At 40.6% G+C, this 144,179-nt stretch overlaps 7 protein-coding genes, 1 long non-coding RNA gene and 1 pseudogene across 9 annotated transcripts in view; 1 reads left to right on the top strand and 8 right to left on the bottom strand.

The window, feature by feature from the left end:
• LOC103711258 (uncharacterized) overlaps positions 1–11,201 on the bottom strand; it is a 16,246-nt gene extending 5,045 nt beyond the window's left edge. The window contains exons 1-3 of the mRNA XM_008797341.6: positions 9,542–11,201; positions 9,240–9,402; positions 5,408–5,571 (exon numbers count right to left, since the gene is read on the bottom strand). Coding sequence (XP_008795563.3) covers positions 5,408–5,571; positions 9,240–9,402; positions 9,542–10,899 — 1,685 coding nt within the window. The 5' untranslated portion in view covers positions 10,900–11,201. The remainder of the gene's footprint in view (positions 1–5,407; positions 5,572–9,239; positions 9,403–9,541) is intronic.
• Positions 11,202–15,633: 4,432 nt separating this feature from the next.
• LOC103711260 (uncharacterized) lies at positions 15,634–23,110 on the bottom strand. The gene is made up of 5 exons (XM_008797342.5): positions 22,929–23,110; positions 22,758–22,831; positions 18,473–18,608; positions 17,634–17,939; positions 15,634–16,173 (listed from the first exon to the last, which is right to left on the bottom strand). The coding sequence occupies exons 1-5, from the start codon at positions 23,046–23,048 to the stop codon at positions 15,901–15,903; spliced, it is 909 nt and encodes a 302-aa protein (XP_008795564.4). The 5' UTR covers positions 23,049–23,110; the 3' UTR covers positions 15,634–15,900.
• A 5,376-nt stretch (positions 23,111–28,486) lies between these two features.
• LOC120111775 (uncharacterized) lies at positions 28,487–29,551 on the bottom strand. Its single transcript, XM_039129674.2, has one exon. It carries the CDS (start codon positions 29,187–29,189, stop codon positions 28,554–28,556), a length of 636 nt encoding a protein of 211 aa, XP_038985602.2. The 5' UTR covers positions 29,190–29,551; the 3' UTR covers positions 28,487–28,553.
• A 2,119-nt stretch (positions 29,552–31,670) lies between these two features.
• Positions 31,671–32,141, bottom strand: LOC148703464 (uncharacterized). The gene is made up of 2 exons (XR_015987107.1): positions 32,019–32,141; positions 31,671–31,832 (listed from the first exon to the last, which is right to left on the bottom strand). It is a non-coding gene; the product is annotated as an uncharacterized LOC148703464 (long non-coding RNA).
• Positions 32,142–32,875: 734 nt separating this feature from the next.
• On the bottom strand, positions 32,876–36,736 carry LOC103711286 (eukaryotic translation initiation factor 3 subunit I-like; annotated as a pseudogene). The gene is made up of 7 exons (XR_015987106.2): positions 36,437–36,736; positions 35,757–35,972; positions 35,121–35,248; positions 34,857–34,976; positions 34,661–34,750; positions 33,245–33,331; positions 32,876–33,150 (listed from the first exon to the last, which is right to left on the bottom strand). The product of XR_015987106.2 is annotated as a eukaryotic translation initiation factor 3 subunit I-like (transcript).
• A 10,815-nt stretch (positions 36,737–47,551) lies between these two features.
• Positions 47,552–49,246, bottom strand: LOC103711263 (uncharacterized). Its single transcript, XM_008797346.4, has one exon. The coding sequence runs from the start codon at positions 48,990–48,992 to the stop codon at positions 47,811–47,813; it is 1,182 nt and encodes a 393-aa protein (XP_008795568.3). The 5' UTR covers positions 48,993–49,246; the 3' UTR covers positions 47,552–47,810.
• A 3,308-nt stretch (positions 49,247–52,554) lies between these two features.
• EMB2765 (P-loop containing nucleoside triphosphate hydrolases superfamily protein) lies at positions 52,555–69,307 on the bottom strand. The gene is made up of 14 exons (XM_008797347.6): positions 68,649–69,307; positions 68,461–68,553; positions 68,109–68,171; positions 63,051–63,137; positions 62,807–62,959; positions 62,565–62,719; positions 61,527–61,761; positions 61,320–61,430; positions 58,764–59,822; positions 58,398–58,664; positions 57,438–57,623; positions 53,939–55,090; positions 53,459–53,809; positions 52,555–53,307 (listed from the first exon to the last, which is right to left on the bottom strand). The coding sequence occupies exons 1-14, from the start codon at positions 69,069–69,071 to the stop codon at positions 53,131–53,133; spliced, it is 4,512 nt and encodes a 1,503-aa protein (XP_008795569.3). The 5' UTR covers positions 69,072–69,307; the 3' UTR covers positions 52,555–53,130.
• Positions 69,308–72,328: 3,021 nt separating this feature from the next.
• Positions 72,329–73,128, top strand: LOC103711288 (NDR1/HIN1-like protein 13). The gene has a single exon (XM_008797372.4). The coding sequence runs from the start codon at positions 72,329–72,331 to the stop codon at positions 73,106–73,108; it is 780 nt and encodes a 259-aa protein (XP_008795594.3). The 3' UTR covers positions 73,109–73,128.
• A 48,195-nt stretch (positions 73,129–121,323) lies between these two features.
• LOC103711265 (putative trehalose-phosphate phosphatase 6) lies at positions 121,324–124,162 on the bottom strand. The gene is made up of 11 exons (XM_008797348.5): positions 123,677–124,162; positions 123,438–123,578; positions 123,209–123,280; positions 123,018–123,116; positions 122,850–122,903; positions 122,477–122,578; positions 122,297–122,374; positions 122,106–122,175; positions 121,894–121,964; positions 121,711–121,803; positions 121,324–121,616 (listed from the first exon to the last, which is right to left on the bottom strand). Exons 1-11 carry the CDS (start codon positions 123,974–123,976, stop codon positions 121,515–121,517), a joined length of 1,182 nt encoding a protein of 393 aa, XP_008795570.2. The 5' UTR covers positions 123,977–124,162; the 3' UTR covers positions 121,324–121,514.
• Positions 124,163–144,179: the final 20,017 nt, after the last annotated feature.

The raw sequence follows: 144,179 nt of genomic DNA, 5'->3' as shown, positions 1-144,179 counted from the left end.
TGGTTTAGTGATCCGGAGATCATCTTGAGCCGTGTTCATTTAATGACTGAGTGCATCGGAGGCCTGAGGGGGTCTCAGGCATTAATGATAGGTCGTGCCGAATACCTGCGGAGATCTCGTGCCTTGATGACTTAGGGATGGTGGCGGATTGTAGTGGAGTCATGTATCTAGTTGTCAGATCCTTTGGAGGGTTAGGCGGAGATTGGATATTTGGCTAAGGCATGGGCTCGGCATGGGCTCGGCGGGGTTGCCTTTCTGGTCTCGGCCTTCTGGTCTCGGCTCTCTGGTCTCGGCCTTCTGGTCTCGGCCTTCTGGTCTCGGCCGATGAGCTCGAGAGCCGAAGAGCCCGATCACTTGGATGAGCTTGAGAGCCGAAGAGCCCGATCACTTGGATGAGCTCGAGAGCGGAAGAGCCCCATCACTTGGATGAGCTCGAGAGCCGAAGAGCCCGATCACTTGGATGAGCTCGAGAGCCGAAGAGCCCGATCACTTGGATGAGCTCGAGAGCGGAAGAGCCCAATCACTTGGATGAGCTCGAGCTTGCTGACGGATTTGGGTGCTATAATTGCATTTGTGGGGTGGTCCATTTTTCCACCAACACTACCCCCCGACTTCCGAGTTCGAGCTGCTTTTTGGCTCGGACGAAGGAAGTAGTCCAGTCGTCGATCGTCCTGTAATATAGCCAAATATGTATAGAGATGTACGTGCCAAGTAGGGTGTACCTCTCATGCGGTTGGAGTTAAAGCGCTCCAGGTTGACTCAGCGGCCTTCTTTGGCCTTGTCTGTTGGCGATCAAGCCGAAATCGAGGCGAGCTCGATGTTTGATGGAGATCGGGCCGAGCTCGATGGTCGATGGAGAACGAGCCGAGCTCGTTGGTCGATGGAGAACGAGCCGAGCTCGCTGGTACTTTGAGCGTTCTTACACCGAGGCGACTGAAGACGCTTTTTCTGCTCGGAGTCCGTTCTGGTACCGTGAGCGTTCTTACGCCGAGGCGACTGAAGACGACCCTCTGCTCGGAGTCCGTTCTGGTACCGTGAGCGTTCTTACGCCGGGGCGACTGAAGACGCTCCTCTGCTCGGAGTCCGTTCTGGTACCGTGAGCGTTCTTACGCCGAGGCGACTGAAGACGCTCCTCTGCTCGGAGTCCGTTCTTTGAGGACGTCGGCAGAGATAGAAAAATCCAGTTTGTTGCGAATCACGGACTTTTCGCTGATCACGGACAGGAGAACGAGCCGAGCTCGTTGGCCGATGGAGAACGAGCCGAGCTCGTTGGCCGATGGAGAACGCATCCCGAAGTATCGGGGCATCCCGACCGTGGTCGGGGTAGGAGAACGAGCCGAGCTCGTTGGCCGATGGAGAACGAGCCGAGCTCGTTGGCCGATGGAGAACGAGCCGAGCTCGTTGGTCGATGGAGACCGCATCCCGACCGTGGTCGGGGTAGGAGAACGAGCCGAGCTCGTTGGCCGATGGAGAACGAGCCGAGCTCGTTGGCCGATGGAGAACGAGCCGAGCTCGTTGGCCGATGGAGAACGAGCCGAGCTCGTTGGCCGATGGAGAACGAGCCGAGCTCGTTAACCTGAAAATAGATAAAATATTGAATTTATTTGAAGCCAAAGTGGCGTCCTGTACCTTTTGGAGATATTTTGATGGCTCTCGAGCTTCGAAGTCCCTCAGGACTTGATTCAGCACTGGCCTTCTTTGGCTCGATTTTCTAGGAGGTGTTTTGCGCTCGGGTTTCTGAGCTTCGGCGGGGGCTTCAGTGATGGCGACGCTCTGAAAGGGGAGCAATGTCGCGGGCGCCGTCCCAAGGAGGGAGTACATGCTGGTTTCTTGCTTGCTGCCGGAAGACAGAAGACTTGGAAGGATAATGGGATTTAATGGGGCTGTACCCTTTGTCACAGAGGCTTACAATCCCATTTTAAAGCTCCATAACTCTCCTTCTCCAGACCTCAGCTTTTATTTCTCTTTTGCCCCCAACTCGTTGACGTGAAATTTGGACCACTACTTCTCACTGGTTGCCCCCACATACGTCGTTGCAGCGGGAGCCATGCCTGATTCGAGATGGCTCGGGAGTCGGGAGAAGGTTTTGATTCGAGATGGCTCGGGAGTTGGGAGAAAGTTTCTTCCTCTGCTTAACATGATTCCGTGGAGGCGGCACAGGAGGGGCCTCCACTTGTTGCAGGCTTTGGGCTGCAATGGCTAGCGCTTGGACTTGCTGCATTAGCGCATCGAAGTGCTCGAGTTGGACTTGTGGAACTTGATCTACCGGAGATCTTGGTGGTGAATTCTGGACTGAGCGTTTGGGACTTGGAGCATGATACTCGAAGGGGAAGCCCGTTGTAGGGGGCTCCGATTGAACTGGAGCCGGAGGAAGCGGTGCCGTCGGGACGCCCCTGGGTTGCAAGCCTTGAACAGCGGTAGCCAAGGCTTGCACCTGTTGCACCAGGGTATCAAACTGCTCCGGCCGAATTCTTAGTTTCATGGCAGCAACTCGGGCCCTTCCTCTAGCGCCAACTGTTGCTGGAAATTGGACCCGGGGGCCGCCGCGAAACCAGGGGGGAGGAGCTCCGCTGCCGGAACGGCGGACGGCGGCGCGCCGGCTGGCTGCGTCCTCCTGTGGAGTGGGCGAGTCCTGCAAAAAAGCCGGTGGCCGGGCTTTCCGGCGCCGGCCCTCCGATGCTTAAGTCAGAGGGGGCTAATATGTGTGGGGAGAGTAAAAAAGGAGGAATGTTTGTTCTGTGTGTGTGTTGATCTTGTTGTCCGTTCTGTCCCCCTTCCCTTCTTCCCCCAGGTTCCCTTTTATAGAAAGATATTATGTTACCTGGGAGGTGACAGGGGAATTTGTCCTCTTTTGTGATAATTGGGCACGATCTTGCTCATTAATGGCGTAGTGGAGAATAAGGCCGGATCATACCGGAGTCAGGGAGTTGTCACGGTTGATCGGACCCGTTGGGGTGGTTGAACCGCCGGCCGTGGTGGGCCTGGGGTTCGTAGATGGCAGGCGCATTGATTGCTGAGTGAACCGGCGGTCAGGAAGAGCCATACGCTTTGATGGTTTAGTGATCCGGAGATCATCTTGAGCCGTGTTCATTTAATGACTGAGTGCATCGGAGGCCTGAGGGGGTCTCAGGCATTAATGATAGGTCGTGCCGAATACCTGCGGAGATCTCGTGCCTTGATGACTTAGGGATGGTGGCGGATTGTAGTGGAGTCATGTATCTAGTTGTCAGATCCTTTGGAGGGTTAGGCGGAGATTGGATATTTGGCTAAGGCATGGGCTCGGCGGGGTTGCCTTTCTGGTCTCGGCCTTCTGGTCTCGGCTCTCTGGTCTCGGCCTTCTGGTCTCGGCCGATGAGCTCGAGAGCCGAAGAGCCCGATCACTTGGATGAGCTCGAGAGCGGAAGAGCCCGATCACTTGGATGAGCTCGAGAGCCGAAGAGCCCGATCACTTGGATGAGCTCGAGAGCGGAAGAGCCCGATCACTTGGATGAGCTCGAGAGCGGAAGAGCCCAATCACTTGGATGAGCTCGAGCTTGCTGACGGATTTGGGTGCTATAATTGCATTTGTGGGGTAGTCCATTTTTCCACCAACAGTTTCTATTTCTCATCAGTTCTTTCATCCAAGCTCCAAATAGTTTCTATTAAATAATCCTTTTTGAGGCCAAGAAATAGACTTTTGAGAGCAATGTTCTGCCTGCAGATACACTAATGCTCTTCATCTCAAGGCACCATCTGACTGCAAAACCCTCTATTTAAGGTTTCTATTTCTCCTTGATTCCTTCATCCAAGCTCCAAATAATTTCCACTAAAGAATACTTTCTGAAGTCAAGAAATAGATTTTTGAGAGCATTTTCTTGAATGGTTAATGTAAAAATCCTAGAAAGTAAAATTTTCGCTGATGCAATGGAATTCCTCAACAAAATTGATCACTTAATGTTTTGATTTCTTATTGATGATAGGAAAAAGAGACAAACCAATATGACTCAACTAATCCATTTATACGTCATCTCCAATTTAGTGAACTTTTTATGCATGAGCTGAATATGATATCTGCAGCTTTAAGTTGTGTGCATAAGGTCAGCATCTCCAAGAGAGAGAGAGAGAGCCTTAGCATGATTTCAAAGACCATGTACTAATGTTGGGTATCATACATACACTATATCTTTAAAAAGCCAACTCATAGTTCCAAGCAAAGTGGATGGACAACTGTAATCGAAGAGGCTGCTGACAATCAGAAGGAAGAGGCAATGAAAAACACAATACACATTTTGATGATATTATATTATGAAAAATGAAGAAATATAACAGATGGGAAGCTTCAGATGAACCAGTATGCATTTATAAGTAGTTAAGCACAACTATTCAATAAGTGTACCCATTAGACCATATGCTAGTTTGATCAATAAATGATTATTACAAAACAAGAAAATTGTATTGATAGCAAAATGTGAAATATTGGGTGTTCTTTATGGCAACACTATTTGAGGCTTACAAAATTAGAGGTCTTAGAAAGCATATATGTAGGTAAAACAATGAGAAAAGAGCAAGATCAGCTAATGGTCCTATAAATTTTAGAGCTAAAATTGTCATTATTTATTTGAATAAAACTCTAGTTAAAAATGCCTATATTGGGTAAATATTAGAAACAAATCATGTCAAGTTGCTTCACTCTCTCCCATGATTATCTGCAACAGATGTTCTCTCTTTCCAAACTCTATTGCATTGGGCTCAATCAAATTATAGACAAAGGTGAAGTCATTGGTTCTTAGATGTGCATCTTCCTGTCCATGTATAAAGTGTATATATATATATATTGTATACCGTATGCCTATGTGTAGATAGTAGATAGTATAGACACGAACACTGATTGCAGTGGCCTGTACCTACTCCAAAATCAGGATTTGAACCTCTACCAAAGAGATGATCCCACGAACCTCTACGCTATGCTGGTAGATGCCTTATAAGCATGATTGCGCACTTGAGGACAGCTCGATTGGGTGAACAGGTTCCACATAATGGATGACAAACATGTCGCACGGCAGCATGCCATGAAGATCTCATGAAGATAATATTCTTAATGAAGATTGGTGGGCACTTGCATGTGGCATTTGCATAATTGTATCTAAACATGCCTATGAAGTTGAGTATAAACCCATAATTTTTTGAGAAATGATTATAAGTCCATATTGTGTATGTGTGTGCAAACAGTTGACTTTTCAAGAGATGCTCAAGTGGCATAGCCCAAAAATTGATGTTGAAGATCAATATTTTTTCCCCTTTTCGAAGTCACACAAGACTCTAAAGAAAAGGAAATCAATTCTATCTGAAAGGACTGATCATTAGACAATCAGATTTAAAGTATTTAGGCAAAGAACAATAACTGCATTTATATCGATTAGAATATTACCCAAAACGATCTTGAGCTAGTTTGAGTCCATTAGCAGAGATTTCTGCAACCAATTCCCTCCGATCTTCTCCAGTAGAATGAGAGATGCATCGTTGCAAGATACAGCATCCATGTTGATGGGTTGCAATATCAACACAATGCTTCGTAGCAGCATCAAAAATAAACTGTCATATAGAATGAGTTAAATCAGATGAGCATTATGCTACCTAGTTGCAAGTTGCGACTTAATCACAAGTATCTCTGTCTATGCTCGCAGGTTTTGCTTTCCAAGTTTATTTTAACTTGATGAAAGAATCTTCAAAAACTTCTCAAGAGCTTCAAATTATCCCATGAATTATAATAGATATTCTAGTTATCCTATCCATCAAGATATTTATTATATTCTTTGATCTTCCAACATTTTATAGGTGACTTCGCAGACATTTGACGATCATGCTGAGAGCTTACCATTTTACATTTGTTCCAGACACAAAATGATATTTAAGAAAAGGCAGGCACATGTTTTTATTTTTGAACATTAGTTGCATCAATACAGAGTACATATAATTTAGCTTTAAAGGGAATAAGAATAAGGACAAGGAAACATTTTAAAAATGTGGGCAGGACATTCTGCAAATTAATTGTATTTGGTACCTTTTTCTAATATAACAAAGAACAGTAAGATTGGAGGTGTTTGAGAAAGGACCAAAGCATGCTAATCAAACTGGAAATGCATCTCTAAATTTTTTTATTATTGTCAAATACCTTTCAGTTTAATGAGATTGAATAAGGTAGTTATAGGACAGGCTTTGTTGTATGATTTGGATTGTTTTGGCACTGGATAGGACCATTGAGCATATGAAATGCATAATAAAATAAGGACATAAAGATGGATGAGGTAAACTAGAAAAATAAAACCAAAAATGACTGCATGATGAGAAAACTAGAAGCAATATCAAGAGAGAAAAAAAAGTGACAGAAAACCATGTTTGATGGTCTGGACTCTGGATTAAGGTGATGGAGGTGAAGATGCTTCAGTAAAAATGGGATCCTGAACAAACAAGTAGAAGTTTACGAAAGTGGGTGAGACTAGACTTGGATGGAAGTAGTGTCAGACAAAGCTAACATTTTGTAGGTGGTGGAAATAGTGTCAGACATATCTAAAATTTTGTAGGATATGCCTTTGGACAGAAACTCACGTAAAACTTAAATTATGAGTAGTAGATGGCACATGGCACTGAAGTGCTGCTACTAGTTCAAGGCTGTGACAGGGAAATAACATTTTCAAGCAAAACAGTGGTCATATAAAATCAGTCATAGCAGATGTACCCATTTTGGAAATAGGCTCTTATACTTTGCACCTAAGTCTGTAAGGTTTACTTCTAGAATCCAACCTCATAAATGTAGTCTTCAATCAACAAGGTGCATTGAATCAATGTGGTATGAAGTGACAATGTAATTGGGACCACTTCAACCCTAAGAGCGAATATATTTCCATTTTGCATATGGCAGTCACAAGAATTTGCCATACAATCATTCTAGAAAAGAAAATTTAGTACAATATGGAATCTTTAGTTTCACAATGATCCTTTTAGTTTCAGAATGATCCTTACTTAGTCAACAAGAAAAATTATATGAGTGAAAGGTTGAAACATTTTGGACTACCAAAAAAGACAAAATAAAACTTCAATAAAGTCAACCAAATTTGCAAGATTTTACAACGAAAGGCATCTCGAGTTAAAATGATTTATGGCACTTTAGTAATTGAGAGGCAGCAAAAGATGTTACAGATGCAAAAAAGTTTAGGCTTCAATTACACTTAATGCTCGACCAATAAGCCTTACAGTTGTTTTTCAAGAGCCTTATAAATCATGTTGCGATTCTCATCTTATCAAGGTCAGATTTTCTGTCACACATTCATATTGAACAAAATATTTGTTCTGACATGTGCTTACAAGTTCATTGGTACAGGTAAAATTTCAGTTGGACATGCAGGGTCATGTGAGCCTTGACGGAAAAGCAGGCTGTAGTGAATCTATTCTCCTAGTTAAGAATCAATGCATAGATACATCTCTTCCAAAGATGTGTAAAACTTCCATGGAGCATTCATTGCCCAATCTCAGCATATTCCAAAGTGGATCATCAAGTTCTGTTGGATGTATGACAATAAATTTTCATGCGATGCTTCGATAGTCTCGACAAATTGGTATACTACTTATTCTCTGTCTGTTTTCACTTTGTTGTGTGAACTCTATATAGGTGCCTATTTTCAAGTTGTGTTGGATGTGAGACAACCAATTATCATGTGATGCTTCTACATATAACTTCACCTGATCTATGCCAGTAACTGACAAACAAAGGTCTAAGGACTCCTGGAGCTTCTTCATTGGAGGAGTCAGTGTCATTTCTGAAAAGTGGTTTCAATAATGTTGTATTTTATTAGTTCTGTCCATGTTATTTCAAAACATTACCGCTTGCACTTTTTGAAAGTATTGGACTTCTAACAGTTATGAGCTAGCTATACTTTCCTCAAAATATTACTTCTACAATGGCATCCGAAATGCTTCTGACACATTTCATATAAAATCCAATCCTCAGAGAACATTAAAAGTTTTTTCCTTGCGAGAGACTTGGACTACTATAGTGCAATAGCTGAAAAATGCACAAGGGGGCATACTAGTTGTGCACTTGTATGAATGAGAATACTCTTGATGGAAATGAAGCTTCATGTTAGGTTTTCATACAAGCTTCATCCCTTATGGTCGAAATTATCTTACCACATTATACAGTAGATGCAAAGTTGCAGCTCACCGGATGAAAAGGCATGCTTATTTGGTTGCCCATGTTTTTATATATAAAATAATGGATCAACACTTACCTTTCTCTAAATATGTAAGATTGATTGGTATAACAGGATCCTATATTTCTGTTGCAAGCATGTCCATTATGCCCATTACAAGAATAATTAGAATATCAGGTATTTGAGCAAAATCATAAATGGAATTCAGGGATCTGGTGCTAAAGGCATAATAAGACTAGTTACAGTTGATTCTTGCCATGACATTGTGCAAAACTACTATTACACATATATGTTGTTTAAATTTGATTATTCAAGTGGGTCTTTAATATACTATAAATTTAGCATATACATCAAACACTACAAGCAACATTCAAAGTACAATTGCAAAGAAGTGTATTTTCAAACGTCAACCAAATAAACACAAGCAGCACATCAAAAATTTGTTAAAGTTTCGTATATCTGGTTTTGAGCAATAGAAAATCCCATGAATCACATTTTAATATATCTCCTCTCAAGTGTTAAAAGAAACTTCATACTTTTGAATCAATCACAATAAGGATCTCAAGAGCTGGCAGCTATAAAAAAATGTTTAAAGAAGATACAGCATAGTAGGCTTATTAATTGAGTGGTACTAAAAGAACATTGAACCAAAATTCAACCAGCGAAAAGTAGATGAGACCATATTATTATTGTGATGAATGGAGAAGCAACATGTTTTCAATGCTCTACTCAAAAGTGAATCTGTTTAAATTTTATAAAAGAAATACCTGTATGTGGAGAGTATAATAGCTGATGGATGAATATTGATTTGATACACAGAAAAACTTGAAGAGAAATCAGAAGACATTTCAATTCAACCTTTTGAAGCAGTTAAAAACAACTATGCATAAATCCATTGTAAAACAGCTAGCAAGAGAATAAAAAGCATTTATAGGAATCTTCTCCTGCAGATGAGATTCAACACTACTATTTGAGCATGAGAAGTATAAAATCTATAGCAATTCAGCCATGAAAGTTCTATATGGCTAATAGGTGAAACCTATAAACCTATACCTTATTATCCTTGGCTGTAAAAGTTTGAAGGCACCGTTGTACCACATGATTGCCATTTGGATCCTTGATGAGATCCAAAATCCCTGGTTGTAGTGCTGAAATAACCAAAGCAATTTGCTCCCTGGTTTTTAGAGTCTCTATCAGCTTCTGTACAGCCCTCGTCCTGAAACAATATAACATTATTAAAGGCCAATCTAACAAATAACTACAATAAGACCTCAAAATCATATGTTTTAAATATTAACATAGATTTTAAAGAGAAGCAAATCAGTGTTAATATCAAATGAGCAAATCACTACTACCCATGTATGTTTAGAGAGATTCTGACAAGCTCCTCTGCATCTTCGATCAGCTTGAGGATGATTGTCATCCTTTGTTCCTCGCTGCATACATCCAGAAGCTTCTGCATGAGATAATTTCCAAAGGGATCCACCATGAGCTCGACGATATGATGGATGATCCCGTTAAATATGAAATCGACAAAATGCCTTCCCTCATCAATTTTACGCTGCAAGAACTGACACCCATGGTGGTTCTTCGCAATGCGGCACATGTACCCTTCAATGCCCATGCCCATCAAATAATCATATGTTAGTGGCAAATTAGGAGAGCAACCAGGATTAGGGCTGTGAACATCAATCACACTATTCACATTTGCAATCACACTATTCACATTTGCGACTGGGATGCCTCTCAAATACATCCGATCAATCCCACAATTCACATTTACGACTGGGATGCCTCTCAAATGCATCCAGTTATCATGCCGTCGGTTCCCAACAAAACGCTGCCCCTCAATACTTCTCAGGTTTCTTGAGAGCAAGAGCGACTGAGGCACCCAACTATATGGCAAGCCATAATCTTGCTTAGAAAGATTCGCATGAACGGGGCTCAGGGAATTCAGGGCATTGAGATCCTGGCCGAGATCGACCCTTTTTTGTGGTAACTGCAAGAAAGACGAGGGAAAGCCTGAACCGTGGGCTCCCATGTAATCCAAGTTCGCACCAAAAGCACCGTCAGCACCAATTGCTTCCCCTCTGCATAGGAAATTCTCCCTCGCAGTACAAAGATCATTGGAATAGGATGCTGGATCAGAGCAATGCTGCTGCAATCCAGACCCATATAACCTCTCATCCGCATCAAACAGCGGAGAGTTTGGGACAACAGAGCGCCGAGGCGCCCCATAAACATCACCTAAAGCACTTCCAAACACTGAATTGTTGCTATAATTACTCCGGAAAAGAGAAGGGCTCATCGCACCGTTCGAAAGCGCCGGCGCCGGTGGGAGCCCACGCTGTGCTTCCCGATCATCACCGATGCTCAGGCGGCCTAGCCCGGCGAACAAGCCGAGCTCTTCCATCATGCAGTCCTCACCGGCGGAGGAGCGCCGGGCTCCATCGTCGCCGGCGGGGGATGATGTGCCCAAGAGCGAGCTCGACGACGAGCTATCCGACACCAGGGGCGGCGGGAACATACATGCATGACCGGCGCCATGTCCATGGCCATTAAGAAGCCAATGGGATTGTGATGGAACATCATCATTGGCAGCGTAACCATGCATGTCATGAGCCGGATGCATCTGCTGTATCTGATAGCCATGGTAATGGCCGGCGCGAGCATCCCCATGGTGATGGGGGATCTCATCGAGTACCATCTCCATCTCCCTTTCTTCTTGGATTTCAACCTTTATCGCCGGCCTCTTCTCCTCTCCTTTCCTAAAAATCCATAGAGAACCCCAAAGGAAACGGCAAAAGAGAGAGAGAGAAAAAAAAAAAAAAAACAGAGGATTTTGGAGAACAAAGAAGAGAAGCTAGATCAGAGGAAAGAGGAGAGAATGATTAGGATAAGAGAATTGGGATTGGAGCGAGGGGGTTCGCATCAGGGCTTTTAGGGAGTTCGCTGCAAGTCCGGGAAGAGAAGGTGGAAACAGAGGTTTAGACTTCTAGAGATTCATATATGCATACAAGGAAAGAGAGTAGACTCTATATATTATTTGCTAGGAAAGGTAGTCTTTAGGCTGAACCAGTCTTAAAAAAAAGTCGATATTAAATGCAATTGGACTGGTTAAATCCTTCATCATATTAAAAATATTAATATATTTTGAATTACTAAAATACCCATCATATTTTTTTTAGAGAAAAAAAAATGTTATCATCAAACCATACTTCCCGTGCCTTAGCAAAAAAAAAAAAAAACCATACTTCCTCTTGTGTAGCTAATTAATTGTCTGCCATAGAAATCATTATCTTAGCCAGTTTTTGCAAATCTAAATATATACAAATTAGGTTCATGATAATTAACTGAAAAAAAAATGATCAGTATGCATGGTACAAATAACATTGTTTATAATTCATGATCAAGTATGCATGCTAAATGCAAAATTATGTCGACATTTCACTAGGTTGTCTTTTGCATAAACCTTATATATTGTATTTGAGACATGGTGGATGCCCTAAGTTTCAAAATGCTAAGATTTTGCCGACGTAATTAGACACTATGAAAGCTTAACAAGTCCGTGTCGAAGAATATAGAAAATAGTGCCCCTCCTATCATTCCAAATGAGCTCATATCTTGGATGCATGTCACTTGAGGTTAGAGGTAGCAGGTGCCAAGTCCTAGTTTTTCTTTTTTTGTTAAAGTAAATATTTTATATAGTATATATACGAATTTATCTAACAAAATCAAAAAATAAAAGATCATGAAGTGCCTGTACCAAATCCTAGTTTAAAAGTGTCCATGCTAAGCTACTTTAAGAGTCCTCGAGGCCGGTCAAAACTAGCACCTGCATGTGGACGGACCTTGGAACCTCCATGACTTTCTGCAATCTTTATAGAAATCAAGGATCCAAAAAAGAGCATAAATGATGGTTCTCTCGCAAGTTCCATGGAAAAGCAAGATGCATTAGGGACAGCCATGGACCTCTCTAGAGTACTTGTTCCATTGACCAGGTATGCCAGAAAACTGGCTCCAGTCTAATTAAGTCAGAGTTCACATTGTTCTAGATTATGATTAGGTCACTAGACTGACTCTATTGGAAAATTTGTATCTCCTTGCATTGGTCCTACTTTCTTGACTGGCTCCAGTCTAATTAAGTCAGAGTTCACAATGTCCTAGACTAAGATTAGGTCACTGGACTGACTTTATTGAAAAATTTGTATCTCCTTGCATTGGCTTTTTTGACCTACCCATTGACGTCGTTGAAGTGACTCCTGAAATTTTGATTTGATAGGGAAAGGTTTATAGACAATAGGCCACACAAAAGCATGGGGGGATTGTATCTAAAGGCATTTTTATCAAATAGAAAAGAAGTGTTGATGCTGAGGTTTGAGAAAATATCAGGACTTTATTTATTTGTTTATTAATTTATTTATTGGGATCGACAAAGCAAGAAAACTGATTTATCTCTATTTTCAAAAAATAATTAATAGAATCATTGTTAAAGATTTAAATTTTGAACAACTCCATCCAAAATCACTATTCATATCACCTCATATGGAAAATGTAATTTAGGATCCAAGCCAATTTTACAACAATTAAGTATATTTTACAAAGCCAAGGTCAATCATTAAAAATTAGATAAAAAGTGATAAATCAAATGTTCCATCAACAAGGACCAAAATATAAACCGACAAACAATCTAAGAAGTGGAATTCAATTTTCCCAGTATATTAAACATGGAAACATGATAAAGGCCGTCTTTAGCTCTTAAAGTAATGGATAACAATGACAGAGTACAGCTCGAATTGTTTGATCCTCTGGCGTTGATGAAAAAATATATTAAAAATAATATAGGAATGGACTTTAAAAAGATATTATCTTAATCAGATGGCTGGCAAATAAGAAAAAATACTCTTTATTCAATTTTTTATTTATATTTTAAACCATATGTGAATTAAATATTTAATAGTCCGATTAGGGCTGCACTCACACCTGTGTGAGCTGTCCTTATATCAAAAAAAAAAAAGTCCGAATAAGTCAGGACCGTATCATTAGCAAAATATTTAATCATTTAAAGTATTATTAAATCACCTAATAAATAGATGATAACTCTCTCTTAAATATTCGAACGTTAGATATTATGAAAATTGTGGACCATAATAAATAGAATGAATCATGGATTCAAATGTTTCTCCATGCAATTCTTTTCTTTTTCTTGCCAGAAAGGAAGCTATAGCCTCCACACACACAGCATCAACCTGCACCACCATGACGATACACAAAATTAAGTGAACTGAGGAGAACCAACGACTGCGATTGAAGAACCAAAAGTGATTGGCATGATGATCATGACTTGATAGGTCCTACTGATCTGCTGTTCCATATATGATATGAGCCCATCTAATAATCATGCCAATGATGGATGGCTGTGATTGAAGAACCAGCCCTTTCAGTCCACCTACAACCTAGAAGTTGGTGCAGAAACACTTTGTCTCTGTTGCTAAGTGGACCTAAACACCAAATAGCCATGATAATAACATAACAGCGATGGGATGACAGCCATCGGATTGCACCGTCCAACCAACGGTGATGGCAGAATGGTACACTGATCATCGTTAACTGGGGACAATCAGACGGTCGTGTTATAGTTGTCCATGGAGATTTTCTTGTGGGACCTGCACGTATCACGCGCGTCTCAGGTGCCACCGGCAACGGCGCAGCTTGGGAGAAGCGAATGATTTTTAGACACGTGGATAACTGAAAATAACTAACCGGAAAGAGACGGTGAACATATTTAGCCTGCAAGGGTTCGTGTATTTAGTTTCAAACTTGTACAGATTTAGAATGAGAGCAATACCAAAAAAAAGTAGCAGCCAGCGGCGGAAGATATCTAAGTGAAATTGGCTACGTTTGGTTGAAAAAATTTGGGCTCAAAAGTTCGAAAGAAAAATGAATAATTTAATTTTCAGCTATTTGATCCAGAAAAATTTTATTTTAGGATAGAATTAGAATAGTCCAATGATCTATAATCTAATTCCAACTCTTCCTCCAGCATTCAATTTTTATTTCATCAAATTATTTTAAAAATTAATTTTTAAAAAATACTTCTCTATTTAACTAATTTTAAAAATATTTTTTGTTTAATTAATTTTTTAATTCAAATTATAGTTATAAAAATATGTTGAAAGAATATAATTATTTTAATTTTTATTATAATTTATCTAAATTTTGATTTCGGTTGTAAATCAAACATACCCATAGTAGAGTAGTTGCGTGGTTGTTTGCCTTAAGTCTAGTTTAGAAGCAAAATAGTACTTTGTATGAGGATTTTGTTATCCGTTAGCGTGCTACTGCTATGTGATCACTAGATGATAGAAATGATCTAATATAAAAAAACAAACCTTATCTGACCTCATCCCATCTTATCATACAAGTACAAATACCATCGAATATAACCATGACTTGTCCACAGTTCTCTTATCCCATTGATAACTTAGGTTGATGTAACCATCCCTAGAAACATACATGCATCGCATTGAATGGCACGATCCTGTCTCACACCAGTCACCACAGTTCTCTTATCCCATTGATAACTCAGGTTGGTGTAACCATCCATAGCAACATACATGCATCTCCTTGAATGGCACAATCCTGTCTCACACCAATCACCTCTGGCCACGTCAGATAGGGAGGGGTGCAATTAATAGAATTGTACTGCATAGCATTTCTCCAAAAGTAAATATCTCGGTTTCAATGACACTACGGAACCGTCAAGGATCAACAACAACAAAAAAAAAAAATGCCCATAGAGATTCCATAGGAGCTAGAAGCCTTCCAATAAATATAACAATCCACAGTCCCATTCAAAAGAAAATTAGTCAAAAAATATTATTTAATTTTTTTTAATTTTATATAAATATTTAAAAATTTATTTAATAAATAATTAATATAAAAGTAAACACATGAATCTTGATATATTCCTTATTCAAGTATATCATAAACAATATCATAAACACCCCGATAAAAAGATATTATTTAAATTTTTGATCTAGCACCTACAATCTATTCAATAAATAATCAATATAAAATTAAATATATGCTGGTTGACCACAAAAATTATAATAACCACCTGAATTTATTTTACTGCAGAGTCAAAGGAGGCTTTAGACTATAAATGATCCTACTCGGAACATCTATAATCTTCACAGAGCTTCCATAAATAACACCGTCCCAGTACATTAACATTAACTAGGTGCGACATATAATAGGTTCAATAATGCAGCAAAATTGCGAAAAAATCAAAAAAAATACAGCTAAGAACATCTTCAAATTTGAAATGTTTTGTCCTCTTGTAATTCTCAGAAACCACCCAATTTCCATTCCAGCAGTGGTAGCCGGTATATCCCCCTTGCATTCATAATGTATAGGTGGAGTGAACAAAAAAAAACAATTTAACTGGAATAAACTTAAAAACAACATTCTCATTGTAAAATGACAGCAGAAATCACTCCTTACATTGGTTGGTACATTAGATATGTCACAACCACTCTGCGGTTCGCATGTTAAATTAGATTATCACTGCCACATCTCATGAAATCAGGGTAAGATCAAACATGATTGCCATCAAGCACATGCAGAAACCACTACTTACATCAGTCCATACAAGCATCTTCTCCACTAAAATCAGAAAGCCAACACAAAGAAATTCTACGCGTTAGATAAGTCAAACCAGCGCGATGCTGCTTTCACCACCAGGAGGCTTGCGGACACCACCAAAGTAATCTCGAGAAGTGGTCTTTCCATCTGAAAAGATATCATTGCCACTCATCTCCTTCAGCTTTGCCACGCTCAGTGGTTTATCCCCTGATCCTGGTGGTGCGTCTTCCTTGAAGATGTCATTGCCTGTCAGTTCTGCCACCTTCTGAGTGGGAATCTTCTTAGCTGTTTTGACCACAGGCTCCTTGCCAAACAAGAATCCGCTGGGATGCCCCGCGGACTAACAGGATGAATAAAACCACCAAGCATGTTAGATATTTAAAAGGAAAACACATAATATGTGCAAACTCATATGAATGTATATAGAATGCTAAGGAAGAAAAGGTATGAACACAGTCATGTACCGATCAAGAGTGAAATGAGCACATTAATCTAAAAGGTTGCATTTCATAGATGAAATTTATATGGGAGATCCTAGCAAAAACATCCTATCTCATAAGCTAGTGAAGATACATTACTTTCGCATACAATAGCATGTAGAAAGCAATATCAGAACTAACAATGCATTTAGAAATACACATGATTGTTGGAGAATGAAGTATAGATTTTTGGCATAAAGATGGGAAAAATTCAAAAATCCGAAGTGCAGCAAATAAATAAATACATTACATAATGCATGTAAAGCTCGGTAGGTACCCAGTGTATAGAGAGGAATGAACACCATTGCCAATTTTAAAGATGAGACTTGAAGTGTAAATAGGATATTATCTAGGAGGTATGAGATGTCTACAAACAAATGATAATATGTTTTAGAGAACTCGTCTATGCATCAAGTCATCTAAGAATCAAGACATTGTATCTTGATATTAAAACATAAGATATTTTATTTCTAAACATTTTAAGACCTTGTAGATCACAAACAGATGTCTGGATTTCATTTAACAAATCCCCATCTTTGAATTTAGCTATGGCTGTAAAAATCCTCTTCCAGCCCGCATGTATATGTGTGTTAGCACGCAACCACACAAGTTAGATCAGCCATGCGCACTGATAGGTTGAGAATTGGTGCATATATGCTACAGACTCCATTGAAAAGCTTACCCCAGGTATTTGAGTAAACTTTCGAATTTGCAAACTAATAATTCAAAGCCTCAATATATTCATTAAGTTAAATAAAAAACAATTCCATCAGTTTTTTTTAGAGAACAAAAGTTACTGGTTATGATCTACTATGAAACCGACTTCAGATTATTCAACAAGGAAAATTGAAAGCAACCTACTGAAGAGAAGAAGGATTGTTTTAAATTTACATAAAAAAACATTGGAATGCTCATAATCAGAGAATGGAAAACATTTCAAATAACATGTTAAACATAACAAATACATCCCAATCCCAAATCATTTATCCGGGGCTTCTCGCATCCTTTGAGGGATTTCCTATGTGCCAAACAATGTTCAGGAAACAGAATTGTTTCTGAAACATATTCATGGGAAGTAGCTGAGATAATTGCGAATATCCTGGCAAGTATATTCCAATTCAAGATATTACCCAAAACCTATCCAAATTTTTGTTGTAGAAGATATTAGTAACTAGGTTTGGGCTCTAAAGAGTAACAATAATGTATAGCGCAATGATGAACCTAGCTATGAAAGTCACATAACAATAACCATCAAATTTTGTGAAAAGCAGACACATATTTACAAAAAGGAAGTGCAAAGCTCATGCAATATCTCACTCACATTCGAGACTCTTACAGAGGGGGGTGAGTTTGGCAGTGTGGGCTCTCCAATGTCTTTGTTCATCTCAAAGTTCCATGCTTCGAGAGACTTGGGTGGAATTTCTGGTGGAGGAGCAAAGATGTCATGCCCACTAAGTTCCTTGCACTTTGCATCAGATAATTGTTTCTTCATATTAGCTTCTGATTCACTCTGCAAAGTTCCACTTAGTTCTCGCTGCTTTGCCACCTCTGCTATTGAGGTTGGCTTCTTGGGGGCAACACTCTCATCAGCACTGAATGAGATCTGGCTAATTGCACTAACCGTTTGCTGATACATGAACAAATTCTCCTTCAGTCCCACAGTAAATTAGAACTCCCTATTTATAACCAATTAAAACAAAACCAGGATCCCAGTTGAAGCAAATACATCATTTAGGTAAGCAATGATGTGTTAATGTTTTAATCTTAAAACAGATCTGCTTTTAACTTGGCAAAAGGATTCATCCAAAGTAAACAAGTGATGCAGAGTGCAGCAAATGATGATTATATAAGCACAGTTCAACTTCCATTCCTCTGTGTGTAGATACAAATCTATATTGGAGGTTATAAAGTCAAATGTATCAGCAAAATTTTGCAAAGACCCGACAATACTTAGAATTACAATTATGCTATTTTTATGAAGAAAATTAGTAGTATTTTCAGATATAGAATGCAAATTCATGGACCAGTGTGATCCAACTTTCAAATGGATATACTGTGGAGTTGGATTTTCAAGCACTGGTACAAAATGCATGTTGTATAATGTAAGAGATTCTTGAATCAATATGTTTTTTCAAATCCTTGTTAATCTGGAAGATGTACCTGATAAGTTCGTAAACTGGTTCGGTTATTAGGAATTGAGAAATCACTGCCAGAATCTGCTTCACCATCTTCACTGTCAGCAGCAAATATGCCACTTCCAGTCATTTCTTTTAGCTTTGGACCTGAACAAGGTTTCCTGAAATGGCAGTCCAGAATGTTACAAAATTCTAAGGCAATATGTATGTATGCATACATATGTACATAGAAGTATACATACAATACTGATGTATGTGCATGTATATATGCATGCATGTGTATGGATGTATGTATGTGCATACGACAAGCAAACCATGTATCAATAAATAGAAGTTCGCCACCACATGATTTACTCATTAAATTTTTATAGTATTTAAGCCAACTTTTCTCTTATCAGCACTACTTGTTGAAGCTACAAGAACCAATACAGTAATAGTTTTAGAATATAATTTCTAATCAAAACAGCCACAATGTAACAGATGCAGCACTCTTAAACAAATGTGTAATTATGCATATGCAAATGAAGTTCAATCTTATAACATAATACAACTGCAAGCATTCAATATTGGCTTAGAGAGAACAGGTAGGGTCCTAATGCATTCTCTACAAAAAGGGCAATGCAAGTTTATCCCCAGCAGGATGCATGCCTGCCTTTTAAAGAAGCATCCATCGGTGCATTAGTCCAAGGACACACCACAACATAATTTCACCTGCTCAGTGATAATAATTCAACAGACATATATAACGAAGAAGGGAACAAGGATGAGGAAACAAACAAAGATCTCAGGTGGGAGCCACTAGAAGTGAAATTGAAACTTCATGGAACATTTCCTTGCCTAGAAATTTATGAGAGAATTGTTGTGATTGATATCGGGATTCAAGATGACCTCCAATAACCAGAGAGGCTTGCAGGGTATCCTTAGTCAACTTACCAACAACTCTACTAGGATATCCCAGAAAGTACCTGGCATGGCAAAAGGTGTGTTTTTAATGCAATTTAAAAGAAGGGTTGCTTTTCAGGGCCAAAACACCTATCTTGACATCATGGGTCACCAAAAAACCAGGTTTTTGCCCAGCTAGGTACTATGAAGCATTTTACCCTTCATTTACTGATGCCTGATAGATGAAGATAGTAAAGGTGTTAGGACTACAAAAATCATATGAAAATCTAGAAAATTCAGTAAATATTCTATAGGATCGAAGAATTAAATGGAACCACTTTATAGGAATATATATGATTTTTACAAGCATACCAACTATGATGGAAACAGAACTTAGGAGATATTACAATAGTGGGCTACAATAGAATTTGATTGACCTATATCCAATCTACAATTCGCCCAACAATGGCCTCTGCTAAAGCGATCCCAATTTGTTTTAAATAGGCTTGAATTTAAACATCTAAATCATATCAAATATGGATTGGAAATGAATCAAGGAGACCCAAAATCAAAGTCTGTCATACTGTCCCATACTGACCATACCATACCATACTAATAAGGTACTAGTACGACATTGAAGTTCAGTTTGGTATATGAGCCACAATTTGTACTAGTCTGAATTAAGTGGAATAGCACCGTTTTGACCCATACCATCTGGTTTTGCGTAGCACCATGGCAAGGAATGAGAAAAAGGCATTTGGAGCCTATCTTGGCATAGGGTGGGTACCATACCGAGCCAACCATACTGTATTGAACTGGTAATATACCGGTAGAGGTCTGGACATCGGTTTTATAAATCTTGTCTAACATAAAACCAAACTGAAGCAAAACTGGTGCAGCAAGTTTTCAATACCCAACCCACCTTCCCCTAATTAAAAAACCAAAAAATCTGTTTGCTGGAAGTTATAACTATTATGCAGTAAAATCATTTATTATTTTGTTAATGACAGCTTATGTGTGGCTGTTAAAATTAATATCTATAAAATTGGTTGTTGATGACGCATACATATTGTTGTAATTATTGTTTTCTTGCATGACATGTTTCTAATACAATAAAGTACCAAAACCTGCTTGTTATTGCATATGGTCTGTGTTTAAGTTCATCATCAACCCCATTCAGCCAAATATACTTATGGATCAGCAAAACAGATCTAAAACCCAAGGAGATCAGGATATAAGTAGATAAAGCTTGGAAATTTTTTCTTTTTCTTTTTTGTTACCTGATCCAAATATGAATCTGGTTTGGAACATGCCAATAGGACGATCCAACCAGACCCACTTGCAGCCCTATGGACATGAGAGATATAAAACAAAGTGGCAAGTGATAACAATCCACAGTTAATAAAAGATCAATATCCCACCATTTGGCTTAGGCTTTGACAAATTAGAAGTTTTCTTATTGACTTTAAAAAATTGCATGCAACTGTACCCTGAAAACCAACATCCAAGGGAGCCTATAAGTTCGTTCCTAGACTAGATCTAACCCATAAATTCATTAAGCTATTCAAGTTAATGTTTAGTTGGGAATGCTAGGCCTAGCAGCACTAGGTCTAAACCTGACCCGAAAGTTCAAATCTAAGGTAAGGTTAGACAAAATCTCGAAATGGGATGTAAACAAGGTTAACCTATCAACCTGAAGACTTAAGATTGTTGGATGGAAGATGAACGTGCAGAATAGTTGGGTGACCAAATAGTTGAGAAATTATTATGGAACTTTTATCAATTTTTCCCCATTTTATTTGAGTACGCCGCAAAAAACAATTTTTTGAATTCTTACACTGATAATTTATGAATTTTTCATATTTCACTAACTAATTTAAAGCCTTTTAAAAATTATTCAATTTTTCCTAATCATGGAGACGTTTCCAATATTCATCAGACCAATAATCTCTTATCCTTCATTTTTCTCTTGAACATTGCCAAATTATGGACTTTCGATCAGATCAAATTAATCAGGAATGGAGTGTAACTATGTCAGAAAATACTAGTGGCAGCATTAGAAGCATAATCCAAATTGACATATTGATATAGTTTTGGCGGTTAATTAGTAGGTCGAACATCCAATGAAGTGGATTGGCATCATTGTCATCCATCTCCCGTTTTATATAGATGGGATTCAATTCTGACATTTTGAGATAAGAGAGGAACGCAGGAATAATGATGAGCTCTAAGAGTTACAGGTACACTCTTAAGTTGAGGGTAGATATTGCGTATACCAAGGTGATTACATTGTAAAATGAAATAGTTTTTTTTTTTTCAATAGTGACATGTGAACTATGTAGGTAAAAAAGAAGGCAGAGTTGGTCAGGATGACACTGCAAAGAGCAAGGAAGAGTTGTTTTGTCGCTTTTCAGGTAGGGATTCATAAATGTGAGCTCATGGAGAAGGGCACTCTGTGGCCATAGCACTCCATGAAGCTAGTCCCTGTGGCACGACTTTCTTCCTTGCTCTGCACAGTATCTTCTATTCCATCGGAACAATGGTCGCTCATGGCCACCATCGGTTTTAAAATCTCAATGAGAAATCTTGGACTACAAATTCTCCTCAACCTGACTAAAACATGATTATTTTGGTCATCTATAAATCATCCTAGACACCTTAATTTACTTGTTTGGGTCCTCAACCATCTTCACAATCCAGCCTGATCCAATTTACAAATGTTTTGGTTCAAATTGTTTCTAACCCTGTTCTTAAGATCATGCTCAGCAATAAGTAAAACTCATCTTTACTTGGTCTGTCAAAAATCTTATATTTTTGAGTTCATATACATATGTATAAAGTACCTCATAAACTACCATGTCTCTTTCAAGTTATTCGTCAAAATCATTTATGTATAATCAGTTATAATATATTTTCTAACGACTCATGTACATTCTGTAATGCATTTCAACTGAACTCTTACCATAAGGCAGATCTCAGAATCAGTTTGACACGTTCAAATCATGAATATATTCATTTTGTTACTCAGAACTTTGGCCTATGACATGCCCTCGATGGTCACCATAACTATTATACTAGAAGGAAATCACAAATTCAAGGCGTGGTCAGACATATTAAATCAAAACAAAAGAAAATCTTGTTCCTTTTTTCCTCTCTTTCTCTCTCATAAAAAGAGCAACTCTTCGGATACCCAAAAAAGACATTTTTGATTCATCCGAAGAACATCTTTATTTTACAAAATAATTTTTCACAAAATCCTAGCTATAAAAAACTACTGTCCTCGAATCATGAGGACATTAACAACAGAGCACTTCACAGAAGAGAACATTTTAGAAGGCAGAAACAAAAAAGCATTTCGATCCCAAAATCAAGAACCAAAAAGCACTTGAAAACCCCAGAATCGAAGTCCAAAATCGACCAGATCTCACCTCTTGAGCACGCTGTCCGCCTCCTCCTCCGTCATCTGCCCCCCGAACAGCACCTTGCTGATCCCTCCCGAAGGCTGCAAGGGTCCGCCGGGAAAAAAACACCGTCAGCCGCCGGTAAGAGTCCATAACTCAAGGAAAGGCCACCGCATTCCCCGCCAGAGGCGGTCGTACCTGGTGCGGCCGGCGCGATTTCGAGTCCGCCGCCGGTGGATCCTCCGGTGGCGCCTCCGGCCACGTCAGCAGATCCGCCGTCGAGGTGTGCGGCTTCCTCACCGGCACGCTCCTCTCCATCGCTTCCTCTCAACCCCCCTCTCTCTCTCCTCCGATGCTCTCTCAGTCACATGAAGAGGAGTAGAATATACGAAAGTTGGGCCTTCTCTTTTCTAAGCGCTCTCTCTCTCTCTCTTTCTCTCTCTCTCTTTCTCTCAGAGGTCGACCGCTGAGTTGGTGGACCAGCCCATCCGCGAAGCAACACGCACGAAAGCGTTTGGTGGACCAGCCCATCCGTGTTGCTCCGCGGTTGAAGTGGTCCACCAGCTGAGCGGTGGACCTGATCCAACCAATAATACTCGAGTAGCTAGCTCGATCTCCGGGATGACGTGGCGCGCTCTGCAGCCTCTTTATTCTCTCTCTAGATCCCGTCACCGGTTCACGGCAGATTCGCTCACTTGCTTCGCTTTAATTTATTGCTTGCGTGCAAGCGGATGGGCTTGGCGGTTCAGCTTACGGGGAAGCTGATGGTATCTCCGGTTCGGATGGCTATGTTTTGGGAAAGAGCAAAGCTACAAGCCACTTCTGGCACCAAATATTTCTCCTCTTTTTTGGAATATCATATCTGGTAATAGGTTCCAGATAAGGAAAACCAATCGAGGATTAAAGGAAAATCATGACCATCCAGAATAGAATTGGAACTCGGATGTCCTGTTTAGATAATAAGAGATATTACTATTCTCGAACTAAATTTGGTAGTTGTTCTGTTATAATTTGAATTTCAATACATTTGAAATAAGGAAGGCGGCACCGGTAATTAATGCATACAGTATATGTATATATGTATGTGCGCGCGCTTTTATTTAAAAATTTTTATGCGGATATATGGTATATATCATCAAGATCATCGCTTCAATTTAAACCATCTTTCTTAAACTTTTTGAAATTTGAATATACATTTCTTTCCTCAAAATTTTGAGCAACAAATCTGTATCTGTGTTTTTAGTTAAGCATAGGGTGAATCTATTATCTATTGCTCCTCTTAAAACATGTTTTGCACTACATGTTATAAAGATCTAGTAGGCATAATTTTTATGAGGGTATGATATTGCAGATATAGATAAACTATGAATTATATTGACATGTATAAAACTTTATAGGAAGGTATGTTTGCGATGCTCTTGGCGCCTCGAGCGTTTCATTTATACATAAATGACGTCACGCTTAAGCATGAAAATGGGCAAAGAGGAGAATATATTTGACATTGTTGTAAAATTATTTCATGTATATTTTTCAAAAAAAAGCAATTTTCATAATTGAAAAGGAGTCCCCTAATTTGGAGCCATAAGCCTTGCATGTTTGGTGTAAGCTAGTGATGAATTTTTGTCAGAGAAATTAGCTTAAGATTTCCAATAAGTTGTATTTTAATAGTTTCCATAGCTTATGTTAGAGAGGCAAAGACATGTATCATGTAATTGAAGAATCTTTTTTATGTGCACTTGTTATCCAATATCCACTCTGCTTACCAAGGTTAGAATTCTAATTTGGGTTAATTTGAGTTATACTTGTCATGGTTATTAACTTTATTCTTTCTCTCTGGGTTGGAGGAGCACCTATGACTCTAAGAATAATAAACATGCAACAATTTGAATTATGTCAATGACACAAGCTGAGGACGTAGCACAGGCTTCAAATTCATCCAGCAAAAGATTAAAGCAAGCTATACAAGAAAAATAAATCTAAACCTAGAATTTTGAAAGCAATTATCAATTTAAAAATTAAAAACTAAGTTTCTAGATACTAATTAGAAAGAAATTAGAAGAAGGGTTAACTAGTAGTTTTTTTTGCATGAGTGTCAAGAAGACCTCATTATCCCAAGATGACCTCGTTATCGCCAGGGACTCCTCCAATTGACACCTTCAAGATACTTGGCAACTAAAGACTCCCCAACTAATTGCTTTGCTAGTTATCACAATCCACAAAAATCATGCAAAATCCACCATGCAAAAAAGAGAATATACCAAGCACATCAAGTAAATACGAAGCTTTATTAATTTTTTAATAATCAAAATTGAGTACATTGAGATATTTGGAGGGTTGGATTCCTAAGATCCATAAAATCTTTAGCAAAAATAGTTTTCTAGGTCCTATAGGACTTGTAAACCAAGTAACAAATATTTCTATAGAGATTAAAAAAGTGACCAAAAATGTAATCATCCTCAATTTAGTAAAACCATGGAATGGTATTTTCATAATTAAGTTGAACTTTATCGGTAATACATCAGCATTATAGATCTTCAATAAAATGGCTAAAAATTTCTAGTTTCGATTAAGGTAGTTCAAAATGATCTAGAAAGCTACATTGATGTTGGACTTTTTGGAAATGGTTTCTCTCATGCCCCAAATCTGGGATATAATACGACCATGCTACCGAGAGATACAACCCATGATAACACGAAGTCAAGCATTACATTTAACTTCCAAATCCATCACAAATAAAATATAATAAATAAAAATCTAATTTTCATCATCCATTAGATAACAAAGTAAACATCAATTTAAAGAATCTAAATCCAAATATAAATACCAAATCCCATAATCTTCAATATTTAAAAATTACTAAGCTACAAACTTATAATCGACTAAGAAACTAAAATTCAGCTATAAATTGCCAAGCTTGCTAGGACAAACTCCTAAGCCTGAACCATGCTTCATCCTTACTGACCCTATTTGTTTGAAGATGGAAAAATAAAATAGAGATAATTAAGCAACACAGCTCAGTAAGTAAATCTTTCATTACCTTACGAGATCAATCATAAGGTTTTGCATAAATTGATGCATCATATAGAGAAAATAACAATTATTGCAAGATAGAATATCTTATAGTATCATATGTAAAGTAAGCCATAAAGTCAATCATGCATGTATAAGTCATCAATATGTCTTAAACATAATTTCAGGTGTATAACATAAATAAAATTATAAATTATTTATCATTTAACCATATCATTGATTAAATTACTACTCTCAGACTAAATGCTAAGGTCATTATACCCTTGACAGAGCCATAATCGATAAATACCAACTAATACTATCTGTTGGTAGGGTCGTATGCCAACTATTATTACCCACTGACAAGGTCGTATGTCAGCTATTATTATCCGTTGGTAGGGTTATATGCCAACTACTGTTACCTACTGATAATATCATATGAAACTAGTGAACTAGCTCTGGATGTTGATCTACCCTACTTTTAGAGATCATATATAGTTATATGAGAGCATTTTGCCACAGTTATCTTAAATAATATTCTCTTGAATCATACATGAATAAATTGCTAAAAAGCTATAAAGAGTTCACAGTTCATTATTAACCCTTAAACAATAGAATAATCAAGAAACTATTGTTTTCATAACAAAAATATAAATATCATAAATATGGAGTTGATAGTTTATAAACAAGTCATTAATATTAAAATATTTATGGAATCATTATTTCGCAATAAATCATGAGTTTCATAATATTATATGCTTGGTCTTTAATTTTTTTAAAAAATATGATATTTTCACATGCAAATCTTATGCATAAAAAACATAATAATCAGAAAAATAATAAAGCATACAAGATCTACTTATCTCTTTTATCTTAGACTTACAAACTTTACTAGATGAATTTGCTAAACCTATTTAAAAATATTAAAAGCAAAATTAATTCCTATTCAGTAACTTTACTAGTTTTAAAGTAACAAGAAGAGGGAGAAAGGAGATATTCTAGAGAGAGAAAGTTGAGAGAGAAGTGGATAGTCGGGGGTCGTGCCAGGGGACTTGGACAGTTGCCTAAGGTGGTGGACGGTCGGCAAGAAAATCCAAGAAAAAGGCTCAAAAAATAGGAGAATCAGAGCCTTTTCCTGATTTTCGACCATTGGTCGCTCACGGGCGGCCATGGCTCCACTAGGGAAGAAAGTAGGGAGGCCAGGCGACTCAACCAAGGCCTCGACATCAAGGAACGGTGGCGTCGGTGACCGAAAAAGAGGAAAAACTTTAGCCCAAAATAAGGAAAAAAACAAGGTCTAAGTTTCGATCAATTTTCGGCTGATTGCTAGAGCCGACTGTCATGATTTTGGGTTATGGAGAGAAGAGGAAGGTCGGGGTTGTTACGTAGGTGGTGTCTCAAGCTCTAATTTTTGGGGAACATGAAGGTGAGCTGCCATGAATTCAAAGAGAGAAAAGAGGGCTCGATGATTGTTGGTGGAGGGCTATGGAGGTGGGCCTCTCTCTCTCTTATGGAGGAGCCCTAGGGTCCCTCAGGAACTTCTCATCTCGGTCGAAATTGCCGAAAGGAGAAGAGGAAGACTCCTCGGCTGGTACATGCTCGTTCGCCCCCCTTTGGGCCGAACTTGGGCCGGTCAAATGGGCTGGGCCCAGGTGGGCCTTAATAGTTTTGTCTCAAAATGCAATTTATAGTAATAGTAGTGATGCTCTATTTTGAACTGATATTTGGTGGAATGTAATTTGACCTATTATTAACTTATTTGCAAAACTTAAATTCATTGGATACTTATGAGTCAAGGGTCACCTTGTATTTTTTATTTTATTAAGTGTTTGGAGATCTTTCTGGGGTTTTTGGCAGTGAAGGTATAGGCTTGGCCCTTGACCTTGTTTCAGGACGATTTTGTCCTGCATCCACGACTCTCTCGTCAATTTCGATGAAGTTTGGTCGTGTTACCTATTGTAAAATGGTGCAGGATTGAATGACCATGGACCCCAGCTTTTCTAGCCTAGCTTGGCGAATTCGGCTCCCGATAAATTAAAGCCTCGTTATCTCTGAAGTATTCTCAGCATGATTCTCCCAAGTAGGCTGAGCTAAGGGTGAAACATTTTTGAGATGTTGAGTCCTTCCCCTTCTCCCTTGAGCAATCTCACCATGGATCCACCACTGAACAAGTCTTTGTCATGTATTGTAGGATCTGGTAATGCTTTTGCTGCCTTCATGTCTCACAAGACCAGTTGTTCATTTAGCACCATGCTTGTACTATGTTACTCCACGCTCAGCAGTTATTATATATATTGAATGCCACTGATGTGCATGCACTGGTTGTTAGCAAGCAGGGTCTTGAATAACCTAACAAATGCCTCGGATTTGGATGGGTGTATTTCTTGGCGTGCATGCATGACAAGGTCTCTCACAAGAAATTAACACTGTTGGGCAGCAAATCAAATGGACAGACCATCTATCTGTCTCCCTAAAATTTGCGATAGCATGGCGTAATTGGGGATGCCAATGAGAACCCATAGTTATTGTAAGTATAGATCTATACTTATGCAGTCATCAAGATGTTAGTTTAGGGTGTTAAATTTTCCACATACTTCCTGTAATTAAGTGCTTAATTCGGAACAAACATCATCAGACCACACACACACACACACACACACACACAGAGAGAGAGAGAGAGAGAGAGAGAGAGAGAGAGAGGGAGAGAGGGAGAGGGAGGGAGGGAGGTATATCAACACCAGGCCATATGGAGAAACAAAAATTATACAATTAGATTGAAACAAATGCACAGTAATATAAGTTTAGCATGGAGAACTACTCGCATGCATCATCTGCCACTGCAAACACACCCACCTCGTCCTCGCCCACGCTCCTCCACTCACAGTCTCCACAGCTACATCCCTCCTTCCACTCTACCCTCCGGCCAACTCTCCCATTCTCCGCCGCTTTTGACACTCCAACCTCCACCCTGACCACCAACACAGGCGGCTCAACGGCAACGGGCAAACATTTCGTCGGACCAAGACTAACCTGTCTCTCTACGGACATGTCAGTTGACCCCCATACATCTCTCCATGCAATCTCAGCTCTTCCGAAAAGCTCAGACCTTGCTAGTCTCCCAAGAACCGGCATCTCTTTCCTCCGGCGTAGCTCGAACACGATGCTGTGTTGCTCTCGTAGCTCTTGCATCCGGCTCGAGGGCCCCTGACACTCCACCGATGCGATGCAGTCCCATGTTAGATCATCCCTCGATGGGATTTCATGAGTGTCGATCTGAATCCTCCTTCCACTCCCAGCAGAGATATAGCATCTCATAAAGAGATTCTTCGTGAGACCAACGTTGCCGAGATTGGTCAGTCTGATGTAGCTTAGTTTACATTGGAGGTGGAGGGAATCATGGGATTCAGCCATGGTGATCATCAAGAAGTGATAGAGAGTGGGGAAGCACATGCACGATGGGTGGGTTGAAGAAGGAGGATTGCTTGCTTCTATAATGCAAATGGCAAGTGTCTGAAACTTTGGGGTGCATGCTTTAAGAAACCACCATCCAGCTCTCCTTTGATTTTGATTTTGCTTTTGAGTTGCTGGGATCTCAAGCGGCTTGCAAAAGGACCCTTGGCAACGTCAAAGGACAAACGCCCCTTCCGGACGGGTGGGCCACGGAAAATTGGCTTCAATTAACCATTCGTCTCAAGTAGCAGGGGAATAGCTTTTGGCTAGTTTATTCATGCAACTATGGCTTTAGCATACTTAATTTGTCTATAAAAGATGATTGGCAGTTTGGCTCGTACCATGGTCTAACGACATTATAAGCACAGGTATGTTAGTGCATGCATGTGATAAGGTATACGATGCAATTTGAGTATCTGACGTATAACTGATGATCTGAGTGACAATGTTGAGTAGCACCAACATCGATCTGTTTTCGATAATGCATTCACTGATTCAACGGCCTACTGCGACGCCATATTTTTCTATAATATGTGATGGTAATAATGGCCCATTGGAAGTTTAACAACAATATTATTAGGATGTGTATGTGAGTGCACGCATGTGATATTGCATATGAAGCAACTCAAGCACCGGAAAAAGGTATATAGCTGATGATATGAATGTGATAGTTCAATACCATCGCTCCTTGATAATACTTCCTAAATCAACCAAAACTTTCTTTCCTAAAATAGATATTACTAGTATATTTTTTTTAAAAAAAAGATAAAAATTCTAAAGAGATAGTTCTCGGCTTCTACATCAACTCTTCCTTGTGTTGCTTTGTCTGATTCTTCTTGGATAGAAAGCTACGCCTGATCAAAATCTTACCCCCCAAAAAAAATTAACTTTCGATTTGACCGGTTCATTTCACGCCCAAATGATGAAATTTGGGATCGATCACTAAGGGCACCACCCCTTAAAGGGTGTCACATCGTAGATCTCAAAAATTGCTTAATTCAAAAGAAAAAAAATCATCTCAAACGGACGTCGTATGATCAAGTTATGACCTTGAAAGTTAGGCCTATGAGTCGGCTTCCTAATGTAGTGGATCCTACTTCTGTTCCTGTCCAGCTCTGTTCGTAGTGGCCAAAGTGGTGTACATCAATATGAGGATCCTCCTAGATCATTGTTATGCTGCATTGTCATATAAAAAGCAATTCATAGCAAAGTATGATGACATTATTAGCTCATGTATATTGGTGCATGCATGTGACATGTCCTTTGAAGCAATTCTAGTACCAGAGAACATTAGTGATACTATATCATCATATACCATTAAAGATCCATGTCCTTTCTCCTTTTAATTTTAAAAGATCATGCAACAAGTTACTTATTATTATATTTTATTAGATCTATATACAAGTATTTGGATATTTGAAAGTGAAAACTTAGCCACCTGGTAAAGTCCTTGTTGGTTGTACCGAAGACTTGGATTTGAATCTTCTCTTCATCAAGGTTCCCTAGGCAACGGGAAAGAGCTATGGAATATTTCCTGCCTAAGATAACCGAAACAAAAGGAGAAGAAATTTTTCATGTCAAGTCCTAGCTGGAGTCGGCCTGAATCAATCTGTGAGTAGTTTGTGCCTGAACCTGAACCAGACCCCAAACAATCCAAGCTTAGAGGCAGCTGGATACTAGCAAGGATTTACACCAGCGAGGTTTGTTTCATATCAGACACCCATCAATGAAATATATCTGAAATCCCTCTTTCCAGAACCACTCCATCTTTTATTTTTGTGCGAGATAATCTAAGATCTCAGATCATCTGCTATTGATCACCTATCGAGGTAGAAACCACGTCGTTGTGTGAAAACCTTGGATAATGGACAGACATGGCACTTGCATGCAATAACTCTAGAAGAATAGCATCGCGGATCTTACGTGGACTCAACTTTCTTCCTCTCCATATGCCATTCTTATAAGATCAAAAGGTAGAATGATCAGTAGAGTTGAATGGTTTATAGCTAAGGTTGGGACACCACATATTTAACTCTCCAAGGCATAAGATAATTGGACCGACTTGTGTGTTAGAATTAAATAATTGCAGTTGCCTAAAGGACCTCAACTTTCCAGTTATCATTAAGATTACATATTGGATAAACTTTAAAACTTTAAACCGGACCAAGTGAAAAATTTACAAGGCACATCATAAAGGACCACAACTTATAGACTAAGGCTCTTGTTTTAAACACCAAATGTCCTGGCCAGAAGTGATCTTCAGGTCTTTCTTACTAGTACAAGCCGTGTATGGAACTTCCACCGCTGGTTCAGCAGCATCACCGATTCACTCTGTGAAGTACTGCTAGGCCAGGTTTTTTATCAGAATGATGCTCCTACTCAAACATAGGCGGAGAAAAATGGATGATAAATGATGATTTTTCTAAACACTGCAAGAAAAGTGGAAAACCAAATATAACCTAAAAGTGCACCACCAACATAAGCCTAAAAGACCATCCGTCTGCCAATTGAGGCTAGTGTGCAAGGCTACAATCAAATATCCAAACTGACTTCTCAGGAATGCAGCTTCACATTTTTCAGCATTCTGAAGAGGGTCAGGTTTTAGTCACAGAAATGATGCAAGATCTGCACCATGCTCACATTCTGAAACAGTGCAGAACTCATCAGTGGTGAAAGCAGAAGGCATTGTTGAAAAATTTCCAAAGGCTCGAATGAAACAAAAATTTAAAAGCTGCATGCAACCAGACATTTTTGACAAGCAACACACAAACAACAAGCTTTATTTGTTACATAGACAAGATTGCCTTCTCCCTGAAAGAAAGCGCAGACCTGAGAAACAGCTGGCGAAGAAAGATGATAGGCAATATATTTGAACGAAACAGGGGACCATTGGCGAAGCCCGCCTCAGCATCTCCCCGGCCTCCGCCTCCTCCACGCAGAGGCTCTCCGGCATCCGCCGGCCGGCCTCTCTCTTCCTTCCTCCCTCCCTTTTTCTCGTTCTCCCTCTCCCCCACCTCTACTGCATTAGTACTGGGTCGGGTCGGCACGGCACGGCACGGCACGGCGTGGGGCCGTACTAACCCGTGCCACTGGGCAACCGGTACGGGGCCCGGTATCGGCATAGCAGACATTGGTCTCAATCATATGGTATCAACTTTGCAGTTCCTCATTCATGAGGCTTTTTAAAAAATGTTGAATTTAGAACCATTTTAAAGTAACATCACTCTGTCAGTGAAATATCCTTTCAACTCCACAACTTCACTTCTTTAATAACTCCAAAATCCTCGACTACAATGGCACAATTTGTATATAGATATAGTGCCAAATATAATTGGCTTACTCACACTATCCACAAAATTGCCATACCAGAACTGGAAATAATAATTAACACGTTAAATTATTCAGTAACAAGTAAAGAAATTGCATGAGTATCTGAATGTGCCACCTAATCTCCAGGGCACCAGGTGAAAATCAGTAAAAGATAACAAAAAGTAACATGTTGGAAAAAAATGGGACAGTTTTTGTATTCCCTACTTTTCATATTAGACTAAAATCCCAAACTTGTGCAAGTGTACACACACATTGGAACATGCAGGCATGCATGCAGACACACAAATAACATTTTAGAGATGACAAAAAGAAGAATTAAGCAAGTATAAAAGTAAAAACCATCCAAAAGCAGTACAGAAGCAATAGGGCACATACATAATGCAATTAAGCGTACAATAACAAATTTAAAAGCATCATAAATATGAAAAGATGTGCATATACAAACAGTTGTATAATAAGCACAGAAACTTGTTTTGTTTTGTTAGTAACTTCAAAAACTACGGCTACAAAGACATAAACTAAAGGAAGGGCAAGGAAGGGCAGAAAGAGAACTTTCTGCCATCAGGATTGAATGCTAGAGCATTTATTGGTCCAAAATGCCTTTCACACCCCCAATCTCTTCTTGAAGAATCTGTATTGCAAGTAGGAAAATGCAGCATAAGCATATGATTTCTAATTTAAAATTCTAAACTTCATGTTATTGACATAAAATGAAGAAAGATCACCTTATGAAAAAATTTAGCCTCAAACTTTCCAGCACGGCGATCAGTGGTTGTGACATGTGATGCATCCTGATCACCTCCAATCATTACCTAAAGAAAAACAAAAAACAAAATTCAACTCAGAAATTAACTGAAGCTCTAGACTAACATAAAAGCAAAAATCCAGTATCTAGCAACAGGAACATGCACATATAAAAAAATACTTCCCATGATGCATATTATTCCTCAATATTGAAAGGTAACCTCTAAAAGACTTTCTAGTTTCTCTATTTCTATATCTGCCACAAAATCACGAGTTTTAAACTTGCACTCACACTCTTGAACCAATTCAAGGACCAAGCCTCCATGTTACCAGCTCAACAGGGTCCAAACCTTTTTTTTTTATTGAAAAAACTTAAAATCTTTAGAAAGGAAACCATATACCCTGTAACTAGGAAACACAAATAGTTCAATATGCATGCCATCTCTGTATCTGAAATTGTATCAGATTTGATACTTGTTTGATATGGTTAGGATATGCATCAAATAGTTTTAATATCTAAAATTCAAAAAGGGATTTCCATATACTTCTCAGATACACTTAGGAGTTAGGTCACTTGCTTCCCGGGACGAAGGGAATCGATTTCTTTTATTTTATTTTATTTTAAATGAATTTTAACTTTTAATGATGGATGGTTAGCTTAAAGTATGATGTTTATGTTAATGGGAAGTATGAACTGCATTTCATGAATGCGAATGACAACTAAATGATGGAATTTGTGGATGTTGAAGTTATTGTACAAAGCATGAACTATGATATTGGGATCATCCATTGTGCTTTACGAATGCTTATATATATACATATACATATATATTGGGATCATCCATTTCATAAACTATGATATCTGCAAAAGATCTATAATTAACTATTCTTGTATCTCAGCTGTTATCATATCCTATTCTTTCAAGACATAATATTTCAGTATATCTGTGTATATGCATCTCATATTTGTGTGTATGCTTTATAGCTGAGTGATCATTGGGTTATATGCAGTTTACGCAATAATCTTCCACTAACAAAGGGTACATCAAGTCACCATTCAGTAAGAACCCTCTGACGGTAGTCCAAAAGGAGTGTGGATAACTAGAAAAACAACTATATGATACTAGATTTTTGTCTTTGCCAATACCATGAGCCCTCTAAGTGCACCCTCGACATATAAGCGTTCAAGTTATCCCATTTTCAGATTCTAATATCATCAAAAATTCCTAAAGAAGCCCTGATGTTAAAACATATTTTGACATTTATTTACATAAAAATTTTGTGCATGTATTTTGCCTAGAAGTTTTTAACAATAATAAAAATGACAATATATTACAAAGGTATAGCACAAAGCTCACAAGCAGATGCAGACATAGATGAGTAAGTTAGATAAATACATGGTCAAGAAGCGGAGATATTGTACAAGCATTGACAGGGCATTCTGTCACGTACGTCTTGATAAGAGTCAATGTCCTTGTATCCCAGAGCTAAGTCAAGATTACATATGAACAACTAAGAGCACAATCACAAGCCAACCAGACATAATATAAAGGTAAATCTTATAATAGCTATATAATCAAGACAGATTATCACCTTAGCAGTTTTATCCAAGGAAGCTGTGATGAAATGAGAATCATCTGCAGATTTTGATGGTCGAGTTATTGTTTTCTGATGACCAGTTTCTTTATCTGACTCCTTCAGCAGGTGTCCAGTCTGCACATTCAAAATATAAATTCCAACACTGAACAAACATGTAATTGAGAGTCACAAAAAAGGATTGCAATGTATTGCCCTATGAATATACCAATACGTACTTTTTTGGAGAAAAATTATAAATATGAGGATGCTTGTTCCCACCTCACAATCCCATATAAGGATTACCATATCTTCACCAGCACTTATTATAGTTTTGTTTAAAGGCCCCCAAACAGCCCTATTGGTTCTTCCTTGAGGTTCCTTAATTGTAAGCACTGATTCACTAGTCTCTGCAAGAAATATTTTGAGTAAACAAAAATTACCGTGAAGTTAAATTAGGGTGATCATATTACATGAAATATACATGTAATATATACAGCTGCTTCATCAATAAACTATACTGCAAGTTTATAATCTTATATAGTGCTACGATTTCATATCATACAATAGCCACACCTAACTGCAGATTCAAATTAATTCGTAGCAACGTGTGCAATGTGGGTAAAAGTACAGACCAATAGTTTTACCTGTTAGCTAAATTCAACATCATTTATTGAACCTAAATGGAAGGCCACCGACTAGTTATTATTCATGAAAACTAATAAAAAAGACACTTCAGTGTAAGCCGCTTAATCACATTCCAACCATTTGTTGATGGAGATCAATTAATAGAACATTTAACAACCATAACATTTAAATGCAAAAATAGTTCGTTTCTAAAACAAGAAACATACAGGTTCAATAAGGGAATTGTGTGTCACTTATATTAGGATGAAGATACCATATAACAATCCATACGTTCAGTAGGATCTCTGGAAATTCGTTTCACTTGAATGGTGGATGGAAGCCAAATAAATGGGTTGGTAGTGATCACAGCAAGCTTATCACCCACAGAAAAATCCACAGCTCTAGCTGGAGAATCCAAGTTAAAAGAATAGAGTTGAGCTCCTGTCTGAACATTACCGCAGCTTTACAATCTGGTATGCACTGCCTGTGATCAGAGTCTAGAATCACCTGGATCATTATTAAAATAAAAAAATAGTTAATGGCATATTGAAAAAAATGACATGATCATATAGAGAATTTTACCTATCACATTAAATAAAAATACTGAACATTACATCAAAAGCAGAACAATAAGAAAAATAATTTAAATATATACTGGAGAAAAATTAAAAAATCTTTTAAAACATCAAAAATCTTTTGAAAAAAGGCTCCTAGTTTTTCAGCATGAATATGAAATTACCTGCAACCAAACAGAACAATATTATCGAAACCAAAGAAAGAAGATAAGTAAAAACCCAAAAGAATAGCCAGAAAAATAAGAAAACCGCGAAAAAATTCATAGAATCCAACGGGCCTGCAAAAACCTTAACTTTCTAGCAGATACGCCGATGCAAACCAAACAAGGCGATAGAAAAGACCCAAAGAGATCCCAGGAGAGAGGGAAGCGAATAGTGGGGCGTAAAAATAGTTACGGGAGACGTCGCAGCACCAGACGGCGCCGTTGTGACCGCGGTCGGTGCCGAGGCGATCGCCTTCATCGGCGAACCAGACGGTGGGGTTGTGGTCCTTGGCGCACGAGAAGAGCAGGTCCCACTCCCGGTTGTACTTCAAGAATGTCAAGGGCCGCATCTCTCTCCTCTCACTACTATTATTTCCTCCTACTCTCCCTCCCTCGCTTCGCTCAATCTGAAATCAAACAACCTGCTTCCAAGTCCCGAGAAAAATGGGAAACCCTAAGTTCTCCTGATTCGTATAACTATGACGATCTCCCCTTCAATTTCTCCCGCTGGATCTTAGACTACCGAATTAGGGGATTTTTGGAAGGGGCGATGGCTCCAACAGCCAACCGACCTCAATGGAGGTGACGACATCTCACGTTTGTTTGTACCTCGGATCATCTTACATGGTAATGATCTAATTCACCGTCCAATCCAATAATCTCAAGTTCATCCTTGATAGCGGATATCCAAGACCGTCCTAAAGCAGTAGTTTTAGTTGATGTATTCATGCTGTTTCAGAGCTAAAATCAAAAGATATATATATACTTAAACTTTAGAAAAGATAGGCTAAGATCAAAAAATACAAATTTAAAAGATGAGATACTTCAGCTCGGAGAGATCAAAATGTATACCCAAAAGAATAACACAGACAAAGAGGGATTAGATTTACATATATCAATTACTTAATATTATTTTGTGACAAAAGGGAGGAGAGAAGCTCCACCTGCCTCATTCCAATTAGCTGATAAATATATTTTGATTCTTTGGCCTTATATAAGTATCCAAAATTTACTTAGCACACAATCTATATAGAACTAAACACATACCCATACTGGTCCTCATATATTTTTTTCATTTAAGTCCTAATATTTTCATTAGACTAAGGGTCCCGACCGCTTTGAGGAAATAAGGATGGTTGTTGAAGATGTAGATGAAGTCAACTTGAGAACTTTAACGGAATCTAGGAAGATTTTTTTTTTTTCATAACTGAGGAGGAGGAGAAAGGAATAGTTTTCAAATCCAACTACAAATACAATGATCAGCCTATGATTAATCCTAAAAGGGTCTAAGTTGCAGTATCCCACAATCCATATAGACAAAAGATAGGGCTTATTCTGATATCATTTATAATAATCCAAAATTTTATTCAAAAAAGCTAGCTGGAATATATTATTTGGGTTTCTTGATCTTATTTAAGTACCTAAATCTACTCCACGCATGATGATATAGGGTTAAACATACACCCGCTTGGTTCCTCACCTTACATACAATTCAAAATTTGCATATATTCTATCCAAATCAGACTCGTTTGCATGCTTATGTTTCCTTAAAGGGTGGGGTTGTTTTCTATCTGTCCTTTTGTTTATCTAATCATTTTGAAATATTTTTTTGGATAGTCCAATAAAAGAATAAAATGGAAAAATACATGGAGTCTCTTCAAGATACAGATGATTTTGAAATTTTAGTTCGCTTATGTAAAATCAAGCATATCAAAGAGCTGGTTTGCTTGTATATTATTATAGGTCAAGCATATTCAAGATTTTACTTAATCTCTAAGGTTGCAAATAAATTGGATTGACCTGTGACCAAACCTGATCCATCTAGATCTGAACTGACCCAACCCATTCTTGAAGACCCATGGAGCCGGATCGTGTTTAAATATGAGAATCATTCCACATTTGTGGTTGGGTCTAGATTTCATAAACCTTGACCTAATCTATATCAATGTGATCCGTCCACTAGATGGGTCTATTTTGGATCTTTTTATTGGTTACCGACCTGAGTCAATCCAAAGAAAGTATTCCAAGTCGTCTCCTCTTTTTTTTTTTATGTTACAATAAAGTGCTCAAATTAATCTCGCTACATTAAGAAAAGCCAGCTACTGAGGTTATTAACATCTTGAGACAGATTGTGGTTCTAGATAAATATTTATTCATGGAGTTTTGACAATGCTAGTAAATAATTGTGGTAGTCAAAATTCAGTTTCATTCATAAATAAGAACAATATTCTATTCATATAATTTTGTTAATAAACAAATTTAGATCTGGACCTGATACGAAGCCAACCTAGATCTAAATATTTTGTGTTGGGTCCGATTCAAGACCTAATCCAATCCAAATGACTTGTTGGGTCTAAAACATTTTCCATCAACCTAATCCAACTAGATCCGATCATCTATTGGATTGGGCCCAGGTCAAATATCAAGTCTCATACATGAAAACTAGGTGGGGTCAAGCATGCCCTAATTCGACCAAACCTATTTACAACCTTACTTATCCCCACTCATAACTTTTACCAGCATATGTTTCTTTAGTTTTTTACCCTTTCTCCATGTGGAACCAAATGTTGAGGAGGGAGCTTGGTTTTAAAAGTTTACAATGTGATCCTCCAAGAATGAGTCGCTCATAAACCTTTGATTTATGATAGCAGGAAAAATATCCCAAAAGTTTCTGCACAACTACTGGACATGAGCATGAAATATCACATAGATATCTCTCTATCCAATTCGCAATTTGCCCAACTTTATTTGTTGTCAAGCAATGAGAATGTAATAACTCAAGACTTCACCAAAAAAAAAAAGCTAGCCAACAAGGGTTTCCAAATTTGTTTATTATATAAAATGCCGATTAATTAGTCATGGATCATTGACCAAGTCTATTCTGATACCATTTCTAATGACTTAATTCTCATCCAAAAACTGGCCCAGTGGTATTATTTAGATTTTTTAGGTTTGTATTAATATCTAAAATATCTTCAGCATATAATCAATATGAAACTAAATATGTGCCACATACGAGCTCTTATAAATAGACTGAGGTTGTATCTTTTACGTGAAAGAACGATTCACCTTCCCTCGTGCAAAACCATCATTGGATCACGCAATAGTCGCTTGGAAATCTGTGCAGCAGATGAACGAGAAAATTCAGAATGCCTTGAGAACTATGCAAAGAGCTGTCCAACAGTCGACGTCGCGAAAAAAAGATCAACTATTTTTTAAGTTATTTAAAATATATGGCATCTAATTTTACAGCAATGATTCGCCTTATTTTAAGACGAACAGGGGGAGAATGCGGATTTCAAAAAGTGTTTGTGTTTCATGAAAGGTGCATGCAAGTTTTTTTTTTTTTTTTGGCTAATGCAGGTGGATCATACCTGACGGGATCGGATACACCCAATAAGGTCAAAAAATAGGATACCTCGGAGTGCCAAAGGCAACTCCCCATCACCAATCCACAAGGTGCCTCCGGAGTGACAAGCTACGTACGCAGCTACCCAATCCGCGGCACCATTTCCTTCACGGTAAATATGTTTGGCCTGAAAAACCCATCCATCCCCCGCCATAGCCCAAATATCACGGAGCAAGGGATGGTCACTACCGCCACTCCTTGGACCCCTCTGGATCCAACTAATGACGGTGGCCGAGTCACCCTCCAGGATGACGGACCTAGCCTGTAAGACACACCGTGCATGGCGAAGGCCCGCCTAGGCTGCACTCAGCTCTGCACTCGGAACCGAAGTGTCAAATAACTGACTGCCACCGACAGCCACAATCCTGGCAGACGGGTCCCGAATAACAAAGCCTGCGCCTCCTCGTATGCCACCATCCAAAACAGACCCATCAAAGTTGACCTTGAGGAAACTCGGGGGTGGGGGCTCCCAGGTGAAAAACACCGTACGAGAAACTGCCGAAGCAAAGTGGGAACCCCAGATGTCCCAAACTATCAAGGTCCCTCCAACAGGGATGGTGTAACCCAGCTCAGCCGCTTGAACGCGGGCACACTCGACCACAAATCGCGGCGACATACGACGTTCGTCGAAGGTGCGAGCATTCCTAGCCAGCCAGATCTGGTAGGCAGTGCAGCTCGCTCGAACAGCCCCCTGACGAAACAGCGGGGACTCCGAGCCCTGACGCATGGCCTGTAAGAACAGGTCCCTACCCCGCCATACGACCTATGGGACCCCTGCCAGACGCCAAGTGCCCCTAGCCCATGTGCACCGAAGCAGAGCATGGTCCACCGTCTCGGCCACACCACAAACCCCGCACACCAATGGGATCCTCACACCTCGACCTCCAAGTACAGCCCTAGTAGGAAGACGGTCCCATACCACCTTCCAGAGAAACAACGCTACCCTCGGGTGGAGCCCCAATCGCCAGATCCAGGCACAATCCGGGCCAGGCTCGTACTCCCGCCTAAGGATGCGGGAGAGATCGCCCATCCTGACCCTGGATCTGGTTGAGGAACTCCACACACGTACGTCTGGTCCGCCACTTCGTGGTAAGGGGAGTGAGCGGATCCGCTCCGCCAAATGCTGCCCGAAGAATCCGTGGTAAGGTGCATGCAAGTTCGACGGACATAAAAAACTGTAAAAAAGAAAGAAAAAATAAAAGCTCGTTTACGACGGTGGACGTTCTGTGATAATTGAAGAGGTTATTAGCCTGGACTAATATACCCCGGCACAATGATGAACAGTAGCTGGCACAGACGCTCCAGTTACTGGAGTACGTTGAAGAAGAAGGAGAGTGAAAAGAATGGAGAAGATAATGAGATTACATTTCATTCCACAGAATACATGAGAGAGCGTGAGACGGAGGTTTTATAACTCTCCTGGGAACATTCTGGATGGAAGTTTGTTTGAAGTTTGTTAGGGAGAAACGGAACCCATGTGCCTGGAGCTCCGTGATGAGTCTGGAAGGAATTCTGAGGGAGTTAATATCCCCCTGCAAGATGATGGTGAGGGAATCAGCATCAGCTTGTTGCAGAGAGTACGGTGGCGGCGAGTTGAGAGGGCCTTGGTGAAAATATCGGCTGGCTGATCATCGGAGGCGACGTGAGCTGTGCATAGTTCACCGGAGTGGATTTTCTCCCTTACAAAGTGATAGTCTACTTCAATATGTTTAGTTCTAGCATGAAATACAGGATTGGATGCCAAGGCTAACGCTGATATGTTGTCACAGTGTAAGGGAGTTGATGCACCGGGTGGTATTTGAAGTTCGAATAGCAAGCGACGAAGCCAGATGATTTTCGATGCAGTGACTGCTAGAGCTCTGTATTCGGCTTCGGTGGAGGACCTGGCGACTGTGGGTTGCTTCTTCGCGTACCATGAGATTAAGTTGGACCTAGATAGATGCAGTATCCTGTGGTCGATCTCCGATCATTGAAATCCCCTGCCCAGTCTGAGTCGGAGAAAGCTGAAAGCTGAAGAGAGCCAGGTTTGAAGAAGAGACCGAGAGCAGCAGTGCCTTTGATGTAGCAAAGTACTCGCTTGAGAAGTTGAAAATGTATCTCGAGTGGCTTATGCATGAATTGACACAAATAGTTAACGGCAAAAGAAAGGTCCGGTCTGGTAGTAGTCAGATATTGTAGAGATCCAGTGAGACATCTGTAGTGTGTAGGGTCGGAATATGGGGCCGAACTGTTAGGGGAGACAGGTAGTTTCAAAGGAAGAGATGATGCCATTGGTTTGCAATCCTGCATGCCGGCCTTGTGTAGAAGTTTCAGGGCATAGGATTGTTGGTTGAGTGTAACGCCATGAGTAGAGAATGTAGCTTGAATACCCAGGAAATGAGATAATTGGCCCAGGTCTTTCATCTGGAATTGACCTTGTAGTTGAAGAAATAAGTTTGTTAAGGCCTGGGGACAGTCTCCTGTGAGCAAGATGTCGTCCACATAGATGAGAATATACATTGAAGCATTGTCTTGGTGGGAGAAGAACAGAGACGGGTCGGCAACACTGGATTTGAAACCATGTTGTAGAAGGAAGTTCGAAAATGTAGCGAACCATTGCCGGGGACTCTGTTTGAGACCGTAGATGGCCTTCCGAAGCAGGCAGACATGGTCTGGGTGCTGAGGATCACTGAAACCTTGTGGTTGCTCCATGTAGACCAGTTCTTCTAGTTTCCCATGAAGAAACGCATTGGATACATCTAGTTGTCGGACCTGCCAGTGCTTGGTAACTGCAAGAGCAAGGAGGAGCCGGATGGTTTGGAATTTGGCGACGGGGCTGAATGTCTCAGTGTAGTCTATGCCGAATTGTTGTTTGAAACCCTGGGCGACTAATCTGGCTTTATACCGAGCTAAGGACCCGTCTGAATTCCTCTTGATTCTGTATGTCCATCGGCATCCGAGAACCTGTTGGGAGGGAGGCCGAGGTACCAGATCCCAGGTGTGCTGGCTGAGTAAGGCGTCGAACTCTGTAGACATGGCTTTTCTCCACTGCATATCTATGACTGCCTTTGTGTAACAGGTTGGTTCAGATGGTTCTGGTGAGGTGCTGAAGAGTGAGAATATTTGTTTGGGCTTAAGGGAACCAGTTTGCTGTCTGGTGATCATGTGGTGGCGAACGGGTGGTGGAGGTGTGGTAGTTGTGGAGGAGGAGGAGACTCGATCCTCTGGTTGTGGTGAGATGGTAGAAATGGAATTTGAAGTTGCTGGCTGTGGGAAGTGTGGAGACGAGGCAATGATGTGTGAATTGTTAGGTAATAGGGAGGGTGGTACAAGACAAGGAAAAGGCAGAAGAGGAGGTTGTGCTGAGGTTGTGGAACGAGCGGAAGAGTGAGGAAATTTAGATTCATCAAAGCGGACATGCCTGGAGATGATGACTTTTCCCGTAGCTGGGTTATAGCACCTGTAGGCCTTGTGGTTTGGAGAATAGCCAATGAAGATGCAAGGTGTGGAACGAGGGGATAGCTTGCTATGGGTTTGAGGGAGGAGCCAGGGATAGCATTGACAACCAAATGTTCGGAGGAAATTGTAGTCTGGAGGGTGGTTGTAAAGTGCTTCGAATGGAGATTGAAAATTGAGTGTCGATGTAGGCAATCTGTTAATGAGATACGTAGCTGTGAGCAGGGCATCAATCCAGAACGTTGTGGGAAGAGAGGAATGAATGAGAATACTACGGGTAGTTTCTAGTAAATGTCGGTGTTTTCGCTCGGCTATCCCATTTTGTTCTGGGGTATATGGTGCAGAGAGTTGATGGACGATGCCAAGAGATGAGAAGAGAGAGTGGAATCGGTTATTAGCAAATTCACCCCCTCCGTCAGAGCGAAAACATTTAATGGAATGACTGAATTGTCGTTCAACAAGAGATTTGAAATGTAAAAATTTATCAAATACATCCGATTTGCGAGCAAGGGGATAGACCCACGAGTAACGTGTGAAGTCATCCACGAACAACACATAGAAACGAATGGTGTTATCGGAGCTGGGAGGAGAGGGACCCCAGACGTCGGAGTGGATTAGTTCTAGTGGTGATTTTGTAGTCCGTGAGTGTGAGTTGAATGGAAGACGACTGCTCTTGGCCATGCAGCAGGGCTCACAGAGGGAAGAATAGTTAGTTGACCGAGGAAGACGGAGAGTGCTGGAGAGATGTTGCAGTGTAGTGTTTGCCGGATGACCCAAACGACGATGCCAGATTGAAGATGGGAGGGATGTAGACGCTATATAGGCTGTAGGAGATGACTGGGTGAAAGTGAAAGGAATTTTGTAGAGGCCGTCAGAGCATCGTCCCTGGAATAGAGTTTTGTTGGAATGCTTGTCCTTGATGACACAACCAGAGGAATCAAAGATGAGGATGCAGTTATGATCCAAAGCTAGTTTGTGGACAGAAAGAAGGTTATGTGATATGTGTGGAGTATGTAGAAGCGTAGGTAGGTAAAATTTGTGTAATGGAGTATGAAGGATACCTGAACCTGTATGAGTAATATCAGTGGAAGAACCATCTCCCAGTAGAACCTTGTCTGAGCCGGAGTAGGAACTGGGCTGATGAACCAAGGATGAATCTGGTGTCATATGTTGTGAAGCTCCGCTGTCAATGATCCAATCACCAGATGAAGATCCAGTAGAGGAATGAGCGAGGTGAGCTTGTGGTCGAGTGAAATGGCGAGGATTGCCTTGATAACTGGGATCCATACGAAACCAGCAGCGAGCTGCTGAATGCCCAGGCTTATGACAGATCTGGCATTCGATGAGAGATGTGGAATCCCTGCTGGGAGAGGATGGAGACCAGCCACCTGGTCTTGAGCGACCACGTCCCCGAAAGGAGGAGAAGTAACGTCCACAGCCCCGTCCTCTGGTTGCCATTAAAGCAAAGGAATTATCAAGAACAGAGTGTTGCTTTTCTTTAGACAGCATGATAATTTCCTCGCTACAGAGTAGAGCATATAGTTCATCAAGGGTGATGGAGGAAGAACGAGTTCGAATGGCAGTGGCGAAGGAGTCATAGCAGGTTGGTAAGCCATTTAGAATGTAGAGAATGACGTCTTCTGCTTCAGGGTTGGATCCCGCAGCTGCCAAAGCATCAACCTTTGATCGAACTTCATTAAGGTACTGTTGCATTGATAAATTGTTCTTCCGAATATTGTGCAGTTCATTCTTTAGCTGGATAATGTGTGTCCGAGTGGCTGAATTCAGACGATTTTCAAGAGTCCTCCAGATCTGGTGACAGTGTTCTAAGTTGACTACAAAAGGAAGAAGAGAAGGGGAGATTGTAGAGTACAGCGCAGTGGACAGAAATTGGTCTGTAAACAGCCAATTGTCGAATTCCTCGGAATCATTGGAAGACACTGAGGGTGCTGTATTATCTAGAAAGGTAAGAAACCCACTCGCCTTGAAGACACGAGTGATTTGTGAGCGCCAGGTAAGATAGTTCTCAGCTGTGAGTTGAGTTGGAACCAAGGATTGAATCCTTGTGATGAGGAATTTTAGATTTGGGGAGATAGCAGAGTTGGAGAAACTTCTGCGAGCATCAGTGGAATTGTTTGTTGATCCGGGAGATGCCATAGCTTCGTCGTCGAGAGGAGGTAAGACCACTTCAAGAATAATTGAGTCGGATGACATGAACTATGAGAAAAAAGAAAGGTTGTCGGGAGCTCACCAAAACACAGGGAGGATTCCTGCTCTGATACCATGAAGAGGTTATTAGCCTGGACTAATATACCCCGGCACAATGATGAACAGTAGCTGGCACAGACGCTCCAGTTACTGGAGTACGTTGAAGAAGAAGGAGAGTGAAAAGAATGGAGAAGATAATGAGATTACATTTCATTCCACAGAATACATGAGAGAGCGTGAGACGGAGGTTTTATAACTCTCCTGGGAACATTCTGGATGGAAGTTTGTTTGAAGTTTGTTAGGGAGAAACGGAACCCATGTGCCTGGAGCTCCGTGATGAGTCTGGAAGGAATTCTGAGGGAGTTAACAATAATTACCGTGCCATCGCATTGAGTATGTATCATTCCTACGAATCGTACATGGTCAAAGGTAATTCTAGGACGTACGTGTGGGCACTCAATGTATAGCTAGGATCCGTGAATGGTCCCGTCTGCAACTGTCGGCATGATTGCACCAATATGGTTAGCTATGGACGAAGGCATCATATTGAGAAGAAGAGGCCATCATTAGGAGAGAGATATGCAGGTCCTTTATAAAACTTTGGTGTTTCTTGTATCCCATCGTCTCTAGCTGATGTATTTCTTTCTTCTGATAACGGGGGATGGGAGAACCCACCCAATAATTTATTAGGAAGTAGAACCATTAAAGAGATAAACCAGGCATGAATGAATGCCTTTCTTTAGTTCATGGCACTGAGAAGCAATTAATTTATACGTTTTTGAATATTGTCATATGGTGAACGTTTGCCATGGGAGCTGGTCGGATCATTGTCAGCTTTCCGAGGCAGAAAAGATTGATGTCTTTGAGGACCACGTCTGTCTTACTGTGGAGGGAGGGAGACAGAAGAGTTTTGGATGAGATCGAGAACCCCAGTCCACACTCTCCTTTTAAGATCCACAAGGTGGTCTCCTCCTTCACATGAACGCCATCATCACGATTGAACAAATTATTCATTCTGGCATGGACCACCATGAATTCAACGAGTCACAAGCAACACCCCTAAATGGCCCCTCCAGTCCCTCTCCGTAGCTATTCATCTCTACTTCTTTGGAAGCAACCAATTAAATTATGAAGAGGCAAGAGCAGTATAATTTAGGATTCTCTCTTTCTCCGATCCAAGTGCTAATCCAAGGTCCCCATGTCTGGGCATGAAGGCATCTCTCTTGCCAAGATCGATCAATTAAAACCTTCCAAAAGTTGGGGAAGTGATGATCAAATGATTTATTTGTTGCTTTAGAGTGGGGAACAAGATTATTGAGATCAATCAACAATCCGAGCAAGAAGGAAGGAGATCTAGTTCGTAACCTTGTATATGTGCAAAACGATTTATGGAAATGAAAAAAACATCAAACACCTATCGTACTCAGTGGGGATATCTACAGATTCATCATTAGTTTATAGGGCCTTTATATAACCTAAACTAGAGTTCCTCGCATGCATATACCACAAATGCAAGTGTTAGTTTTTGGAACCAATCAAATGTAAATAACTCATGAAACTATAAATGTAGAAGCAAATTAAGCTAGACTTGTATCCAACAATTTGGATAGCATGCATGCCATGAATGGATCAGGAGATTTAGGGTCGGCAGCCTCCAAAAGAAATGCTTCCTTAGTAGGCCTTCCATGGCTTTAAAGCGAGAGCTCCTTGGGAGATCCTGCTATTATAATATATTATCCCGGTGGCTAACCGGCCAACCCATCTTTCTCCACCAACCACTCCTAACCACACAAGTCAAAAGCACAAATAGGAACCTTGATACTATCAGTCTAAGCATGTGTCAGGAAGGCTAACAAGGCCACAGGCTGAACCGCTTCTTATGTAGCTAGTTATTCCGAAGGTACTTTATGGACTGGAGAAGAAGAGTTGCTTAGGACACTCCGAAACTTACTGTTTTTTAATTTTATTGGATATATCCGTACTCGTAATATATGAAATGTCCGTTTTAACAACAAAAAAAAAAAATACTGATACTTCCTCGAAACATAAATACTGCTAGAATATAAAACACTAACAAACCCCAACATCCCCAAGTATCTAGCACTGCACCACACTGTTGTTTGGATACCGTATACAAGGTAAGTTCCCAGTGTGTCTACTAGTGGAATTCTAGCCAATGAGTTAGGAGGGGCAGATCTTGGGAGAATCCAAGGAAGATGTGGATAAGCTTAGCTTGATAAAGACATGAGAAGCCCAGAAAAAAAAAAAGCTATAAAAGCCTGTCCTTTTAAATATACAGTGATCAAGAGAAATGCACAAGAGAAATCAGGTGCGCATACTCATAGAAAGAGTGCGTAATGCGTATAGCTACTAGTCTATATAGTGTAACAGAAGCAAAGATCGACGACGTACTTTTCCTTCTCTACAAATTACACCCCTGTCCCTTCCATCCCTTGCACTCTCTAACCTGAAGAAAGAATCCATGAATCTACTCTACCTTCACCTCTCGCCGATATCATGCTCTCGGATCCCTTCTCTGCGTGGTATTGCTAACCTGCTGCAAGTTGTCGTAGTTTCCGATGGCCGACCTGAACTGGGATCGATCCCTGCCCTCTGACGCTGAGCCATCAGCCCAGCCCGAGAATCCGTCAGCCCTCCTGCTCAGTTTCAGGCCTTCCACGGCGCTGAGGCTCCCCAGACCCTCAGCGGCAAGGTCCGAAGGGCCTAGCGGTGGGCTCGCTTCAAAGGCGGGCATAGTGGATGAATTGTGGCAGGGAGGGGCTCGAGGTTGGAGAGAGGATTGGAAGGTGAAGTCTGGGCTTTTCATATGCAGTAGATTTGGGTGCTGAAGAACAGTAGAAGGCAACTGGTAGCTATTAGACGAAGTAGTACTCCTTGAGCTTGTGTTAGAACGAGTAGATGCTGGCCTAGTGTTTGCGTTAGCAACACTGTTTCTACTAAAATAAGCAGCAGCATGAGCCATAGAGGAGGAGGAGGAAGAGATGGGAGCAAAGAGGGGAGCTCGGAGGTTTTGAGCAAGGGGCCCGAACGGGTAAGCTGGGACAGTAGCGGTGGCTGCAGGGAAGAGGTCGAGCCGAGGGCGGGAGAATGGGGAGGAAATGAAGGGAGCTGCAGGGAAGCCGGTGAACTCTTGCACCATCGCACGGAAGTTGGATGTGTCGGTCTCGAGGACGGTGGTGGGTGCGCGCCGGGATGCCCGTGGCCGCTTCTTGGAGCCTCGAGTGGTGGCGGTGGGTTGAGCAGGCTGTGTTGGTAGTTGCACCGAGGGGTTGAGGCTACTGCTGCCTGAAGGTAGACTGCGACCGAGAGCAGCGACCGCCATAGTTTTCGATGATGATGATGATGATGGGGTGGTGGTGGTGGTTAAGCCATCAAGGATGGTGCAATCGTGTTCTAATAGTGATGATGGAGGAAGAGATCTAGCCCATGTCATGTCAAGATTGAAGGGGTTGGGGTCGGGCGGCGTGGAAGGGAAGATGTTGACGTGAGGCGGTAGAGAGATGAAGGAGGAAGGAGAAGGGTGGTGGTGCAGGTGGTGGGAAGAGGAAGGTGGTGGTGGTGGTGGTGGTGGTTGGGGTGGAAGGTTCAAGGAGGAGGAGATGGCTTCGGCCCGGGAGTCGTAGTAATCGTCGCCGCTGCTTGAGGACTGGATGCTCCCACTGTTGGTGGAATCCATGGACGATGAGGGAAAGAAAAGGAAGAGAAAAAGCTGTGGAGAAAAGAAGATAGCTATATATTTGGTGGTAAGAGGGATCAAGAGGTTGTTTTGAGGAAACCCATGAAGGGGAGTGAAGATGCTAAGAGAGAGTTATAAGTATCCAATCTAACAGGGGAGTATAAATCAGAAAATCCGGGGGGGAGGGAGCTTAGGAGAGCAGCCCACGGGTAGGAGAAAAGCTAAACGATTTGGGGGGGGCGGATTAAGCTCTCGGTTTCCAATTCAGAGATCGCAAAGGAGGTGAGCTAAAGGTGATGGTGAATGGTGGCAAGTCACAAACAGAAGATGAATGAGTGGTATGGGGATGATGGAAGATCTCATTTTATCGCGTCAAAAGTAAACGGTGAAAAAATTCTACCAATCTAAAGACAACAATATGTTATCTCAAACCAACATAGTAAAACTGAGATAAATAATTATCTTTATCTTTGATTTTACTATTATTTATTAGAGAACTCATTGACGTAACTAGGAGACTTAATTAGAATTCATGTCGCTGTAACTAGGAGACGTAACTAGTGCATGTTTTAAAAACTTGTTTGCCTGGGAGCACCATATTCTTGTTGATCATTGATGACCTTATATTTGACATCTAAATTTGCATTTTTGTAAGAACAAGGAGATATCTATAAAATTAGCATAAGCTTTCACACTGAATTTGTCCTTTGTTTATGTGCTTCGTAGTTGCTCCTTTAAAAAATCACTTTTAAAAAAAATTATCATTCTTTAATTGAAAAAGGGATGAAGACCTATCACACACATCCTTTTTCTCCTACCACCTCATGTTTGTTTAGGTCCTATCTCAATCACACTCTTTGAAATGCTTGGTACGAAAGAAAACAACCTACACTAATAATCAGGACCTCTGCCCTTCAGATTTTGCTCTTTGAAAAACATGTCTCATAGCATTAGACATTGCTGTCTTCCCTATTACTAATTGTAAATTTTTCAGAGGGATTATTAAGTGGTTCTTCACTTTCATGACTTCAAATTGCAGCCAGTCCGATAGGCTCTAGGCTCTAGGCTCTATGTCTTCCAAATCTTATCTATTTTTGAATTGCCATTGTCCAGAAATTTCAACTCCTCGCCTATGGCTTTGATATCTGTGTAAGCCTCTTGTTTGGTTAAACCACATCGAAAAGACATACTCTGATCCATACTGACCTCCGAGCCTTTTTTTGACCTTGTCACAAACCTCTTCTCTTAAGCTATCAGATAATTTTGTTCATGCTCATTGTTTAGCCTTCTATTTGGCTTCTCATCTCCCTTTAAAACTTATATAAAGATAACCACTGCTTTTCCTCAATCGCCTCTTTTCTCATCTTCCCTTGCCTTGGAAGTTCCAAATTAGTTGAACCGTGCTCAAAGATTGTTGCAACTATTAACAACATGATCTGTGTTAAATTAATCATGCTCATGCCCAAAGCAAGATACCTTACAATCATTAAAGACTAAGCCCGTGAAATTACATCAATCAGCAATCAGATGGCGGTTATCGCACAAAAGAATGCAACGTGCATGCGATATTTTATGCGCGCACGCCGCACACTTGGACCGGAAGAATTGTTACTCAACCTGGCCTAGGAACTCTCTTCTGAAGAGAGGAACAAGAAAAAATAGAATGATTTCATTCTATATTTATGGTAGACCTGATCCACATAATAATTTATAAGAACTAGTTTCAAACGTTTGGTTCATGTACCTATCCATTTAACGGGTGAGTCAGGATTCACTGGTTAAGAGAGAGACCTTCTTGCTGTAATCTAACCCTAGCCCATCACGAAATGACTACCAGTACAGAAGAAGGGAGTAAGCAAACCAGATATTGACACGTTGGTCTTCAATAAGAGCACCACTCGGGCCCACCTAAAGTTCATGTACGTGAAAGGCTGCAACCAGTTCACAGCTTCGTTTGGTAGACGAATCCCATGACTTCATTGTGGGCCCCCGACACGTGAGAAACAGTATCTATGGAGTTTCCCCGTCCGGAGTCCACTCAATTTGAAGCCTAACGGAGGTTTAAAGTGATATTCCTCCAGTATTGCTATTGGCCACATATTTGATTGTCATGACAGGTAATAATGAACAAGAACAATAAATAATAATATATTGTAAGGTAAGGTAAAGTTTTGCAGAATAACATATTGTTTTTTTTCTGATTTTGTTTGGAGATTAACATTTAAAATCATTATTTGCTAAAGGGATAACAGCTAATAACGACTTTTATTTAGATATTTACTCCATAATGTATTTGGGGTTTTGAAATCGGTCACAAAGCCAGCTATTTTAACCGCAAGGCTAACCAATGAAACAGGTTAGTCAAAAGGTACTACTAAAAGTCTGATGCTTAAATCTTGGATCACACACGCGGATAAGGGGGAAAGGGTGGCAAAATACAGTTCAAGTCAATTAGATATCTAATTATAATACTATATTATATTATATAGCATAATAACATAATAAGATTATAATAATATTTAATGATATTATATCACAATAATTATATAATATAATATTATATAATAAAATTATATTATGTCACATTACTGGAGGTCCGAATTGGTCATTTTTTGTGATAATGGAGAGGACAGGGAAGATATTCAAACCCAGTTATATCAGGTTTAAATTTGTATAAAAGGATCCTAACCTGGAATAAATGTAATTATGAGAGTTTGATTAGATACTTGGGTTAAAGTTATCCAAGTTTGGGAGTTATTTCCAGGATAAGTAGGAATAAATCTCATTTATCCCCTTCCAAGCATAACCAAACATCCATGGAACCAATTACTTTTTTTCTTTTCCTTTTTTTTTCATTTTAGAGTAGGATGAGCAAAATTTATTTTTATCAACGCTAACAGTAAAATGACCTGGAATTGCTAAAGTTATTGTTTGCTAAGTAATAAGGGAACATATGAGTTGAGAATAAGGAGATCGAGTGAATTAGATTTATTTTTTATGTATATTTTTTAATTACTTATTTTTTTCATATTAGACTCTACTAATATTTCAAGTATGTTCGATTTAGTGTAGCGGGTGACTAGGGATAAAGCCACCGTTTATTTCATCAACAGCACATAATCATGGATCCAGAAATAGGTTCAAGTACAACCGTAAAAATAGAGGAAAATGGAGAACCCCAACGCTCCACACTGCTAATATCAATTAACTTCTTTCAATTAAGACTAGGGTGAAATCATTTCCATTAGAAGACCGAATTAATTATGAGCAAAGTATCTTCAAATTTGCTTATCGATTTATATCGGTAAAAGTGAAAACCAAGCCTTTCTCTGATCTTGGAACATCTTAAAGGTTATTCCTAAGAATTTCGACCATCTGAAATCAAGCTTCTTGGAAGTTCTTATGGTATGCAACTGTTTTATTACATAATATAACTGGAATACAGTACTAAAAACTCTGTATTACCTGAAAGTGCAACATGCAACAGATATTATGCACCTAGCAGGGAATCACGCTGCACCGTCGATGAAATACCTTTACCAGATAAGAAATACAAAAAATATCTTAGAAACAATCTATTTCAGCTTGATAATGAAAAGGAATAAAGCATGCGACTAGGACTACAAGATGAACCTCCTTTCTTCTGGTATGAAGAGTAGCTTGCATCTTATGTTACAAGATCTTAGAAATTTTGAATGTCAAATACAGAGACCGTCTTAGTTATGAATTGCAAAAGCAATCCAAGGCAGATACAAGTACAGCAGGTTCTTTGTTATAGAACTCCTCATTCAAGCTTCGGCTCCGGGTACAAAAGGATACTAGTCACATCAAGTTGTTGGCCATCCTGCTTTCTCTTGTACTACTCAAGAGGCCTTCAGGTAATACAAGAAATTTGTACATTGGTTGGTATATGCCATACAGCCATGACTCCCTTAATATAACGACATTCCAGGCAACTCCCTGTAAAGGGCAGGACACAGTATAAATTGTGTAAATCTACTGATTGGGTTGATCTTTCACTCGTGTCTTTCAAGCAACAGGGTTGCCTGGGATACTGCATAACCTGACAAGGATGTATGTCCACTGGCAAAATCCCTCATAGAGGTTTGATCAACCATATAGGACTGATTTCATCCATTCATTCTTCCATCTTATTCTCATCTGCTGCACCATTTTCAAGTGATCCATTCTCATTTTCACCATGTCCAATGGGCATATCAGTATCCTCAACATGGCTCTCAGAGGGCGAAGCTGGAGGTCCATTTGCATGGGGGACTGATTCTTGGTATGCAGCATAATGACTCAACATTTGTGCCTGTCACAAAAATATTTAAACAGAAAAAAGGAGGCAAAGAGACCATGAGTTGGATTTCAGTTTTGAATAATGAGTCATAATATCAAGTTATCAACCATGCACCGAGTTGCCGGATGACAGGATTTCTGTTGAGAAGTTTGTGAGACAATACCTGGTAGAGCTGATGGATCTTGAAATTAACCAAGCTCTCCATCTCCTGGATGCCACCTACAAAATGGATCCTCCCAGTGTCTCCAACTAGCCGCTCTGTGTATGGTGTGCTCTCATCAAAATTCAAGGCAAGCTGATCAGGCCTTTGAAGCAAAAGTTGAAAAGTTGGCTGCAATTCATAGCACTGTTCGAACAAAGAACGACGACAGAATATATACAGCCCCAATCGTGCTCGAGACATTGCAACAACCAATCTCCTAACATCACGTAGGTGGCCCACAAATCGTGTGCGGACAAGAGATAATAAAATGAATTCATTCTGCTGACCTTGAAATTTATCAACTGTTGTAACCTGTTGCACAAGGCATCATATCCAAATGTGTTTTGACAATTAAGATGAAAATTAGAAACAAAATCAAGCAGGCGACAGGATAAAGGGCAAAATCAGGAAAAATAATATTAAACATCAAATGAAACTTGCCTTGCTAGGTGGACCAATTCCACATGCTGTGCATCGTCTTTGGACTACATCACGGATCAGAAGTTTTTGGCCATTGTAAGTGGTCAAAATAGAAATCTTACTAGCTGGGTATCCAAGCAAGCGCATATACATATAAACACTGACAATATACTCCGCTTCCCCTTCATTCTGATAGAACCAGGGAGAAGGAGTAGTTTCACCTTTCCCTAGGTAATCAGGAACATCTATCAACTGGTATTCGTAAGAGAATCCAGCATTAGCTTTATGAAAGATAGCCTCATCACGAACATAAGGAAGGTCACCAAGATCTCTGTATCTCCAGTTGTAAAGTTTCGCTATACTTGGTCGAGCTCGACCCTGAGCGTTAAGCTCAATATAAGGGACGCCTAGACGAACGAATCTGGTGAAAAGACTTTGATCCATATGGCTATACTTTTGGAAGGCCATATTTTTAACAACTGGAGGCAACTGATGATGATCACCAATCAATATACAGCGTTTAAGGCGAGCATAACCATCTTCCTGCCTTTGAAGCAACATTGGAATAAATGTTTCGATCTCTAATATCTGGGCACTTTCTTCCATCAGCAAGTTGTCATACTTGAAGCCCAACTGAAGAAAATCCTTTCTCTTCAAAGCCGCATGGGTACAAGTCATGGCCACAATCTTAGCCTGTTTAGTCATCAGATAATTTGCTCTATCAGCAGTTGACTTTAGCAACTCAAAAGCTCTGCATTCTTCCATCTCTTGGAACATTGTTGACAGATGACGGAAACACCCCTTTGCTGCTCGCATGTCTTTCTCAAAGGATTCACCAGTAAACACAGGCTGGGGAGCATTGGAGAAGAACTCCAGAAATGGGAAACGATCTTTAACAAATGATGGTTTGCCTTGATTCTGGGCACAAGCAGCTAGAAACTGCTCCCAGCGTGAGTACACATGCAGCAACCAAAAATATCCAGCAGTTTCACAAGTATAGCCTACATCTTCTGGCAGCTGAAGGGATCTTGCAAGTCTCTCTACCTCACTAAGCAGTTCTAGTCGCCGTACAAGCATAGCATTTACACGACCTTGACGACTAAAGTCAAGATCTGTTGCTAGTTCTTGCTCACCTTGACCCAGCCGAAGGAGGTATCTAGCAGGTACATCCCTCTGACAATGCCAATAAAATATGAGTGGATAATACCTTGGATAAACACAAAAAACAGCTAAAAAATGCAAGGATGTGACACCACTGAATTTCTGATGACTACTATTTTGTGGCTGTTTGAAAAACTGCCTATTTTAAATCCAGTTATCCTTGGGTCTAATCATCATATGCAACAAATGCCTACTTAAAATCCAGTTCTACTTGGCTCTAATAATCATATGCAGCAGAGGCCAAAAGAGAAATATATGCAGGCATGACTTCATTATATACAAATATTAAAAATATTACTATGAAAGCAAAATCATGATAACAAGTAGCCAAGAAAAGGAGACATCAACATTAAATACTGGAAGAATCACTATTGCTAGCACACTTAGATATGGTAATATTTGAATTGGCAAATAAGTAAAACAAAAGACGGTAATACAAATCATACAAAGAATATCGTATGCTATATACGAGAGAGAAACTAAGCCAGCCAGAAAATATATATAATTGAAATTGAAGGACGCTAACAAAAGATTAGATGCAAGGAAATGATAATGCTGAGAATGACAAGACAGAAGCAAGGTGAAAGTAGAAAAAATTATCTGATTATAAGTATCCTTTTAAAGAATAATGAGAACAAGGGCTTTAAGGAGCATTCTAGTGGCCACGTAGTAGAGGACAAAATAATGGAGACCATGTGATATCTTGAAACCAATAATGAAATAGGAGAAATCACGATATTTTAAGGAAAGAATACACTGATAGAGATCTTACGTACTACCTGATCTGCTAACATGCATTTCTTGTTTTCTATATTGTGTGGCAGTCACAAGCCCCTGGGTTCAGAATCTTCAGATTGACATTCAGTCTTTTGAAGATGATTATTATGTTTTATATTACGCTCTAACATAATAATTCTAAATCAAATGATTCATATTAAGGTTTTTTTTTATAAAAAAAGAAATCTACCATTGTATGATTAACAGAAGTCTGTGTCTTCGAATTTTTAAACTCATTTGCACTTCACAAAACATAGGCAGGTTAAGTAGCAGTACCATGTAAAAAAAAATTCCATGCTTCTGTTTGTATGGTAACCCAAAGTATTTGGTTCATTCAAAGTATTTGCTAGTTCTTTTACTTTAATTTCTTAGACTGATTTGTACACTTTTTCATTGCATCACAGCCTAAATTCCAGGTGTGTCCAAAAGTTTGGATTAATGTGTGAATTACATAATTTAGGTGCTCAAGTAGCATATACCTATGAGGAGGATACATTTGTCTGGTTACTTGTCTGACAGGTAAAAAAGGATTTACCAAATTTGATCCAAATAAACAAGGAACAAATTTAGTCATTGAACTCAAACATGTATAATTGCTAATACACAAATAGCACCATGACATCATATAACATAGAAATGGCTTCCTACTATTGTAATAAAATATTGCAAAGATTTCTGAATAGTTAACCAAAAAAAAATCAGAAACCTTGAGGCAGAAAAAGAAATAGAAATAGAAAAAAAAAATCAAACATGTGATTTTAGAACGGGCAGAGAATATGAAACCTTAGCTGATTATAAAGAATTGGACGAAGGTTCAAAAACAACTTTAGATTACCCGGACTACATATGTATTATAGTGAAAAATTTTCCTTGCACGATTCAGATAGAGTGTTTGTTTATTGCCTAACATACATATGTATCACCAAAAATCAAGATACGCCGTCTCGGTACCGGACCCCACCGGTACCAATCTATTACTTTATCAGTACACCCAATACAGAGCTGGTTGAGCGTACCAACACTTGATAACAGAGTCGGCGAAACCGTCCTGAACTGGGCAGTTTCGGCCGTTCCGAACCGTACTAGTGGCTCATCGGTATGGTTCTAACAATGAAAATGAGACCCGTTGCTGGAACTGGAGAAAAAGGAAAGAGAGAAAGCGGGAGAGGGAGGGAGAGGGAGAGGTCAGACTGCCGGCCCCCCGCGGCATCCACCGGCCTCCCTCTCTCTCTCTTTTCCTCTCTCCCACGGTACCGTGCCCTCTCCTCTGCCAGTACAGACCCGGCACGGCCCGTACCAATTCGTGCCACCGGTGCCTGGTATCGGTTCCTCCGATCTTGCTTGATACGCTGACTATATCACGTACCAGTTTGATACCAATACGATATAGTTGGTACGCACTGGTACCGATCAGCACGACATTCCTTGCTAGAGATAATGTCTCGTTACAACAATGCCTTCATTGTCCATCAACTATATGCATGTTGTAACAATGAGAACCCGAGATTTCATTATCCTACATTTTCAAATTCAACTACTGTTACACACAAAAATAATCTCGAAAGAGCCATGATGCTGATACCTGCATTATTTTCTCGAAAAGATCATTCAAAGCCTGATTCGAATGGGTGATAATTAATGTTCTTTGTGAAGGGCAATTATGATAAAGAACATTCAAAATTTGGACAGCTGTATCTGTCTTTCCTGTACCAGGCGGACCAACAACCATTGTCAAGCCAGGCTGGATACCCGAAATAATTGCTCCAATCTGCAAAATAAATTGATGCAATCAGTATGAAGTGTTAAGTTGAAAGGCCAGGATGGTTCCCCATGATGCAACCAGTATTTATCACTATATATAACTAAAAAAACGAGAAAAAAATTCTATAGGAAAATATTCAGATCAATTGGTCATGCAGAGCAAACAGAGTAAACAAACCACAATAGTGCAAGCCAGGTCTAGCTCAAGATCCTCTACTGTTATTGAGTTGAGCTTGAACAAGCTCATTTACTTTTAAACCAAACTCGAGTTGCTCATGAACAACTTGTTTAAGAGATGAAGTGAGAGCCAAGGACGCTCATGGCTTTCATATATATACATTGAGCTAATTTCACTGTTACATGTCAAGACAAACACAAGCTAATCACAAACAGCTCACTTGTTAAACAACCTATGTAGAGCTATTATATGATCCAATATGATGATCCAGTTATCTTGTAATACTGTAATTATAAAAAAGATCTGATACAAATAAGGAAAAATACTGCCGATCCACACTTGTTTCAGTGGAAAGATATGTAGGAAGTGATTTTACATTAAAGATGAATGATAAGCAACAAATATACCGGCATACTATAATCTTTAACCACAGAATTTTAATAGATAAAGATGGTGATAGCACCTTGTTGCTATACCGGGCAATGATCAGAAAACAATTCATACTAAATGATACTCTTAACCATATACTCCGAATAAACTATTCCTGCAAACCTAATCTAGTTATCCTAACCAATGAAAATGGAGAGAACAATTACGAAGTACCTGAGTGGGTGTAAATCGAACTGAATTTTGCTTTGGTTGATCTTGGGGATAAGGCCCAGGATCAGCAGGAACATATGCCTCAACAAAAATCTTTTCCTTCTCAGAACCTTGACCCACCATATTCTCATCATTCAAGCTAGTCATATTACTGGACTTCTTATTGCCAGGAAGAGCATGATTTTTGCCCTTCATTGTTTTGGGAAGCTTAACCCGGAAGGGAGGACGCGAATTCAAGTCCTCTGTACCATCTGGATTAACAAAGCAAACCTAGACGTTGAAATATAAGGTTAGAAACATGCAATGCAACACAAACACAGACATTATAAGCAATTTGAGTATAGAAACTTACAATATAATAAGACTAACCTGCAAATCTGGGAAGCTGTCTCGCAAATGGTTTGCATCAAGAAATGTGTCTTTGAAATCCACCACTTCCAGGAGGTCAGGCATGTTTGTCCACTGTGCAGCAGAGGGGTTTCCATAACCCAAAAATATATTATGCAGCCAATCAGGAACTATACATGATTCATTCATAAGGTCTCGTATGGATTCTAAAATTGCTTTGAAATTATTCTCTTTAGGTTTTCTTCTCATTAAAATGTTAAATGTCCCATATGCATCCTCTTTGCCTTTTTCAGCTATATCAGTAACATCCATGTGATACTGTGCTGTATCTAGAGCAACGGTAACTGTACGAAGTTCACCTTTAGGTGGTTTCCACTCATCTCTTTTGATTCTCCCAGTGAAATCATTCATAAGTACTCCTTCCTCATCTCGGATCTCAATTACTTCACAGCCACGTACACATTGAAGACCAAGCCTTTGCGGTACGGTGGACTTGGCAGCTTCCTCTGCACTAAGGGGTTCAAAAGATGGACGAATTGATAGTAAAAACAAGACATCATGTTCTTTAAGGGAATTCCATTCTGATCTTATATGTGCTCTATAACTAGAAATGCTAAAAGTAACTTCAGCCGTCACAGATGAAGGCTTGACTTCTCCGATGTTTGGCTGTTTGACTTCAGTAATCTTAAACTCCTTGATTGGCACAGCCATTCTTGACCACCCACGGAAAGCAGTTTCTCCCTCATTATTAATGTAAGCGAGAAGATGAGGAACAGCTTCCTGGATATCTTCGCGTATTTCATATGTCGATTCAAGGCGGAATAGATTGAAATTTCTCAATAGATAATCATGAAGTGTCAGAAATTGGAGGTTAAGTTTTGGGAGAGCAAGGCACCCTTCTCCAGAGTAATTGATACTAGGGACAAGGCTCTCATCCCACATTATCTGCTCGTTAGGATAAAGAGGAAGAGCATTTATGGCATCCTTCTGGGACTGTCTTTTCTCGAAGTAAGAAACTACAACTTCAATGAGGAAGACAACCCTTTTAGCACATGGATCTTCGTCTGAAACCAATTTGAGCTATAAAAGAAAAATATAGTAGCAGTAAGAAAAGGAATGGCATAGTTACACAAGGGCATGGCTGTAAACACAGACAAATGGGTGCACATGCACATGCACAAATGTTTATATCAAATGCTGGCTATAGCATCTAGCATGTGCCGCTAGCAAGATGAAGGATATCAATACATTGCAGTTATGCACATGTAGTCAGAGAATGTGAGTACAAGGCAATAAATCAAAAAAGACAAGGGATCTTATGGTTTGTTTCAAGAGCGTAACTTTTCCATTAATTTTCCCTCAATCCAAACTAACAAATGAACAAAGATCTCTACCAGTAAAAAACACAGTAGGTCATCTAATTTCTAAATCCAAGCTGTTAATCATAACCTATGACATTTAAGATTTTTTGTCCATCTACAAGTGAGCGTAGTGCAATCGGTTATATGAATACCATTAGAATGCCCATAATGTGACTTCTGGTGGTTATACAAGCTAAGTAAAAGAGACTAAATTGGCCATATATTAACCCCCATACACTCAAGGCAAAAGAGGTTTACTTCTATCTTGTAGACATTAGACACATCCAAAAAATAACCTTCTTGCTCATTATGCATGTAAATTTGCTATAAATGCAGACATTCTTAAATTGGTTTGTCACTAGCCATTCACAAGTGAGGAGAATATACACAAATGCGCATGCAGATAAATAGACAGATAGAGACACAACCATACATAGGAAGGAGGGAAAGCGGGTGGGGGCAGTGGTTGCACAATGAATGTAGAGAGCTTGAATGAAGCAGATGGGCATTTGTACAACATTAAGTTGTATCATGAAAGGAGGACTTGATCATCAAACAAAGTCTGGAAGGAAAATTTGGGGCGTAACTTTATTAGACATATTGTGTGATTATGCAAATTCTTCATGCAAGTTTCCATTCATGTATTCCCGCTTTGTGTAGCTCTACAGAATTGTTGGCTTTGTTATTGCTTGTTACTTGAGTAAGTTGAAATGATGTAAAACAGCAATACGGATGCACACATTTTCTAATGGATATCTTCTGTGCATATTTATAGATGTACTTTTACATGGATGAAATGGAATGCTTGAATGCTTTTTCACAAGCAGTTCTTTGGGTTCAAAAGGGTAAATTTTCTTTAAACATATAACTCAGTTAAAATCATCTTCGTTCCTTAACAAAAAAAAATGGCCATTAATCCTTCTTTAAGCCTTAGTCTCTCTTATCACACATGGCCATTCAACAGTAACTATCATTCATGTAAAATATCTTCGGATGGACCAAGAACATGCTAACAACATGCTATATGAAAAGAAGCAAGAAAAATTTAAATGGTTCAGCAACTTCACATAGAAATCTACAAGCACATAATGAATGGATGTCCACATGTTTATCTAGTCAATCCACTTCAGAATTAGATAAAATATATTATAAAAGGTGTAGACGCAACAAGAAAAAATCAGAAAGCAGTCACACTGAGCAATGCATATATACCAACCTTATTACAAACCAAATCTTGTAGTTCTTCGGCAGACAATATAGATAATTTCTTTGAAAGATCCGCACGCTTATGAATTGCACCAATGTTACACAGTGCAAAATCTCGCAACTTGAACAACCAAAAAATGTAATTTATGTTAAATACAAATTACGGAAATAACATAAACTTAATATCAAAAGACTGTGCTTACACTTGTACACATACCTTAGGTACTTGCTTAAATGCTAAAAGTTGAAAAGCTTGAAGACGGGAATAATGAGCCAGCAAAACATCATCATCACTCAGTTGCATCCCAACATGATCATCAATCTCAAAACCTTCATAAAACTGTAGCAAGTCTACCAGCTGTGCAAAAAGCCGCCCCTTTTCATGAGTGTAAAGTGCACTCAAATGACATTTAGCAACAACAGCAACATCAGCAACAACAGGCTTCAAAAATCTGCAAAACATAATAAACAAATTAGTATATAAATAAATAAAAGCATGGCAGGGAAGAAACTACAGCCATAACTATCTGTCAGAAGACAAAATAAGGGAGTAATATATAATAAGTAGATCTTCCCTGTGGGCATCATAAGGGGAAGGTCGAAAAAAAAAAAAAAAAAGAGTTACACAATGCCATCATAGGTAAGATACACATCCAAGAAACAGAAAAATACTTGGCCAACATATAATAACAATACTAACATGTTGATCTGGAAAAACTAGAGATTGATTTTGTTCTTAAATTTATCAGTTCCAAATTTATTTTTAAGCAACTCATGATCAAGAAAACCAAAAATTTCCCTTGGTCAGTCACATGACTTTCATGAGCATGCACTATAATCCTGCAATGATTATTTACTTATAAGACCATTTACATCAACCAAGAATTGGGAAACAAAAATTCACCTTTCCCAAACTTAAAATTTTTGAGATGTGAGAATTCTTGCATAGGCACATTCTTCTGGAATGACCTAAATTTTTCAAAAAAAGAATTTCTTAATCATATCTAACTTTAGTCAAATGAACAAATAGAACCATCTTTATCATCAATTGATATTTAGTTATATACATAAGTGTGGTACAAGAGACACAACCAAAGAGGAACAGATGAAGCAAACCATCTCAGGAAGCATCATGTATTCATGAACTGATTGTTCATCCAAACAAACAAAAAAATGATAATGGCAAAAAACCAAATATCATACTAAAATGAAACTGGTTTCAGAAACAAAGAATAACGAACGAAGAATCGAATACCTCCTCGTAGGCAGTTGGCTCAGCAAGTCAATCAGGAATTCCATAAACCTCTCACAGTATAGGACACAAGAATCATCAATTTGCACATTATATGAATCGTTAAAATGGGTTTCTTCATCATCATGCTTTTGTTGTATGACCTTGGAATCAAGTATCTGACACACGTTCCGGCAAAACTTCAGAAAGAGTTCATCTATATAAGAAAAAGTTAGGCAATTACTTAAGAAAATAGTCACAGTTACCTCTAAAAATTCTTCAATTAGATTTCTTAGGAATGTCACTTCAACCATCTTTGAAGGATCAAATGCCTGCCGTCCTTTTTTGGCTTCTTTTGCTTCTTTCTTTATCATTTTTTTCCACTTCTTGATTAAATGAGGATTCAGGCACAACTCCATCTGCAAAAAGGTGTAAATAAGGAACTAACTTACTTCTCAAGAGCTAAAGCAAATTGATGCAGAATTACTGCAGATAATCATCTAGACTTACCTGAAGTCTACCAAAGGAAAGACTATGCCATATCTGTAAACTTACTAACTTCAGTACGGTTTCACTAACAACCTCATCCTCCAAACTCTGCAACAAAGCATACAGTACATAAGCAAAAATAAGAAGCTATAGAACAAATACCAAATTAGAACAGCTGGATAATTGTACACATATTAGAAGGCGAAGTTTTCAGCTGCACTGTTCTTTTTTAATCGGCAATAGATATTTTTTATAGAAAAATAATAATTATAACAAAGTTTAAGAGAGAACTGGAATTAAGAATCGACAAAACTTAATTGTTATATCATTACAGAACCAGTACTATAGAGGTTACTCGTTCTCGAAACTCTTAGTGAGTGGAAGATAACAAGATCTGATTCGGTAGATCATTCACACAAAATCTTTCCTTTCCATCAAAGGCAAAGGATTAAGGTAAAGTAATACTAACCCAATTGATCTATCAGGCCCACATCACTAGATGGTATTTATAGAACTGGCAAGATAGCATATAATTTAATATTGAGAGTGAAAAAAATAAATACATACTTACTATGAGGCTACCATTGTTAAATAAGTGGCTTCAATTCCACAACCTTTGTAACAAAAATTCATCGGCCCAGCAATGAAAATCATGGAGTTTCAAAACTTCATGAAGCAAACAGGATAATTAGGAGAATCCATCCAATACTTTGTAACTTGGTCGGATCAAGCCAAATATTGGAGATCAACAATCAATTAAAAATTTCTAACTACCCGTTTGTGCATTCTCTGCATAAACTTTGACAGTTGTGGTCCACAGTCAAGTTTCTGCATGAAGAGATATCTGAAGTTCCAGCACTCGTTTTCCTAACCCAAGTAGAAAAGTCCATGAAGCCCTCAATAACTAAAAGTGGACACCCAACAGCAAGTTGACCTGCACTTGAAGGTCTAGAAGAATATCTAGAGGTCTAACAAATAATAAGGATTCATCAACTTGGAGAGAATTAATTGCTGGAGTGAACACACCCAATGCTTCAGATCTTGAAGGATCAAGCAAACAAATACTTAACATTGATGACATTGATGCCAGTGATCCATTATCATCAGTTAAGATTTAAAATTACTATCTACATATATTCTTTATAAACTTTTACAACCATCTTTATTTTCTATCAGATTGACAATTCTAGTTGTCTTTGTACTGTAACCACCTTATTATATGACTTCTTAAACATAGTTTTCCAGGAACTTGTGTGGGTGTAGTGTACCCTTCAGTGGTACCTTATGGGATTGAAAAGCTGCACAGAGTGACAAGCTACTCTGTGTAGTCTTTACAGTGACAAAATCCCTTTTTCTTTTTAACCATCTCTCTCCATCACTGAGCCAGCACGTCACCCCCCACCCAAAAAAAAAAAAAATAAAAACAAAGGTGCCTTCTCATCATACATCCAATCTCTCTGATATACGTCCCTCTCAAAGGGAACACAAAATAAATATGATTTACATATTTCTGATATATGAACTAAAGAACCGGAACTGACAAAAAACTGAAATTAGGCCAATAAGATGTGTTCTTTTGAGGTGGTTTTTTGCTTGTATACTAAGTTATGTACTTCTCTGTCGAAGAGGGACAATTAAATATATAATCCCAATACAATCGTAAACGCCAGAAAATAGGCTCTATTATTTAAAAGAAAAGATAGATAGTAACATAACTCTATAGTGTCAACTTGTTTTTTTTTGACAACTGAAGTTCAAGAATTAAATAGTAATGTGTTCATATGAAAAAAAATACCAATATACTTAATTTAACTTGCATGAAATAGACTTCAGCCTAAATTTGTAAAAACTAGATGTATAGAAAATCAATATTACACAACATACTTAATAATATTGTATTACAATTTTTATTGGCTTCTCTTAATTTTTATTTTTCATCATAACTGCAAAACTTTAAAAACTGTCGGACTTGCCAAACCCGAAACTTCACAGACTCGACCAAAACCAAAACTAAATTTTCAAATCTTGATCAAAGGTGAAGCAATTCCATGCATCTTTACCCAGAACACTTCAATAATGGAGATGGTTAGTTGCATTGTTGTAGGCATTTAAAATCATGAATGGCTAGAAAAATTGTTTTCTATAATATTATGCATCACTTCAAAATTTTAGCTTTTTCTTATCTCCTTAAACATGTGCCCCTCTATGCAAGATTTGTCGTCTTGATACCGGATCCTGTACCAATGCCACACTAACACAGTATCGTTACGGTACAATATGAAATTTTTTTTGGCATACCAATACCACACTAGCACAGTATCGTTACGGTACGGTATGAACCCCATACCCGAAACTTCAAAATTTTAGCCTTTTCCTTATCTCCCTAGGCTTTACTTTCTTGCCAACCAATTATATGCAATCACATGAATTCGATAGTGTAATGTTGGGTTTTATGGCCAAGAAACATCATTTCATTTGGAGACACAAGAATAGGTGGATGCCTATTTTATAAAAAGCTCCTCCTTTAAGTGAACGTTGTTTGAATACGCTACTGTGAGTTCCTCATGCAATAAATTTATGAGTGCTATCCAATAGAGAGCTGACTGTCATGCATGCGTGGATCATGATCTCTCTAGCTCCTCATAAGTGCTATTGCTGGTTCATTACCTTTTGAAATGGTTTCAAAATGATAGTTAATTATGTATAAGTATCATGTAGTTTTGATAAATCTGACAACAGAATGAGCATGCACATTATTGTGTATGGTTTCAAAATGACAGTCAATCTGTGAAAAAATGGTAAGCAAAAGTATCTCATTTCTCCTATTGAGGATGATACAAGGTTAGCAGAACAGAACCATGAAGTTGTCCAATTATAACTTTGTTGTGGAACAATTTAAAACCCAAAGCTCAGCTACAATGTCTCCTTAAGGCATCATAGAAGAAACAGATATCACGGGAAAGTGTGGCCTCAAGTATGACCGTCTGCAGCTCTAGAGTACTTTCCAAACAAAAAGGGAGAAGAGAAACGACTCTCTTATAGTAATATTGCACTCAAAGGCTCCTACAAGGAATTGAGTGCTTATCAACCCCTCACCAATGTTGTAGAAGTTCAAAAGCATATAGAAACTTCATGGTTGCAAATGTAATTGCTTTAGTCAATCATTCTATGAAGCATAGGTTCCTATTCAAAATAACATGGGATCACCTTCTTGCTTTGATGGATAACACTTTCATAATTACACCAGATTAGGAAGACTAAAGCGATGAGACAATGCTGTGAAAGAGGAGACAACGTATAATAATTGTACATTCTAACTTTCCATATGATGCAACCACAAGCTCATTCTTGCAATGGTGTGGAAAATGTCACCCTTGATGTTCTAATATGCATTGATCAATATTTATCTTGTATTTACAATCTTGCAGCACTTGAGATGCAGATGCAACATACTAATAGGGCATCAACCACCAACAGTAGTCAAGAATGTTAGGATGTGGAACTGATGCCCTAGAACACATGGTTATTAGCACTATATGTTGTGATGAACTAAAATAAAAAGCTTAGCAAAAGCTACATCATGATAGCAATTCTATTATGTACAACTTATGATTACATATGCCACAATGGAAAAAATCATTTTAAAAAGGAATTTATCATTTTTATTGAGGGAAAGTGAATGTAAACAAGAAATAGCATTCCATTTATCAAGACGGATCGCCGGGCTGCTAACTTCTCCACAAAGACCATTGAGAGGCACAAAATGATAAACTAAAGCATTGTTGCAATAATATCTCTAAAGCATCATGTGAAAGAGAGCAGTAGGGGGCAGAGAGGTGCATCTTGGTTATGTTTTCCCTCAAATTGATGACCTTATCTTTTAGTAAGAACGAGTTTCTGCAATCCATGTTCTTTCCCATATGCTCTCTCTCTCTCTCTCTTTCTCCCCTTCCATTTCCTTTACTACACTACCTTTTCCTTTACTACTATCCCTATCTCTTTGTTTCAATATTTTTGTCCATTTAAGGGTCTGCAGGCCAGTTGCACATGGACCTTAAATATCTGCCCACTTAAGGGGCAATGAGTTTTATTCCCGATTTCGCAGTTTAACACTCCATGGTGTTGAATCTCATAAGGTAGCAAATAGTGGCAAGAGTTGCAGCATTAAACAATGCAAAATCCAATAATGAACTTCAATAACCTACACTTCGGAATTGATCAATGATTTAAAAGATTAGAGGTGAAAGATCGGCGACGACAGGGCTGCCAAACAACCAGTTGCTAAGTGGATGCCTAGACAAGCATATAGAGATCAAGCTGGTGCAAAAATAATAAACTAAAAATAAACAATAATTATAAGGAGAAAAAAGAAAATATACTTGCAATATAATAAATAAAATAGAACATATCAAATAAAACGTAGCAAGTAAATGGGAATTATAAACTTGCCAATATAACTTCAATTCCAAGCTCAAACATGATAAAACAATGTTAAGGCGGGCACCTAGACAACCCCAGCCCAGCCTGTTTAGGCAGCCAATGCTACCAGCTTTTAAAGCATCTGAATTAATCAGCCTCTTAGATTTAATAGGATTTAAGTATTATGTTCCATGCTTGTGCTGCTCAAGGACTGCCATGGCAGGGTATCATGATAAGCCCTGCTAGATACGAGTCAAAAACCAGTTTCCATAAAACACTGTTAGCATGAGTTGTATCCGTTAACATGAGCCAACACAAGCGATACAACAGTACAAGCCACTCTACCATGCCTGTATCCAAACAGTGTGGTATGGATTGACATGTCACAGTACATTAACCCTTGCTAATTGCACTGGTGTCAGTAAGCTTATTGTATACGCATAGGTTTTGGAAGCAAAGATAAAATGCACATGGGAATTTTGTGTAAGCTGTACATATATGAAAATTTTTGAAAGATTAATCATAAATATTACACGAGAACAGATGAAAGTTTGGCTGAATTAATGAAATGTTCAAGAAACAAGACAGCCATAAGATTAGTGCCAGCTGCAATCCTACCTTTATTTAATCAATGAAAGAAGTATTCCAGCATCTGCGTACCTGAAAGGCATTGATCATGAAAAGCAAGTAATTTGTCTTCTCTGCAATACTTAAGGCTCTTCCCTGTGAATATGTATAACCAAGAACCTCTCAGCAAATAAAGAAATCTAAGACTGTAAAAGCAATACACTTGACACTATTAAATAAAGAAAGAATAGAGTGCGCAATCACTAAAATTGGAACTTAAGTGAACTAAAAGAAGTTGTTTCTGCAACTAATTGTCCGATCACCATACTGGAGAAGATATGGGCATAAAAGCATATACAGGCCATAATATCTTGAAATATATGAATGATTTGTTCAAGTACATAACTTTAAGTAACAAAATAAATAAAGAAACAACCAATCCAACCTGTTCCTTAAGCAAAAGAACCCTCCACAGGAACGCCTTGAACAAATCCTTCCTATCATGAAAACAAATCCATGCTGCCACATTCTCCCGGAACTTCAAAAGAGAAACATAAATAAATAAAGTAATAAAAAAATAATATCTTCCCATTATTTTCTTCTTGTAAAACTCGAGAAAGTTCAACGCCTTACCTTCTCATTAACCATGAGGATCATCGACATGATATGCTCGAATGTAGCAGCCTCGGGATCGAAATTAGGCCACAGATAGTTCTCCAAGTATTGACTGACCTCCAGAATCATGACCCTCTGGAGGGGAACCGTCTTCCGGTCCCCGGAGACCAAAAGCTCCGTCTCATAGATCTCTCTCACCAACTCCGAATCAAACTTGTGGGCCGCGGCGTCCGCCCCACCGGTCTTCAGCCAGTTGGCCGCGGCGATCTTGGTGAGCCGGTCCCGCTGGATCTCGAGCAGGGTGATGGCACTCGAGAGATTCCCCTCCGGCGGTTTCTCCGGCAGCGTCTTCGCCGCCGGCCCCTGGACGGGCTCGACGGGGTACTCGGCGACCCGGTGTCGGCGGAAGTCGTAGGTGCCGGTGCCGTAGACCTTCGGCATGGCCGCCGGCTAAGGAAGGGAACAATTCGAGGGGCTGAGAGGGTTTTGGAGGTACGAATTGGAGCAAGAGAAGTGGTCGATTAGGGTTTTAAGAGGGTCTCGCGGCGACTGGGGGAAGCCGCCGATAAACCCTAGCGGGACGAAGGCGAGAGTCGAGAGCGCCAGCTGGGAAACCGACCTAGAACTATGGGAGGAGGCGCGGTAACGATTCAATCATTATGGATCCGAATTCGCGAAAGATAGTCCGTTTGCTGAAAAGATATTTATAGTATTGATGTAATATAAGGGCCTATTTGTAAAAGCGCTCATCTTTTAAGTTTAGCCTAGTTCGAGCTGGTTCAAGCTGATTCTAAATGCCCCTTTTTCACTAGCTTGGGCTCATTACTTCGGCTGGCAGCTTTCCCAACTTGGCACCATTGAAGTCAACTTTGGTAGTTCGATTGAGAAAAATTCTGCCAGTGCTGGTTTTATTCTTAGAAATGCCGGGGATGGGCTTATTCATGCAGAGGCCTGGTCCTTGAGCTATGTGTCTGTGCCTCATCGATGGGACTTTATGCGGCAGTGGATGTTTATCTTGCTGCTCAGAGTTCATTAGTGTAAGGCAATTGGGATTCTCATGAGGGGAAGCATAAATGAAGAGCGTAGTTTCCTATTCGATTTACTAATTTCTATCGTTTAAAATGAAAGAAGTTAAAAAAGCGAATTTAGTTCGCGACCAGAATTGAAATCAGAATTAGAATGAATTAAAATGGAAATCGAAATGGCCATATTCTCCGACGCGCTTGGTTCATGAAGAGAATCGGAATTGAAATCGAAATGGATTTTGAATACTAAAGAAAAGGAGAGATTGAATATTGGAAAATTGAGGTATTTCTATCCCCTCCAAGCAAATGGCCAAAATGGAGTCATTCATTCTCATTCCTATTTTAAAGTCTAACTCCCCCAACCAAACATGCCTAATTAAATTATATTTATTAAATATTGCGACAAGACAGTGGTGCTCCATAAAAAGACAATATATAATGAGAAGACTAGTCGAGAGTCTCTTGCTTTACATGGTAGTATGGATATTGCAGTCTCAAGAAAGACACTTTGATGTGGTCTAACCTAGGCATGCTAGAATTACAACATCTTTTGCAAGGTGTAGTACATTACGTTCATTGAGCCAAGACTAGTGGTTTCCTAGATGTCTCAATAAGTTTCGCCCCATACTGATTGAATTCCACTGGCTTAAGATTGAGAAATTATTACGCAGATTAGGTCCACCGTAGACCTAGATAGATCTAGTGCATATTGCAATTACATATATTAAAAAAAAAAAAGGATTAAATTCATTCTAATTCTACGGTGAATTAGGACCATCTAATAGTTTCTCGTTTGGCTGGCCCAGCAACCCATTGATCCCAAGAGCTGCTTTAGCTTTTCCTCTAGGCCGATGTAACCCCGCGGGACACAAGGCCTTATTCAAATGGCCGGCCTCATTGGCAACGACACAAGGCAGCATAAGGAGAGCAGCAGCGCTGTCAATGCTGTCTTCTTCCTGAGCAAACTCTTGTGATTTCCGGTCAGAAATCTTGATCAAAATATTTGTATTAGTAGAGATAGCAAGTAGGTGGGAAGTGAAAAGCGTGTAGGTATGAATAAGAGAGAATTGTACGTCTAATTCCCTTTGGCAGGGAATGCTAAATTTCGAAGGTTCCTGTTGTCATTAGCATATATGGGAGGGGGGGAATGTTCACTGATTATTGGCCAAAAATAAGGAAAGAAAATTTTTGGGAGCTCATGAAGCAAGCACCAGATCGATCTCGCTTCATTTGAAATATTTTCTGCATTTTCTTAATTGCATCTACTAGTTAGCAAGTCTTTTACAACCCAAATTAGAATATCTTTTTTAATTTTTGCCTGATTTAGATCATAATATCTGATCCCAAATTCATTAAGTCCAAATTGGGCCGAGAGTTTAATAGCATACAACACAATCCACTGAATAGAGTCCACTGCCCGGATCTTTAGCCAATTAGAAAGGGTATATAGGTGTTCATGGCAAATGTAATATCATATATAATAGTCGAATGCCTAATATGTCCATTGGTGTGATACATAGTTGTATCAACTCACTAATGCAAGTACACATCTTCTCTTTTGGGTTGAGTTTGCGATGGATCAATTGCATATCAATTAGGCCCAATTGTGAACTTGTTAATGTACTCTAACATAATCCTGCTCGAAGGCGACTTGCTATGTACAATGATTCGATGGATCTAGAAAAGTAGTAGTGATATAAGTGTTGCCGCCCTTGCTCTGAAACATTTGGAGCATGGCAAGAGGTGATCCAACCTTTCAAGCTAAGCACGTCTATAAAAGGCTAATATAGTTGCGGGCTTGGTGACTTCTTTTGTGGCTAATCACGCCAAGAGTTCTCTGAATTGATGAGGAAGAACTGCCTAGAGCGCTTTGTAACTTGTTATATTTTGACTTTTTTAGTTATATTTATACTAAGTTGGTATAAGCTGTCTGATACAGAAAAAAAAACGAGCTAATTTGCTCAATCCTTCAAACCGTTACCCAAGCAAGGCCAACAGGCATTTTCCCAAGTCATTTTGAACTCAAATAGCTGCAGATCGGGTTCAGGCCGATCTGATCCAAGTTGCACCACCAAAAGAGACTCTATGTGAAAAGACAAAAAAATAAAGCATGCTGGATCCTCCTATCATCCTCTATGGATACCTTATGCATGAATCAAAAACTTTATATATAACATGACATCCTAGATAACTTAATCAACAAAGGAAAATCAGGAAATTGTTTGGCCAAACGAGAAAATGGCGAACAAACAATTTCAAGCTTTTTAAGAATCTTTCAGTAGCTCAAAGAAAATTATCATTATGCTAAAGGTTCGGAATAAGAGAAAGAAGAGAGACACTGAAGTGGGAGGACTTGGAGGTGAGACCAAAAAAACCATATGATATATAAAAGTTGAGAGCCGGTCCAAAACGGTTGGTTCGGTCCAGGATAGTTTGCAGTGGGTTCAGACACCCACCCTCCACAAACATCCGCTTCAAGATAACATGGTTGACCGAGTCAAGGACGTCTTTCTTTCCTATAATAGGCTGGCCTCGCGGGGGCCTCGCGGGATCCATGCGGTCTTACGTGTCCGGGTGTTTCTCCCCCTCTGAGCTCCAACCCCCTCCCCTTTTCTCTCTTCCCCTCGCCATTACCCCTTTTGCCTCCCTCGTCTGTTCCATCCCCGTCCCGCCATGGCGGAGCGGGCCGCCCCCCCACCACCTCCACCACCTCCGCTCGAGGCCAAGCCCGCCGCCGCCCCCGCCAACCCCAGTCCCACGCCCCGTCTCACCGAAACCTACGTCGTCCAAGTCCCTAAGGAGCAAATCTACCGCATTCCACCCCCAGAGAATGCCAAGCTCGTCGAGCAGTACCGCAACAACCACAACAACCGCCACCAGCGGCGGCCCATCATCCCGTGCCTGAAGTGGACCATCGGCGTCGCCGTTGTCGCCGGCATCCTAGCTGCCACCATTGCCATCATCTACTTCTTGGTCGTGCGACCTGCCGACCCCTCCTTCTCCGTCACCCGGCTCGTGCTCAAGAATATTCCAAATCCTCGAGGTGGCTCCCCACCGAAGCCCGAGTACCACTTCACCATGAGCGTCGACAACCCGAGCTTGCGCATGGGGTACTCCTATGGGGCTGGCGGGAAGGCCATCCTCGCCCACCATGGTGTAGAAATTGCGGTCGGAAAGACACAGGCATTCCATCAGGGATACCAGAACACGACCACCTATCAATTAGTCCTCCAGGGATCGCACATTTTGCTACCAAAACAGATCCAAAGCAGTCTAAAAGGGTCGAAGGACGTCATCCCCCTATCCTTGATGATTGAATTCTCAGTGAGGAAGACGATAGGCGTGTTGGAGATGGGGAACAAGAGCATGGATGTAACATGCGACATTAAGGTCAGTGGATTGACCAAGGAGGCCCGGATCGTATCCCAGGGGTGCAAGTCTAAATTCACATAACAAAGGTGGTGGTCGAAATCTTCAACAATGGAAAAAGAACGTCTCTAAATTAGTCTCTTCTTTTTGTTCTTTTAATTGTTGCTTGCTTTTTCTTCTTCTTCTTCTTCTTCTTCTTCCTCCTCCTCAATCTTTTAGGAGTGTACCAGTTCAACGAATTATTTATATGAGTTTGGTAAAACTGTATATGAGATAGAGATAACTGATCATTAAGTGGGTAGCTCTCGGTTAATGATCTATACTATCAAAATAATATACTGCTGGGACTCATTTGGCTTGCGAGAAAAGAAGGAAGAAAGTGTGGTCAATAAAAAAATGATGAAATGTCTTGTGTTTGATTCATTTTTTTTAAAAATAAAAATAGGAAAGAAGCATTTCTATGGAAATTGGCTAGAAATTGAGATATATTTTTTTTCAATAGTATTTTTAAGCTTTTAGCTAGAATATGGCAAGATATTTTCTTTTATTAAAGCATAATAGATATTTTACATATTTTTTAAGAAAAGTAAATGCTCAACCAAATATATAAAAATTACTTTTCAAGGTATCATATACTCAGGCCTTGGCTTTCTAGAAAAAATATTCTAGTAAAAAAAAATTCTTCAGAGTCTATAATGATTCTGAGAAAGAAGTAGCTTTCTTCTATTTCTCTATGTTAATATGGCTTCCTAATAGGAAGCATATATATATATAGAGCACCTTAAACTGATTACAGTTCCATGCTTTATATTGTCGTAGACTTCTAAGCATATGTTAATCATTCCAACCTGGGTGCTTCGCTAATTTTATTGCAGTGTTGTAGAGCTAGTATTATACTTTTGTGGTTGTTCTATAACTGCTTGTTTCTCTAGTTTTCCTGTTCTTATTTTTGTTGGAATATTTCAAATGCTTTTATGCATTGTCACAAGGAGCCAAAGAACATTAATTTTTGTTTCGGTATAGTTGTGTCTTTACATTTTGAATTAAACAAGTGGTGTTTACCTTGTTTAAATTCGAATATATAACTACCAAACTATTTTGGTTAGTTAACTAAATTTCAACAGTTTTAACTGTTCATTTTTTGAATGGTCACAACCATTGGATTATAACCATTCATTGGTTAATAAATTAGGCTATAGAGACAAAAAAAAGTGTGGTTACAAAAACCTTTTGTTCAGAAATACATTCAGTCTTGCAATCTGCATGTATTAAACCAAGACAGTGTTGTATCCCCATAATGAAATTGCCAAGTGTTTTTTTTCCAATTGTAAACTAGTGGAAGACAATATTCATTTGTGAGATAGATTCACAATCGCCTCACTATCTTATGACCAGTAGATTCTCACCTTCTTTTCTAACAATTCACAAATGAATATTGTGTTTCCATGGCACAATCATCAAACATGAGTACTGTCATTTTTTTCCTCAATGTTATGCCGCAAGATTTGTCAAAGCTTGATCGATTTGATGGCAACAACTACAAATAGTGGAAGGAGAAAGTGGAATTTCTACTTACAACTTTGAAAGTTTGATATGTTCTGGTCACTCTATGTCCCGTTGTTCCCGTAGAGAATACAGCTAAAGATCAAACTGTTGCAAAGGCCAAGTGGGAGGATGACAACTACACATGTCGTGGGAACATCCTCAATACCCTCACCGATTCTCTATTCGATATGCATGCATTGATGAAGCAAGCAAAGAAAATTTGGGATGCGCTGGAGAACAAATACAAGACTAAGGATTTAGGAAACAAAAGCTATCTTGTGAGTAATTATTTTGATTTTAATATGACTAATAATAAGCCTATTTTGAATCGGGCGCATGATTTGCAACTTATTGTGCATCAAATAATTGTTGAGGGCATTCCCATTGATGAGAAATTTCAAGTTGGTGCTGTTATTGCCAAATTACTGCCATCATGGAATTACTACCGAAAGACCCTTAAGAGAAAGGGTGATTTTTCTAATCTTGAAAGCCTTCAAAGGCAACTTAGGCTTCGAGACAAGCAAAAAGAAAATACTGAAATGACAAATGATGTCCATATTGTTAAAACAGACAATAAAAAAGGAAAGTAGCCTTGGACTAGAGATTCCTTAACTAAAGAAAATATCAACAAGAAGAGCAAGGGGACATGTTATTTCTGCAAGAAGAAAAGGGCACTATATCAAAGAGCGTAGGCTCAAAAAGAAGAAAGATCTAGCCAGCAATATTGAAGAAAGTCTTGTTGTTGTCGTAATCAAAATAAATTTGGTGTCTCATGATGCTGGTTGGTAGGTAGATACTAGAGCAACTCGTCACATTTGTAGTGATAAAAATTTGTTCAAGAAATATGAAAAAGTTGGTGACGAGATAGAGCTCTACATGGAGAATTCTTCTACTACTAAAGTTGATGGAAAAAGCACCGTGTAGTTGAAGTTCACATCTGGCAAATCAATGACCTTTCTTGAAGTGTTTCATGCACCAGAAATTAGGAAGAATTTGGTTTCTGGTGGATTTTTGTCTAAGCATGGTTTCAAGCTAGTTTTTGAATCTAACAAGTTTATCTTGTCAAAGAGTAGAATATTTGTAGGCAAAGGTTATGCTGAAAATGGGATGTTCAAACTGAATTTTATGAAAGAAAGTGTTTATGTTTACATTGTTGATTCCTTTTCATTATGGCATGCCAGACTAGGACATGTTAATTATGCTTCTGTCCAAATAATGGTTAATTTAGGATTGCTTCCATCAAATTTAAAAGATGATAAAGATAAATATGAAACTTGTGTGAAAACAAAGTTAACAAGAAAGTCATTTTCTAATTCGAATAAATTTATTACTCAATTGTTGGAGTTAGTACATTCTGATATTTGTGATTTGAATAATAAATTGACAAGAGGAGGTAAAAGATTCTTTTTCACATTTATAGATGATTTATCAAGGTATTGTTATGTTTATATGCTTAAATACAAAGATGAGGCATTAGATAAATTTAAAGTGTATAAAGAAAATTAAAACTCTTAGAAATGATAGAGGTGGAGAATACTTTAGCAATAAGTTTCATATTTTCTGTGAAGAAAATGACATTATACATCAAAGAACAACACCTTATACACCACAGCAAAATGGTGAGGTTGAACGAAAGAATAGGACACTTATAGATATGGTTAATGCAATATTAGATTATTCTGGCTTGCCTCTTAATTTCTGGGGTGAAGAAAGATATTCTGCTACACATATATTAAATAGGGTTCCCTCGAAAAGGAACCAAATATCACCTTATGAATTATGGTTTAAATGAAAACCTAATCTAAATTATTTTAAATTGTGGGGGTGTGTAGCATATGTTAGACTACCTGAAATTAAAAGGTCTAAATTAGGATCTAGAACTACTAAATGTGTGTTCGTAGGATATGCAATTAATAGTAAAGCATATCAGTTTCTAGACTTAGAGTCTAATACTATTATTGAATCAAGGGATGCCGAATTTTTTGAAAATGTCTCTTTTAAGGATTCTAAGATTTCTAAATCTAATCCTTTTAAACAACAAGTTGCTGTAGAAGAAGAAAGTCCTGCTAGAGAGGAGAATATAGAGGTTCGAAGGTCAAAAAGAATTAGAAAAGAGAATAGTTTTGGTCCTAATTTTATAACGTATTTTGTAGAAGGTAGTACTAAACATATTTTGTATGAGTTTGGACTTTGTTGCAATATGAAAGATTAGCCTTCCACATTGGAAGAAGTTATGAAATCAAGAGATGCCACATTTTAGAACGAAGCAATTGATGATGAAATGTCATCAATAATGTCAAATAATATGTGGGTTTAGTTGATTTACCGCATAGTTATAAACCGATTGGATGTAAATGGATCTTTAAGAGAAAAATGAAACATGATGGATCCATTGACAAATATAATGCTAGATAAGTAGCCAAAAGGTTTAGACAATCCAAAGAAATTGATTATTTTGATACTTATACACTACTGGCAAGGATTTCATCTATTAAGTTCTTGATATCCTTAGCTCCCATATATAACCTAAAGATTTATCAAATGGATATGAAAACAGCATTCTTGAATGGATTTTTAGATGAAGAGGTATATATGGAACAACGAGAAGGTTTCATAGTACCTAGACATAAAAATAAAGTTTGCAAATTAATTAGGTCATTGTATGGTTTGAAACAAGCACCTAAATAATGGCATGAAAGATTTGATAATGTAGTTCTTTCTAATGGTTTTAAATTAAATAAAGCTGATGAATGTATTTACTCGAAAGTTGTTGGTGATGAATTGATCATTATTCGCTTGTATGTTGATGATATGCTTACTTTTAGCAATAGTGATTCATCATTAATTCTACTAAGGATTTTCTATCATCAAATTTTGATATGAAGAACATGGGTGTTGCCAACACCATACTTCGAATCAAAATATATAAAGATGACAATGGATATGCTATATCTCAAAGTCACTATATTGATAAGATTTTGAGCAAATATAGTCATATGTTTGATAAAGTTTCAAAAGTTCCATATAATCCTAGTTTGAAACTGGGAGTAAATGATGGTCAACGTGTATCTCAACTTGAGTACTCACAAGTCATTGGAAGTCTGATGTATATAATACATTGCATGCGTCCAAACATAGCATTTGCTATGGGCAAATTGAGTAGATACAGGAGCTATCTACAATCTCCAAACATAGATCATAGCATTTGCTATGATCTGAGCTGTCCAAGTTCAGATCATTAGAAAGCAATCTCCAATGTGTTGGATTATCTAAAAGGAACTAAATCCTATGCTCTACACTATGGAGGAAGTCCATTTGTAGTGGAAGGGTATAGTGATGCAAACTAAAATTGTGTGAATGATGGTTCAAAATCCATAAGTGGATGGGTTTTCACCCTAGGTGGCGCTGCCATATGTTAGGCATCAAAGAAAATGATTTGCGTAACTCACTCAATAATGGAGTCTGAGTTAGTAGCCTTTGGAGCTGCTGGAAAAAAGGTTGAATGGTTGGGAAATCTTTTGATAGTCCTGCATTTGTGGCAAAGTTCATTACCTCCAATTTTCATACATTGTGATAGTCAAGCCACATTGTCAAGAGTGTATAGAAAGTCATACAATGAAAAGTTAAGACACATAAGCCTTAGACATAATACTGTAAGACGTGTTGGAAGAAGACATAATCACAGTTGATTATGTAAAGTTGTGCACGAACTTAGCGAATCCTTTAACAAAAGGCCTAAATAAGGATCTGATTCATGAAACTTCGGTTGAGATGGGTTTAAGACCAATTGAATAAGTCACTCAAAGATGACAACCCTACCTATACTTATTCCACAAATTCATAGGTTCATAGGGGAAAATAAGTCTTGAAGGTGATTGTTATAGCACTAAACTAAGTCCATCAAATCATATAGTGTTAGTGCTAGTCCTATAAAAATAATGGGAAGGTCGAGTATAACTTTTAATGAGTTCGCATAAAAGGTGTATGAATCAACATGAGCATCTAAAAGAATTCTGCCTATATGAGTGTAAAGTGAGGCCGCTTTTGTTGGGGCTTGATAAGCCCCCTAAAGCACTCATGAAATTAGGATAACATGTAAGCCCTTAAATGTGCAGCTGGTATAGAACAAAGAATCACATATGTTGATATGTGAATATTATCCAGTTTTATCATAAAGTTCGATAGTTCAAGGACATCAAGTCTACTATCCAACTGATAAATCTTTAACAAATGTTTCACTACGCGAAAGTTTAAACCCAAAAGGTACTTTCTCTTAAGTATTAACATATATACTAAGGTAACCGCAAAATTATTTGAAATAGTGGGGGATTGTTGGAATATTTTAAATATTTTTACGCATCATCGCAAAGAGCCAAGGAGCATTAATTTTTGCTTCTATACGGTTGTGTCTTTACATTTTGAATTAAACAAGTGGTGGTTAATTAACTATCTTGTTAAATTCGAATATGTAACTACCAAAACTGTACTGGTTTGTTAACTGAATTTGAATAGTTATAACTGCTCATTTTTTGAATAGTCACAACCATTGGATTATAACCATTCATTGGTTATTAATTTGCGCTGAGACATAGAAAAAAGGGTGTGGTTACAAAAACCTTTGTTCATAAATACATTCAGTCTTGCAATCTATATGTATTAAACCAAGATAGTGTTGTATCCCTATAACGAAATTGCCAAGTATTTTTTTTTAATTGCAAACTAGTTGGAGCCAATATTCGTTTGGGAGATAGATTCACAATCCCCTCACTCTTTTATAACCAGCAGATTTTCACCTTCTTTTCTAACAATTTCAAGTTAGAAAATCTTCTCTCGAGAGACGTTAGCTAAGCTCGCACAACCAAGTGTGGTAGACTTTGTCATCCTGACTAACTACTATTTGGCAAAATCATAAGCCAAACAATCACAATGGAGGCTCCATTCATCAACCGTTCTCGCAATGAAATGGTTGTTTGAAGGTTCCACAATGCTTAGTGATGCTGATTTGTCCACTGTTCAAACACGTACAGAGTATAGATTGTGAAATCTGCACAAGCTTCGTCCAACCTTTTAATGGCATCACGGCCTTTCTTTTTCTGACAGCAGGCCCATATAGATGATGCTGCAAGAATAGCCCATGGAGATGAAAGCCTATCACCAAATAGATGATGCTAAGGCCTATATACTCAGCTTTGATCCAACAGGCTTTACACCAATGTGACAAGCCATCACCAAATAAATCGTCATCTTGCAGGAAGACAAATGTCTACTCTAAGTCATGATTTTGAGATAATTGGGTCAGTAAAGACTTAATGAGTATGCCTACATAAAAATTTGATTATTATTTTTCTTAGAAGGAAAATTATCTAGCTCCTTATCATCCGAGATGACTCTTTGTGTAGATTTTGATGGCTCACCGAGCTATCTGTCCCTTCCCTTTTTTGTTTTCTATTTGCGACAAACAAAGCACTTTTACGTATAGATGCTTGCGAAATACCTACTTATATCATGGAAAAAAATACGGCGCTGCTTAGTTTCTCCAAGTCTTGTTGTATTTACTTTTGCATGGCGTACGACTCAATGATCATCAAATACAGAATGAAAAATTGAAGTAATAACTTAAGTTATATTTTTATTATGAAAACTTAATTTGAGACCAATTGCTGTTACACCTCTTGATCTATAGATAAAGAGTAAAGAACACTGGTAGAATTAAATATTTCTATAATTACCACAATAAAGCCATCAAGCCACTATAATTTCTTGATGACACTGGACTTGTTCCCATTCCCTGGCCATGCAAGCACCCGACTCGATCAGAAGATTATTACTTTATCCTTTCATAATATAATTACGGCACTAGAAATATTTAATGTTTGAAGCTTGAGATAGGAAATTTAACATTTTGTTTCACTCTAGGAAGCTCTTTTGTTGATATGCTACATGACAAGCACCCTACATTACTGGGCAAGCTCAATACCATAAAGTTCTTGTTGTTTTGTTTTGAGGAATAATCTTTGTATGTACATTACCCATTATAGAAACAAGATTTCTTAGCATACAAATATTACTGGTGAAAAATCGATACAATTTTTGAGTTCTGATTTCAAGCAAAATCTTTATAAAACAATGCGTAACCTTTCAAATTCTTTTACACAGTTCTATAATTTAAGCACCTCCATGAAAAGAGTTTGTTACGTGCAGAATTCAACTTACAATCCCAATGCTTTTATTTTTGACAAGTAAATGGTCACTGTCCATTAGCCTGAGAAAAGTCAAAAAATGAGACAACTATTACTCGCTAATGTTATATAAACTTCTGTCCAAAAAGTAAATACCATGGCCACTAAAGGGAGAGCATAGAAGGAAAGTCGAGATTTATCATAGAATGGACAATTTGATATTTTTTTCTGTTAGAAGGTATTCTGTCTCAACGCTGCAGTTTCTTTCCCTTAAAACTGAATAAATCAAATTTTCGCTAAAATATCAAATTAATGATTTATATTTTGTATTCTTTTTTCTTTGAGAAGAAAGATAGGCAAATCCTGCATTATTTCATTGAGATTATGGCATGCAGTGAAGGTGAGTTTTGAATCCATGTCCTTTATCTTTATTTACATGATATATTTTGGCTTACAACCAGAAGATTTTACTAGCTTGGTAAATTGGCACCCACTATATTTTGCAAATTTTACATAATATATCATAAATAAAGCAGTATAGGGTTAGATAATAGTAAATGACTTGAAACTAAATCTATATGGAGTGATGGATTGACATTGGAGCTTTATATAGCTAGTTAACTCTACTTGCTAGCTAATTTAAAATACACGTGTTTTATATAAAATATGTTTTGTTTGCAGTGATTAAAATACATGATAGCAAACTCCATAATGAATTCTGGTGATGACTATGAAAAATTGTAAGCATCTTGGATAGTTTTTCGCTTATTACATGACGATGGCTGGCATTTATATCAGGCTTTACTTCACCTACAATGGATTTTTATCAATAACTTTGCTTTCTCCAAAAAAAAATCCCCTTTTGTCTTAGAAAAATTTGTTTACATAAGATTGATTGAATGCGATATTACTCTACCATCCAAGGCAGCCGACAGCTTTTGATGATAATATATACTAAACTCAGAACTTGAAATAGAGCTGCCTTGAACATGCTTTACGGCCTTTAGTTATGTTGCAAGCTCGTCGTATTAGTTGATGTGTTAATAGCCACCAACCACTAGTTAAAACTGGACATTGTTTCTGAGTCCAAATAGCTACTCCTTAATGAAGTTTTTGGACTGGAATAGCAAATCTTCTACTCAAAGCGATACCATCATTGATCTAGTCTTGAAAACCCTCCATGGTAATACTGAAAACTGGATTTACTTTTAGGCGCATTACATGACAGAAGAGTACAGAAGCAGTACTCTTTCTTCTTTCCACGTCTGCTATGAAGTGAGAAAGCTGATGCCAAGATTTAAACTCACCGGAATGTTTTCTCTGAAAAGCTGATGCCTCATTTACCAAACTAATGCAAGTGCTCAACTCAATGCTTCCTCCACTTTCCAAACTGATCATCCTTTTAAGCAATCACTTTCGGCTTTGTGGCAGCTCATATAACCATGCAACCCAGGCAGCCTGGGGCCACTCCGTGGGCAGGTGCTCCTACATGGCGAACCCTCGCTTACTCCTTCAATCGTGTGCTTTGTCATTGTGGCTCAACAGACTTCTCTTCTTTTGGATTTGTTTTGAACTTGCATGCATGCGATTGCGAACTGGTGTATATAGGCTTCATGGGTGGCATGTTTCAATCCTAAGGACGAGCGTGTTTTATGTTTCAAGATTCATCTAAACCAAATCTAAACCGCATCCATCATTATATATAATCTAATGTTTCTTTTCGCCGAACAAATCATCATATATATAATCTAATGTTTCTTTTCTTCAAACAATGTGTTTGTCTGAAAGATTCATGATTTGTGGGTCATTGAAGGGCGCCTCTGACACCAATAATGAGCTCCGATCACTTTAGTTTGTTTCAGTTTATAGGGTAGCTCCGATGATGGCCTAAGTGCAGTGGACATCATCTTTCCACGCATGAAGAGGCTGGAAAAGAGGCTTGGGGGCATGGCAGTGTCCCCACTCACGGTCAAGGTGTTGCCCAAGAAAAAAAAATTCTAAGTGGAATCCAACGCCTCCCTCAACCATGGGCTCCTTTACACGTCGTGATTGTGGTGTGTGCTTCCCTTTCATGGCCTAACTAGCTGAAAGGATCTCCCGAGTCCCTTATATATTAAAGAAGCTTCTAAACAATAGTGGAACTCCACTTCTTCCCGTGTGGGGCTGTTTGAGATCAAAGGTTGCCAAATGGTGCGGTTTTGGAGCAATGGTGGGTGCTCAGTTTTCTCAAGAGAATAACTGTGAGGATCTGTGCAGGCGTATGTTTAGTCCGACATTGATTATTCGCTGGATCAATCTTGGGTACTTATACAGAATTAAGAAACTCAAATAATACCTTTTAGATAGCTTTTTTTAGGTGAAATTCTGGGTTGTTACAAATGGTATCAGAGTGGAACTGGCTTATAACCTATGTGGACTAGGGACATTGCAGCACGGATCCATTAGAGCTGACCACGGGCCGATCGTGATACTTGTGATTAGATTTGAACTCTTAGCCGGACGAGGATGTCAGAGTTTAAATGGGAGGAGTATGCAAAGACCCGTGCGGGCGTGTGTTTAGTCCTAGATTGGTTATTCGCAGGATAGATCTTGGGTACTTATACAGGATCAAAGAATTCAAATAATACTTTCTGGTTAGTTTTTTATTGAATGACGTAATCAAGCCAAAATATCAACAACAAATGCACATGCCTTGAACCCACCACCCAACTCCAGCCATATGACATGGCTGCGTATCCCTTAGGGCAGAGCCATAGAGAATATACAAGGCTTGAAAAACTTATTACAACCTCAACCATAGCCAAGTACTATGCAACCTGCAACTCTAAAAAAAAAACAAGAAAGGATATAAACTTTTCCAGCCAGTAAGAATTCAAAACTGCTACACCATAAGTAATAAAAAAATAATCAAATGAACAATACCAAGTAAAATGAATATCATATCAATACTCGAAAAGCTCATATAAATAACATGCACATAAGCACTCATCATTATCATCTAAAGAAGCACATATATATGCCTATATATATCTCAATTTAACCAATTGTTCAACAACAATATCTTGTGTCATATCATCTGTTTCTCATTCACTTGATTTCCAGGTTTCATAAAAATATTTTTTCGGTTTTGAACTAACCAAGATCATAACCTAGTCCAAGACTAACAAAATCCCACGGACACTATCCCATACATAAGCCCGTTGAATCTATCCTATGATTAGGTTAGTCCAAACCATATCTTATCCATCTGATTTATAAGTTACACTTGTTAAATCAATTTCTACTTACATAATGCATTTCTTTCAAATTCAAGGTAATATTGTTCAGATACTCATGTTGTCAATATTTGATATAGATACTATCATGCGAGTATATTCGTATTGGAAATCATATAAAACATATCATCACATGCCAAATCAAATCTATCAATATAAATCACGATGCAAATCTAGTAGTGCAAATCAATAACATGTGTATATATATATATATATATATATATATATATATATATATATATATATATATATATATAATGGTAACTAAGTGCAGAGATTCTTACCTCTATCGTAAACCAACAAGCTACAACGCTACCAATCCACAACTCGTTTAGATCTCGCAATGTCAAGAACCTTGCTCAGCCATTACCCTATCTTGTAAATCATTTTCCTATAGTACCAAATACATTACTAAAGCTAAAAAACATTAACTGATATTCAGCTACCAAATGTGGTAAAAGAACATATATATATATATATATATATATATATATATATATATATATATATATATGTCATTACCAATATTGCCACCACACTGCCGTATGTATGAATGTGCTGCTCGGCATGGCATGATGTTCGCCGCAAACCGCCACCCACACACCCATGCCACACAACCTGTTGCTGGAAATTGGACCCGGGTGCGGCCGTCGGCTGAGGAGGAGGAGCTCCAGTGCGAGAATGGCGGGTGGCGGTCCGTCGGCGGGCGGCGTCCTCCGGAAGACCTACAAAATGCCGGTGGTTGGGGTTTCCGGCGCCGGCCCTTCGATGCTTAAGTCAGAGAAAAAAAGATATATCGGAGAAAGATGTGTCCAGAGTTTTTTTTAGTGTCCAGCCCCCTTCAAGGTAGAGGAGTTCTCCTTTTATAGAGGGGCATTGGGTTACCTGTGACGCGACGGGACCAGGTTGCCGTACAACTGAGCACGTCGCATGAATTAGTGCACGATCATGTGAATTAATATCTTGCCGTGGGGGATGAGGTAGGGATCAGGGAGTTGTCATGGCTGACTGGATGCAGCCGAGCTGGTTTGTCGTGGAGGACTGAGGATCCGTAGACAGTAGGAGCCACGCGCATTAACTGTTGAGTAAGCTGGAGGTCTGCAGAGACCATGCGCATTAATTGTTGAGTGAGTTGGAGGTCTGCAGACTCCATGCGCATTAATTGTTGAGTAAGCCGAAGGTCTGCAGAGACCATGCACATTGATTGTTGAGTAAGCCGCTCAAGGCGTGGTCCCAAATCGGGTCGTAGGAGGATGTGACCGCAGCGGGTAGTCGGCGAGGTTCGACTTCCGGGATCGGATGCCTTCCGAGATCGAACGCTTTGAGGTCGGAAGCTCCTAGGTTGGACGTCAGGTCGGCCGTCCGAGATCGGGCGCCAGGCCGGTCGTTCGAGGTCGGATGCTTCCAGCCACGTGTTTTGGGGGGACTTGTATTTTCCTCAACACTACCCTCCGACTTTCGAGTCCAAGCTGTTCACGAGCTCGGACGTGGGAAGTAATTGCTTTTATTGTAGTAGTGGGGGCTAGGGAGACTTAAATTATGCCGGCGCTCCGCGCATTTCGGGGTACTCTTAATGAGGGGAGAGGGGACGACACCCTTTCGTCCTTCGAGGTCGCGTCGTGCAGTGGACTCATGATGGGGTTCCGAGATCCGATGGGACGACGCCTCGATTCCGTATTCGAGGCTTCCGTTCAGAATAAATGCGCCACTTCGGCTTTCGGGGCCGACACGTGGAGCCATCCGGACGGGAGGCGAGTTTTAGCCCTGCCGATATGGGCCGTCGAGTGGGTCTATATAAACCCCTCGACCTGGCCCTAAAAAAGGTCTCGTTTGGCTGCTTTTCCTTTTCCGCCGCTCTTATTCTCTTATCTTTTTTCTCGGTCACAACAGAGCTTCTTCGGCAGCGTCCCGGAGCGATTTCCGGCGACCCCACTTGTAGGTTACCTCCCTGCGTTGGCTAGGGAGTTCTTTTTCTTCTTCCTTTTTGCTCTTCTTCGTCTTCTCCCTCTTTTGTTGTTTTTCTTTTCTCTAAAATGGGCTTTGGTCCGAATGAGGTCGGGTCCAGTCTGTCGGGGGAGGAGCTGGAATTGGTCCGCACCCAGTTCTTTTTCCGGCCTCGGTTTCATCTCGAAACTGCAGGGCCGGATGATAGGGTGACGCGACTGCCCCCAGGTCGGATCGGAGTGCATGTCGAGACGCTCTGGGCCGGCCCGCGGTTCCCTCTCCATGAGTTCGTGAACAACTTGCTGGTGGAGTACCAACTCGTCCCAGCATAGCTTGCACCGAACTCGTGGAGGACCATTGTCGGATTTTCGTCCCTTTGCCTTGCGCACGGGATCCCGACTTCGGTGAGCATCTTCCGCCAGTGTTTTTTATTAAAGACAAACTCGGTGGATGGAGAGTGGCTATACTTTGCCTTTCGGGGCGGTATGTCACTTTTTCGAGATGCCCCTTCCTCTATCCGTGAGTGGAAGAGGAAATTTTTTTTTCTTGCGTCCGAGGTGTCATGGGGATTCGACCCGAGGTGGGCACACCTCCGGCTGAAGGCCCTCAACAGGCTCTCCGAGCTCACGGCGAGCGAGCAGAGGGTTCTCAACGCTCTGCAAGGTCTCAAAAAGGATATCAGCCTGACCGACCTCCTAAGAGAGGAGGCCTTGGTGAACGTCGGCCTGAGTTCGACGCATCCCGAGGGTAAGAGCGGTCGCATTGTTCTGTCTTTACCTGTTTCTTTTCTTTTTCTCTTATTTAGAATTTTTTCTTTGTTTCAGACATTTCCCGCATGCCGACCAGTAACGCATCTCTCTTCTCTCGGCTAAAAAGAAGGGTGGTCGAGGCTGGCGGGGCTGTTCCCAAGCCCAGGAAGAAGGCCAGGCCGGCAGCTATTTCCGCCCTTGCCGAGGTGAGGGGCTCTGGGGCCGGAGTATCGGGGTCTGCCCGGGACGGGGCTTCAGCTACCGAGCATACGAGCGTGGGTTCTGAGGGGGCGTCGGATTCGGCGCCTTTAACACATCCCGCCCCTGTCTCCCAACGAGCAGGTCGGTCGGTTCTGCGTCTACGGCGCTCGGGGCCCGAGCCGAGCAGGGGCCCCGAGGTTCCGAGCGCATCCCGTCCCGTTACCATGAGCTTGGGCGGGCCGAGTTCTTCAGGAGCCAGAGGACGCTTTGAAAGGGGATCGGCCGACCCGGAGTCCCCGATCCCGGAGGGTAGCTCGGCCTTCCGGGACGGTGATGTTGCGCGCGCTGTGTTTCGCCGCGCGATGCTCCCTGCTGATCGGGCCGAGTTCGGAGCCCTCGGCCTCGAAGAAATTGTCGACCAGACGTACTGCAACACTGCTCGGGTAAGCTGCCTTCTTATTTTGTCTTTAGTCATCAACATTTTCTTCATTCCTACTTATTGTCATTTTTCCTGCAGCATATTCATGAAGTGGACACTCTGGTATTCATTGCCTCGGAATGCTAGAACGAGTCTCGGTGATTCCAAAAACAACTGGAATCGACCGAGAAGAGGCTTGCGGAGTCGGAGGCCGCGCTGGCGGAAGCCATTGCGTAGAGGGAGGCCACCAAGGCCGGGCGGCGAGCGATCGTCGACGAGCTCGAGGAGGAAAGGGCCGTGCATACTCTGGCAAGATCGGAGTTGCGCGCCTCTGAGGCGCGTCTTGCGGAGGCGCGCTCTGAAGCTGCCGGCCATAAATATGAGGGCGGAGTTCTCCGCCTGAAGATTGAGCAGCTTGAGGCCCGGGAGAAGAGGGCCCTCGAATGAGCTACGAGTGCCGTGGAGCTCTTCAAGGAATCGGAAGAGTTCCACGACATGCTCGAGGAGGAGACCGTGGACGGGTTCCTCCGGAGCTTCGAAAATTTTCGAAGGCAAATGGCGTGATACTGCCCCCAGCTCGACCTTTCAGGGATTTGTCCAAGGATGGGGATAGGTGATGAGAGCGAGGACGACATCCCTGCAATCCTTGCGGTCGAGGAGGAGCTCGCCGAGGCCGAAGCTGGTATGGCCGATCGGGCGACGTCGGAGGCTCCTCCCGAGGAGATTGCCGAGGGCGCTTCCGAGGCCACTGGCGAGGCCTCGGCGGAGGCCACCGCGGAGGGTTTCGAGCCAGTGCCCGCCGAAGACCCTCGGGTTATTACTATAGATGATTCGAAGGGCGACGCTGGTGCAGCCGCCCCCCCTAGGACTTAGCTTTTCCTCTTTGTTTTCCCTTTTGTAAGTGAGGTCGGCCTTCAAACTTGTTGTATGGCTGATCCTTGATTTTGTACTTTAGCCTCTGGGCTTTTATTAATGAAAAAACTTTTCTTTTTATAAATTCATGTCTACTTTTCTCTTCTTTGCTTTAATCGTTCGAGTTGAATCTCTCCCGACGAATTCCTCTAAATGTTCGAGCTCAGCTAAGCTCATGGACTTAGGTTCGGATTATGTTCGCTAGGGAAGGCTCCGAGCTCAGACTCTAGGAAAGTTCACCAAGTCTTCGAGCTCGGATTCGAAGTTTGCGAGGCCCTTAAGCCTGGCTCCCGAATTTCTAAGACACCGAGTTCGGGCTTCGGATCCCAAAGGGGTCTTGTTAGGTCTTCAGACTCATCTTCTAAAATATTCGGCCAAGTTTTTGAGCTCGGCTTATTCGGGCGTAGGTTCAGAAAAAGTTCTGGGGTCGGTCTTCGAGGAGACCGTGAACCAAGGTTAAGTTGCCGTTGGGGCCTTTGCGGCTGTTGGCTTCGGGCTTGGTCGAGGTTCCGATGAACAGAATCGGATCCTACGGTGAGTGCCTTGGCCTTTTCGAGCCCGATCGGAGTACCAATGGTCAAGGTCGTCACTGCGGACGAACGTCGAATTTTCGACGTTTGGGCTTGGCTGAGTCCTCATTCGGAGGGGTCTGCATAGGCTAAAATGGATATCACAAATGGGGAGAGCGTGCACGGGGTTGAGGAGACCTCGGCTCATGGTTGACTCAGGAGGGCATCCCAACCTTGGTCGGGGAAGGTCCTGATCTCGATCGAGATTTTGTAAGCCGTTATGGTATGTAACGAGTAGATGCAATAATACAGGTGCTAGGTAGAAAGTACCTTTCGCCCTGTTGGAGCCAAGCACCTTACGCCGAGGTAGGAAGTTCCGCTCTGCGGTCGGCTCTTCGAGGTGTTCTTTGGCTCGTGGTTCGCTTCCGTAGGCGATGCCATTTGTTGTGGAATAATATGGCACTTTGATCGGGGCCTCGCGCAATATAGTGGCTCTCACCGGCCGACCAGGGGAATGTCATGCATCTGGCGCCCGCTTTAGGCGCGCCTGCATGCTGGGGGGTCCGCGTAGGGGCCACCCCATCGTTGAAGGCCAAAGGGGGTCCACAAAGGTCCTACCCCGCTCTTGTCTTCCCGTGGTTGAGAGAGTTTGGGACTCTACGGTCGGCACACGAGGCATCCCGACCTTGGTCGAGGTGTCGAGCACGAGATCGAGGGAGCTGGGGCTCGCTGTCGACCTGGTGATGCTTTCCGAGATCGAGGGAGTTTGGGACTCTACGGTCAACATACGGGGCATCCCGACTTTAGTTGAAGGATCGTGCGCAAGATCGAGGGGTCTGGAAACGCACTGTCGACCTGTGACGCTTTCCGAGGTCGAGGGAGTTTGGGACTCTACGGTCGACACACGGGGCATCCCGACTTTAGTCGAGGGATCGTGCACAAGGTCGAGGGGTCTGGGGATGCACTGTCGACCTGCAATGCTTCCCGAGGTCGAGGGAGTTTGGAACTTTACGGTCGACACACGGGGCATTCCGACCTTAGCCGAGGTATCGAGCATGAGATTGAGGGAGCTGGAGCTCGCTGTCGACCTGGTGACGCTTTCCGAGGTCGAGGGAGTTTGGAACTTTACAGTCGACACACGGGGCATCCCGACCTTAGCTGAGGTATCGAGCACGAGTTTGAGGGAGCTGGAACTCGCTGTCGACCTGGTGACGCTTTCCGAGGTCGAGAAAATTTGGGACTCTACGGTCGACACACGGGGCATCCCAACCTTAGTCGATCGAGGGGTCTGAGAACGCACTGTCGACCTGCGACGCTTTCCGAGGTCGAGAGAGTTTGGGACTCTACGGTCGACACACGGGGCATCCCGACTTTAGTCGAGATTTTTGAGGGAGATCAAGACTGAGCTCGATATCGACGCGGCGGGGCGTTCCAGGCTCTGCCGGGGCATTCAAGCTTGGTCGGACATCCGAACTTAGTCGGGCATCCGAGCTTGGTCAGGTTTCTTGAGATTCACGGACATCACGTTATCAGGAAGAGTATGAAATAGTTAGTGGAGAACCGTAAGCGAATTATCATAAGTGGAGGGTGAAAGTTGTATTCTCATTTGTTGACGACCCCAGAAGGGTCTATTGGTAGTACATCTGGAGGTTCTCGGAGTTCCAGCTTCGAGGGATAAAAGTTTTCTTAAGGGATTCCAATTTGTATGCTCCAAGTCGCTGGACTCGCGCGATCCGGTAAGGTCCTTCCTAGTTCGGGGCTAGCTTCCCTTGTTCAGTCGGCTGAGAGGCTTCAGCTCTTCTGAGGACGAGATCCCCCACTTTGAAATACTTGAGCTTGACTTTGGAGTTGTAGTACTGGGCCGTTTTTTGCTGGTATCTCGCCATGCGGACTCGGGCAACTTTCCTTGTCTCTTCGACGAGGTCCAAGTTATTCCTGAGCCGAGAAGAGTTGGAGTCGGCGTCGTAATGCTCCACTCTCAGGGAGGAGAGACCGACTTCCAGAGGAATAACAGCTTCCGTCCCGTATGCCAGGTGGAAAGGGGTCTCGCCTGTAGGTAGTCGGAACATAGTCTGGTAGGCCCAGAGAATGTTGTACAAGTCCTCGACCCACTGTCCTTTGGACCGATCGAGCCTGGCCTTGAGCCCCTGCAAAATGGTGCGATTCGCTACCTCGGTTTCTCCATTCGTTTAGGGATGGGCGACCGAGATGAAGCGATGGTCGATGCCGAGTTCAGAGTAGAATTTTCTAAAACAAATGTTGTCGAACTGGCGGCCGTTGTCGGATATGAGGATACGGGGGAGTCCAAATCTGCAGATGATCGACTTCCACACAAAGTCCCGCATTTTCTGCTCGGTGATTCGGGCCATTGGTTCGGCTTCGACCTACTTGGTGAAGTAGTCGATGGAGACAACCAGAAATTTTTTCTGCCCGCTTGTCAGGAAAAATGGCCCTAGGATGTCGATTCTCCACTGGGCGAATGGTCAGGGGGCACCGATCGAGGTCAGCGGGGCTGAGGGTCGGCGCTAGATATTGGCGTTTCGCTGGCATCGGTCGCATTTTCGGACGAAGTCAGTTGTATCCTTTTGGAGTGTGGGCTAAAAGTATCCTTAGCGTAAAATTTTATGAGCCAGCGCTTGGCCTCCTAGATGGTTCCCACATATCCCTTCATGGACGTCTCGCATAGCATAGTCCGCCTCTGACGGGCGGAGGCATCCGAGGAGAGGAGAGGTGAAGGATTTTCGGTAGAGCTTACCTTCATATAATATGAATCGGGAGGCTAGACGTCTGATTCGGCGAGCCTCGAGCTCATAATTAGGGAGGACTTCACTTTGTAGATAATTGACGAGCTCGTCCATCCAACTCGGCTTGGTCTCGATGCACATAGTCGGCTCAAGCTCTTCTATGCTGGGTGTTTGGAGATATTCAAGCGCTGTCGCCTTGGAGAGCTCGCTCATGCGGGAGATCGCCAACTTCGACAGTTCGTCTGCTCTCAGGTTCTCCATCCTGAAAATATGCTGGATGTTGAAGGAGCCTAGGGCGGATGTGAGGTCTCGCACTTTTTGGAGATATTTCTGCATCGACGGCTCCTTTACTTCAAAATCTTTCAGAACCTGGCTCACGACCAGTTGGAAATCACTGAAGACCTTCGGTCTTCTGCCTTCAGCTCCTTTGCCAACTTGAGCCCGGCGATGAGCGCCTCATACTCCGCCTCATTGTTCGAAGCCGAAAACTCAAGGCGTAGGGCCTGCTCTGCCACCACCCCATCTGGGCTCGTAAGGATAAGACCGGCTTCGCTACCCCCGAGGTTGAGGAGCCGTCCACATATAGGATCCATGGTAGCCCTGGGGTCTCCTTTGTTGGCATGAGTGGGTGTTCGGGGTCGTCCGGCAGAGTGCACTCCACGATGAAATCGGCAAGCGCCTGGGCTTTAATCGTCGGCCTTGGACGGTATTCGAGGTCAAACTCCTCGAGCTCGACTGCCCATTTGGCGATCCTTCCGGTGCGGTCCGACCTCTGCAAGATCTGCTTCATGGGCTGGTCAGTCAGTACGGCCACAGTGTGGGCCTGAAAGTAGGGTCGGAGTCTCTAAGCTGAAGTGATCAGGGAGAAGATTGTTTTCTCTAATTTGGAATATCGGGTCTCAGGATCTCTGAGAACCCGGCTGGTATAGTAGACAGGCCTCTAGAGCTTGTCCTCTTTCCGGACCAGGACTGAGCTTACTGCAACCGGGGAGATGGCTAAGTACAAATAAAGGACTTCGCCTTGCTGAGGCTTGGTGAGTAGCGGAGGGGAGGCAAGAAGGCACCTAAGCTCTTCAAAGGCTTGCTGGCACTCCTCCGACTATAGAAAGTTCTTTGGTCGTTTAAGGATCTTGAAGAATGGGAGGCAGCGCTTGGCCGACCTGGAGACAAACATCCCCAAAGCCACGACCCGCCCGGTGAGCCTCTACACTTCCTTGACCGTCTTTGGAGGTAACATCTCTTGCAGCGCTCGGATCTTCTCGAGATTAGCTTCGACTCCACGCTGGGTTACTACGAAGCCCAGGAATTTGCCCGAGGTGACTCCGAACGCGCACTTTGCAGGATTGAGCTTCATTTGGTACTTCCTGAGCTTGGAGAATGTTTCATTGAGGTCGGCCACATGGTGCTCTGCTGTTCGGTTTTTCACCAGCATGTCATCCACGTAGACCTCCATGTTTCGGCCTATTTGGTCTTTGAAGATCTGGTTGACCAGTCTTTGGTATGTAGCTTCTGCGTTCTTCAATCCGAACGACATCACCTTGTAACAATAAGTGCCCTTGTTGGTGATGAAAGTCATCTTCTCCTCATCTTCAGGTGCCATTCGGATTTGATTGTATCCCAAAAAGGTGTCGATGAAGGTCAGCAGCTGATGTTCCGAGGTCGAGTCGACGAGCTGGTCGATGCTGGAAAAGAAAAAACTATCCTTCGGGCAGGCCTTGTTCAGGTCGGTGTAGTCCACGCATATACGCCATTTCTCATTGACTTTCTTCACGAGGACCACGTTGGCGAGCCAGTCCGGATAAGAGACCTCCCGGATGAAGCCGACCTCTAGGAGTCTATCTACTTCCTCGGCTGCCGCTCGCTGTCATTCCAGGGTGGAGCCCCGCTTTTTTTGCCTCACGGGTCTACAGGTTGGTCTCACCTGGAGTCGGTGAACCATGACCTCGGGGTCGATTCTCGGCATATCGGCGGGCGACCAGGCGAAGACATTCATGTTGGCCTGGAGGAATTTGATCAGGCGTTCCCTTTTGTAGGAGCTCAAGCCAGAGCCGACCTGCACGGTTAGCTCGGGATAATTTTCCTGTAAAGGGATTCAGGTAAGAAGCTCACCAGGCTCTACCCGCTTCTTCCAGAGATCGTTCCGTACGTCTAAGGTTTCAATGGGCAACATGCGATCCATTGCTTGAGTTGGCACCTCGGTCGGTAGCTCCTGTTGGTTTGACGCTTCAGCCGGTGGTTTTGCTTTGTAGGTCGCCATGTAGCACCGCTTGGCCACCATCTGGTCGCCACGAGCTTCGCCTATCCCATAATTGGTGGAAAACCGCACAAGCAAGTGGTAAGTTGAGACCACAGCCCGGAGGGCATTCAGTCCCGGCCTTTCCAAAATGGCATTGTAGACTGAAGGCAGGCGGACTACAAGAAAGTCCGTCCTCACGGTGCTTTCTCGAGGGGCGAGCCCAGCTGTGACAAGAAAACTGACCTCGCCTTCAACCGGGACTGAGTCTCCGGTAAATCCAACTAGTGGAGCGTTCATCCTCCGAAGCTGATTTTCTGTCAGCCCCATTTTTTGATAGACATGGTAGTACAAAATATTTGCCGAGCTCCCATTATCAACCAAGATGCGCTTTACATCGAATTTATTTACAATCACAAAGATGACCACAGCATCATCATGAGGGGTTTTAACCCCTTCCAAGTTCTCGTTCGAGAACGAGATGACTTCAGAAGTGCGCGGATGCTTCGAGGGAACTCCTTCTTCGGCTGGCTCTTCAGCCGAGGTTCCTCCTCCGATAATATTGATGGTGCTGGCGATGGGCCTGTTGTCATTTGGATTATCGGGCGGCACGGCGTTTTCCACTAGCCTCCTTTCCTCACGTCGGTTCTTCACAAACCGATTGAGCACCCCGCGGCGGATAAGCGCCTCGATCTCATCTCGGAGCTGAAAACAATCCTTCGTATCGTGGTCGTGGTCTCGGTGGAAGCGGCAGTACTTTCTAGGGTTGCACGGGATTCCTACATCGCGCATCGGAGGCGGGGGTCGGAAGAAGTCCCGACCCTCGATCTCCATTAGGATCTCGGCCCGGGGCGCGATGATGGGAGTGTAATTCTCGTGCCTCTCCTGGTGTATTCGAGGCCGTAGCGGGGATCTTGGTCGAGGCGGGGACCTTGGTCGAAGCCGTCCCTGCTGCCGAGGCAGGCTCTTCAGCCGAGGCAGGTTCCTATCCCGGCAGGGAGAACGGCTTCTCAAGTGGCCGCGCTCCTTGCGACGCTTCCTTTGCTTCTTTGAGGCCGGCTCGGTCGCGCCCTGCCTAGAGGCAATAGCCTCCTTGGCCTTCGCATATTTCCGAGCTCGGGCCAGCATTTCGGTGAAGTCGGCGGGGAAGCTCTTCTCAATGGAGAAGAGAAATCTGTAGGAGCGAGCTCCGGTCTTCAGTGCCGACATGGCTATCGACTGGTCGAGCTCACGGACCTCCCAGGTCGCAGCGGTGAAGCGGTCAAGATATTCTCTGAAGGATTCCCCTCCTTTTGTTTGACGTCTAGGAGGGAATCCGATGTCCGCCGCTGGCGTCGGCTGGCAGCGAAGTTGGTGGCGAACTGCCGGCCGAGCTGCTCGAAAGAAGATACCGAGCTCGGCTTCAGTCCAGAGAACCAAAGCCGAACGGTGCCCCGAAGGGTAGCTGGGAAGGCCTTGCAAGCACAGCCTCCGAGGACCCTTGCAATGCCATGAGAGCTCGGTAGCTCTCCAAGTGGTCGAGGGGGTTGGCAGTTCCGTTATAGGGCTCCACTTGGGGCATTTTGAATCTCGGTGGGACCGGCTCACCCTCGATCTGGCAGGAAAAGGGGAACTTGGTGGTAAACTCAAAATCACCCTCGCGCCTTGCCTTCCTGTTATGAAGCGCTTCAATCTGGCGCTCCAGGTTCTCGACCTTCTTGTCGAGCTCCCCAACCTGGAGGACTGTCGCAGCAGCCTGCTCCGGTTCGTGGCAGTCCGGAGCTGACTCAGCCTCCGAAGGCTGCGGCCTTATGTCTAGGCTTCTCTCCGGCAGTTCTCTCCGGGGAGACGCTCGTTCTTCATTATTAGCCCTGGAGGAGCCATGAAGATTTTGGCCCTGGGGCATCGGTCCATTTGGAGGAAGCACCGGTTGGGCCAGGGCCTGTGGAGGTAGCATAGGTGAGTTTTCCTTCCGCCACAGACCTTGGACGGCGGCGGCCAAAGCCTGGACCTGCTGCACCAGGATGTTGAACTGTTCTGGCTGAACTTGGGGAATCGGGTCAGCCGGAGGCGGCGAGTTCTGGACAGAGTATCGAGGACTTGGTGGAAGACGCCGGGAAGCATTAGAGGCTCCTTTACTTCTCGACTTCATGGCCGCGACTCTGGCCCTTCCTCTAGCGCCAACTGTTGCTGGAAATTGGACCCGGGGGCGGCCGTCGGCTGAGGAGGAGGAGCTCCGGTGCGAGAATGGCGGGTGCCGGTCCGTCGGCGGGCGGCGTCCTCCGGGAGACCTGCAAAATGCCGGTGGCCGGGGTTTCCGGCGCCGGCCCTCCGATGCTTAAGTTAGAGGGAAAAAGAAATATCGGAGAAAGATATGTCCAGAGTTTTTTTTAGTGTCTAGCCCCCTTTAAGGTAGAGGAGTTCTCATTTTATAGAGGGGCGCTGGGTTACCTGTGACGCGACAGGACCAGGTTGCCATACAACTGAGCACGTCGCATGAATTGGTGCACGATCATGTGAATTAATATCTTGCCGTGGGGGATGAGGTCAGGATCACGGAGTTGTCACGGCTGACTGAACGCTGCCGAGCTGGTTTGTCGTGGAGGACTGAGGATCCGTAGACAGTAGGAGCCACGCGCATTAACTGTTGAGTAACCTGGAGGTCTGCAGAGACCATGCGCATTAATTGTTGAGTGAGCCGGAGGTCTGTAGAGTCCATGCGCATTAATTGTTGAGTAAGCCGGAGGTCTGCAGAGACTACGCGCATTAATTATTGAGTAAGCCGTGTTCGTCCCTTTCCTGTCTACCTAAAAATATGCTAGACAGATCGTTGTTAGAACCGACGAACAAAAGTTGAATTTAAATTTACTCTTACCTGTTCTACTCGAAGAATAGTGGTTGTAAGAGGTCGATCCACAGGGAGGCGATTGGAGTTGCTTAAAAATAAAAACGTTCACTGAGATTCAAAAGCGATTTTTGAATAACAAAAGTAAAACATTACGTCGGGGATGTTGATAGATTCTCTAGTCTACCGGAGAATGATTTTTAATTAAAATTAACTAGAAGACATGTACTTAGATTCAAAAAAACATTTATATATTTAATGGAAAAGAAAAGTTTTTGCATAAATTAAAATGGATGAAACTAAAAGGATTGAAGCGAACACAAATTGCATAGAGGAAGATTTAATGTATTGCATAAAAAGAAAAATTCCAAAAGTTGAAGAACAGAGCTTAAAAACAACAGAAATTAAAGCTTTAGCATAAATAAAACTCTCTATTAAACTAAAACCAAAAACCCCAAAACAACATGTCTCGAGATAAAACTTTTACTAAAAAAAAAGTATATTGCTCTCAATTAAACTTAAAATAAGAACAACATGATACTCAGAACAGAATCACTAAACACAAATTAAAAATATAACCTCTAAAAAAAAACAAATAAAACAATAAAAATAAACAAAAGAAACGTAATGCTCTGTTTTCAAATCTGAAAACAGAGCACTACTTTCCGACTGCTTCTTCTCCCCCAATCCTCTGTTTCTTGGCCCCAATCCCGCACCAAGCCGAGCTCTCTTTCTCCTTGGACTCTCCTCCAACCGAGCACTCTTCTCCCTTGGCCCTCCTCCCTTCTTATAGCCCTTGGACGAAGGCTGGGAGAAGCGGATCCGTGGACGGGTGCTGAAATCGAGCGCGGGAGGCTAGGGATGCTGCGAGATCGACGGCATGGAAGCGGAAGGTGGGCACGATCTTGCTTCTTTGGGCCACGGATGCGGGATCGCCGGTGATTGCGGAAGAGGGGGCTGGGGCTTCCTTCTTCGGGTGCTGCTGGGAGCTGAAGCGGAAGGTGGGCTGCTGGCACGCGGTGGGAGAAACGCGGACGGCAGGAGCGAAAATGGTGCTGGGATTTCGGGATCACCGGAAGAGGAGGAAATGGGGATGCTATGGCGTTGATGGCATCACGGAAGAGTGGATTCATCCGAGATCTTTGCTGGGAGGAGTCGTGGATCACGGGGTCACATCTCGAATGGCCGGATCCGGAAGGGTGATACGCAGGCTGAGGTGCTGGCATTCGAAAGAGGGGATCGCGGGGAAGAGCTGGAGCCTGGCACGGTGGCTGGCACGATGCGGATGGAAGGTGGGGACGCATGTGGAAGTCACCGCGGGATCGTCGGGATGAAAGGAGACGCTGGCTGATGAAGAGGAGGCTGCTGTGATGGCGTGATCCGTGGGATGGAGCTGAAACGGAAGGTGGCTGCATTGGAAGGAGCTCGGAGACACCAAGTTCCATCCAATTAGTATATAGATAAAAAATAGTGTGATATGAAACTTGGCTTGTAGACGGACGGGTCATCTGTTCTGACTGGAGGTCAATTGCAAGTCTTTCAAGTCATGGGTCACCCAGCACCTTATAGTTATGATATAGCTAATTTAGATTTGCCCAAAATTATTTTCAAAAAGCACAAAAGAAATGGACCCGATTCGGACCCAAACCCGACTCGGACCCGAGTCGGGTCTGGGAAGTCAAATTTGTACTCAATGTGCATTTTATCTCTAATTTATGATAATCTGTGTCAAACCCAAATATAATATTAATCCAGTGAATTTATCATTATCGGTTAGCAATAATAGTAATTTAGGTGACATATAGGTCGCACTTTTGTGCTCTCATCACACCCCCCAACTAACTTATTGCTAGTCTCTAGCAATTCAGTGCGACAATGATAAAATGAGAGTGCAAAAGTGTTATTTATTATATAAATATACTAAGATAAATACTCACTTTCGTAGAGCATTACGATTGCACTTAGCACGTGCAACAAGCCTTTAAACTCCTAGGTTACCCTAGTGGACGAGTGTTGTCTCGTGAGAGTTTGCAGTGAAGTTACCCACAAACTTCAATCCCAAAATAAAATTTGGTTTGTGAAATGAAAGTCTTATTTCAAGTACATAACTGATAAGAATTTCAAAAGCACACAAGGTTTTAATTACTAAGTAGCCCAATTTCTAGGTTAGTATGCAATTTAAGTTGAAGTCATTAAGTTTTCCGTTAGGGAGTTGTAAGACTTATTTATACTTGAGTGCTCAGTGAAGTTTGGACCATGCACAAGCTAAGATTTTGGATCTCCAAAATATTGCTAATATTGGTAGTTTCCAAGAATTGGTCGGACAAGACCTATTTACTGATTCAAAATCATCTTATCTGCAGGATTTCGAGAGCTGTGGATGTTTACTTTAATACCTCATGGGCTTTATCTGTAATATTCCAGTTTACTCGAATTTTTACAACGACGGCTTTCACACTATTGTCTTTCTTAAGGTCAATATAAATTTTTTTTTTCATCATTTTTTTTTGTTTTTTTTTGTTTTTTTTTGTTTTTTTTCATTAAAGAGAAATGATAGTGTATATATTGTGCACTTTTACTCCTGTGATGATTCCTCCATGTAGCGAGCAATTAGTCGACAATTCTCATACCAGTTGGCATGAGGTGTCGGGCATCAAGACTCCCCTACGGACCTATGCTCGGGTTCCTCATCACAAGCCCGCTGACCTTTGACAATAGGTAGCCCTTTTCGATGTACCTGACTAAATCCACCATTTTTTTTTTTTGGATCAGAAAGAGATGGTTCATCAGGATTCGAGGTTGCTACCATATTCTCAACACAATGTCGAACCTATACCTTAGAAAATGCAGGCCAGATGTATTGTGAAATTCAAAGCACTAATTAGCTTACAACTCACTAAAAGGAACTTAATAAAAAGAACTCACTTTGCACTACTTCCAACTAGTCATTGGGCTCTTAGATTTTATATACCTTGTGTGTTGTATATATATATTTTTTTCAAAAATTTTAACTAAAAACTTTTTTTTTATATATAAAATTTCAAATGCGTAAAAATACCCCCAAACCTAAATCTAACATTGTCCTCAATGTTAAAGAAAATTTAAAGCAGTAAGAGGACAGAGGAGAAGTACCTGATATGGGTGGGTTTATTGAAAGTTGGGGCAAAATCCCCCAAACCTGCATGTTAGTAATTTATTGATATTTTTTTTTTTATAAAAGAAACTTACATGTTGGGTTGCCTCCCAAAGAGCGCTAAGTTTTATGTCTTCAGCCAGACAAAATGTAAATCTCCTTTTTTTTTCAACCATTATCTAAGAATGGTTTTAGAAAAGTCTGATGAAGAACAGTCGGCTGATGACGATCTATGCTCATAAGGGGAACAGAACTAAGAGGCGCATGCTTGATCCCTTCCTCGGAATGGGCAAGGTAAGCTTCTAAAGGGTCCTTATTATAAGTTTGTAAGAAAGTCTCCTGAACCAGACTTTCAATCATGTCAACTTCATTGATTTCTTTGTCGTCTGGTGGTTGTTTACTTATGTTGAAGACATTAAGCTCGACTTTCATGTTGCCAAAAGATAACTTCAGCATCCCATTTCGACAGTTGATCACAGCATTTGCTGTGGCTAAGAAAGGTCTACCTAAAATTATAGGTGTGTGACTGTCTGGATGTATTGCAGGTTCAGTCTCAAGGATAACAAAGTCCACAGGATAGTAAAACTCATTTACTTTTACTATTACATCCTCTACAATCCCCTTGGGGTACTTCACTGTCCTATCTGCTAAGGAAAGGGTAATATTTGTAGGCTTTAATTCCCCCAAACCTAATTTTTGGTACACATAGTAGGGAAGTAGGTTTACACTGGCTCCTAAATCTAATAGAGCTCTTTGGATGATCGTCTCTCCTATTTTTATTTCAATAGTTGGGCAACCAGGGTCTTTGAATTTCGGGGCAATCTGTTGTTGAATGAGAGATGAGGCTTGTGCAGCCATAACAGCTTGCCTAGGAATACTTGTTTTTCTTTTGACCGTGGTGAGGTCTTTCAAGAATTTTGTATAGGAGGGAATTTGTCTTATGGCATCGAGAAAAGGTATATTTATTTGAACAGTTTTAAAGACTTCCATGATTTCATCAAAGTTAGATTGTTTCTTGGAGTCCTGAAGTCTACTGGAAAAGGGAACCTTGGGTTTGTATGTTTCTATGGGTTCTTCCCTTTTTTCCGGTTTGTCCTGTTCTTGACCCCTCTTCTGAATAGGGTTCTTATCGGATTCAGATTTATTTTCTTTTTTATTTTCAGAAAGTTGGACTTTATTGTCCACTTGCTTGCCAGACCTTAAAGTGGTAATTGCCTGGACTTCATAGGTCGGATTTCCATTAGAATTGATTTGATACTGACCTATCTGACCTTGATTTTGTTGTCTACTAGGGTTAGGCACTGGTTGACTAGGTAGTTCACCTTTCTTCCTATCCCCTAGAGAGTTAGCTATTTGGCTCAGACTAACCTCAAGTTTTGCAATTGCTTGCGCATGGAATTGGTTAGTCTGGGCTTGGGTTATATTGGTCTGTTGTTGTTGCTTGATAAAATTTTGTTGTTGTTTCATCATATTAGCCATCATGGTTTCTAATTGTGAAGGTTGCTGTGGGATAGGGGCATTATAAGGCGGTACAGATGGAACCAAAGGTTGGTTCATTTGTGGTGGACCTATCCTGGGGAAGTTGTTCTGAAAACCTGGTGGACCACCTTGATGCTGAATAGGTTCATTTTGCTTATATGAGAAATTTGGGTGGAACCTATTATCAGGGTGGTAAACTGAGCTGAACGAGTTGGGAGTGGGCTTCTTAAAGGCACTATATGAATTTAGAGCATTTGCTTGCTCAGCCTTAATGTTAGGTAAACTAGGACAACACTCCACTAGATGCTCAGAACTATTACACAAGATACATAAACTATGTGACTCATGATCCACTTTCATGATGGGATTTAACTCTTTATATGAACTCGAGCTAGTGGAAACAGTGAAAGCATCAAACTTTTTGCTTAAGTTGTTCATTCCAGTCACCAGATTGGACATGACATTTTTGAGTTCTGGGTCTGCTTTCATTTCATAATTACCTGGTTTTCTAGACCCGAACTCATCTCTATTTACTTCCTCACCATAGCTACTCCAATTTTGGGCGTTCTCGGCTAAGTCAACAAGAAATTCATAGGCTTGATCCGGGGTTTGGTCCATGAACCTACCTTTGTGCATGGACTCGATCATGTTTCTATGTGCCGGAGGTAGTCCTTTATAAAAGAAATGTACTAGATCAGCCTTGTCAAGCCCATGGTGCGGGCACTTGACCAAAAGATCATGGAATCTTTCCCAAAGTTGGAAAAATTCCTCCTCTGATTTTCCTCTAAAAGTTCTGATGGCATCTTTAATTTTTTCAGTTTTTACCATAGGATAGAACTTAGCCATGAACTTCCTAGATAGTTGTTCCCAAGATGTGATGGAATTTGAAGCAAGGGAATACAGCCATGCAGCGGCACGATCCTCTAGGGTCATGGGAAATAGCCTTAATTTAATACCCTCTTCATCTAAATTTTGATTTCTAAACGTTTGACAGATTGTCAAAAATTTGTTTAGATGAATGTAGGGTTGTTCACTCCCGAACCCATGAAACTTGGGTAACATGTTTATTGTTGCAGCCCGAATCTCGAATTGGGCTGCATTATTTATTGGCAATACTATGCATGTAGGTGGACTAGCGGATGCAGGAGCGAATAATTCATTCAGGGTTCTAATATGTTCACCCATTGTAGAGATCGACGGTTGGTTTACAGTTCGCAGGTTATGATGAAAAGTTCTGTCAATCTCAGGATCAAATGGGGTTAACTTATCCCTTAATGACCTTCTACCATGCATACATTTTCCACAACTTAATTAGACTCATTTTTTTTTTTTTTTTTTACGAAATCCTAAAAGATAAGAAGAAGGGCTAGACCAAGATGACCACAATCAACACCACACAATAATTTGACCCTATTAATTTTAGAGCTAAGTGAGGTTTAGTAGCTTCTTATATCTAGTTGCATAGAGACTTATCAGGTTAAAAAAAGTTTCTGAAATTCTCTCTAGATTAGACAGCTCCTAATCTCCCTTTCAGATTAAGCTTGAGCTTACCAGTTAAGTGGTCCAGTAACCAGTGACCAGGAAAGTCCCGGGGTGTGCAGTGGTGCCAGAAGGGATACACCGATACCACAATACCCGTAACAGTTCTCACTGTTGTAAAACTTTCCTAGACATCACCAATTACTAAATCCTCACTGGAGTGGCTTTCAGCCGCTTCTTTCCAAGAGCCTAATTAAGCTCGAAAACCCTAAGGCCAATGTCTAATTTGATTTTAATTTAATTTGGCTTAGGATAAGTATGCAAGGTGGTGATTTTTGGGCTAAGGACAGGTAATGACTTCCCGACCTTATCTTTTTAATGGGTTTTGCCCTTAATTACTTTATGCAAATGCTTAATACTAAATGCAGCAAATAATCAATATTTTTTTAAAGTTTATGCAATGTCATTAGGTTGTACTGATTAAATGAGCAAGCAAATTTTTTTTTATTTTTTTATATATTTTTTTATTTTTATTTATTATTTTATTTATTATTTTTTTTATATATAGCAATAACTTGAATGTAAACTAAACACAATTCTTATGCGTCAGTCAATCTCCGAATGCCCGTTGAATAAGCTCTGGAGATTACTCCGTGAGGAGTCCCAATAGAGGTATGATCACCTCGGGGGATTACGCCTTATCAATTACTAGCAAAAATAATATAGATTTTTTTTATTTTTTTTTTAATTTTTTTTTAATTTTTTTAATATATTTTTTAAATTTAAATTTAAATTTCAAATTTCGAATTTCAGAATTCAAATTTTGAATTTAAATTTTTGAATTTTTGAATTTTGAAATATTTTTTATATTTTATTTTTTTTATTTTTTTATTTTTATTTTTTTATTTTTGAAATTTTTTTTCGAATTTTCAAATTTCAGAATTTAATAACTACGAAATTATTAACTGAAAATAATCAAAATAATAAAAATAAAAACTTACTACCGGAGTGCGTTCACTCCGGGCATCCAAAATCCAATTTGATCTTCGTGATCGTTCTTGCTTCTCGATTTGCCTCCCCGGCAACGGCGCCAAAATTCTGTTCGTCCCTTTTCTGTCTACCTAAAAATATGCTAGACAGATCGTTGTTAGAACCGACGAACAAAAGTTGAATTTAAATTTACTCTTACCTGTTCTACTCGAAGAATAGTGGTTGTAAGAGGTCGATCCACAGGGAGGCGATTGGAGTTGCTTAAAAATAAAAACGTTCACTGGGATTCAAAAGCGATTTTTGAATAACAAAAGTAAAACATTACGTCGGGGATGTTGATAGATTCTCTAGTCTACCGGAGAATGATTTTTAATTAAAATTAACTAGAAGACATATACTTAGATTCAAAAAAACATTTATATATTTAATGGAAAAGAAAAGTTTTTGCATAAATTAAAATGGATGAAACTAAAAGGATTGAAGCGAACACAAATTGCATAGAGGAAGATTTAATGTATTGCATAAAAAGAAAAATTCCAAAAGTTGAAGAACAGAGCTTAAAAACAACAGAAATTAAACACAACAGAAATTAAAGCTTTAGCATAAATAAAACTCTCTATTAAACTAAAACCAAAAACCCCAAAACAACATGTCTCGAGATAAAACTCTTACTAAAAAAAAAGTATATTGCTCTCAATTAAACTTAAAATAAGAACAACATGATACTCAGAACAGAATCACTAAACACAAATTAAAAATATAACCTCTAAAAAAAAACAAATAAAACAATAAAAATAAACAAAAGAAACGTAATGCTCTGTTTTCAAATCTGAAAACAGAGCACTACTTTCCGACTGCTTCTTCTCCCCCAATCCTCTGTTTCTTGGCCCCAATCCCGCACCAAGCCGAGCTCTCTTTCTCCTTGGACTCTCCTCCAACCGAGCACTCTTCTCCCTTGGCCCTCCTCCCTTCTTATAGCCCTTGGACGAAGGCTGGGAGAAGCGGATCCGTGGACGGGTGCTGAAATCGAGCGCGGGAGGCTAGGGATGCTGCGAGATCGACGGCATGGAAGCGGAAGGTGGGCACGATCTTGCTTCTTTGGGCCACGGATGCGGGATCGCCGGTGATTGCGGAAGAGGGGGCTGGGGCTTCCTTCTTCGGGTGCTGCTGGGAGCTGAAGCGGAAGGTGGGCTGCTGGCACGCGGTGGGAGAAACGCGGACGGCAGGAGCGAAAATGGTGCTGGGATTTCGGGATCACCGGAAGAGGAGGAAATGGGGATGCTGTGGCGTTGATGGCATCACGGAAGAGTGGATTCATCCGAGATCTTTGCTGGGAGGAGTCGTGGATCACGGGGTCACATCTCGAATGGCCGGATCCGGAAGGGTAATACGCGGGCTGAGGTGCTGGCATTCGAAAGAGGGGATCGCGGGGAAGAGCTGGAGCTTGGCACGGTGGCTGGCACGATGCGGATGGAAGGTGGGGACGCATGCGGAAGTCACCGCGGGATCGTCGGGATGAAAGGAGACGCGGGCTGATGAAGAGGAGGCTGCTGTGATGGCGTGATCCGTGGGATGGAGCTGAAACGGAAGGTGGCTGCATTGGAAGGAGCTCGGAGACACCAAGTTCCATCCAATTAGTATATAGATAAAAAATAGTGTGATATGAAACTTGGCTTGTAGACGGACGGGTCATCTGTTCTGACTGGAGGTCAATTGCAAGTCTTTCAAGTCATGGGTCACCCAGCACCTTATAGTTATGATATAGCTAATTTAGATTTGCCCAAAATTATTTTCAAAAAGCACAAAAGAAATGGACCCGATTCGGACCCAAACCCGACTCGGACCCGAGTCGGGTCTGGGAAGTCAAATTTGTACTCAATGTGCATTTTATCTCTAATTTATGATAATCTGTGTCAAACCCAAATATAATATTAATCCAGTGAATTTATCATTATTGGTTAGCAATAATACTAATTTAGGTGACATATAGGTCGCACTTTTGTGCTCTCATCAAGTCGCTCAAGGCGTGGTCCCAAATCGGACCGTAGGAGGATGTGACCGCAGCGGGCAGTCGGCGAGGTTCGACTTTTGGGATCAGATGCCTTCCGAGATCGAGCGCTTTGAGGTCGAGAGCTCTTAGGTTGAACGTCAAGTCGGCCGTCCGAGATCGGGCGCCAGGCCGGTCGTCCGAGGTTGGATGCTTCCAACCACGTGTTTTGGGGGGACTTGTATTTCCCTCGACACAACCCGTGAGCCCGAGTCCCACGACCCGGCTGACCGGAATACGCGCCCTGCATCAGATTGCTTGAGCCGCATCGACCATGGCCCGCACCATAGAATCCCCTTCGACTTCCTGCTCGCTTTCTCATCGAAGAACTTCACCTCCTTCAACTGCCCATACTCGCTTGCTCTGCCTCGAGATTAGCGTACGTCGTCCGCCAGTGAAGCTCCCCCACGAAGTGAGTAGTCACCCCGGCTCCTTGTTAATTGATTTAATAGACCCCATCAGCAAATCTGAAACCTTGGAAATCCCCGCAACCACTAACCCCAACTTCTTATTCCCAACAGACGAGGGCTCTGCCCCAATCCTCAATATAGCCGCAGCAGCTCGGGAGACGGGTTTGCTCGTCTCCCCACCACTCCCAAACCCTCCTGCAAGGGGGTTAGAGCTAGACCCCATCGATGCAGCCCCGAAATCCATCATTACATTACCCTCGGCCGCCGCCAGTGGCGCCAACTCCTCCTTATGCTGCCTCTTCGCAGGCGGAAACTTTTGGTCCTTTAACAACCTATGCAACCAGATCTACAATTATCGATCTGAGAGCCCAATCTTCGCCAACAACTCTGCCCTCAACACCTCTGACGAGTATGGCCCTGTTTGGGGGAGCTTATGGAGGGCCAGAAAGTACTTGGAGGGCCAGAAAGCACTTTCTGGCCCTCCAAAAGTACTTTTAGATGAAAAATTGTGTTTGGTAAATTTTTCAAAAAGCTGTTTCAGCTTTTGCGGGAAGCTGAAAATAGCTTTTGGAAGGAAGCTCCAATTTGGAGCTTTTGGGAGGAAGCTGTTTCAGCTTTTTCGGAAAGCTGTATTTTTGACAAAAATGCCCATATTAAAATAACATAATTACATAGTTTATCCCTGTATAAATCTAAAAATCTGCTGGAGCCAAGAACCCAAGCCGTCAGACTCCCTTCTGTAAGAAAAAATATTTTTCTTTTCAATTTTTGTATGCATCTCTTGAACCACATTTTAGAAGAAAAATTTTTTAATCCTTTTCTATACCTTCCAAAATCAATCTTTTGTTTTTTTTTATCATCAACCTCGTGGCTCACGCTGAGGTCCTCCTCGAGCATGGACCACGAAGAAGAGCCCCTGGACTGCGGAAAATTATTTTATAGAAAATTATGAAAAATTATTATGGGAAATTATTTTATACTAATAATTATAATATTTTATACCTTTATTTTTGTATTATACTATAAATATAATATCATATTATATTATATCATAATACATTAATATGTTATGTTAAATAATTTAATATTATGTTATATTATGGAAAATTAATTTATACTAATAATTATAATATTTTATACCTTTATTTTTGTATTATACTGTAAATATAATATCATATTATATTATATCATAATACATTAATATGTTATGTTAAATAATTTAATATTATGTTATATTATGGAAAATTAATTTATACTAATAATTATAATATTTTATACTTTTATTATTGTATTATACTATAAATATTATATTATATTACATTACATTATAATACATTAATATGCTATTTTAAATAATTTAATATTATGTTATATTATGAAAAATTAATTTATAATATTAATTATAATATTTTATACCTTTATTATTGCATTATACTATAAATATTGTATTATATTACATTACATTATAATATATTAATATGTTATTTTAAATAATTTAATATTATGTTATATTATGAGAAATTAATTTATACTAATTATTATAATATTTTATACTTTTATTATTGTATTATACTATAAATATAATATATATTACATTATATCATAATACATTAATATGTTATGTTAAATAATTTAATATTATGTTATATTACCAAATATTAATTTACTCTAATAATTATATTACTATTATGCTATATTAACATAATATTATTTTATATTACAATAATATTATACTATATCGTATATTTATGTATTAATTTATGTTATGTTTTATTATGTTCTCTTGTATAATACTATGCAATGTCCTTTATGGTAATTTTGTCATATAAAAGTACTTTCTCAGTTTGTTTACCAAACACAAAACAAAGCATCACAGCACTTTACGAATGTAGTTACCAAACAGCAAACAGCTTTTTATAACAGCTCTACTTCCAACAGCTCTACTTCCAACAGCTCTCCCAAACAGGGCCTATGTCTCTTCTTCCACTTCTCGAGAGTCACCGGCTTCGAATCAGGGCTCCCCAACTCAACCCAGACCACGAATGAAGGCTCAGACTCGGAAGTCCTCATCCAAAACTCGGCGTAGGGCTGCTTCGGCTCGATCTCCACCTTCGAGTTCCGTAAGAAAAACCTCGCAACACTCGACTCCTTGACCCTTACTGTGATCGCTCACCAGTGTCACTCTCTCATCTTCGTCTGCCCCTTCTCCTCCTTTGGCTAGTGGTTAGATCACCTCTAATTTCTTGGAGTCACTTCTACGTTTCCAGCCTATGACGGGGCCTTCGATGGTATCACATTTTTAGCTTGTGTAGGGTCTTTGATAGTATCACATTTTCAGCTTGTGATAAGGCAACTGATGATAGCTAGATCAGCTCAAAGTTCTTATTCATTCAATCAAGTTCACATCCACATATCAATTCTTTTTTATTTTTAGCTTTAGAATAACCATGGTCACATTTTCCGTCCATGAGGAGGCAATCAATATAACATGGTTAGTCTAGAGTATCACATCCTGTACTCATATATGAATTCATTATACTGTCAATCACAAGCATACATGATCAAAATATGATTTAATAAAAAAAGTATTATAAAACTATTTTACATGATCATTAGCATATTATACATAAATATGTACAAAATATCTATAATCATGTAGGTCGGTGTACAAGGATTCTTACCTCTATGGAAGACTGACCAACACAATGATCACCAACCCACTTTAGAGTCTATGAGCTAGGGTGCAGAGTACCTCGATCAGATCTACTTGCACAGATGAATCTTCCTCTATGGAATAAAACTCTATTATCAAAAGAAAATCAATTAGTAAACTAGTAACCTAGACCGCCTACCAACATTCGCTAGGAGTCCATCACTAGATTCCCCAAGACCATGTTACCATCTCACTAGGTGAACTAGATAGAGACACCAAGAGAGAGAAAAAAAGAAAGAAGAAAAAGAGAGAAACTAGAGAGAGGAGATAGAAGGTGAGAGAGAAGAGAGAGAAACTTTCTCTCTCATCTCATCCCCTCACTTGATGGTGGCCATAGCGGCTGCAGCCCCGGTCAACTGGCGGCCGGCGACGTCGAAATAGGGAGGATAAAGACCAAAACAAGGTAATTTTTCGGTGATTCGCTGGCTCCAAAAGGCCAAGAACAATCGCTAGAAGCCAAAGACAGAAAGGGAAGAAAGCGAAGAGCTATCATCTCGGTTCGACGATTAGCTTTTTTAGGTGAGATGATAAGTTGTGATAAACGGTATTAGAGCGGACTCAGCCTATAACCTATGTAAACTAGGAAACATTGCAGCACAAATCCATTAGGGCTAACTATGAGCCAATTATGGTGCTTGTGATTAGATTTGAATGGATTTAAATCCTTAGCTTGATGAGGACGTCAGGGCTTAAAAGAAGGGAGTATGTGAGCATTCGTACAGGCACGTGTTTAGTCCTACATCAATTATTCGTTGGATAAATCTTGTATACTTATACAGGATTAAAGAGCCTAAATAATACCATTTGACTAGCCGTTTTGGGTGAGGTCCTAGGTTGTTACAAATGATATTAGAGCGGACCCAGCACATTGATGGAGGACAACTATAGGGAGAAGAGGGAAGGAGAAGGAAAAAGAGGTTGCAGAGATGTAGGAAGAAGAGGCTTTAGAGATGTAGGAAGAAAGAAGGGAAGGGCTCATGCCCAGCGTGAGGAAGAGAAGAAAGTCGGCCAAGCCAAGAGATTTTTTTATTTTTTTGATCACTGTCCTAATTCATAAGGGGTGTGGCCTTTATATAGGCCTTACATCAAGTCCATCAATTGATGACATACCAAACTTGGGCCCTTACATCAATTCAATCAATTGACTAAGTTAATTAATTGATTACATACCAAACTTGGATCCTTACATCAATTAATCACTTACCAACATTGATCTAATCAATTGATCTAATTACTAATTGACTCGACCAATAACAAAAGCAACTAACCAAATTGACTCGACCAATAATAAAGCAACTAATAATGCAATAAAGTAGAAATGACGCGGACTCGAGTGGACCCAATCTTGGGGGTCCAACTCAAACTGATGTCAATCTCTAGTGTGACGTAAGCTAGTGGCTCTGATGGCTCTATCATCTGAATGAAGAGCTCTGATGTCCCTATCAACTCTTCCCAGGTGGAAAAAACTCGATCCCGTCGAGTGCAGGTCTAGTGCAGGACAACCTACCCGTGCAACCTGCGTGAAGCAAACGACCAGAATTGTTCTTTCATCGGCTAGGGTGATGCTAGGGGCGCGGTGTAGCTGATAAGCTCTGATGCAGGTGCATGGACATCGTACAACTTGCATACCATTTTCAGAGTATTAAATGGTCGAATTTAGAAAAGTTATTAACATAAAAGTTTTAGGTCTCTTTCTTTTCTTTCCAACAAGCCTAAGAACATTAAAATCTGAATTATAGTTGGAAAGTTATAGGTATTTTAAGAGGTAGGTATCTTTTGACTTTTTAAATTCCCTAAGAGAATTTAGTTTTGGCTTTGCTGTCTTTTATTGTGTGAGTTACCCATATTAAGGTGACTCTTGATCTTTCATTTTCTTTTGTCCTTTCATGTTACCCATGACTTGCCTATAAATAGTCATGAATTGTAATGAGAAGGCATCCAAGTATTTGAATGAAAGTTATCTTCCTCCTTGCACAAAAAATTTATCTTGTCTTTTCTCCCACTTCCATTGGATTGCAAATTGATCCAAGCGGTATCAAGTGGTATCAGAGCGAGGTTATCATCTCTTGACGTTTCGAGAGGAAACCTATCGCATTTCTCGTGGTGGTGTTGACGCAAGCTTCAACCAACCATGGCGAGCCGAGGCAACCTAGGTCCTTCTAGCGATGAAGAACCTCGTAGAGAGCGAGATCTTCGCGACATAGAGAATGATGAGTTGCGGCGGCAAGTCCAAAATCTTACCGAAAGGTTGGCTCGTTATGAGCAAAACCCGAGTGAAGAGGAGGGCGGCACCACTGAAGAAGATCGCAACACCTTTCATGACCAAAGTTTACGTCGTGGTAGAAGGAGCAACTCTTCTTCATCTCACCAACATCGTCATCAATTTTGATTTCCAGACATCAGGATAGACATTCCTGAGTTTGAAGGAAAAATGCAACCCGACATCTTTCTAGATTGGCTTAACACTGTTGAGCGAATCTTTGACTACAAAGAGGTCCCCGATGAGCTTAAAGTGAAGATTGTAGCCATCAAGCTTCGAAAGCATGCATCAATCTAGTGGGGGCGCCTCAAGTTGCAAAGAGCAAAGGAGGGCAAAACCAAGATTCGTACTTGAGAGAAAATGAAGAAAGAACTTTACAAAAAGTACCTTCCCAAAAATTACCTTCAAGATGCATTTCTCACTATGTATCAATTCACTCAAGGGATGCGAACCGTGGAGGAGTACACTGAAGAGTTCGACAATCTTATGGTTTGTTGTGGTGTAGCAGAGGCCGAAGAGCAAACAATAGCTCGTTACCTTAGCGGATTGAGGCGTGACATCCATGATATGGTACACCTCCATTCTTTTATTTCTCTTAATGATGTTATTAAACTTGCTACTAAGGTGGAACGCCAACTTCAACAACGGCGAGAAAAGGGTTTAACAAATGCTCCTGGAGGCCGAAATTTCAAGCGTGAGGGCATTCCTAACCGGGGGAGTGCATCGCAATCTCATTCGTCTTCTACATCCAAGCCAACCACAACGGTGAAAAAAGATGCTTCATCTTCTTCTCGGCCAACATCATCTCGACCTCAATGTTTCAAGTGTTCTGGTTATGGGCATATTGCTTCTGATGTCCAAATAGAAGAGTGGTTTCTCTTACCGAAGAAGGTGATGGTGAAGAAAATGAGTCAGATTCTATATATGATGAAATTGAAAAAGACATCACATATAGTGATCATGGTGAAGCTTTTGTGGTCCGTCGAATCCTGAATTCAATACGAAGCAAAGATGATCATATGTGGCTCCGGCACAACATCTTTCATACTCAATGTACGGCTCATGGCAAAATTTGCAATGTCATTATCGATGGAGGAAGTTGCGAGAATTGTGTCTCAATGAAGATGGTGGAAAAGTTGAAACTCAAGACAGAACCTCACCACCACCCATATTCTCTTTCTTGGCTTAAGAAAGGAAATAAGGTAAAAATTTTCCAACGTTGCCTTGTTCAATTTTCAATTGGAAAAAATTACCGTGATGAAATATGGTGCGACGTGGTTCCTATGGATGCTTGCCATTTACTTTTGGGGAGACCATGGTTATTTGATAGAAGGGTTGTTCATGATGGATGCAAAAATACTTATGCATTCTTGAAGGATGGTGTCAAAATAACCCTTGGGCCTTCAAAAATGGACAACACACCCAAACCCATTAAGGAAGAGGAAAGTACCTTTTTGTCCATGGCAGAATTTGAAGTTGAAATTCGAGAAGCCTTCCAAGCATATGCTCTCATAGTGGTGGAATCTAACCCGAAAGGCAATTTGTTGCCACCCAAAATTACTTCTTTTTTGCAGAAATTTCGAGATGTGACTCCCGATGAAATTCCTTCTGGTCTTCCATCAATGAGAGAAATTCAACATTGCATTGATCTTATGCCAGGTGCAACTTTACCAAACAAGGCGACATATAGAATGAGTCCCAAGAAGCATGAAGAATTGCAAAGACAAGTGAACGAGTTGGTGGCCAAAGGTTTGGTACGTGAAAGCATGAGTCCATGTGCGGTTCCTACCTTACTTGTTCCGAAAAAGGATGGAACATGGCGCATATGTATTGATAGCCGAGTTGTTAACAAGATCACCATCAAATACCGTTTTCCTATCCCTCGGCTAGACGACATGTTAGATCAACTTGCCGACGCTTGCATCTTCTCCAAGCTTGATCTTCGAAGTGGCTATCATCAAATTTGCATGAGACCGGATGACGAATGGAAGACGACATTCAAGACAAGAGATGGACTATAGGAATGGCTTGTGATGCCATTTGGGCTCTCTAATACACCAAGCACATTCATGCGCCTCATGAATCAAATCTTTAAACCTTATATAGGTAAATTTGTCGTTGTTTACTTTGACGACATTTTGGTCTATAGCAGGGATCAAGAGCAACACTTGGAGCATCTTAGACAAATCTTTATGATGTTGCGAAAGGAGAAGCTCTATGTCAATCTTCGCAAATGCGACTTCTTGACCGATAGCTTAATATTTTTGGGTTATATGGTCACCTCCAACGGCATTAAAGTTGATCCTAAGAAGATTGAAGCTATCTCTAGTTGGCCGGTACCTCGTACCATTCACGAGATCCGGAGCTTTCATGGGTTGGCCACATTTTATCGAAGGTTTATACGACATTTCAGTTCTATTATGGCCCCCATTACAAATTGTTTGAAAGGTGGATCCTATCAATGGATTATGGAGGCTCAAGAAAGTTTTGAGAAGCTTAAGGTATTAATGACAACGGTCCCTATCCTTGCCTTGCCGAATTTTGAAAAAATTTTCGAGGTGGATTGTGATGCCTCTAATGTGGGCATTGGCGCGGTGCTTAGTCAAGAAGAACGCCCTATTGCCTTCTTTAGCGCCAAACTTGGAGATGGGCGAAATAACTATTCAACATATGATAAAGAATTTATGCTATTGTTGAGGCTCTTCATCATTGGCGGCACTATCTTGTGACTAAGAAATTTGTTCTCTACTCCGATCATGAAGCCTTGCGATTCCTCAATACTCAACACAAGCTTAGTGCAAGGCATGCCAAGTGGATTGAATTTTTGCAATCTTTTACCTTCACCATCCGTCATCAAGCCGGAAGTCTCAATCAAGTTGCGGATGCTCTTAGTCGAAGACATGCTTTGTTGTCAACCTTGGAGATTAAGGTAATCGGTTTTGATTTCATCAAAGATCTCTATTCTAATGATGATTATTTTGGCGAGATTTGGGCTCGATGCAGTAATGCTCCTCATGAAGATTATTCAATTCAAGAAAGTTACTTATTTAAAGGTAACCAATTATGTATTCCTAATTGCTCTCTTCGCCAAGCAATCATCAAAGAAGCCCACAATGGAGGACTTGGAGGTCACTTTGGCCGAGACAAGATTTTAATCCTTGTCAAAGAAAATTTCTTTTGGCCGAAGATGAGAAAGGATGTAGAGAGACATGTTAACTTATGTCGAACATGCCATATTGCCAAAAGTCGAGCTCAAAACACCGGCCTTTATACTCCTCTTCCTGTACCTCAAGCTCCATGGGAGGATGTAAGTATTGATTTCGTTCTTGGTCTTCCTCGCACTCAACGTGGAAAGGATTCGGTCATGATAGTTGTTGATCGATTCTCTAAAATGGCACATTTTGTACCTTGCGAGAAGACCTATGATGCATCTAAAATTGCTGATTTTTATTTTCGAGAGATTGTCAAACTTCATAGCATCCCAAAGACTTTCACTTCGGACCGAGATCCAAAATTATAGGACACTTTTGGCGGACTTTATGGGCGAAATTGGGCACCAAACTTCAGTTCAATTCTTCTCATCATCCACAAACCGATGGTCAAACGGAAGTGGTGAATCGAAGCCTTGGCAATCTTATTCGAAGTTATTTAGGCAACAACAAGAAGCAATGGGATTTAATTCTTCCTCAAGCGGAGTTTGCATACAACCGCTCAAGTAGTTCTACTACCGGTGCTAGTCCTTTTGAGATCGTCTATGGGTGCAATCCTAATGGCCCCCTTGATCTAGCTCCCCTTCCTCATGTTGTTCGATTTAGCGGTGATGCAGAAGCAAGGGCTAATGAAATCAAAATGATGCATGAGCAAGTTCAATCCAAGATTGAGAAGAGCAATCAAAAGTTTAAGGAGAAAGCTGATAAGTATTGACGCTCGGCATCATTTAAAGAAGGCGACCTTGTATGGATTCATCTTCGTAAAGAACGATTCCCCCATGGAAGATATAGCAAATTACAAGATCGTGCCGATGGACCATTTCGAGTTCTTAAGCATATTGGAGAAAATGCCTATCAAATTGAACTTTCTAGTGACTATGGAGTTTCTGCTGCCTTCAATATTTCTGATCTAATTCCATATCATGATAAAGAAGAGGCATTGGACAACTCGAGGACGAGTTGAGCTTCAACCGGGGGAGTATGATGCAGGTGTATAGACATCATACAACTTACATTCTATTTTCAGAGTATTAAATGGCCGAATTTAGAAAAGTTATTAACATAAAAGTTTCAGGTCTCTTTCTCTTCTTTCCAACAAGCCTAAGAACATTAAAATCCGAGTTATGGTTGGAAAGTTATAAGTATTTTAAAAGGCAGGTATCTTTTGACCTTTTAAATTCCCTAAGAGAATTTAGTTTTGGCTTTGATGTCTTTTATTGTGTGAGTTACCCATATTAAGGTGACTCTTAACCTTTCATTTTCTTTTGTCTTTTCATATTACCCATGACTTGCCTATAAATAGTCATGAATTGTAATGAGAAGGCATCCAAGTATTTGAATGAGAGTTATCTTCCTCCTTGCACAAGAAATTTATCTTATCTTTTCTTCCACTTTCATTGGATTGCAAATTGATCCAAGCGGTATCAAGCTCTCTAGTTGTCACAGCTAGGGTCGAATCCAGGCAACTCAGTGGGTCTGATTGCAGCTTTAAGGTACTTGGTGGATGACGGGCTGATGCGGTTGGGCCCATGGTGAAAGGGGAAGAGGAGTGGGCCTAATGAAGCAAGCTCATGAGTGTGAACAGGATTGGGGAGGGGGAACCAGTTTGGTGTGAATGAGATTGGGAGGGGAAGCCGGTTTGGTGTGAACGGGATTGGGGAGGGGGAGCAGGTTTGGTGTGAACGAGATTGGGAGGGGGAACCAGTTTGGTGTGAGCGGGATTGGGAGGGGAAACCGGTTTGGTGTGAACGGAATTGGGAAAGGGTGGACTGGTTGTGGGCTTACAGAAGAAAAGGCTTGTTGGGCCTTTATGGCTGTGGTGGGTTGGGCCTGTGTGAGGTCGGGGCATGTGGGCTTGGGCCTGTGAAGCAGGCGGAATGGGGTGGGGGAAGGCAGGCTTGATGGAAGAATTGGCCCGTGAGATTTTGTGGTGTGAAAAGGGGAGAGGAGGAAGTGGAGGCGACCCAGGGCGAGAGGTAGTGGGCTCGGGCGGCCGACGGTGGGGAAGAAGGGTGGCGGTTCCCGCGAGATGGCGGGAGGTAGGTGGGTTCGAGACCGAACCCCTTGAGGGATGAAAAGGAGGGGTCACGGAGAGGGGGGGTACCGGGCAGTGAACCAGGGGTGCAGGGCGGTGAATGAGGGAAGGAGGAGGTGGTTGGGGATGAAGACGGCGGGGGTGGGGTGGCACTACAGCTGACGGCGACAGCTCGAGCAGTGGAGCTCGGACGACGACGGCTCGGGCATAGGTGGGGCAGCAAGTTGGAGACGGCAAGGGGAAGGAAGCCCTCGGTGAAGGCGGCACTTGGAGTTGGAGGAGGACCTTGGCGGAGGAGGCACTCGGAGAAGGAGGCGGCGCTCAGAGGAGGAAACGAAAAGATGAACATGTACCTTTTTTTTACGGCACGTGCGGTCATGTACGAACCAGCATGCGCGCCTGCGTGAGACTGAGCACATGCAAGTCACATGTGGGCTTCCTTTTTTTTTCGATGGCATGTACGGAGCCTCTCTTTTTTTGGACAGCACGTGCGGTCACGTGCGAACTTTTTTTTTTAGACCCAGGTTATCGGGTAGTCGATAAACAGGTTTGGCACTTACCCATTACTCTGATTTTCTTCAACCTCCCAATGGTTAGGGAGGGCAGGCCGTCCCTCGCGGTGGCATCAGACAAGGCTATGGGGTGGCGACGGAGAGGGGCGGCCAGTCACGGTGGCGGGCGGTTCTTCTCCGAGCGGTGTGGCACGAGCGTAGGGGCGACGAACCGGGCTTTCCGGTTCTTCACGGGCGGCGTTGGCTAGCGCGGTCAACCCGGCGGTGGTGGTGCATGGCGCTACTAGCGGCGATCGGCGGTGGTGAGACGACTGCGAGGTGGCGCTGCGTGGCAGAGGCGAGCGGGGGTGAGGGTGGCTGCGGTTGTGATGGCGGGTGGGACGAACTGGGAAAGGGGCTTTTCTTTCTTTTTTTTCTCGTGCACCGTCAGAAGAAAGGAACAAACGGGGAATGGGGGTTTTGGCTGAGAACTGGGAAGGAAGACGAGGATAGAGGAGGGAAGGGGAAGAGAGGAAATGGATAGGTCGAGAGGGGCTTGTTTGGAGGCTTCGGCATGGAAGAACAGGGAAAGCAACCTTGGAGAAGACGCCCCCTTTTCTTCATGTGAAGTTTGAGCTTACGGTCCAAAGCAGCCCACGATGCTTGTTTTGGGTAGCTGGCTCCTTGCACGGGTGTGAGCGAAGATCTCGGAGCTTTGGCAATGAAGGCAAAGCTCTTGGCTCTGATACTAAGCTAATAGAGGACAACTGTAGGCAAAAGAGGGAAGGAGGAGAAAGAAGAGGTTGCAGAGATGCGGGAAGAAGAGGCTTTGGGACGCAGGAAGAAAGAAGGGAAGAAGGGCTCACACCCAGCATGAGGAAGAGAAGAAAGTCGGTCAAGCCAGGTTTTTTTTTTTTTTGATCAATGTCCTAATTCATAAGGGGCGTGGCCTTTATATAGGACTTACATCATGTCCATCAATTGATAACATACCAAACTTGGGCCCTTACATCAATTTAATCAATTGACTAAGTCAATTAATTGATTACATACCAAACTTAGACCTTTACATCAATTAATCACTTACCAACATTGATCAAATCAATTGATCTAATTACTTGACCCAACAACTAACCAAATTGACTCGACCAATAACAAAAGCAACCAACCAAATTGACTCGACCAATGACAAAGCAACTAATAATGCAATAAAGTAGAAATGACACGGACTCGAGTGGACCCAATCTCGGGGGTCCAACTCAAACTGATGTTAATCTCTGGTGCGACGTGAGCTAGTGGCTCTAATGGCTTCATCATCTAAATGAAGGGCTATGATGTTCCCATCACATATAGCCCATATGTACTAGGGGACACCGCAGTACGGGCTCATTGAGACTAACCATGGGCTGATCGTGATGCTTATGATTAGATTTGAATGGATTTGAACTTTTAGCCTGCCAAGGACACCATGGCTTAAACATGGGGAGTATGTGAGGACCCGTATGAGCGTGTGTTTAGTCCCACATCGGTTATTCGTCAAGGTGATTTTGAGTATTATCCAAGACTGAGGAACTCAAAAAAATACCTTCCGGCTAGTCATTTTGGATGAGGTTCTGGGTTGTTACATATTGTATTAGAGTTGATTCGACCTATGGCCTATGTGGACTAGGGACACTACAATACGGTCTCATTGAGGCCGACCACAGGCCGATCATGGTACTTGTGATTAGATATGAATAGATTTAGACCCTTAGCCTAACGAGGTCATCAAGGCTTAAACATGAGAAGTATGTTAGGACCTTTGCGGGCGTGTGTTTAGTCCCACATCGGTTATTTGCTGAGTAGATCTTGAATACTTATATAGAATCAAGAAACCAAAATAATACTTTTTGGTTAGCTTTTTTGGATGCGATACTAGGTTGTTACAATATAGTATCAGAATGAATTCGACCCATAACCCATGTAGACTAAGGGACATTACAGCACGGATCTATTGGGCCTGATCGTGGGCCGATCATGGTGCTTGTAATTAGATTTAAATGCATTTGAACCCTTAACCTGACGAGAATGTTAAGGCTTAAACGGAAGGAGTATATGAGGATCCGTGCAAGCGTGTATTTTAGTCCCACATCGGTTATTCACTAAATTGATCTTGCGTAGTTATACAGGATCAAAGAGCCTAAATAATACCTTCCGACTAATTTTTTTGGGTGAAGTCCTGGGTTATGATATCTGACGTACAACAATATAAAATTAAATACAATGCAATGTCAAACAAAGGATGGATAGGGTTTATATTTATTAGCTTTCTCGTTTCCCTACTTGATACCAACCTTCTTTCTTCAACCGAGAGAGAGAGAGAGAGAGAGAGAGAGAGAGAGAGAGAGAGTCTGCAACCATCACTTACACATCATGCATGTGCAAAGTTGTGGTATCTGTTACTTAGGCGAAGGAATAGATCATTTAAAAAGTATTTGACGCATTTGCACCCAAAAAAAAGTCCTGGAAGCAAACATGCCAACTTAAATTATATAAAAATTGAAAATTGAAAAAAGGCAACTTAGATTTTTTTGTAAAGGTCAAACAATTCTCCTCAAAGATAATGTTGAATTTTCTTATAGCTTTGATATTAGAATATCAAAATGGCTTTATACTTTCTTAGTCCGTCTGCATCAAAATTAGACGAATGAGACAAACCATACTAAGTTGATTACAATAAACTTAAGCTAACATTCACAAAATTTGAGAGCATAGAGCTTGTCAACTCCCAGTCATGGTCACATTCATTTGAATGATGCCCAACCTTTGATTTTGATACACAACACTATAATATGGGGCTCTGTGTGTGTGAAGTGATACGTCGTTTCTAATATTGAAGATATCAACCAGATACTTGTTTTTCTCTTTAAAAACGAACGTTGTGAGCTAAATATGTTGATTAAATTAAAACTAAAAAGAGAAATTAAGATTTCTCCTCCTCTTCTTTTATAATTTTGTATACTTACAGCAAAAATGCAAGCCTTTGAGAAAGCAAAAACTGATGATATAAAACTAAAAAGAGGCGAGTTAGAGAGATATCTTTCTGATATGGTTTCATGCTGGAACTTTTTTGAAAACATATAGCAGAAGAGCACATTAGTATGATAGGGACCAAACTCCTTTTGGAGAAACTACTACATTTTGATCTGAAAGTGATTCCTGAGAAAAGTGGAGATTAAAGTACAACTTACAAATTTTGGACCAACTTGAGTAGTATGGTTCTGATTTTTTTTTTTTAAACCCTCCCTCATTGCTAGAAGCGAAATTTTTAAAGCAGCAAGGTAGTTAGTATGATTGGAACCAGCCTTGTTTTGAAGAAACTACCACCCCTTTCATCTGCAAAGATTCCTGAGATATAGAGATTAAAGGAAAACTTGCATATATTGGACCAAGTTAAATAGTATCATTCCAAAAAGTTTACCTACCACAATGGTAGATGTCAAATATAAAGGCAGGCTAGATGAACAGCATCACATAAAAGTTATACCTCTTTTTTTGAGAGCAAAATAGTGATGCCTCACCTTGTGACTTAAACCAACTGGTTTTACAGCCAAACTAGCTCAGCTAGTACAGATTTTCTCTTAGGAGTAAATATTCTATTGAAGGCTTTAGAATGAAGAGCACTATTGAAATTATGGCTGCACTATTAAAATTCCATTGAAGAGTGAACATTTCCTATTGAAGCAGACAACCTTTTCAGCCAAAACAAGCAGAAGACTGAAAAGATTTAATACACAATGTTGCTTCGGGAGCCCACAAGCTTGTATCAAGATTCAAACCCTGGTACAGTACCACAAGATTAAGTCTTGAAAATTAATGATTTATTGGGTCCTTACATGTGTTTAATGTGGCATGTATCAAGCATTAATCAGGTTTCACAATTTGACATTTTCGCTTCCGGATTCAATGCATATATTTAACTCTCAATGTTTTCCTGGTTTCTTTTGGGTCCAGGAGGAATCCAATTTGTCAAGCTCTTCCTATATGTTAATATATAGTTTTTCCAAGGTGACGTTAAGGATTAGTTGTTTGTATTAAGAAGCTTACATTCCACATTAAAAAACTTTCCATAATTAATGTTGACGAGAACATCCATTTCCATGAGATCGCGTAGGATATTAACTCGGAAATGAAACGATCCATTTATACCAGCTGTTCATATATATGTTTATATGCAGTAAAATCATATATTATTGATTTTTTTGTTCTCTCTTTCTATCATCCTTCCATTATCTACATCCCTTTATTTTTTGCTTCACAACCCATAATCATCTTTGTTTCGTATATATGGAGAAATGGAAGTTGCTGCAACTATATATATGATCGATCCACTCATATAGTGACCGTTTCTTGGGATCTCGACAGTATCACATATATTCCCAAGAATCTTATCTTTTAGGATCTTGGATCATCTTAGAGTCATTAACCTATACCAACCTGTGCACTAATCCATTCTTAAACCACTCTGAGATCATGTGATATCGTGAGAAAATATGATACCATATCCTGTATGGAGAAAACAATTTGATAAGGCAAGAAAGACAAGGTGATGTGCTTTAAAGCCTGCCCAAGTTTGAAATAGCGGGGAAAAGGCTAAATGGCTACAAGAAGAAAAGGGAGATACATCATTATTTATACGACTCTTTCTCCTTGAGAGAGAAAAGAGCTCCTCTCATTTAATCCCAAGCCGGCCGAGACGTTCATGGGGATGATGGCCACGTTCCTTGTGGGAGAGACGCTTCCAGTCCACCAGGCGACGTAAAAAGTTCATAACCTATACAAACATTTAAAACAATGACATTAGCAAGATATCTCAACTTTTTTTTTTTTTATCAAAATAGTGTCATAAAATTGGCAATGAGTATTACCTCGGCAGGCTCACCGAGAGAAAAGGAGGCACTGGTTTCCTTTGGAAGTTTGGAAACAAGAATGCCTATACCCTGTCCTCTATCCCGCAAAACCTAAAACAGACATTGAGGAAACACATATTCTTAAACTTCAGCATTAGAATTGATATTAATCTAATTTAGAAGATGACAGTGATAGAATACCTTGAAAGCATCTTCATCAGTGCGATCATCTCCAATATATATTGGCAGCACGTCGTTACAGTCGGCAAATCCTAGAGAGCAAAAAGGTATTAAATTGAGTGTTTATGTTTGATGGTTGACGACCAACGCAACTAAAAGAAATAGCATGCAACCTAATGTTCTGAAATGGCCAAAAGGATGGGATCGATGTAATATGTTGTGTTAAGGCTTACCAAGAGACTCTAATAGAAACTCAAGGGCCTTCCCCTTGTCCCATTTGATAGGAGGACGAATCTCCAACACCTAGAGGTCAAGAAGCAAGGAGCCCAAGTCACAGTCATGCGAGTGGATACAAAGAAATGGTACTTATATATATAAATAATATACCAAAATTACAACCAATGTTTTTTGAGCTATGTCGCACCTTTCTTCCTTGGGTGAGCCGGAGTTCAGGGTAGTCCTTGAGCACTGATCTGACCTGCTCGGCTAACGCACCCCATTTCTGGTTAAAAGTTGGCAGAAAATAGTGTTAAATGTAGGAGACTATTGAATTTCTGGTAAAAATAGTCTGCAGCACTTGCAGTATGTGAGATGAGCTCTCTACCTTCTCGTCGACACACCGGAAGTGAACTGATACACAGAACTTGTTGTTCTCCACCTTAGCCCCATGGGTGGATTCAGTTTTCGTGACCAATGCTTTATAAACCTTCAGGGAAAAAAAAAACCATAATGATGTGACCGGAATATACTAGTCAAATGGTGGTGATCTCTGGAGGATTGACTTAGTTGCAACACTATTACAGAATGAAACAACATGATTGGCAAAGCTTTCTTCATATTTTAATTAGATCAGAAAAGAACAAGAATTGCTATGCAACTACATAATGTCGCACAGTAGAATATATTGTGATAGACTGGCAGGAAGTTTCTTTTTTTGACTGAATCTAAGCAGGAAGTTTCAGGGAAGCAAACCTCACCGAATCTATCGTGGGCAGGAACTCACTAGCTGGTTGAAAGAGAACTGCTTTGGCCTAAACGAACCATATAGAACCAAAAAGCAGATAAGAAAATAATAAACAATAGTAATGGAAGAAATGTATTAAAAAGTCGCTATTTTTTATAGAAGAGAGAACGAGGAAGAGCACCTTAGCTTTCGTGTGCTTGGGCTGTTTGGCAGGTCCTTTGATGTCCATGCCATGGCTTCCGGCGTAGTACAACTCCGCTAATTGTACAAAGCTGTACACCTGCACACAAGTAAATCAAAGCAGGAAATGAGTTAGAAAGAATAGAAGAAGTTCCATTACTTCTCGAGGTGTGGGAAGAAATGGGAACGAACCTTATCTCTGCACCTCCCGCTCACAATAGCAGTTGGGAAACGCCTTGCCACTTCCCTAACAGCCGATCTCATCTGATTCCAAGAAGAAACCAAATGTCAGAATCTCACCCTTATTCCCACACAACCTCCAATTCCAAGAAGACCCACAGAAGCAGAGGAGAAACAGAGCACATGGAAGAGAAACAAAGGAAAAACAGATAGAGATCATTCAGAAGGTGATTGAGCTAACGTTTTCGGACATGAAGGCAAGGTCAGGGTCGTCGACGATCGGAGACAAGGTTCCGTCGTAGTCCAGGAACATCACGATCTGCTTGCCGTTGGATGCAGCCGTTATCTCGTCGAATATTTTTAACGCCGACGGGTGTTGTTTCTGACCATAGTATCAGCACCATTTATCAATTAAACCGAACCAAATCAGAATTCCAGTACCAAAAGTTCTCAGCTGAAAGAAAAGGGGGGAAAACTCACCATCCAGTTCTCATACTCTTCGTCATGAGAGGCCGCAACAGGCGACGCGAGCAGAGAACCCGATTTGATATGCGTTGGAGACGACGCCTTCATCGAGTCGACCCATCCATGGATCCTTCCACTGCTACCGTTGATCTCAAGTTGGGTTAGAAGTTTCTTAAAGTTGGAAAAATTAACACTCCCACTGTTCCCACGCGGCGGCGGGAAGGAAAAGTGTGAGGACGACGAGTTCGCCACCTTCCCCGCCGCCGCCGCCGTGATGGCCATCTCCTCCGTCACCATTACATTCCGCTTCGCCATCTTCAACCCCAAGATTTTTTTCCTCTGTTTCTCCCCTGCTGACAGTTCTTAAGAACTTTTCGATTCGACTGCAAGAATTTTATGACAGTATGATCTCTCTTCTTTGCTCTTCTTCTTACCAAGAGGCGAGGAGGAGAAGAATGGAAGAACAAATGAAGCAGTCGTGGTACTTCGACTCTCGCAATGGAGGGAGTCGGGGTAATCATGGGGATTTATAGGCACCAAAACGGACAAAACGCGTGCAAGGTGCAACCGAGCCACGTGTCCGTGACAGGGCGCCACGTGGCGGATGGCCCCGCTGTCTCACACGTCAAGCACCCACGGATTCGTGGGTTCTTTTGCCCAAACTAGCCAATTCCGTAGGGGCGTCACGTCCGTGACTGCACTGTTCCTTCCGCTCCCTTACCAACTTTCTTCTTTAGAATTTTTCGCAGAACCATCCCCATACTTTTCTAAAGTTACAGGTCACTGCCTTTCTTTCTCTTTATTGCATAATAGTCATTGTAATTTTAAGAAAATATTCAAGCCAGCCCTTACATTAAACTCTGATATAGAGCTCATGGATCGAATATCCTGTTAACAATAAACCTAATATCTAAAATAAACTTTTGTTTGATTGGACCAACTTTGTAAGTAAACCGTTTTAAATCAATTTATGAGATTAGGCTAGACCTTCCTCTTTGAAAAGAATCGGCAACAGCAACAAATACCTCGTAACTGACTGTAAATTGAGTTTTCTAGAAAGATGCAATTTGAGCTTATTGTCCATGGAAAAGAGTTTATGGCATGGAATGCAAGAAATGCTTTGAGATTTGCTTTTGTAAGTGAATAACTTTTATAACCACCATATTCATTTGTATCAAACTATTCATATCAAATTAAATATCAAGAATGTACAAGGTTTGCAAGTGCAATATCTTTCAATTAATAATATATATATGCTTGACAACATACAATTTGGTTTGATGCATCTATAGGTTGAATTATCTAAATATTTAGATGATATTGCAAAAAGTGATACTATGGGCTAGTCATTTTTCATAAAAGCCTTGTTTCAAACGGCTAGAGTAGTAGGTTAGCCTAACTATTTTTGCAATTTCTAAATATCCATCCATCAAAATTAGTTGTAGCTTGTCGTAAAAAGATATATGAATAATCACGTATTAATATGCATTAATATGAACAGTTAAAACTAAAACATAATGTAACCACAAGTTTTGGTGCATCCTTGGTTATAGTATTGAGCTTGAATTATATTACCCACGTCGAATTAAAAAAAAAGTAAGTCCCATGATGGTTCTAAAAAAAAAACAATCTAATTCTTGTGCTAGTTCTTACATTATAAAATGAATTATTGATGAGCAATACAAATACCAGTTGAAACTAAATCTTTGGGCTTGTGGGGTAAGAACTTATATGCAACAAATGTAGGCAAAGGTGGATGAGAGTGTGAAGCTACCTATTTGGCTAGCTAGCTAGCAAGTAAAGTAAGTGCTATTTTACAATAGAATGAGATAAAGACATCGAAGACTCAGAAGTATATCTTATATTTTTTTCTTAGAGTCTTAAAATATGTAACAAGTTTAACAAGCATATCAAGAATTGCTCTTTCTGATATTTTAGTTGACATATCTAGGTACCTAAATTAATCCATTACACTTTAAATCTCATTCATTTGAGAAAAAAGTCAATCTTTTACAAGCACGAAGTCTCACAAACATCAAATAATATCAAGACGGCAATCACATGATGCCATAAAGAAAAAACAATTATATGTTGCTGCCCTCTAAGAATAATGAAGCCGAAAAATTCTAACCTTGGAATCTAATATCTTTTTAATCGAAAACAATGATGAAAGACTTTTTAGCAGTAATCATATAAAATCTTTGTAAGAAAGAGATAAACTATTACCAAAAAAACACGTTCTAATCCTCACCTTTAATACAAAAAATGGCAACATTTAATAAAAAAAATTGAAATGCATTAAAGCATGGAAAAATCAGAATTTCTTTGGAGTTTGGTGGAGAAGAAGAGAGAAAGAATGGGGTTATCTCTTGGATCAACCAACACCTAGTTATTTTACAAGATAATTTAATTAGACTAAGGGTAATTTAGGCATTTCAATTAAGTATAAATGAATATTCTCTCTACACCGTAGCAGAGCTTAATGACCATTCTGCAATTATGGAAAACAAGGAGCTAAGCTGCAATTTCAGACAAATATAGGGATGATCATGCAAAAGGAAAACTTTTCTTTAACCTCCTCCCCACCTTTGTTTTAGTTTCCCCTTTTTTTTTTACTGGGTGTCTTTTTCTGAAAAAAGTTTCCAGAAACTAAACACCCCCAGGAAACTGTAGCCGCGGGCTGCCTCCCCATGAAAGTTTTCGATAAATATCTACTAAATATTTTTTGGAACCTTTAATTTTCTGAGAGAAATTAGCTCTTCTTCTTCAATGATTACCGCTTTTTACGCGTTTTGGGAAAGTATTTTTTGGAGGGATTCAAGGCGTGGAAAGGGCCCATTGATTGTTCCAAGGATAAAAATGCTACGAGATACTTGAGGAAAACTAGCGGTTGTCGTCAACTTATAGTTGGTTTGATGGTTTCCAGAAATTTCCGTTGGTATATCCAACGCAGTTACGTTTTGGCTATTGCCCGTGCAATTTCTCGGATCCAGGCTTGCAGGTTAAAGCAAAAGAATAGTCATATTCGCCCATGATGGTGATGGATGGAAATAAAAACCATTTAAACATGGTATATGGCCTGTTTGCTTCGATAGCATCCATCGAAGTTTCTTCTCTACATTGGATCCTATGTAACATAAATTCCCTATAAATTTTTGAACATATGGTAATTATAAGTTTAAAGACGAGAGCTGCTGTCAATATCTGTTTAATTAAAACAAAATACTGCGGTGGTCCCCATGAATGCTTAACAGATGTATCTCATGCATAATTGTTATCACAATACAGGATCTTACCCAAAATGACTAGCTGGAAGGTATTTTTTTATATTATTCAGTTTTATATAAGTACCCAATATCTTCTCGGTAAATAATCGATATGAGACTAAATACACGCCCGCACAGATCTCTTCATTCAAGTCCTGACGTCCTTATCATGCTAAAAATTTAAATCTAATCACAAGCACCACGATCGGCCTGTAATCAGCCTCCATAAACTCGTATTGCTGTGTGCCCTAGTCCACATAGGTTATGGGACGAATTCGCTTTGATACCATTTGTAACATTCCAGTACCTCAAAAAGGCTAGCCGGAAGGTATTTTTTAAGTTTAGTTCTATATAAATACCCACAATCTCTTCGACGAATCATCGATGTGGAACTAAATACGTGCCTACACGAAGCCTCATAATTTTAGCATTAGAAATAATTTTTTTAAATAAAGTAATGTGCAGTACATTTTTCATATCTCTCTGCTTGCCTGGATAAACTGAAAGTAGTCTACCTCGGACTGTACATGCTGGACAAATTTACTCTCGAAAGATTAAAAGCTGCCATCAAGTACTTGCTGCATGCACAAGCTGCAGAAATTTCCTGCAATTGGACCAATGGAGGATTCGAACTTCACAAAGAAGCATTATTTTGCACCACGTGTAGGCGATTACAATTTCCATGCATGTTTCGATGTGTCAACGCACGACGCAAAAATGTATTATGTGAAACAAATCAAGATCTAAATATAAAAGTTGTTTCCGCGTGAAGTACGACCTCTAAATGATAAACCTTTTTACTAGTAAAAGCTAGTTTCTTTCGAGGACCATGACCACCAGTTTAACAGGAAGACACTCACAAGAAGCTAACGAGGAAACTACCTCACTCCTTTCCATTCTCTCTCCTTGGACCTTTTCTTTCATAATAATACATCTTTGTGCTTTCCTCCCTGCTTCAAAAGTCCTTTCATTATAATAACTCTCTCTCTCTCTCTCTCTACACTAAGGATGCTGTCATGGAGCCACAGTGCCTAGCCCACCTCCCCCAGAATGGCCTTTGTCAAGCCTAGAACATATATACTTCGGGGAGCCACCACTCTGATGACGACTCTTCATGAAGATTCAAAGCTTCATCTGTTTATGTAGTGAGTGGTCGTAGTCTTTCGTCATGTTGTGGTGTGCTTTTGCCTCCACGCGGTACTCGCGTACCCTAAGACGTCGACTAGTGAGATAACTCGGATTAAAAGTCTTGTATCATCTAGAAGCTCAAACCAGAAATGAAGGGTTAAGGCTTCTATCTTCATCGATGCTATAACTATTTGTGGTGTCCATCTTTTGAAAACTTCTAACTACTATATAATTTTCTTTAAAGAATATCATTACTAGGAGTAAAAACTTTGGCATTTATGGACTAAGCTGTCAAAGGTATTCGTTGGTGCTCTAAGATTAACCATACTGTCCCAGTTATCATAGTACCAAGATAAAATAAACCTAATTGTTTTCAATCATTTTTCTTCTTGATATTTTTGGTCTTGCATGCACTCACCATGTATCCAAGCATTTGGAGTATCAAGTTCAGCTCCAGATGCAATACATAATGCTCTTACCCTCTTAAAATGCATGGCAAAACGGTTTTGTGTTGTGAAATATGCAGCACTTATAGCACTTGCATTTTAGTGGGAAATTAGTTATAATTTTAAGTTGAGCAACAGGAATGTTTAGGCTCTTAATTAGCTAGCTAGAAGAAAAAAAGAAAATCAAAATCAAAATGCAGCTGACACAATTGTTGATTCATTTTAAAAAAGAACTCTTATTGAAGTTGAGGCACAGGCTAAAACTTTCAAACACAAAGAACCTAGCACCAATCGTCTTGCAAAAGAATTTATTACAATGTGCATTATGGAGGCCTTTGTTGGGGTAATATGTTTATGGTAAATAACTTGAGTCACATGACCTGAGTATTATCAAGCTGAATGCTGAAATTTAGAGTAGGCCAGCTGGCATATATAAAGTTCTAGCTTATAATATGTCATTATTTTTAGAGCTTGATTAAAAAAAAAAGAATTGTTCAAATAGTTGGCACTATCAAAACATCTTTATTGAACAAGAAAGGTTTGCTAGTAATTGTAGCCTATATATACACATTTTGTGCGACTGCGAGAGCAAGACCACATTTGTTAGTACATGCAACTTAAATGATGCAACCCTTCAATGCACAACAAAACATAAGAAAAATTGAAATGGGAAAAAAGGAACATCCTATTCGCTTAAGTTGCAACATGTTGCAAACCACAATATGTTGCCAATGAGCTCCATGTCATCCTGATTGGAATCTACTCTCCAATGAATTACATATCATTCATAAAAAAATTAATGGATGAGTGCAATTCATGAGAGACATGGATTCTTATCGACAAATCCATTCAACCATCTGCTACATATTGTGATTGCAACCCAAAGTATTTCTCTTGAGTATGTGCCTTGTCTAAGCTTTGGTTTTTAAATGATGGAGACTTGAAGTATATTAATCGAGACCAAAGATATTTCAAATCACTGTCAAAGCTTAAGCTTTGGTTTTTAAATGATGGAGACTTGAAGTACATTAATGGATACCAAAGATATTTCAAATCACCGCCAAACCTTAATGTTTGGTTTTTAAATGACGGAGACTTGAAGTACAATAATGGATACCAAAGATATTTCAAATCACTGTCAAAGCTTCATTGCATTTATCCGGACATGAATCATAACGTACAAAAGGAAATACCTTGCTGCCTTAATGCAACCATTTCTTGCCTAAAACAAAAATGTTAAAATCAACATAACAATCACATTAAATACAATAAATAATCATTACCACATTCAACCAAATTAAATTCTAGAGGCTAAAAGATTTTTTTCTAAATTTATAGGCATAAAATAGACGTATGTTATGTTACGACTCCAAAAAGCAACTAAATTGTTTTACGCAAATCAACTACTCAACTATGACCTTACTTGAGTATAGGATCTGTTCTATAGGTTTCATATGTCCATATCTTTGTTACTAAGGAGACGAGCAACTTAATCTGATGGATGTCTTAACTTCGAGGCTAGAGTATGATTAATAGTTCGGACCTCATGAGATCGAGGCTGCAAGGGATCGTTCTCAGCCTTCCCTCGCTGAGGGCTGAGGCAGCTTCAAGGTTTTTATCAAAAAATAAAAGTAAAGAAGACTACACACTTGCAAGTTTGATAGCCATATCATCGTAAAGAAAACTATAGAACTTTAGAAAAGAAAAGCATGACTTTGGAAACATTACAGCATTGGCCTCTCGTCACCTTATTAGTTTTTTTTGTTACAGAAAAAAATTATTTTAATCAATTCTTTAGCCCTTGAAGTCAATATCAATGAATGAATGACATAAAAGGCTCTAATCAGGCCGAAAGTGAGGCTTCAAATTGATTAAGGTTGCTCTCTTTCTTCTAATTATAATAGTTTGATAATTTAATTGTCCCTACGGATCGAACACTATTCGTTCTCTTATTGGTGGCATAAATTTTCGTGCATAATTTAAAATGGTTCCGAAGCAACAGTACACCGTGGCGAGGTGGCATGTCGGTAGTATTCCCGGCAAGAAGCTTCCACGGAACGACGGAACTGAAAAAGGCACCAAAGGCTACGTGCACCCGAACAAAACACCCACATGGAACCCTGCGGGGCAGCGGAGACTGCCACGTTCTGAGAGCACGACTGATCTTGTGGGGCCCGGATATCGGAACCCAAATCATGGTCGGCGAGGGCGGGGTGCGGTGCGGGCCCCGCCAAATCGGCACGACCAGACTCAGTCAGTCCACGCGTGATAAAGTATCCAAGTAGTAGAATTGTAAACTTCTGAATCTCGACAGTGCACGACAAAGATCCAACATGTTTCGACTTTGATTTTAGAATTTAGAATCGGTACTCAGTTTCTCCGTAGATTCCGGGTTAGGTATATAACTTTGCATGAAGATAGGAAGCCCCGTGGAGTCAACATAGTTGTGTACAATGAAAGTTTCATCACTTGATTTAAATTATTACATATACGTGTGTGGATGTGAAACTTAACATGTCTCATCATGTTAATTAGTTTAATTAAACAAATTATTAGCATGAAAAGATTCGAACTCATGATGAATTTCAATGAACTTGGCACTGTTACTGTGTCAGCTAAGAAATAGATGAGAGAAAACTTAAGTTGTCGAGAAAAAAGTCGACAATATGTATTAGAGTTATGTTCATTAATCAAGCTGAGCTAGAATTGGCCAAGTTCGGATCTCTCTTGGGTCTATCTTATGCTTCTATTAAAACCATCCCAGCAAAGTTGCACCTCGAGTTCATTCATTCATTCTTACTTGTGCAGAGAATGAAAAAGGTAGCGGCAGAGAATGAATCTCCATTTGATTAGGGCTTTCCTTTTTTTTGTGAGCATCTATAAAATCAAATCTAAATAGTTGGGATCACATGAGATGGTTATAGACATACAAAATTTATTTAAACTTTGATTTATAAACATCTTAGACATTGCGTATCGTGTTCAACGGTTCAGAGCCTACTTGGTATTGTTTTTGTTTTTCGTTTCTATTTTCAAAAATTAAAGAAAAAGAAGAAAAATGAACTAGCACGAATAAAAATATTGCTTTTAAAAATATTTTTTGAGAAAAAAGCAATGAATAACATAAGTTCTATGGTTCAAAGTCATCTCCGTCTAGAATTTCACAAATCAATCTCCATGGAGTTTCAATAATCCTTAAAGAAACAAAAACAAAAATTTAATAAAAACCCCGAATAGACCTTGGATTTCATTTTGAAACCAGCATTGACTCAATTGATTCCTTTAAACTCACTTCACCATGATGGTATTATGGGGCCTATTACCAAGTCAGAGAGCTGGCAAGGGTGGGTTGGGTACGTTGGAGGTGCATTAATTTTTCCTCTTAGCTTACGTAAGTTAATGCTGGATGGACTTCTACTTTTTCTTAGTTACACCCTCCAAGGAACTGCACCAAATCCTTAGCTCCGCATAAAGCTGGGTATCTTGTTGGATGATATATCCTTAGATTTCATGCATGTTGTCATGCATTTAATTTTATATCAATTATGCACCGAAAAGATCTTGAATACTAGTACATGACCAAAAATACCTAAATAACATCTTGTGACTAGTATTTTTTTGAATAAAGCCTTAAATAAAAGTATAAAAGCGAATCCAGCATGTTAAGAAATAGTGCAGCATACGTCTTTTTGGGGCTACTTATATAAAGACAAGAAATTCAAATAATATCTTCAGACTAACCTTTTCTATAATTATAAGTGGCCGATAATTTTTTAGATTCATTTCGGTGCAAAGAACCAGCTTGTGGAAAAAAATCTAGTGGAATGGTATCCATTCTCTCTCCCCCCCTCGCTCTCTGATACAAACAAACAAACCCAATGGAAAGAAAGTGCGGCATCACCGGCAAAATTCTCTCTGTTTCTTTTTTCTTTTGAAAAAAAGTAGAAGGTGAGGAATCTTTTGATTCGCCAATTTCTATATCGACCCTCGAAGGTGAAAGGAAAGTTATTTGTCCTCGGGAAAATAACTAACATGATAGTTTATGTCACAATGGCTGGAATACCTTGGAGGATAGGTTTGGCAGCCTAGTCGTCATGGCATCTCCTATTTGGCTGAAGACTGGAGCTAGAATTCCTGGGCGGTGCACGCGAAGATGTTACGGAAGCAATAGAATTTGACAGCCTGCATCAGAAGGTTCCAATATTTTCGTCACCTGTGAAAGAACAAATAAAAGTAGGAATCTCGTGCCACTATTCTATTCCAAATGGTGATCATTTTCAATATCTTTCAATTAACAAAGCATCTAATAGCATGCTTCCGCCCTTGGTTTGCTTATAGTTCTGGTAGATCTAGAAGTAGTTACGTGGAGTTAAGGATGAAGGAGAACAATAACATGATAAATTCAACTATACAGGTTTCATCACTAATAAAATCCAGCTCTTCAACTGTAGTTCATGGAAAAGTTAAGCATAGGAGTGGTAATGCATAGAAAAAGTAATAGCAGGAACGGTAGTACCATCATCACTAGATAGCATCGTTGATTCATGAATGAAAGATTTTTAAATATAAATCATGAATATATGAATGGATCGTAAAAATATATCAGTTTGATTGCTTAAGAATACTTGCGAGAATCATCAACCAATGATCACCAAGTTGGAGAATCTTGTTAATTACTCTGGCAGTTTGAAGAAAATAAGAGCCTGCGACCGGTTCAACATCCAAAGCCAATAGACCCTAAAACATAAAATGACAGTCAAAGCAGCAAGGGGTTGCCTAAAATTCCACTTTTAATAAAACAAAGGCCAACTTTAATTGCTTTTTTATGTGCTTTTCATTGAATATGGAATCAAGGGGGCATACTTTCCTAATTGTGTTGTGTGTATGTCCGCAAAAAAGAAAAATATAAAATAACAAAAACCAGCAATATTCTTAGTAAAGTCATAGCTTGAAACTATATATGTTTGACCATCATAGTTGGAATTAGTTTTTTAGGTAAAAATAGTTGATCTCATGTCTATTTTTAAATATTATAATAACCAGTACTACATTTTATATTTACGAATAATATTGCATTTTTGATGTAGTTTACATTCAAGAAAAACATATGTATCAATACATGCAAAAGGAATGTCCTTCGTCGATGATTTAATCAACCAATCACCACCACAATTGTTGAAATAAAATGCCTCAAACACATCTGTAAGCGGTTAAGCATGGTATTAAAAACAGACACAATTAAAACTTATTTGTATTCCAATGAGAAACTAATCTGCATTCATAAATAACTAATTGAAAAGAATCCTTTCACCATTGGCATCATAATTATTTCGTTGTGCAATTCTCTCAAGAAGGCAGCTTATAACTTAAGAATAATTTAATCAATTAAAGATATATAGTATGACTTGACCGTTCATGTAACTTAGAGGTCATCTCTCTCTCTCTCTCTCTCTCTCTCTCTCTCTCTCTCTCTCTCTCTCCCCCTCCAAAAGAAAAAAAAAGTTCTCGGTAGGTGGAATCCGTGTTCTAAATCATTTTAAGTTACTTTGCCTAAATATTCTTTGATATGAATTTGAGTAATATATATTGATGTAAGGCTCCACCAAATACCACGTTAGATTAATCTATGGTAAGATTATGGAAGCTTAGACGTAAGGAACCATTCTTGGCCCGTTATTTCAATATCACCAAGGTCCAACGAGTGATAAAAGCAAGGATCTGGAAAGAGTCATCGTTATATTCGTAAGAAAGCGCAAGCACATTCCACTGTAACCTACCCATGCACTCATGGAGGTTCCTCCGCCCCACAGCTTTCCTTCCTTTTGTTTGACAACAATAATGAAACCCCCCAACTAATGCAAGTTAGGTTCTTCTCGATATTTTCGACATTGAATTCAAACCCTACGAGGAGCATATATGCTACTTTCTCGTTGCATATGTATAGAAGTCTATTCAAACATCAGCACTGCCATTAATTAGGTTCTAATTCTTTATTCTGCTGTTTCCTTTTCCTTCTTTTTATTTGCATGCTACTTGGGTTCCAACCGATGATTTGAAACGCCAAGGAACATCTTCAAAACATGGAGTTGTACAACTGGTTGGCCGCACTTTATTCCTATTCCAAGTTAGAAAGAGAAGCCTTCTTTGAAGATTGAAACCATCCTTTACAGTGTACAGAACTTAATTATTCTGATTCGTAATCTTAAAGTTTGCATCACATCTAGAACAATGAGGACATGCAAAGGGTCGAAGGGAGATCCTTTAGCATGCGGACCTCGTGTTAGAACTAAAGCTTGATGTCATGCAGCACAAAAGCATCTTGACTTGTAAAGAGATTGGAAACTAAGGAAGCGAGCCTCTCGGTTGCTTGGTGATGAGGTTTGGTTTAGAATCTTGGGGCTCGATGTTGCAAAGTACCTTCCCTAAGGGTGGGTGCTCATTCTATATTTCCCCACTATGTTGGTTGTTAGACATCTACAATAATTGTGTGTTGATTTTTGTGCTCTCCGAGCAGGAGCAGCCCAATATATTTTAAGGCTTAAGGCCGTTTTGTGTTTTAGGCCTTTCTTGCAGTGGGCCGGCCTAAGGCGAACTTACAGGGAGGCCTTTTTCCTTTTCATTTTGTCTTTGAGATCTTTCCTGTGGTGGGTCTTCTTTAGTCCGAGGCCTTAGGCGACCGCCTAAGTTGCCTAAGAGTTAGGCCGACCCTGTCCCTGAGGCTTGTGTCTTGGTCTCTCGAAGAGCCTACCATGTTTTCAGTTGACAAGTGTGCTTGCGTTGACCATCTTTCTACTTTCTAGAAGCAACGTTTTCACATACATGTAGTTTGAGCTAATCAAACTCCGGGTCGGGTTCTGAAGCAGAAGTTAGGCTCGATGGCTATACCTAGATTGGCCTGACTCTATAATGGGGCTTAAATTTTTTTCTCAGACTCGATCCAATTTTATAGAGCCAGTCCCAGGCCCGCCCACCATTAAGCCTGATTTTTTATTTTTTTTTGGAAGTGAAACCAGCAACAGCCCAAGCTTTTTTAAGTTTAAAATTTAAATAGAAGATATTCAATTCTTCTCGTAAGATGGGCCTAATATAACAACTCAAAGAATGTACTAAATTTGGGCCCACAGAGCTAGCTAGCTCATTTGCATCTCTGGTAATCTATCACTCCCTATGATATTTGTGTGTGTATTATATATACATATACATAACATATACATATATGTACATATATGTACATACATATACATATATGTACATGTATATACATACATATACATATATATGTATATGTATATATATATATATATGTATATACATGTACATATATGTGTATATATATATATATGTGTATATACATGTACATATGTATATATATATATATATATATATATATATGATAGAGGGAAAAACGGATCGTCCAGCCCACAACTAAAAGGCCACCCAGTTTCGGTCTACTAAATGCCAACTCCGGACATTCGCCGACTCCCCCGACCGAGCTCGAGATACTTTCCGATAAACGCCGACCCGTCCCGACCAAGTTTAAGACGCCGACCCCAGCAATGCACAGCATATGCTCCGACCCTCAAGCTTGGAGCGCTCCTTCGAGTACACCTCGAAATCCGGAAAACCGAGCCCTCCCAGCCTACACCAAGCCGGCCTCACTAATTGCCTGACGTGACTACTTAACGAGCTCGACCTTACTAACAACCACATCCACATGCAGACCCACGCCTGCCTACGCGGCCGTACTTCACCACACTGCCGCATCATGCCTCCATAACCGGCCAACAGCAGTCAGACGGCACCTTAACTACTTCGGCCATGCCCTGCTATGACTGTCAACGCCCTACCATTCTTAAGAACAGGCTGTACCGCACGTTACCTGCCTACCTTGACTGCACGCCATCCGGCTCAGAGCCATACCTCCTCATGATGGGGACTGACAGTACCTCTATCATCGGGCCACTCTACCGAGGCTATAAATAGCTCAGTCAGGTAATTCCTAAGGAACCTCTCTTAGCTGATCCAAAATTTGCCTGCTCTAACTTGATCATCGGAGGACCCTCATCAGGAAAATCGGTGAGGCTTTGTGCAGGTCCGCAATCGTCGCGCAGGAGGTGGTTCCCATCTTCCCCTCTCCACACCGGTGGCTTCCTCGGCTTAACTGGCATGGTCACCCTCGGGCTAGATTTGAACCACAACATATTTGGCGCTAGAGGAAGGGCTGAGTTGTGATCGCGAGGATAATGAGCCAAGGGGCCCCAAACGCATCGAGCAGTCGGGAATCAATGCCCGACTGCTCTCTCCAAGGTCCACCTCCAGCATCATCCGTCCCTGCGGACCAAACCTCTCAGATTCAGCCAGGGTAGTTATACCTGCTCGCTCAGCAAGTCCAAACCCTGGCTGTGGTTATCCAAACTCTTCATCCAGCTGGAGCTCCATCAATCACCGAACTCGACAAGAAGGTCGAGGAAGCGGGGCGACAAATCCAAATGCTTTGGGACCAGATCGCGGAACTCCGCGAGGAGCATTATCGGTCGAGGAGCCGATCCTCTCGAAGATTTGGGAGACACCTCTCCCACCGAAGTTTCGAGGAGTATACTCCTCTTACGTCCTCTCGAGCCCAAATCCTCACGGAAATCAAGGGCTGCGGCTACCTTCAGTCTCCTTCGAAGATGCGACCATCCAAGTCACGGAAGCGCACGGGCAAATACTGCCGCTTCCATAGAGACTACGGCCACGACACGAAGATTGCTATCAGCTTCCTGATAGGATCGAAGTGATCGTCCGCCAGGGCCATCTGAGCCGATTCGTCGGCAGGCCAACCAGTAGAGCAGAGCCTGAGGGGCAGACTTCGGGACCATCCAACGGACCCGATGACGGACGCCCCAGTGCAGACGCTACTAACACTCCGCCTATGAGCCTTACGTTGATGCCGACCTGGCCCTGAGGGGCCGGGGGGAGGCCACGCTCTCTAGCCCGAGGCTGGTGACCCCAGTTGTAAATTACTCTCCCAAGGGAGGACATTAGCCCCCTTCAAGTCAGGGCTTTATCCCGTAGACCGTAACCTAATAAAGTTATCTTTCGAAATTCTTTCGAGGTGTCTCTGAAGTATTCTAGGAGGCTCGGCGCACATTTGATATCCCTGCAGCGCGAATCGTACGCCTTAAGGAGCATCTACAAAGTCACCTTTTGAGCTCGGGTGGATGTCTATCCCCGAACTTATTATTTCTGAGGTGGTCTTCGACCCCTCGGGTGGATTTCTAAGTCTCGAGGTGGCTTCGGCCCCTCGAGCAAATTTCTACGTTTGGATGGATGTCTATCCCCGAACGTATTATTTCCAAGGTGGCTTCGGCCCCTCGGGTGGATTTCTAAGTCTCGAGGTGGTTTCGGCCCCTCGAGCAAATTTCTACGTTCGGATGGATGTTTATCCCCGAATTTATTATTCTCGAGGTGGCTTTGGCCCCTAGGATGGATTTCTAAGTCTCGAGGTGACTTCGGCTCCTGAGCAAATTTCTACGTTCGGGTGGATGTCTATCTCCGAACTTATCATTTCCGAGGTAGCTTCGGCCCCTCGGATGGATTTCTAAGTCTCGAGGTTGCTTCACCCCCTCGAGCAAATTTCTACGTTCGGACGGATGTCTATCCCCAAACTTATTATTTTCGAGGTGGCTTCGGCCCGTCGGATGGATTTCTAAGTCTCAAGATGGCTTCGGCCCCTGAGCAAATTTTTATGTTCGGACGGATGTCTATCCCCAAACTTATTATTCTCGATGTGGCTTCGGCTCCTCGGGTGGATTTTTATGTCTCGAGGGGCTTCGGTCCCTCGAGCAAATTTCTACGTTCGGATGGATGTCTGTTGTGCGATTCCTGTCTACCTAAAAATATGCTAGACAGATCGTTGTTAGAACCGACGGACAAAGTTTAAATTTAATTTACTCTTATCTGTTCTACTTGAAGAATAGTGGTCGTAAGAGGTCGATCCACAGGGAGGCGATTGGAGTTGCATAAAAATTAAAACGTTCACTCGGATTCAAAATCGACTTTTGAATGATGGAAGAAAAACATTATTTTGAGGATGTGGAATGATTCTCTAGTCTATTAGAGAATTATTTTTAATTGAAATTAACTAGAAGACATGTACTTAGATTTAAAGAGCATTTATATTTTTAACTAATCAAAGAAAAGCTTTGGCATAAATTAAACTGGATGAAAACAGTATTAGAAAAATTGTAGACTGGAATATAGATTGCATGAAAGAGGATTTAATGGATTGCAGAACAGAAATTAAAATTGCAGAATAAATATAACTTTCTACCCAAATAAACTCTCAAAAATTAAAACTCAAAACAAAACCTAAAATAAAACTAAAAATAAGAACAATATGCTTTCAAACTTAAAATGTACTCCTCAATAAAAACTTTCAACTAAAGTACAACTAAAACAGAAAAAAAAGTACATTGCTCTCTTAAATAAAAAAAACTCAAACCGAAAAACTAAAAAAAAATTTCAATGCTCTGTTTTCAATGAAGTTGAAAACAGAGCAATGTTTTTTTTTCCCTCTTTCTCCCACGTCCGCCTCTTCCCCTGTTTTTCTGGACAAACCGAAGGAGCCAAACTCCTTCTTCTTTCTTCGACCAGCCAGCCACCACCACCGAGCTCCCCTTCCTCCTCCTCCTTCTTCTCCTCTTATAGTCGCAGGGTCACTTGAAATGGAATCACGGAAGGGGGGGCGCGGACGCGGTGCGGGATCGCGGAATCACGGAAGAAGGATTCCAAATCCGGCTCGGGCGCGATGTCCGGATGCTGGGAATCCTTTGTCGTTGCCGGAAGAGGAGGAAATGGGGATGCTGTGGCTTGGATTCCGGTTTGGGATCTGCCTTGCTGGAAGGCTGCTGGGTTTTCGGATTGCGGAAGGAAGGCGGGGACGCGGGCTGAAGAGGAAGGATGTGGCCTTGCTTGGACCACGACCTGAAATCGGAAGGTGGGGACGCGGTGAAGATGCGGTGCGGGATCGTCGGAGATTGGATCACGGCTGGGGCTTCCTTCTTCGGGTGCTGGGATTTCGGGATCACCGGATTGGAAGCGATGCTGGGATCATCGGAAGCGGGATCGCGGGATGCTGTGGTGCTGGCATTCGAAAGAGAGGATCGCGGGGAAGACGTGGATCCACGGGAGAGGGCTGAGACGCTGGGACTCCGGAATAGGATCTGGACGCCGTGCGGGATCGCCGGATGAACGCGGACGGGCGCTTGGATCACGGAGGGGGGCGCGGACGCGGTGGCTTGGATTTTCCTTTCCCTAGTAAGATGGGAGTTGGGATACACCAAGTTCTGTCCAATTAGTCATATAAATAAAAAAATAGTATGATATGAAATTTGGCTTGTAGACGGGTCATCTATCCTGGCTGGAGGTCAAGTGCAATTCTTTCAAGTCATGGGTCACCCAGCACCTTATAGTTATGATATAGCCAATTTAGATTTGCCCAAAATTTTTTTCAAAAAGCACAAAAGAAATGGACCCGATTCGGACCCAAACCCGACTCGGATCCGAGTCGGGTCTGGGAAGTCAAATTTGTACTCAATGTGCATTTTATCTCTAATTTATAATAATCTGTGCCAAACCCAAATATAATATTAATCCAGTGAATTTATCATTATCGGTTAGCAATAATACTAATTTAGGTGACATATAGGTCGCACTTTTGTGCTCTCATCACACCCCCCAACTAACTTATTGCTAGTCTCTAGCAATTCAGTGCGACAATGATAAAATGAGAGTGCAAAAGTGTTATTTATAAATATACTAAGATAAATACTCACTTTCGTAAAGCATTACGATTGCACTTAGCACGTGCAACAAGCCTTTAAACCCCTAGGTTACCCTAGTGGACGAGTGTTGTCTCGTGAGGGTTTGCAGTGAAGTTACCCACAAACTTCAATCCCAAAATAAAATTTGGTTTGTGAAATGAAAGTCTTATTTCAAGTACATAACTGATAAGAATTTCAAAAGCACACAAGGTTTTAATTACTAAGTAGCCCAATTTCTAGGTTAGTATGCAATTTAAGTTGAAGTTATTAAGTTTTCCGTTAGGAAGTTGTAAGACTTATTTATACTTGAGTGCTCAGTGAAGTTTGGACCATGCACAAGCTAAGGTTTTGGATCTCCAAAATATCGCTAATATTAGTAGTTTCCAAGAATTGGTCGGACAAGACCTATTTGCTGATTCAAAATCATCTTTTCTGCAGGATTTCGAGAGCTGTGGATGTTTACTTTAATACCTCATGGGCTTTATCTGTAATATTCCAGTTTACTCGAATTTTTACAACGACGGCTTTCACACTATTGTCTTTCTTAAGATCAATATACTTTTTTTTTTCATTTTTTTTTGATTTTTTTTTGCATTAAAAAGAAATGATAATGTATATATTGTGCAATTTTACTCCTGTGATGATTCCTCCATGTAGCGAGCAATTAGTCGACAATTCTCACACCAGTTGGCATGAGGTGTCGGGCATCAAGACTCCCCTACGGACCTATGCTCGGGTTCCTCATCACAAGCCCGCTGACCTTTGACAATAGGTAGTCCTTTTCGATATACCTGACTAAATCCACCATTTTTTTTTTTGGATCAGAAAAAGATGGTTCATCAGGATTCGAGGTTGCTACCATATTCTCAACACAATGTCGAACCTATACCTTAGAAAATGCAGGCCAGATGTGTTGTGAAATTCAAAGCACTAATTAGCTTACAACTCACTAAAAGGAACTTAATAAAAAGAACTCACTTTGCACTACTTCCAACTAGTCATTGGGCTCTTAGATTTTATATACCTTGTGTGTTGTGTATATATATATATATATATATTTTTTTTTTTCAAAAATTTTAACTAAAAACTTTTTTTTTATAAAATTTCAAATGCGTAAAAATACCCCCAAACCTAAATCTAACATTGTCCTCAATGTTAAAGAAAATTTAAAGCAGTAAGAGGACAGAGGAGAAGTACCTGATATGGGTGGGTTAATTGAAAGTTGGGGCAAAATCCCCCAAACCTGCATGTTAATAATTTATTAATTTTTTATTATTATTATTTTTTTTATAAAAGAAACTTACATGTTGGGTTGCCTCCCAAGAGCGCTCAGTTTTATGTCTTCAGCCAGACAATTCTAATTCATTCATGATAAACAGGGTCGGTCAGAAGTGTCTCCTCAACTTCTGGACTCAGATACTCAAGGTATGGTTTTAAACGATGTCCATTGACTTGAAAGGACCTACCATCCTTGGTATTGCATATTACTACCGCACCATGCGGGTGCACTTTCTCTACTGTGTATGGGCCAGTCCAGCGAGATTTAAGTTTTTCAGGGAATAGATGTAATCGAGAATCATACAGAAGGACTTTTTGTCCTTGGTGAAATTCCTTACGAATGATCATTTTATCATGCATGATCTTCATGCGATCTTTGTACTTTTTGGCACATTCGTAAGCATCGTTTCTAATTTCTTCAAGCTCATCGAGTTGAAGCTTCCTATGTTCTCCTGCTTTGTCAAGATCGAAATTTAAATGTTTAATAGCCCAATAGGCCTTGTGCTCTAACTCAACAGGTAAATGGCAGGCCTTGCCATAGACAGTTCTATATGGAGACATTCCAATTGGTGTTTTGTAAGCCGTCCGATATGCCCACAGTGCATCTGTTAGCCTAAGAGACCAATCCTTCCGAGATGTATGAACAGTTTTTTCAAGGATGGTCTTGATCTCCCGATTGGAAATTTCGACTTGTCCACTTGTTTGTGGATGATATGGTGTACTGACCTTGTGATTAATGTTGTACTTTCTCATAAGGGCTTTAAAGATTTTATTACAAAAATGTTTCCCCCCATCACTAATGATAGCACGAGGGGTGCCAAAACGAGCAAAGATAGATTCTTTAAGGAACTTGATCACCACTTTGTGATCATTGGTCTTACACGCGATAGCCTCAATCCATTTTGATACATAGTCAACTGCCACAAGAATGTACTGATGCCCAAACGACATAGGAAAAGGACCCATAAAATCAATACCCCAAACATCGAAAATTTCTATAATTAAGATAGGGTTCAGGGGCATCTCATTCTTTCTCGAAAGTTTTCCTAATCGTTGACATCGATCGCAAGATTTACAATAGTCATGCGCATCTCGAAAAAGTGTGGGCCAATAAAATCCGCACTGCAAAACTTTTGCAGCAGTTTTCTTCCCACTAAAATGACCACCACAAGCATGGTCATGACAAAAGAAAAGGACATTCCTTTGATCGTGTTCAGGGATGCATCGTCTGATGATTTGATCAGGACAGTATTTGAACAAGTATGGTTCATCCCAAAAATACCATTTTACACGAGCTAGGAAGCGGAATTTCTCTTGTTTGGTCCATGAACGGGGCATTCGTTCAGTAACTAGATAGTTGACTACATCAGCATACCATGGAACATTGGTATGGGAAATCATCATTAATTGTTCGTCAGGAAAGGTCTCGGACACAGGTAATGATTCTGCAGATGACTCAACAATTAGTCTGGACAAGTGGTCAGCTACTACATTTTCAGATCCCTTTTTGTCTCGAATTTCGAGATCAAATTTCTGGAGCAATCGGATCCAACGAATGAGCCTTACCTTAGCATCCTTCTTTGTGAGAAGGTACTTAAGGGCGGCATGATCAGAATAAATAAGAACCTTAGATCCTATCAGGTAGGGGCGGAATTTATTTAGAGCAAAAACAACTGCCAACAATTCTTTTTCAGTGGTGGAATAGTTGAGTTGGGCGTCATTTAGAGTTTTGCTTGCATAATGAATAACATGGGGAAGCTTCTCTACTCGCTGACCTAAGACAGCACCTATGGCATAATCGGATGCATCACACATGATTTCAAAAGGACGACTCCAATCAGGACTCCTTATGATGGGTGCTGAAATTAGTTCAGACTTTAGTCTTTCGAAAGCAGTTATACAAATTGGCAAAAAATTAAAAGTAGCATCTTTCGCCAACAAATCGCATAAGGATTTCGACAATTTACTGAAATCCTTGATAAAGCGGCGGTAAAAACCCGCATGCCCTAAAAAGGATCTGACTTCTCTAACAGTTTTGGGAGGTGGCAATTTAGCAATTAATTCTACTTTGGCCTTATCCACCTCAATTCTCCTTTGTGACACAATGTGTCCTAAAACAATACCTGATTCTACCATGAAATGACACTTCTCCCAGTTAAGAACTAAGTTTTTCTGTTTACAGCGTTCTACAACAAGTGTCAAGTGGTGTAGACATTCCTCAAAATTTGATCCAAATACAGAAAAATCATCATGAAAACTTCTAAAAATTTCTCCACCATGTCGGAGAAAATACTCATCATACACCGTTGGAATGTAGCTGGTGCATTGCATAGCCCAAAAGGCATGTGACGATAGGCAAAAGTGCCATAAGGACAAGTGAATGTGGTTTTCTCTTGATCCTCACGTGCGATAGGGACTTGGTTATATCCAGAATAACCATCGAGGAAACAGTAATGGGAGTGGCCAGCTAGCCGTTCTAGCATTTGATCGATGAAGGGTAGAGGAAAGTGGTCTTTCCTAGTCATGGCATTAAGCTTCCTATAGTCGATGCATACTCGCCATCCCATTTGGACTCGAGTAGGGACTAACTCAT

This window comes from Phoenix dactylifera, chromosome 5 (assembly GCF_051530095.1).
Source record: "Phoenix dactylifera cultivar Ajwa chromosome 5, Ajwa_hap1_PhDact_Kaust_v1.1, whole genome shotgun sequence".
Taxonomy (NCBI): domain Eukaryota; kingdom Viridiplantae; phylum Streptophyta; class Magnoliopsida; order Arecales; family Arecaceae; genus Phoenix; species Phoenix dactylifera.
The sequence above is the reverse complement of the archived record's forward strand: the minus strand, read 5'-3'. Positions and strand labels throughout refer to the sequence as shown.

Coding starts and splice junctions, on each gene's coding strand:
- LOC103711260 (XM_008797342.5), bottom strand. CDS start 23,048: ATGGAGAGGAGCGTGCCGGTGAGGAAGCCGCACACCTCGACGGCGGAT. Junction 22,832..22,928: donor AATCGCGCCGGCCGCACCAG/GTACGACCGCCT, acceptor GGACCCTTGCAG/CCTTCGGGAGGGATCAGCAA. Junction 18,609..22,757: donor GCGGACAGCGTGCTCAAGAG/GTGAGATCTGGT, acceptor CTGCCATTTCAG/GAAACCTTGTTCAGGTCCAA.
- LOC120111775 (XM_039129674.2), bottom strand. CDS start 29,189: ATGTGCTTCCCCACTCTCTATCACTTCTTGATGATCACCATGGCTGAA.
- LOC103711263 (XM_008797346.4), bottom strand. CDS start 48,992: ATGGATTCCACCAACAGTGGGAGCATCCAGTCCTCAAGCAGCGGCGAC.
- EMB2765 (XM_008797347.6), bottom strand. CDS start 69,071: ATGCCGAAGGTCTACGGCACCGGCACCTACGACTTCCGCCGACACCGG. Junction 62,960..63,050: donor TTTCCTTTGGTAGACTTCAG/GTAAGTCTAGAT, acceptor ACCTTTTTGCAG/ATGGAGTTGTGCCTGAATCC. Junction 55,091..57,437: donor TTTTCGAGAAAATAATGCAG/GTATCAGCATCA, acceptor TGGCATTGTCAG/AGGGATGTACCTGCTAGATA.
- LOC103711288 (XM_008797372.4), top strand. CDS start 72,329: ATGGCGGAGCGGGCCGCCCCCCCACCACCTCCACCACCTCCGCTCGAG.
- LOC103711265 (XM_008797348.5), bottom strand. CDS start 123,976: ATGGCGAAGCGGAATGTAATGGTGACGGAGGAGATGGCCATCACGGCG. Junction 123,281..123,437: donor TTGCCTTCATGTCCGAAAAC/GTTAGCTCAATC, acceptor TCTTGGAATCAG/ATGAGATCGGCTGTTAGGGA. Junction 121,965..122,105: donor GTTTCTATTAGAGTCTCTTG/GTAAGCCTTAAC, acceptor TTTGCTCTCTAG/GATTTGCCGACTGTAACGAC.